Below are 121896 nucleotides of genomic sequence, written 5' to 3'. Positions count from 1 at the left end.
CCCTGAACACAACCAGAGTTTCTATAGATATTTAATTAGACTGAATGGTCTGTTCCTAGACCACAGTGCAAAGCCTGTGCACATCCTGCTGATGGTATTGCCTGAGCATGTGTTAGCCCCAAGGAAGGAGGGCCAGGTCAAGGTGAAGAAAGGAGAGATCTGTCTGCTCCCCGTGACTTGTCCAAGCTCTCCCCTGTGGCTCTGACTTGGGGCTGTTCTCTGATACTCAAAGGAAAGTGGCCAGGGAATGAGATTCCATCCCTCTCCCTATGGCTCTTTCAGCTTCTGTGAAATGCCCTGTACACAGATGCGCACACAATATGAACTTCCCTGCCTGCCCTACACCATCTATACCCTCAAAGGGAAATGAAAATGCTCTCGATTTCTGGCTAAGAAGGATACTCTGGGATGGAGGAGACAGAACAGGGAAAAAGGACAAGAGAAAAGGAAGGAGGATGGAAAAACTCCAGTATGGAAGGAGACACTACTGGTAGGGAAAGAAATTTTATTTTCAAGCTTTTAAGAGAATATTACAAACAACAGAGAGTTTTTAAAAAACCCTAAAAACTAGTTTAAAAAAGTACTTGACAGTGTTCCTTTAATACCCAAGAATGACATGGCCACTGTGCAATGACAACAAGAAACTGCAAGTGACCACCCAGGGGCCTTCCCTGGCAGCGTTTCAGAAACAAGCAGGTGGGCTCCATAGACAGTGCTTCCTTCCAGGGCCCCTGGCCCTGCCTGTGTGCACTAGGCAGGGACCAAACTGCTTCTTTGAAGGGTCCCAAGCAGCAAGGAATACTTAGACTGGTCTCCACTCCACTCCTTGGGGATCATTAGCCAACTTCTGCCAACACTGCAGCAGTCCTCCTGGGAGACCCGGGAGTTGGCAGTGGAGGGGCCCTGTGTGGGGGTCTGAGTCTGTGCCTGTGCCAAGGCTGGAGGGGTATGGCACTGAGCTGTCCTGGCCATGGGTGGGTCTGAGTAGTTGGGAAAGTTACTCCTGGACTGACAACTTTGAAGGCTGAGGCCACAGAAGCAGCACTGTGCTTGAGATAAACGGCCACTGGAAAGCCGTACTTTTCTCTAGGTGTGTGTGTGTGTTTGTGTGTGTGTGTCCTGTAAACATCTTCTGAGCCAAATCACCGTAAAATAAAGTAACAAGGGCACAGAAAGACACCCATCTCCAAAACCACGGCTTCTTTGAGCCCACCTGAAATTGGGAATTCTAGCTGGGGAAGTTCTGATGGGAGGAAACACACCCTTCCTCTGGTTGCTTACACCAACACCTCCTTCCCAGCATCAACTGCCCCATGATCCCCAAAGCCATTTGAGTCACTGAATTCTGCCTCTCAGTTGGGCCCAGAGGCTCAGAGCCCCAGGAGCCTCAAAGCCTGTGTGTCTTCCCTACCAGCCCAAGTGGGTTCAACCCTCCCTTGACTGCCCATGAACATCACCCAGGGAGAAAGAAAAACAGACTCAAGTTTGAAAGGAGCAGGCTCCAAATGCATTCCTCTTGATTTCTTCTTTTCTCTCCACTGCCCATGCACCCACGGACACCACCACCCATTGTACCAGCTTTCCCTCCAGTAGCCTTTCCTCTTGGGAGTCTTGATTACACGGGTGCACCTGGGTGGTTGTTTTGCTAGGTTAGGTTCCGTCTGTCTGGCCCATTGTTGCTGAGTTTGTACTGGTTTTTGTCACTGCTGCCATTAGAGAATGGAACTGACTGATTGGAAATCATCAATGGCTCCAGATGCCAGCCTCCTCCAGCTCCACCCTGCCCTGGAACCCTTTGAGGCCCACCACTGTGTGCTTGCTGTCTGCTCTGGCTCAGGTGCTGCCTTGTCTCCCCACACCTGCTTCCTGGCCCCTCCTGGGCCAGCCTCTCTCCACCTTTCTCCAGGTCTTTCCTGTCAGACAGTGGTGACTCTCATGACGAGCTCCCGGCTGCTGCCCTGGGGGCTCCGCTGTTCTTGGGGTCTCAAGTGACTCAGGATGTGCAGGATGGTGTAAGCACAGTGGTGATGGGACAGAGGGTCTGAGGGGTGGCTGGCAGCCCGAGTGGGGCCTTCCTCGGGGACAGGGGTACCAGCTGCCTCCTCTTCTGAGGAGGGGATGTTGGCCTGGGTGGACGAGGAGATCCGGAGGTTTGTCCTGCCTCCTGACTTCTGCTCTTCCAGGTCTTTTTCCTTGTCATAGTTCAGCACTTTCCACTGCTGGTTGACAGCCTGCCACCGTTTAAAGATTCGGTACACAGAAGGTCCTTCGTGGATGATGAGACCTGAGGTAGTGGGGAGAGGAAAAAAACAAAGGCTAAGCAGGAGAAGACAAGTCATTGTCAGGAGAAAGTGATGGTCTCCCTTTGTTTACAAATAGATAATTATTGGTTTAATTTGTGCTCTTCAAATCTACCTGCCAGTTCTGAGTCACTTGATCTCCATCCCTCTATTCCTGGCCTCAACAAGTCTTCAGGGTAGAGAAAGTGGAGGGGCCTCCTATGCCACACCCATGAAATACTGGGCACCTACACACAATGCTTTTGTCTACCTCTTCTACTCCAGTCACCCTCGTCTTGACTTGACACAATCCAAATCATTCCACTGAGGCATAATATAAATATCTTTTCTTCTCTGTATTATGTATCCATGGCACCCACTATTTAGCAGATGTTGAATGAATTGTCTGACAAAAACAACACAAAGGAAATCCTGTGCTCATTCCACACCCGCCAAATGATGTCTGAAATTCTACTGGCTAGGTCTTTGCACAGATAGCCCAATGCTACTGAAATACAAACACCCTTGGGAAAGAGAACATTGGTGCAATTATACTGGCGGAGGCAGTGGTAGAGTAGAAGGAAACCAAACCAGGCAACAAGGCAACTGAATATCAGTTGTGTCCCCACTATGTGCCAGGCAGGGTGACACAGCAGTGATGGAGACAGGCAGTGTGTTACCCTCAGAGTGCCTAATTCAAGTGGACTGACACACAATAGACACATGGACAAGATAACCAGATCATTTCAGACACTGCCAAAGGCTGTAAGGAAGAAAAGTAGAGTTAAATAGTCACTGCCTACTGGCATTGAGGGTCTTGTTTTGAATGCCTGGTGGGAAAGGCCTCTGGAGGAGGCAGTGTTTAAGTTGAGACTTAAATGATGAGAAGGAAGGAGGCACCCATGCAAAGATCTAGAGCAAGAGCACATTAATGATAGGAAATACAAGTGCAAAAGCCAGGAGGTGGGAATGGAATGAGGCTGGGCCGAATGAAGGCCAGCATGCCCTTTCCAGGGAACGGTGGGGAAGTGGAGGAAGATAAAGTAGGCAGAGGCCAATCTATGACCAGGTCATGTAGGCCATGGCAAGGAATTTGTATTTTATACTCAGAGCAGTGGGAATACATTGAAGGGTTTTAACAGGGGGAAATGATGTAATCTGATTTACCATTCAGGAAGTTCTGAACTTCTCTGGCTCTGATGGGCACCATAGTGAGGGGAAGCTGGGCATAGTGGAATAGAGCCATATCTGGGAGGCAGAGGCAGGAGAATCACGAATTTGAGCCCAGCCTGGGCAAAAATCTTTTAAAAAGTTTAATAAGAGGCCGGGCATGTATCTCTGTGAAAAGGTCCTAGGTTCAATCCCTACAACTGAGAAAAAGAAAAAAGAAAAAAGGAAGAGAGGAAAACTAAGTAGAAAGTCATGCAATAATTGACATCAGAAATGACAATGTCTTAGACTGGGCTTGTACCACAGGAGAAAGTGAGACATTGTGGTAGCAGCATGCATAGTGGAGGTAGAGCTGACAGTTTGCTAATGGGTGAGGTTTGAGCAAAGAGAAACCTCTGGGAAACTCTACAGCTTTTGGGTTCAGCAACTCAATGAATAGGGGTGCTGAGGCAGGAAGGCATGGAGTGGTAAGGCTGTTGGGGGAGTAGGCATGATCAGATTTCAGGACATACATACTAAATAATTCTCAGGACCTCGTATGTAGACTTCTCGAGAGAACCTACGAGGTGTGGATGGGATGAAAGGACACAGATGCCATGAAGAGCTCACTACTGTGGCTTTCCTCACAGTAGCCCACCCTGTGTCTCCAAAGGTGTACTTTTATTTTGGTTTTTATTTTTTCTTCTCTTTTTTTGGCCCAATTTCACTCTGCAGAGCCAGTTTCTCCCTTACCCTTCACTCAAACTTTGTCACTATTTTTGCTTGTCTTGCTCAAGTCTTTGTTTGAGACAGAAAGAACCTATTTAGCAACCTATTTCTAGAAGGAGGCTACCCAATAATAGTGCCATTTGTTGAGATATGGATGGCACCAGGGTGGGTGATGTGGTGGCAGCAAGTGTTTTAGTTGGCTATGGCTGCTGTAACAAATGACTACACATTTAGTCACCTAAAATAACACAAATGTATTCTCTTACAGTTCTGGAGATCAGAGTCACTGGGATAAAGTGAAGGGGTCATCAGGGGTGGTTCTTCTTGGAAACTTTAAGGGAGAATTTGTTTTCTGCCTTTTTCAGCTTCAAAAGTTGCCTGCAATTCCCCCTTTCTTGCATCACTCCAATCTCCTTTTTTTATTGTCATAGCCCCTAATACTCTTCTGCCTTCAGATCTGCCTCTGCTTCTCTCTACTAAGAACACTTGGGAGAGCATGCAGGCCCCACTGAATAATTATAATAATTACACCATTTCTAGACCCCTAAAGTAATCATACCTGTAAAGTCATTTAAGGTAATATTAATGGGCGAAGGATTAGGACCTGAATGTCTTTGGGGGCCATCTTTCAGCCTACTAGAGTGATTCTGTTTTGGTCATGGTGAATTTAAGATATCCAATGAAAATCGAACTGGAAGTTCAGGAGGGCAGTTGAACACATGAGTTGGAAACTTAGGAAAAAAGCTGGCCTGAAAATAAAACTCTTGGGCATGGAGGTGGAGCTGTGCTTTGAATGTGTCTTCTTCAAGTTTGAGATGTTGTCAATGAGATAGTACTAAAAAGTAAGGTCTGTAAGAAGTGATTAGGCTGCAAGGGCTGTCTTATTACATTCTCATTAGTGAGACACAATACCCAACACCCACAACTTAAAGGAGAAGAGGTCTATTTTGGGTCACATTCAGTCCATGGTCAGCAGGCTCCCAAGAAGAAACAGCATAGCAGAGGGGCATGGTGGAAGAAAGCAGCTCACGTTATGGAATTCAGGAAGCAGACAGTGAAGGGAAGAGCTGAGAAGGGAGCTACACCCTTCCAGGTCCCAATCTGAATGACACACCTCTTCTGACCAACTTCTCCTAACTTCAAGTCAGCTGTAATGCCCCTGTAATGCAGTCACCTTCCAAACACATGAGGCTTTGGGGGATATTCTAGATCTAAACCATAACAGGGGTTCCTTCCTAATAAATAGGATTATGTGTTGTTATAAGGCAGCTTGACAGAGTTGGTCCTCTCTTGACATTCTCCACCTTTTGTCAAGTAAGGATGTAGCAAGACATCCCCCATCAGATGATCCTCAACTTCCTGAGCTCAGGAACTGATATAAATCTGTTTTTTTTTATAAATTGCCTAGTCTTGCTTATTGTGTTGTAATAGTACAAAACAAAGACTGGTAGAATTTGAAGTTTGGGAACGTCTGAATTGCCTTGAGGGTAGAAGCTGGCCAACGACAGAGCTCTGGGCTTCTGAGGTTTAACGGTTTGGTGGAGGGATAGCCAGCAAAGGAGGCAGTGAAGAAGCACTCCAGGAAGCAAAGAAAAGACCAGAAAATGGGGAGATGCAGAAGTCTGGAAGAGGATGTTTCAAGAAAGTGTAGAGAGTGTGATAACTCTTTTAAGTGGGAAAACCAATAGTTCTTATCAAAGCACATTGTTGTCTTCCATGAAGTCACTAGCCAATTGGAGGGGATGAGGGGGGATCTGTTGAACATTTGTGGAGAAGGGAGGAAATAATTATTTTTGAAAGTAAGACTGCATTTACAGAATGTAGTAGAATTATCTGATTTTGTTGAGTGGCCTTGTGAGTGGCCATAAAACTGAAGAGTCCAGGCAGGGGAATGGGGAAAAAAAAATAAGAACCAAGACAGATTATGTAAAGGTACAAATTTCCAAAGATGAATGTCATTATACTGTATACCTAAGATGTACCAATAAAATTAATTTAAAAAAGAAGAAAAAAAAACCCCTGAAGAGTCCAGTTGTTGGTTGTGTAATTTTTTCTACAATTTCCACTGCTTGCTCAACTGCATGTGTGGACTGAGAGGAAGGTTGTATGTAACAAGTTTAAACTTTTTTTCTGGGCAAGCAGACAACAATGATGTCAGTTTGCAAGGGAGCGGTTATCACATCGGAGCATGGAATCTGTGCGAGGGAGAAAGGAACTGAGGAAACAAAATTTATAAGGAAAAGTGGACAAAGAAGGTTCTCTCTGAGTCTTCTCTACCTTTTGGATGACACAGCAATGGATCAAAGCCAGGAGGTCCTCATGAGGCTGGAGTCAATGAACTGTAAAGATTGGGGGATTATGGACAGAGGGTAGGATGTTTAAATCTAGATTTGGGAAGTGGTATAGTTACTGGCTTATGGGGCATCCACTTGATTATGGGCTAAGGTGGGCCGGAAGAAAAGATCTTTGGAGAAATAGGGAGGGCAAGGAGTTGTGGATTATCTGCCTCGGTTGCCCCCGTGCTATCAGACAAAACACTCCCTTTTTATAACAAGCATATTTTAATATCCCCTTTCTATCCTGAAATGCAATTCAGACAATATTATACATTACTAAGTTTTCTTTTGAAAAAAATTAACAGAATACCTTAATAAATAATATAAAGTAAGCGAAGGGGAAGTCATTGGTAACAAAACAAGATGAATTTCAATATAAAGGCTGGAGCACAATTACATTAGAAAATAAGTCAACAAACCCCATACATTTTCCAAACTGCCTCCAAGGGAATGGAACCACCAATCTGCACAGATGCTGAGGACAAGATCGTGGGAAGGGAGTGTATGGGCCATCTGCACTGAGGAATGTGAAGACTGAGTGGGTGGTCAGAGGCCAAGGCATCAAAGGGAGAAGGGAGGTGAACCTCTTCGTGAACTTTGAAGGGCTGGGGCTCTGAAAGGATAGAGAGGAGAGGCGGAGTGGAAGTGGTGGTGGTGGTGGGGAAGACACCTATGGATCCACTTCCGGGCCCCAAAATACAGAGTGCGGCAGAAAACACAGCTACCACCAGAGACAGCCATGAGTGAAACAGTGTCCTCAAAGTTAGTCATGGTTCCACCAAAGGAAGATGAAAGAAATGGACAGAGAAGTTGCTCATGTTTCAGAGGGCAGGATGGAGAGGCTGGGCAGACAGGCTGAACAAACAGGAAAAGGGCAATAGTCCCCGTCGTGAGGGTGGTTGGGAGGCTGGGTCCTCAGGTGGGCGAGATGACTGGGGTCATGAGGCATGATGGGACTTCTCCTGCAGAGAGGGACAACCCAGGAGGGGAGCTGGCTCACAGGGGGACATGGCAATGGATCACCTCCCCAGGGCAAAGCAGAGGGACTGGATGGGAAGAGCTCAAAGCTCTCTGTGCTCCAGCACACAGGGACCTCTAGAGGCAGGAGCAGCCACCCACAGCTGCCTTTCCTCCAGTTTTCCACCGCTTTGCTCAACAATCCTTAAAGGAGCCACTGAGAGGGAGACAGAGTCTCTGTGGTTTCTAGCTCTTTCTTTTGGATCAGATGAAGGAGAAGGGTTACTTTTCTGGGGAACAAAACAAACAAAAAGCTAGACACCCAAATTGTCCTCATCGTTTTAGAGGGTCCATAACTCTTGTGAAGAGCACCCACGAGCCCTGATCCGATGTGAGATTCTGTGTGGGGAGACTTCCTCTCTGAGTCCACACTCTCACCCTCTCCCAGTCGGGCCAATCCCCATGTTCTCTGTTAACCTCTTTCTTGTACTTCCGCAGCCTTGGCACTGAAGTTGTTCATTGTCCTGTTAGCCCATAGGCCTTGTTCGAACACCACTCACTGTCTTACAGACTGTAGGCTACTGGAGAGCAGGGCCAGTTGAGGCTGTGTCTCTGGCAGGTATCACAGCACAGGGAGCCTAATGAAGCCTTGCTAGAGGTGGAGGGCCTGGGGGCCCAGGCAGAGAGAAGCAGGCTCGTTTGAAGCCCCAAACTAACTCTTTGGAGTGAGAGCCACTATACTCGATTTCTAATTAGCTTCTTGATCAGACAACTTTACCCTGATTGAAGAGGGTGGCTTAAAGTTTTGGTATGAATGTTGCCTTTTAATTACCTAACTGTCTAGCAAGAAGTAATTAAACCATTTTAATGGGTAGGTGGCTGAAGGGGAGGAATGTGTACCTGCTTTTCTAGATTAACTCTTGTTTGGCAAAAGCTGCAGAAACACAAACTACTTTGTTCATATTAACTCTTCTCAGCCCTTCCTCTGCTTCTTGTCCTACAAATTACTTATCAATTCCTTGGATGACAATTTGATTTTTTTAAATGAGGAAGAGGGGTGGGGCTCATCTGAGAAAGGTAGGTAAGGTTGAAAACCTGGGAAGGGGGCCGGGAATGTAGCTCAGTGTCAGAGTGCCTGCCTGGAAAGCACAGGGCCCAGAGTTAGATTACAGGTGCAAAACAAAATAAAAACAAAGACAAAAACAAAAACCTGGGAAAGAAGAATAAGGGGTGGGAAATGGCAGTGGGTAGAGAAAGAGGCTGGATTTAGATGAGGAGGAAAGGCAGCAGTTGGTGAAGGGAATAGGAAAGTAGTAGAAGAAAATGGGAAGTTAAAATGCATGGTGAAATCAGACACACAGTAATTTCTGATGCAGACATTTTCTGGAGTTTTCTATTTATTTTCATAGTAACTATCTACAATGCTCCCTACCCTGAGGAAAATCCAGTTCCAGAAGACTTGCCAACTTCACCTTCCTAACATCTCTCCACCTCTCAGGCCTCTTGTCCTCACATATCTGTAGGCTCTGTGGATTGTCAGAACTCTTTCCTTGGTCCTTGTAGCCCCCGTCCCATCCACGGTCTCCAGCTGAAATAGCCTTTTGCTTAGCCCAGGAGGATGGGAGGCCAAAGGGGCACGTGAGTGGGGGCTTCTGCCTGCACAGCTCCCTGGGCCCCTCACATCATGACATCAGAGAGTTCTCTACACTCAGCATCCCAATTCTTTCCTGCTTCATTTTGGCCATTGGTGCTTGCTGTGTCCAGGGCAGTGAGATACAGCTTAATTCAACTGAGTTAGTCTTTCCTGAGTATCTGCTAAGTGCTTCTAGGAGTGTCTGGAGTAGAACAGAACCCTGGCCCCACCATGTATGGAGCCAACAGGCCACAGCTAACTGAGAAGCCTGGAAAGAAGCCTCTCATTCCCTCAGTGATGTCAGTATCCCCCATCTCTTGCTAGAGTGCTGGTTTAAGTGGCATAAAAGTTGCCAGCAATGTTGTAACAGTGCCTCTCTTAGCATGCATTAGAATCTTCCCAGAGTTTGATAAAACAGATGCTGAGCCCCACTCTAGAGAGTCTGACTCTCAGCAGATCTGGGCGGAGCCTGAGAATCTGCATCTCCAAGAAGTCTCAGGAGGTGCTGATGCTGCCTGAGGCCACACTTGAACAGCACCTCCTAGAACACAGTCCTTAGCCCCTGCCCAGCCCCGCACAGAAGGCTCTACATATTTTCTTAATTAAAATAAAAAGCTGTAAGTAAATTTGAAAAATACTTTCCTTGTAGTGTGAAAATGTAGGGCAATGGAAGAAATGGATCCTTTTTCTCCTACACCTGGACCTCACAAAGTAAGAGTCAACTCACTTACCAATGAGCATGAATTGAGCATTGGAATGTCTACCACTTACTGGGCTTGTTGCTTTAGGTAAGTGACTTGTTTCTTTTCCAATCAGTGAATTAGGGATGATATCCCTTCCCTCACGGATGGGATTAGATGAAGTCCTGCATGCTGTACCTGGTGCACACTGAACACTCTGTGCCACATGGTATTGACTGTGGTTCGGGAGACACTTGTGCCTCTTCTTCCTTCTTCATTGCCAGCCTGTCCCCTCCACAAGCACTAGTTCTTCCATTCAGCTGTTCTCCTTCCCAATCTTCAGGCTGAGTCCTTGTGTATGGATGAGTAACACACGTACAGTGTATATACAATTTCTATTTGAATTTATAATGTCTGTTGCAATACATATGTTAATATGTGTACTTTTTTTATTAGTACATGTTTGCAGTACATAATGAATACATTCCTCATGGGGAATGTTACATAGTTTTTTGTTTTTTGGTTTTTTGGTACTGGGGATCAAACTCGGGACCTTGTGCTTTTTGAGGCAGCCACTGAGCTAAAACCCCAGTCCTACATGGTTTTAACAAAGTGGTTAAGGATGCAGGCTTTGGAATCAAGGCCCTTGTGTTCTAGTTGGAAGACCTTAGCTGATTCACTTCCCATCCTCAGTTCTGTCATCAGGAAAATGGGTTTTGTAATAGTAACTATATCATAGACTTATACAGAGTAAATAAGAGAAAACGTTTTAAGTATATAAAAGCACTTCCTACAGTACTTGGAATTTAATAAATATTAGTTGTTATTTTGTCATTATTATTAAATAAGTATCACAAGATTTCATCTTCATGAATAATAAGTAAATACGAGAGCTATTTTTGGTGCCACTGGGACATGCCAGAATGGCAATGCCACCACTTGCTGAATGTTTTCCAAGGGTTATCTTCATGCTTCTCATTGGTGTGGCCAGGCAGTACTTTATATACATTATTATTACTATTATTATTATTACTATTATTATTATTATTTTTGGTACTGGGAATCGAACTCAGGTCCTTGTGCTTGCGAGGCAGGCGGCAGAACCACTGAGCTAAATCTCCTGCCCTATATACATTATTATAAAGTCAGAGAAGTAGTTTGTATATGTAGACATGCCAAAACTTCTACATCCCAAGAGTCCTGTCTTTTAAAATCCTTGAAACTTTAAAAAATTACCCTTGGGAACTAGGACATTTTCTCCTATCAGACTGTGCTAGCTTAGAACATTTCTGGAAATTCCTTGATGGAATGGACTCTGTGATAGAGATGGCTAACCATCCCCCCAAATCCACACTGTCCTTCCTTAGTACAGAGTTGCCACTGAGAAGAAATAACATGTTCCAGCCATTTGTGCCCAGAGAGGTCAGGTCACTAATACTGAAGGCGAATATGAGTCAGGCCAAGTTTTACAAAGTAGGTATTGAGGGGAAACGTGTGTGTGCATGGGTAGGTAGGTAGGGGCTACCTTATTCATGTTCCCTTGCTTTCTACTAGCTGGAGGAGAAAGACTTAAAAGTCCTAGAAGACTGCAGATCTTTAAGGTGGAAGGAGCCTGGGTCCCTGAATCACTGCGTGGAGAATTTAGCACTGCTCAGGAACTTCTTTTTATTGGGTTAAACCACAGACAGTTGGGGACATATAATATACTTACATCTATAGCTGTGTCATCTATATGTCTATCTGTATCTGCTGATATTACCCTAACACATATACCTGCAGTGCTAGGTTAGGAGCCATAAGAGAAGAGCAGTTTGGAGCTCAATGGCATGCTTCATGTCATATTCCAAATATACTGATTGGCTTGAGATCTACTTTATTTATTAGATAGAGTCTATTTTTAACCACAGACTATCCATGGAGAGATATGCCACTCCTAATGTGTTCTGTGCCGAGAACAATTCCCAAGAGGTGTTCCTAAAATATTTTGAGCTTTGTCAGCACTACTGGAATAAGTGAGGAGCTTCCCATGGGGTCCTTTGAAATGGACAGTACTTGCTCGCTGCATCTGCTTCTAAATCAGTCACAGCCATCCTGCAGCTCAGATGTGGAGAGGGGTGGGATATGAGTTAACAGTTAATCCAGAAACCTGGTAAGCCACATGGAGAGAACAGAGCATCCTCTTGCTCATCTCTGTGTTTGATGCCTCTCATGTTGGTTATTGGCCTGGCCCTGTACAATCGGGTCAGGCATGTTGGCCCCACACAACTGGGATTTCCCTCAGCTGTGGCTGTCAGCCTCTCAGAGTCCTGACATCTCACAATGGAAATAGTAGCTTCCAAATGATGTCAGACCTGGAAGGACCCTGAAGGTTATTGGTTCAAGCCTCATTTTATAGATGAGGAAAGTAGTTCTAGAGGGAGGAAGTAACTTATCCAAGCTCACAGAGGTCATTAGTGGCTAATCTAGTCTTCCCACTCTCATCTACCGCACCAGGCTGCCTCTTCCAGAATTTCAAAGTTTCCTAATCAGGAAATTAACAGGATTGACAGGTGAGGTCATTTTTAGTCAAAAGGAGGGAAGAAAGGAAGGAATCTTTATAGCATAGCTCTGCTTAAGTTAATGTGAATTAAAATTAGGCTTGAAATACATGTTTTCATAATCTTGATGCCTCCTCTTCTATTTGCTATAAAATGAAATTTAAATAAGTTTTTTTGTGTGTGGTGCTGGAGATTGAATCCCTGGCCTCATGAATGTTAGGCATGTGCTCTACCACTGAGTTACCTCCACTTCCAGCTCTTTGAGCGAGATTTCAGTCTGTGTATTGCTGATGGTAGGGGTCAGGCATCTCTAAATCACTAGAAAGAACCTCAAGAGATCACACAGAAAGGAATCCTTAACAGAAAATATTCCTGTAATGTTGCTGACTACCATATTCCACTGCTTTAGAGTTTTGGAAACAACCTCAGAAATATTCCTTTCTTTCCTTCCTTCACCCACTCTACATACTTGCAAGTGAAAAGCCACCATTTTTGCAAAGTTGGCTTTTTGATGGTCAATCTCTTAAGTATGTGGAGTGAAAAAAATTGCCTTTTGGTGCCAAAGACTTCACTTAATTTGCTCTTGTTAAATCCTAATAACTTGACCCACTGGAGCAGAGAACACCCCATTTGTTTGCTGGGAGGCCCTGTCAGTGCCCTCGCCACTATGGACAGTGTCATTAGAGACGACAGAAGAGGAGGAGGTGAAACAAAGCCATTAGATGTAATCAGATCTACTTGGTGAGAGAACACAGCAAGGAAAAGAAAACCTTCTAGAAAAGGTGCTTCTCCCCCGCCAAAAACCAGACTCTTAATTGTGAGGACACAGGCCAGACAACCTCTACCTCCACCTCCAGGCTGTGACTGGATTAAGATTGTAACAGTTTTGGCAAACACTGATTGAGTGTCCACTGCAGGGGGAATCTAGCATGACTGAGTGACTCCTACCCTGATCACTAGTGCTTTTGGGTGCCTACCCCTTTACATCTGCCGCTTTACTTGGTTCTCTCAACAGTCCTTAAGGATGTTATCCCATCTCACAGGTGAGGAAAGGGAGGCCAAGAGAAGTTGGGCAACTCATTCAAGATCACAAGGGTAAAGAAACTGAGTGAAACATGGCCCTGGGCCCTGGGCCATTCTGACACCCACTCCTGCTTCTCTGGAAATCCATCACTCTGAGTGTAGACACTCATTCCCTCCTATTTTTCTAATTCTTTGTCTTATCCATCCCGTAAATGTTTAATGTCCCCCAAGTCCTCTGTCCTTAGCTACCTCTTTTCTGAGCATGCCTCCTATATTAGCTCATCAAATCCCACAGATCTGCTTCAAGTCTTATCCAACTACATCCCAGAAACCTGGGCGTACACTAGAGACTATCTCACTCCCATTTCCAATCAGCCATCAACTCTTGCCAGGACCAGCCTAGTGCCCTCAAAATCTCCCTCTATATCACAGTGGAGGAACCAATCAATGTACCATGAAAGCCCTTCTCTCTTTGTTTCTAGCACTGCCATCTCCTCTCTGTAGCCCATAATGTCCCTCATGTGTCTTGTTTGTCTCTACTGCAGACTCTTGGCTTAGGAGCTGACACTTGCCTCTCTGCCTGGATGTTAGGCTTAAGATCCTTCTGTTTTGGTGCCTTTGCTGACTCTCTTAGAGAGGTGACTCTCTTAGTATGTAAAAGAGGACATATTCCTTGTTCCACCCACTGCCACCTCCATTCTCATGCTCAGCTATGGTGCCCAATCTGCACTCGAGACAGAGCCCTGGGGCTGCCACATTTTTGGAAGAGGTCCAGACAATTCTGTCAAGTCTACATCTTACATGGTCATCCCTCCACTTGCCTGCTGCCTCTGCACTGCATCTTTTTTGCTTCCTGCTTGGAGTCTTACACGTATTTCCCAACTGGTCTTTCCTACCTACATTCTGCCCAACTCTAACCCATCCTCCCTAAAGTTGCTAGAATTATGGACTTAAAATCCACATCTGCTCAAACTTGTTTCCTGTATAAAATTCCATCAATGCTTCTTCATTCTCAGCAGGGTAAAGTCAAGAGTTCACAGCACGTGATTCATGACCCTGTGAGATTTACCCTTTCCCGACTTCCCCAATCTCATTGCTCTTTGCCAGTCTTCCACCTGGCTCTTTGCATTGAACCCTATAAACTCACCCAAAGTTTCCTAAGCATACTTTCTTCACTTTGTCTGTATTCCTACACAAGCAAGTCCCTCTGCCTAGAATATTGCCCCTCTTTTGGACTGACTTTGATTCCTTTTCTGAAACTAGCCCAAGGATAAGGTCCCTTCCTTCCACAGCCTCCTTGGACTCCTTGAGAGAGTTACTTGCTCTCTGCTCTTGTCCCCCTTACTCTCTGCCTTGTACGGACCCCTATTATGCTCAAGGGTAAGGCACTGTGTCATATCCATCTCTCTGTTAATGTTTCCTAGTTTAGGGAACAAGACACAGCAACCAATAAATGCTACTAAATGAATGGATATGACCAGCCCAAGTCCCTCTGATTCAGGTTCCTCATCCCAGTGGTCATTTATCCTATGTCCAGACCTCAGTCCTAGGTCTTATTACCTCAGGATCAATGACTCCTTTCTCTGCTTCTCTCACAAGGTATGTGATCCTCTAGAGCAGGTGACTCTCTTAGTATGTAAATCCAGTGCCTTCTCAAAAAATATTTTTGAATGAGTGAATGGCTTTTCCACATTCATGTTAATCAGTAGACTTAGCTTTCCCCAACCCCAAGTACATTTCACCATACTGTCTAACAGGGAAATAAGCCATCCACATTTAATCTCAATTTCTCAACCCTCTCAGTTGGTATCTGTGATGGTTAAGCTTGATTGTGTCCACTGGATTGGCTTGGGAGCCACCCAGGGAATTGATGGAACGTACTTCTAGGTGTGTTTGGGTGGGTCAAGGAAGTGTGACCTTGGGTACTATACATGGTTCATAGCTCCTTCCTCTCTGTTTCTGTTTCCTTGCTCTGCTCCATGTGCACCATGAACTAAGTAGCTTTGCTTTCTCATGCCCTTCTGCCATGAAGTCTCTGCCTTGGAGTCAGCTAACCATGGACTGAATCCTCTGAAGCCTTGAGCCAAATTAACCCTTTTCTTTTAAGTTGTGGGTGTCAGGTATTGTGTTGCAGTGATGAGAAAGCTGAATAATACAGTATCAAAATAAGACTAATCAGAAAGGATGCATAACAATTAACCCCCTGAACACTGAATACAAGATGGGAACAGATGGGGCTCACTGAACTTCTGATTGCTACCAGAGTTTATGACAGGGCTAACTTCCCCATAATCTGAGTTTACCCAAATTCTGCCATGTTACAACATTGCCTGGGTTATGGGGAGCTGCTGATTGGTGGGTGCAATTTTTTTTTTTGTACTGGGGATCAAACTTGGGATCTTGCACTTGCGAGGCAGGTGGTGGAACCACTGAGTTAAATCTCTGGTCCTTAGGTGGGTGCAATTTTATAGAGCAATCAGCGGTTGAAATAGGCAGCAGAAAGTACCTGGAATTGGAGCCAGAGGCTTTTGGCATGCCATTGTCAGCACTTCCATTTGTTTAGCTGTGTGACCTGGAAGGAAGTACTTGAAGCCTTTCATCACCTGTTAAATATGGCTCCCAGTATTTATCCAGCTCATTTTTTAGGATTGTTGTACCCTTCAACAATTCTTGGAAGGGATTTGGTGTGTATTCTGTCGTCAATAACACATTTGGCTTTCACAGTGGCATCCACTGGTTTAAGAATTTAGGACTCTAAGCCAAGAGATACTTTGTCTATAGGAACAGCTTGGACCACAAAACACACAACCTTCTGAGATGACCAAGTCCAGAGTCTGATAACCCTAGAGCTGTGCTGCATCAAACAGGGAACCCAGACCTTCCTGTCAACCATTTTAGGTAAAATTCTTTGGTAAGCACTCAAAACAATTCTCTGGGAGAGACATTGCTCTGGAGTCTTTTTTTTTTTTTTTTGGTACCGGGGATCGAACTCCGGTCCTTGCACTTGCAGGGCAGGCGGCAGAACCACTGAGCTAAATCCACGGCCCAACTCTGGAGTCTTGATGAGCACTGATGGTCCTGTACACCAGCTGGGTGAATATAGCCATGAATGGGAATGATGTGGCTTCATAAGCAGCAAGCAGACCATAGTTTCTACACTGTCTTGGCTTCAGGGCAGAGAATATCTGCTATTGGGTCCCTGTGGAGTTCTTCTCAGAGTCTGTATTAGTCAGATTTTCATTGCTGAAACCATATATCCAACACTCACAACTTAAAGGAGGAGATGTTTAATTTGGCTCATGGTTTCTGGGGATTCAGTCTATGGCTAGATAGTTCCAAGGCAGGGACATCATGGCAGAAGGGCATGGTGGAGCAAAGCTGCTCAGTTCATGTCAGCTGGAAAGCAGAGCAGAGCAATAGTGCCAGAGAGGAAGAAATGAGGGACCAGATGTAGACACCAAGGTCATGCCTCCATGATCCACTCAGATAAACTCAGAAGTGTGCTTTACTAATTCCCTGAGTAGCTCCCAAGCCAATTAAGTTGGCAGTCCACCTTCGCCATCACAGATTCCCTCCCACTGTCATGAGCTCTTTCTTGGCACAACAATAAAAAACAATAAATTTGTGTGTGTGTGTGTGTGTGTGTGTATGTGTGTAAAGATTCATTATTACTTTCCATTTTATGTTTACTCATATTATTTACTATCTGTGGTCACTTAGCAGTCTTAGGGAACAAATTATTCATGGTATCTGAAAAACAGAAAATCCAGCAACTCATACCAGCAGATTTTTTTTTTTTGCAGTAGATGGTTTTATTCCTCTTCTCGTACTCAACCTTTTGAGCTAGCCAGGGCTAGATTCATTCTTCTTTCTCCTGATGATAATGTTTTTATCCAGGTAATAAACTGCTTCATCCATCCAAGGATCTTGAACCTTTGGACATGGATTCTTTCACCCAACATTTTTTCAACCAACCTTTCCAGGGGACTCTGGAAGGTGGACCCTACATCCACTTTATGGATCTCATCTCATTTCTCCTGAGCCAAGAGAGGAGCCTTAGACGAGGGTGTGGAGTGTGGTGAAGATTGCCCTGCAGAGTCAAGCTCAACTTGCCACCCTACATTCCCCTAAGGAATTCTGATGCCAAGTGTGCTCACCAGTAGTGCCTGACAGTCTGGGTATCTAGTTGAGCCTGAAAACAAAGATATCCCTGGTTACACCCTCCATCTGGTTCTCTCTGCAGAAAGACCCCCCCCCCAATATTTTTACACTCACTTGTGCAGTGCTATGTGTTTATCACCTAGTGACTGGAACACTACAGAGGAGGATACTTAAATTTTCACCCTTAAAACCACTATTTTCATCACTAATCATAATCACCATCATCAAAGCTTACCACTGCAACCACCAGTAGAATCTGTTTGTGGATTCTAACCGCTGCCCATCACCTAGCACTCCCTTCTGGAGACCACATAGATCCTTTATATTTCATCTCCCAACATTTTCTCCGGTGGATAGTCAGCCTCTCCTAGAAAAACACAGAACTGAGACTCTTATTCTCCTGCCCCAAACAGCCTAAGATAAATCCTTCATTCTCAACATTCCATAATCTGAAATAATCCTTGCCCCCAGGGACATGTTCTAAAATGGAGTTAACTCCAATTATAACTGATAAAATGTTAGAGCAGTCTGAAATCTTTAAGGTTAGTCTACATGTCAATCTATCTGATCACTGTTGGAGATGGCATCAAAATCCACTAGGGTCCCTATGTGTTTCTCTCTCATCCAATGCCTGTCTTGAAGTTGTCACCTTATTGCCTAAGAGAACGAACAGATTATGGTGTGGCTTTGCATCCTGGGAAATTGTCTTCCTACAATTAAAGAAGAAAGGAAAGATAAAGTGAAAGCTCTCCAAATTTAGCCCACACTTCTCCCAGAAATTAAAGGACTGAGTGCCTCATGTGCATAAAAAGAGAAAGAATAGAGAGATAGAAATGGGTGGAGGAAGGCAGGCAGGGAGAGAGTAGCCAAGAAAGAGACAGAGGAAGAGGTGGTGACATGGAGCCCTGCTTAGAGAGACACTCCAGGAGCAGGAGATTCCAGAGCTCCACACAGTCCAAAGCAGGAGTGCAAGGTGGCTCAGAGCCACAGTGAACTAACCTGTTCATGAGGTGTCTTAGTCACTTTCCTTGGTGCAGGGACTCAATACTCACAACTTCAAAGAGGAGAGGTTTATTTTGGCTCACATTTTTAGTCCATAGTTGGCTGGCTTGAAGGCAGAAAGGCATGGTGGAAAGGCCTAGGCAAGAGGAAAGCAGCTCACCTCATGGCAGCCAGGAAGGAGAAAGTGAAGGGAGGACTGGGGAAGGAAGATACACCCTTCCAGACCATACCCCTAGTGATCCACCTCTTTTGGCCAGGTCCACCTTCCCCGAGTCCCAGCTGTGAACACATGATGCTCTCGAGGGTTATCTCAGATCTAAACCGTAATATAAAGCTTCACCCAGAAGTAGGCTCAGGTGCACTTGAAGTCACAGGTGGCACCTGCAAATATCCCATAAGTGACGCCGTGGGACTCCTGCTGTCTGAAGGAAGAGGGGGAATGAAAGCAGCACTGGACTGTGAGTTGGGAGATCTTGCTTCTAAACTGAGCCAATTAGCTTGAGCATCCATTTTTTTCAGCTTCAAACCAAGGAGGTTGTACTAGATGATTGCATGGTCTCTTTTGTGTTCAACTAAGTCCTTGAATCTGTGGGGGACATCAGTGGTAGAGTGTATTTATGCTCCTCTCTCTTGCCCACACTTCCCCCCAGAGAAGGAGACACATACTTTGTTACCCCCACAACCCTATGGATGGTGGGCTTATTGATCACTTGCACTGGCCAAAAGGCTGTGGGCAGAAGGGACATTGTACCAGTTGAGCAGAAGCTTTGAGAAGCATCCAACCATCCAAGCTTCATCCAACCATCTTGTGCATCTGCACTGTTAGGAGAAGAGCACACCCCAGTACCCCTGCTGTTTTAGTCTGAGTCACAGCAGAAGACACTGGGATCAAGCCCAAAATTAATGCATGCTCAAAAGCTAGGGCCAGTCCAGCCCAGCCCAGCAGAGCCTCAGCTATTTTGCAAACCTATGAATTGGAAATAAATGTTTGTTGTATGGGACTGTGATTTTTGGAACTCTTTGTTACTGCAGCCAAAGCTGACTAATATACTACGTGACAAGAAAGTCATAGAGGCACACCACAGGGAATGATCTAACCTCTCTGAAGGAGAATGAAGGGCAGCTGGAGGGGCCCCCATAGGAAACCTTCCATGCCAGAGCTGCTATAATCCTCCATATGGAGACACACCTGGCTTTTGGCATCAACAACCCAGGCCTCAGCAGGTGTAGGAAGGGAGTTTAGTGGGATGGAAAAGTAGGTTATAATGAATCAGAGTTGAAGTCCTCTCTTCTCACAGTCTTCCACACCTAAGTTGTCTGTTTTCTCTTTGCCTGGGTGCTGTAATTAAAAGCCTCTTGAACTAAAGATTGATATATTGATTTAGTTAGCATAGAGAGGTGAAAGTTGGCTTAATTAAATTTAGAAGTTCTAGCATCACTGGTCTATGACTGCTGCGATCAGTATGCAAATCTCCAGGTCTTTCTGATTCCTAATATTAAAGGACTCCAAAGAAATTCACATTAACATCATCCTAGACAAATTCTAGCTAATAGATGTTTTCCTGCCAAACAGAACACTGTATGAAGCACACGCACTACGACCCAGGAAAGACAGCTGGGGAATTCGAATTCTCCCATTACTGTGGCTTAGAGGGTACGCTGAGAGCTCCAGGTTAGCCAGTGCTTATGCTGATATACATTTACACTGCATCAACACTGAAGGTTGCTAACCTCCATTTCAGTCAGAAACTAGGACCATTCGCCACCTTCTCAGTTGCTTGGATCAAGCTTTTGGAGTCAACAGGACAAACATCTGTTGGAATAAAAAGGACCCAGCCCTCTGCCAACCAAGGTAGAAGAGAAAAGGAACATAAATTTGGGGGGATAGGGTAAGGAAAGAAGTAGGAACAAAAGCAGAATATCCCAAATTTTTCTAAAAACACTGCAAAAACAGCCTTTTAAACAAAATCTTACTTGGAACAGAAATATATGCAACTAGATAAAAGCATAGAAGTTGAGAGTGAAGCAGGGGTGAGGATTCAGAGTCTGTCTGTGTAGCATTCTATTTCCCACTCCCAAAGGTGCCTCCCGAGCTATGTGTAGAACACAATTTGAAAACCCCTGGGCTAGAGAAATTTGGATCATTGGACAGACTTATAGAAATAAAAGGTGAGAAGCAGACACCATCATGCCCGTTTCTGGGTACTCTTCTGGGAATAGAGTGGAATTAACTGTACAGACATCCCTTGTCATGGGTTGGCAGCTACAGGGCACACAAATAAGAAGATGCCTTCCACATCCTGCTTGAGACAGATGGACTGACCGACTAACCTTTCTCAAATCTTAGAAGCAGCCTTCTTATCCTCATCTTCTGTTGGGCAAGGCAGATTTTTCTAGGAACAGTTTAGAGCTTCCTCCTTTGCTCTGTGTCCTCTATCTACCCATCCAGCTCTCCTACCTCCTCTGTGCCCGGTCCTGAGCTTCCAGGTCTCAAGCTTGGTGCCATCTCTGCTTTGGCCTCCCAGGGGAAGGGATCCCGAGGGATGGATCTATCTTATCATCATGTGGCTTTCTACTTCCCATGGAGACAAGCCCCCAGACCCACCTATGCACACCACGTCCATGAAGCCATACATCCCGTAGCAGATCTGGAAGAGGAGGTCTTGGCGCTGCCATTTTGCTGAGGGACTGAAGGTCGACCAGATGAGCCAAGAGATACTGGCGATGAGGAAGAGAGAGCCCAAGATGGCAGCTGCAATCTGAACCTTCTCGATGACTGTCAGAGAGATGGCCTGCCACTGGGGAGGAGAGAGTGGCAGGTTAGCTGTTGCTTGGATGCTCCCCCCCTTCCCTTCCCTCTTCTGCTGCTCCAACAAGTCACCTCTGAAATCAGACTTAAACCAGGCCCTCCCAACTTGTAGTACAATGGACATGTTTGCACTTTCACGCTGTATTTTTCAATCTGAGGAAGCCCATATCACATGAAACGATCAGAAATCATTGTAAGAAAGGTTTCTGGGCAGGCATGGCTGAGAAGGAGAGCCTTAACCTTGATTATGAAACAGAGAAATGAGAGGGAGAAAGAGAAAACAAACAGCTTGTGTGAGTACTGTTCCAGGGCCCTAGAATCTTCTTTTCAGAACAACACAGTCTATTTTCTCCCTAATAGGTGCTGAGAGGGCACAGGTCTTTCTTTTGCCTGTTTTGTTTTGTTTCTACAATAACAAGACTTCACATGCCATTTAATATGCATGCCGGAGATTACCAATTCAACAGACAAGGAGAAGACACAGCATAGGGGACAGAGATAAGGAAAACAATTTATAATTTACTGAGTGTGTATTAACGTGGATATTTCTTTTCTTTCTTTCTTTCTTTTTTTTTTTTTTTTAACAGAAAAAGCATTGTACTTAACAGCAGTACTGAGGGAAAGATTGAAAACTAGAGTGTGGGTGTCAGCTCTAGAATTTGATGATTCTACAGCTGGTCCAGGCGGTATAGGCCTACATAGGCCAGGAGTTGAATTTTTAGTACAGGGTTTATTCATTGAACAAATATGTATTGAATATTCTATGTGCCTGGTCACTGTGCTAGGCAATGGAAGGAAAGCACTTGGCACAACCAGATAAAATCCTCATCTTTGTGAAGCTTGCAGCCTAAGGAGAGAGGCAATCTTGTGAATTTTCCACTGCAGTCCAACAGAGGTTACAAAGGGAGGTACATGGCAAGAGTCTGTGAGAGGGCAATTTGGCTTCCCATAGGAAGTGGTGCTTGTGCTGAGTAGGAGTTTACTAAGCACGGAAGAGGGAAGAGAACCCCAGGCAGAGAGAAGAGCATGTGCAAAGGCCCCATGTCAGAAGAAATCCTGGTGAGGATGAAGACCTAGAAAGGGACCAGAGTGGGTGGAGTGGAGAGAAAAAAGGATGGGGCGAGATAGCTGGAGAAGTAAGAAGGGGAGGCGATGCAGGGGTCTTGTCCTGGGAGTAAATGTGGAGCTGTGAATGGCTTTAAGCAGGGCATTGACAGGAACCAGATTTGGGAAGGTAGAGGGAAGGACATCTTCTGATTGGAAGGATTTGGATAACAGGAACAATCTCCAGGGAGCATTTCAACTTGACAACTTTCCACTTGGGAGCCCCATTCTGCCTTTAGTGGCCTGGAGGGCAGCTGGGACCAGCCATCGACCTCCAAGGAATCATAATCATTGGAAAATATTTTACGTGCTAATCCAGATGTAGGACACTGACCTTGCTATTTAATTACACAGATAGCATCACATTACAAGGAATTAGGCCTTTACATTTTCCAATGCTTGTCCCAGTCTAGGATTACATATAGCAAAGGAATTTTCCAGAAGACAGGTCATGCAGACTTAATGCTTTTTCCAGGGCTTGCCCCACTGCTTGGAAGGAGGGGCCCTGATACTATTGAGGTATCAAGAATCCTTACCTTCTCTTCCTCTTCCAGACTTCAAAAACCCCAAATGTAGGGCCGGGGATTTAGCTCAGTGGTTCTGATGCCTGCCTGGCAAGTGCAAGGACCCGAGTTCAATCCCCAGTACCAAAAACAAAACAAAACACAAAAACCCCAAATGTAGGGGGACAGAAAAGACCTCTTCATCTCTTCTATCAGCCCCAAACCATCTGTGGAACCTAATTGGTGTCCCTGACCACTGTGTGAAGTGTGAGGAAGGAAGAAGGTCGGGAGCTGCAGACAAGAGCTCTCCTGTTCATCCTTGTGAGGCTCCACAGAGGTGTGGGGAAGACACGATACAGGGAGAGCAGAGAATGAGCGAGCTCTGATCTCACAGGAAGGCTGGGAGTGGGGAAGGGCGGCAGTGGGGCCAGGTTCTGCTGCCATTGGACACCTGAGACTTTGGGATCTCATTCCAAGTCAGATTTCGATCCCACTATTGTGAAACCTCTGCGCACCCAGAACTCCTATCTGCAGCACTGGTGAATGAGGACAGAAAGCGGAAGAACATGAAGACTGGATGCTTCATCCCTTATACCAGGAAGGGGCCCTAAGTGAGGGGTCACATGATCTAATTTACTGAGTGTGAGAATTCAATAAATCACAAAGACTGTCACTTTCCCCTTCTGTAATAAAGGAAATATTTGGTCCTTCCTACTTCCTAGAATATTGTGAAGGTTAAATGAAATAACTGTCAAGTCAGCGCTTGAAGGGTATTCTTTATAGTGCTCTATAAAGATTAAATTAAATGATATATATCAATATTCAGGACGCTGACTGGTACCTAATAAGTATTGACTAAATGTGAATTAATATAATACAGTTCCCCCTTATCCAAGGGGAATTGATTCCAAGACCCCCAGTGGCTGCCTGAAGCTTTGGATAGTACTGAATTCTATATACAAGTTCTATGTGAGACATGGCAACAGTTGATCTGGTAAGAGACAGTTACCCAGTGACTAACAGGCAAGAAGCACATACGTCACAGATACACTGGATAGACGGATGATTCATGCCCTAGGCAGGATGGAGCAAAAAGGTGTGAGCTTTTATTATGCTACCCAGAACAGACACAATTAAAAACTTATGAGTTGTTTATTTCTGAAATCTTCCACTTAATATTTTTGGACAGCCGTTGGCCACTGTTAACTGACAACATGGAAAGGGAAACCGAATATAAAGGAGTATATCAAAATTGCAGTTCAGACGCAGTAGAGGGTAGGAGGCAACCATGGAGCCTTGAGACCCACAAGGCTGTGCTGCGCTCTTCTCAGATGTTCTTTGGACTGAAACTGATTCCAGAGGGTCCCTGTGATGATGTCCCTTAGTGAATAGTTGTGCTATTTCTCACAACTTTGTATTGTGCATGAACCAGGAAGAGAGAGACCCAAGAGACCAGAAGGAACCTCCTCCCTCTGATAGCAGATCCCCACCCCTTGCTCTGCTTGCTTGTGCTCAGGCCACTGTGGTGAGGCTGCCCATTGTGCTGAGCAGGAAGCTGTCTCATACTTGCTAGCTCTGAGGACACACAACTGGGACACTTTGGGCCACAAATACACAACACAGCTTCTAGCCCAACTTCTAGTGTTATTTGGAAAAGTGCGAAGGCATTTACTGAGCATATACCATTACTTTGGAGGACCAACAAAATCAGAGAGGTCCCCAGTGTCACAATTAAAGACATAGTAATAAGTTAAGGATGGATTAATAGATCAATATTGCCAACACTACCTACCATTTGCTTATCTGATTTATAAGATTAGAATAAACTTCTCTTTTTTTCTTTTTTTTTAACCCTTGGGAAAAAGTTATCCCTGAACAGTTTTCTATTATATGAGCCAAGGTGGAGCCAGGAGGGGAGACTCTGCAGCAGGCTTGTGGATTTGGGATCTGACCTTTCTTGAGGCTTGAGCCAGCTGAAAAGGAAGGGGAAGGTTAATGCACTCAGACCTCTGTGGGCACCCGGAGGACATGGAATTAGCTGTCTTGTGACACTGCTATTTTAAGACACTTAAAGACTTTTGAAACAAATGGCTGCAGCTGGAAGCAGTGGCAGGGAGAGGCCGCTTTGATGTGAACTCCTCGGCTCACCATCAGGATGACTGAGGTGCCTGGGACTTCAATACCACCTTCCACAAATGCCCCCACCCCGGCCCTCATGTGTACATGGACACACATTCCCATTCCTGGCAGTGCCCCATGGAAAACTCCACAGGGTCTAAAATAAAACACTCGAGATACTGTAACTCCGGGTGTTTCCAGGTGCCCCTCTATGCAAAGACCCCCCTATTCATCTTCATCAACCCCGAGTGCCCTGGGCTTTCAGGGTTGGTTCTCCCCCTCCCCCTAAGAGAGGACGGGAAACTGCCAGGCAGCTGGAGTCCCACCCACACTGCTGGACTGGCTAATTGATTATGCGGCAGCTTACTTGGCCAATCATGCATATATGGAGGTATTTTCAGAAGCAAAATGCTCTGTGTGCCTCACATGAAGAGCTACATGATTTGCAGGCTACACAAGGTGGCACGGGGCTTGGGAGAAGGCTGATGTGTCAAGGCAGGGCGGGAGAGGAGAGCCTGGGCACAGGGAGCTCCAAACCCTCACCTAAACCTTTCCATCCTCTGTCCCCTTCTCTTTCCTGCTGTCCCTTTCACCCTTTTCCTCTGCCTCTCTCTCCTGTCTCTTCTCCATTTAGCTCTCTGACTCCCGCAGAAGTGTGGTCTGTGCATGGGCAAGAAGGATATTACCCATCGTTTTTTAGAAATGCAGTCTCCTGAGGTGGGCGTGGTGGCCCGCAATCCCTGTAATCCCACAGAGGCTGAGGCAGGAGGATTGCTGCAAGTGCAAGGCCAACCTGGGTTATATAGTGAGTTCAAGGCCAGCCTGAACTACATAGCAAGACCCTGACTCAAGAAAGAAAGAGGGAAGGAAGGAAGGAAAGAAAGAAAGAGAAAGAAAGAAAGAAAGAAAGAGAGAGGAAGAAAAATGCAGACTCTCAGCCTGGTCCCAGCCCCACTGGCCCTTAGTTTGCATGTGGACAAGACTCCGGGTGAATTTCACGCACATAAAGTTGGGAAATTGCTGTTGAGCCTTCTTGCCTGTCTTTTTTCTGTTGCAGCTCTTGGCTTTCACTTGGCCCTTCTCACCCTTCCCGCAGCATCGTTTTACTATGTCCTGCTCGCTCTTGCCCATTGGTCTTTCCTTTACTTTTTTTCTTTTCTTTCTCTCCTTCTTTTTCCCTCTTCCCCTCTCCATTTCTTTCTTCCTTTCTTCATCCATTTCTCTTTCTCTTTTCCATCTAGTTCTCCACACTTTCCCCCCTATTACATCTACTTCTCTCACTCCGTCCCACCCCTCCTCTTCTTGCTGGGGCTTAAAAAACAAAGCCTTCACCCCTCCTGCCCACCGCCGCTCCTGGGCTCCAAGCGGTCCTGAATTCTCCAGCCGCCGAGTAGGCGGCGTAGGAGCCCCAGGGCCAGCACCCGCGGCGGGCATCCCCCGGGTTCACCTGCAGAGGATTCTTTGTGCTTATGGCGATGACGTGGTACTTGTAGTAGCACAGCTCGCAGCTCCAGCAACCCCGCTCGCTGATCCACTTGATGAGGCATGGCTGGTGTGTGCACTTGACCGAGCCGTCGCAGCGGCACGGGCTCAGTAGCTCCCCCTGCAGGGAGAGAGACAGAGAACGGTGAGCCCCCAGGGTCAGACTCTTAGCAGGTGGGTGGAGGCTGGAGTCTTGGTTTGAGCCACGCCCTTAGGCCAGATCAAGCCACCACAAGCAGGCAGGGATTTTGTCTGGAGACACCAGACCCCCGGAGGAGGTGTGGGCCCCTGCATCCCTAGCGTGGGAGCCAAGTCAGTTTGGAGACGCCGTGAGAAGACACAGGCTAACATTTCTTACTGCTCAGATCCTCCGGTTTCTGTGAACACAAGTGGGTTGTTTCCCGTGGGAGTCAACTGCAGTTCAAAGGAGGTGAAGGAAGCTCCCTGGTGGAGACTGGGGTGAATCGGAGGGCTCAGAGCCAGGCTGAAAGGACAGCTGCTGTCCGCTCCAGCCAGTTGAGGATGTGGGGAACTTTTCTCGCCCTGGTGATCAAACCTAGGGTCTTGTTCATGTTAGGGAAGCGCTCTACCACCGAGCCACATCCCGGGCCCTAGGGGGAATCTTTATGTAAAACCTCCCGATAGTCTAATGTTATTGATCCTAAAATCTGTAGTGAGAGCCACTTTGCCTGAATATAGAGCCCAGGTCTTAGCCTTTGCAATTTCCTGCAGGCCAAGGCATAGAGACTTAGGTTCTCTCCATGAGGCCTCCATCCCAGGTCCTTGAAGGAGGAAAACATGGGATGGATCTGAATCCTGGGAACCTTGGAGGTTGGGCCAATGCTCTTGCTGAAGGCTTGCATCTTTCCAGCCAGCTTTGGGGCACAAAGCAAAAGCCCAGCCGGTGGGCAGTGGAAGCAGGAAGGGAAAGTGTACCAAGCCAGATGGTATCAGGACGTGAACCTCCTTGTGAGTGGCCCTCACAGCTGGGCTTGTTTTCCAGAGCACCCCGGGCTAAGTCAGGTAGCCATGACTGAAGCCTGTGTCTTGTGTTCCCTGGCAAGCTGGCCCCAAATTGTCTCTGTAAGCCTCATCTACTGCTTGTCTCTCTCCCTCTCTTTGTTCTCTTCCCCTGATCTGTTCTGTTTTTTCCTCCAGGCTCAAAGTCCACCATGTTTGCTTATGAAATCCCTATCTGTCCACTCCTTTGCTTACCTTCCTAGGGCCATTAGCAGTTGGGTCCACCCACCTCCCCTGACCTGTGCTCCCTCTGACCTTGGCATCATCTCTTCCTTCCTTCCTCTCTGTGCCTCCCTCAGCTCATTTATTTTGGACCCAGCTCTTCTGTCTCACTTCAATCAAAGGACTCATGTGATGCCATGCACAGCCCAATGCCTGGCCTCTGAGCCATGTCCCTGCTATTTTAGGGAATTTCACCATTCATGAAGCAATTCCTTGTTCTCAACCACGAACAAGTAAATCCAGGAGCTCCTGGCCTCTAAGTTTCAGGTCTCCATCTGTATATTTAAGCATCTGTATATATTAAGCATGTGCTTCCTTCCGCATTTCTTTCCAAGATTTCTAGAATCATCTTTCCCTTCTACTTCAATTCCTGTCACTCAAAGCCCTCACTTTGGCTTGGATGAGATCTAGACTGCCATTTTGCACCTGGTCTATCTGTGAAACAGCTACTCTCTGTCTTCGAAATGGTTCTAAAGTTATCTCCTTCAGGATGTCTTTCCTGAATTTTCCAGGTTGAGCTCAGTGCTTTGATTTGTAAGCATCTTATGCTGAGTGCCTTTGGCATGTTCCTATTAGAGCACTTAGCACATAACTGGCAGTGTCCACGCATATACCTGTCTACCCTCCAGGGGACCCGTTGGAGATAGGGTTAGGTTTACATCTTTGCATCCCTTTATCCTGGTGCTGAAGCCTTAGACCAAAAGACCCTCAACAACTTTTGATGTTTGAATGAGTAAATAAAAAATAAAGTGTCTGTTCACGTTTCCTGCACTGCCTACTCTATGAACATGGTGGCAGAAATGCTCAGGTGCTCAGCCCTAGGAAACCCTCCCTGGCTTCCCCTGTGCTCCCCCAGTAGAGACAGGCCCTTTCCACGTCCCGTCATAGCACTCCCACATTTGTCTCTGGGTCACTACATGGTGACCACCTCACTGTGTCCCTTTACAGGGACAATATTTTACTCATTTTGCATCTCTCACTCTGAGTGTGGTGCCCGGGACAGTGAGATACTCATTCCAGCTTCATCAGCTGAACACATGCATATATCTGTTTGATGAACAAGAGGTTTTGCTCCTCTAGGACATGGCCAGCTTCTGGCTCCTGGTGGGCAGCTGCAGTGCTTGGAGGAGGAGAAGAAAAGGCCCGAAATGCTGGCCACACACCTCACCCAGCAAGGCCTAACAGCCCTTGGTTTTGAGTCACTGTGCTATGGCTTTGAGAAGGAAATAGGAAGGAGAGAGTGGAGCAAGGTGCTGAGGGAGGGGCAAAAGCCCTCATTATTCATGGCAGCATTTCCTAGGCTCATTAATTCTAAAAGAATGAGCTGGGTTTGATTAATTGGGTTGTTAAGCAGCCATGTCAAATTGCCGATCAGGTAAAAGACATTACTTCCGGTCCCTGGCAACAGTACCAAGTGACAGCGACGGCTACACTCCTTGCTTCCCTAACAGCAGCCAGGAGAAAAGGCAGGAAGAGTTGCTGTGTGGGGCACAAATGATAATGACCTGGGCTCTCTACCTTGGCTCTGGAGATGGGATCACCAGCGTTCACCGGGGCCCAAAGCCTCCGGACACAGACTTGAAGAAGGTGGGAGTGTGACACGGCCTGGTCCCGGTGCCCGGCTAAAGGCACAAGGCCAGGGCGATGCAGCCTCCCCTGCAGTGACTTTCCCTTGGGGCTGGGTAACCCAAAAGACAGAATGGGGACTTGCTTCTGGCACTACAAGTATTAGAGGGCATGGACACCAAAACTGTTAGGTAAGTATATAGTGGATGAAAAAAATTGATCCAGGAATTTAGGGGAAAAATCCAGGGAAAAAAAAGCTATTATAACCTTGGCATTTATACATGTTTTGTGCTTATTCTTTAGTATATCTTTATGTGCATTTGAGAGGAGGGCCATAAACTTTTTAGTTTTTAGGGCTTCAAAAAGGCTGTAACTGGGGGGGGGGGCGGGGATTTAGCTCAGTGGTTTCAACACCTGCTACACAAGCACAAGGACCTGAGTTCGATCCCCGGTACACCCCCCCCCCCACCAAAGGCTGTAACTATACCCTTCACTACCTTTTACTGGTCAGATCTGTGTGTCTTCAAGAACAATAGAAGTGGAAATAGGCAGCAATGGATTCAAGTTCAACTTAATGAAAACGGTACTTGCAGTAAACCCAGTTAACAGCTAACTAAGATGCTGTAACACGGAAACTGAGATGGATACTATATCCTTTCCCACTTCCCACTATCAACATAAAAGAGATCCCTACTAAAGAGAAAGGTTAAATGATTAAGTCAAGTTCATAGAGTCAGCTAGGCCTGGGCAGAATGGAAATTTAGCCCTTTAGACATCAGCCTCTGAGCTTCACCACACCACTGCCCCGTTCTTGCTGTTCAACCCCATCTATGCCATGAGTCCCTTCTCTGTCTTCTCTCCAGGTCCCGCCTGATTCTGGGCCCAGCACAGTCCCGTCAGGTGTCTCCAAGACCGCCAGCTGCAGACCACCAGCTCCCTTCACCAGTATCCCCTCCCTGCACCATCTCCCATGGTTTGACACCTCATCATCTTTTAACCTTCTTCCATGTGGACTGCTTCCACGGACCCCATTGCACAGAGCATGTACAGACACATGAGAAAGGACAAGGCCCTGGCTGTGGGAAAGGATAAACTCCTCTGACCCAGCTCCACAGGCTTCAACCTTTGGGTTGGGAGGATTACTGTGATCTTGTCTTTGGAGCTCAGCAAACTCCAAGGATCAAAGGGGCTCATGAAATGCAAAGGGCACCAGGTACTTCCTCAGTGATCTGCTCAGAGCCTTGGGGCCTGAGGCCACCTGGGAGTGACCAAGACTAGAAAATTGGTCTCTATAATCCCCTGGCCCTCAAGGGGCACGGTGTGGGGGAGTGGTTAGGAGTTGGTTTTGGAAACAGGCACTTTGGATAAGATCCTCGTCACTGCTTACTGGCTAGGGAAACTGAGGCAAGCTTCTTAATCTCTCTGTGGCTCCATTTCTTCATCTGTCCAGAGAAGACAACACTTACCTCCTCAAAGGGTGGATTAAATGAGATCCTGCAGGCAAAGTGCTTGACACAATGCCTGGCAGGAGTGCATCAATGAGTTGTTAAAAGATTATAATTGGCACATTTTTTTAAGGACTTTAATTTCATCTTTTTTTCTACTACAACCCCGTCTTCCATTTGTACTGTCACTCTAAGATAGGTCAGATAGGTAAGAGAGGAGCAAGTGCCTTAAGAGTCAGTGGAACCCAGAGGGAGGTTAAGAGTAAAGAACTTTTTACAACAGTCTGCCCTTCTGGGATAAAGGATCAGAATTTGGTTCTTCCAACTTCTAGCCCAGGACTGTCCTCTGTGTTATCACAGGACACTGAGAACATTTGGAGGGACTTCTTTGTGGAAGCCGAACTGCAGAGGAGCAGGGGCCTCTTAGATTGAGGTTGTGCTAGAGGCAGCAGAGGACAAAGTAATCCTCTAGCCCTCCCTTGTGACTGATCTGTGAGGGAGGAGAGAACAGGCTGGATTCTCCTTCCAGCCAATGATGCAGCAAGCTGCAGGTGCAAGTCTCCAGTTGTTTCTCCATTCACAGATTCCTTTGTTTATTTTCAACTTGCTTCATTTTTTTTTCCTCTTTCAATCTGAAGCTCTTGCTTCTGCAGTCCTTAGGTTACCTAGTTGCCATGGCAGTGGCAGGTAAGCCAAAGAGTTCCCCTTCCACTCACACAGGTGCCAGCCATCCCTGTCTCTAAGCAGAAGGAAATAAATACAGTTCAGTGTAGCAAAGACAGCTCCACACCTGCTGAAGTTTGTAGCTCTGGGAAATCAGAGCAAAGAGGACAATGCAATGCCAGCCTTGTGGAGCTATTAGAGACATGTTCCTTCATTGAGACTAATATGGTGGCCAAGAGCTTGAAAAAGAAGGATATCAAAAAAGGTAGGGACTTCTCCATGTCTACTCTAGGTAGTTGTTAGAATGATAGGTGGTTGACTTGCTAGAGAAAGCAAGGAGCTGTTTTCTCTCACTCTTTGGACTCTATATTTGAGGACAAGCTAACAATAAGGCTAATCAATAGCACACCCTCCCACTTTTATGGGCACAAAAACCATGACAATGACATTGATCAGTTATTTGTGTATCTGGGATCTGGGTTGGTAAAAGAAGATTGGAGAGGAAGGAAACAAAGGAGTCCAAATGGGGCCAGTGAATAGAAGGAAGGAGCTAGGAGAACCTTGAAAAATCCAGTGCCTTCTCCCTTTAGGACAGCAGGCAATGCTTTCTTTGTTCTCCACATCTGTAGGAGGCCAATGTATCCTGGTATCAGGGTCAAGAAAAAAAAAAGACCTATTATGAAGACTTTCCTGCCAATAACGATTGTAGAGGAGAGATGGAGGAGAGAGGGCATGACTCTGCTTCTACATAGTACGATAAAGCAGCCTCCTCCTTATCTGTGGGTGGCAGGCTGGTTGGTAAGATGATCTCCAAAGATCCCCTATGACCTGAGAATTCATCATTGGTCACAGATAAAACAGTCTAAGTTCTGTGCATATTGTATTAGACAGTGTATGTGCAGCTCTTTGTTTCTTGGTTGGAGTCCTTTTCTGACAGTCTTTTAGGTTCACTACCCACCTTCAGCATTGATGTGTTTCCTCCACAGCCAGGCCACACCCAGCCTTCTCCCTGCCCCACTCAATGGCGTCAAGGCCAAATCTTGGATTGGAGGGCCTAACAGTGTGCCAACACTGGCAGAAGGAAATAAGAAATTGTTGTGAGAAAATTTGATTGTAAAAAGAAACTCTATTGCTAAGAAGGGGAAAATGATTTAAGACCTTAATGAGCTATAGTTATCTACACTAAATCCAATTAACCACATAATTATTTCTAGTTTTACTCTCGTACCAGCAGCTTACTTGCACAAACACAAAACACACACACACACACACACACACACACACACACACACACTCCCCAATGTACATATAATAACCTATCTCCATGGAAAATTCCCCTATCTACTCATCATTTCAGAGAAAGAAAAGGAAAGGAAAAAGAAAGAAAGAAAGAGAAGAGAAAGAGGGAGGGAGGGAGGGATGGGGAAAGAAAGAAAATGCAAAAGGAGACAAGAAAAACAGACCCATACCATCCCTCCAAGCTGGGATTTTCATTTTCAATGATAATTATTTTATTCCTGAAGTGCTTTTCTCCCTATAATTTAACTGGCATAAGACAAATGTACCTATTCCCTCTAACTGCCTCTAAATTTACTCAACTGGTACTAGAGAGAACTTAACCTCACAATAATTGAATTTAAATAACATCCAATTCTATGAAGTCAAACATGATTTGCATAGTAAACAAAACATGCTATATGAGGGCCAGTGGGAAGAAAGAAGGTCATATTTAATGTGTACATTCATAATCATATCTGTATTTCTAACTACCTAAATATGCAATATACTGTCTGTTCGTCTTTCTGTATAACTCATCATTACCATCACCATCGTTACCAAAGAGCTAAAATTAAAGAGTGATCTGCTGGCTCAGTAGAAAAGCATAATTTCAATAAACCTTTAGTGACCAGAACTAGGCTATTTGCATACAGTGGGCTGGGACTCTTTCCAAGGTTCCAGGCCACTAGGCTGAAGTTTCCAGGATGCCAAGTCAGTGTGTTCTCTTTGTATCCCAGAAATCAGGCCAAGACCAGGGCACAAATTGTCTGGCAAGTTAAGGGACAAATTCTCAATTGCTCTTTTGGGTCAGCCTTCCACATTCCCCGCACCTGGCAGAGGAATGCCTAGCCCCAGCAATGTAAAACTCTCATGGTGCTCTTTGAAAGGGTTGTGGTGAAATTCTCAAAAAAATTAATTTTCACTCACTGTAATTAATATATCACTCAGAGTGTTTGGAGAATACCACAGATGTTGCAGGTGCAAATGAGCTGGATGATGTGTTATCCTTCACAGTATTCCAGATCATTGCCATAAGCACCTAGGACCACGGTGGTGGATGGCTCTTACAAAGCACAAATCAAGATGTTTCCTGGGTGTCACCTCTGCTCTGCTACCCTCTGGCTGGTGATCCTGTGTTTAAGAGGTCTGAACCTTGATTCACCGGTTCTGAGTTTAGCATGCATAAGTATCATTTGGGAAGCATGTTAAGAATTTCCTTGCCAGCTAGGTATGGTGGCTAATGCTTATAATCTCACCACTCTGGGAGACTAAAGAAGGAGGATTGCAGGTTCGAGCCTAGCCTGCACAATTTAGTGAGAACTTGTCTCAAAAATAAAAAATAAAAAGGGCTGAGGATGTAGCTCAGTGTAAGGGCCCTGAGTTCTGTCCTTAGTAACACACACACACACACACGCACACACACGCACGCACAATTCCCGTACTGAATTCATTCCAGGGATTCTGATTCCATGAAGATCAACTCTTCATCTCTGGAAGCAAGGTTGGCTAAGACTCATTTTGTGAAACACTCCACCAGACACTCTTCGGCGAACCTTCTGTCTCCTACATTACTTTAAGCCTTTTACATATACAAAGAGCTCCGATAGCTAAAACTTACTGTGCCAAGCCCTGTCTGCAGGCTTTGACTGCTGGGTTCACCTCCCAGTTCTCATTTCCTGAAGAGGTACTCTGTGCAAGTCCCTCTCTCCCAGCCCTCACCCAGTCATCAGCACCTACACTGTTGCACTAGCACTCCTGCTAGCGAGCATGTGCTTGGCCAGATATTTTCCCCAAGCACCTGATGTACATGAGGCCATATGGTGTGGTTAGTGGGGACCAAGGACCCAGACTGGCTGGGTTGAATTCTCACTCTGACCGTTTTACCTGTGTGACCTCAGGCAAGTTACCCAAGGGGTACAGGGGATCAAAGGTACTTCCTGCCTTCCCAGGTTCTCAAAAGGATGAAGTGGGGTAATCCATAATGAGGAGTGCTCAGGTTCCGAACTGACACATATGGGATGCTCATGGTGGCAAAGTTAACTGTCCCCACTGACCCTCACTGAATGTCTTCATGCCCTAACATAGAGGTAGGAAGCAGACACTGCTCCCTCGTACTGTAGACGAGGGGTCTCTGCAGTTTGTTGCCTTAGCACACACTCGACCTCACTGTCCCAGAGTGTCTCGGAAGTGAAGTTCATGAGTCTGAAACTTGTGAGTCTTAAGTCGCCTGGAGGCCAGGGTGGTAGGAATGGCTGACTGGGGGAAAGCCAGGCATCTCCAGTTGCTGCCACCTGCCCTGGTGTTTCAGGAAAAGGGAACAATGAGATAGGTGTCCCAGCCCATCTATTACCTGCCTGCCTCCGTGTCTCTTCCTGCAGACCCATGTCTTCTGCCCTTTTAATTGTGTATTTCTACCTTTCTGTGTGACAGAAAGAAAGGAAGGGTGAGTGTTTGTAGGTCTCTCTTTTGTTTCCTCTCCCCCTTTCAGGTAGAGTTGTGACCTTGTGAGGCTTTGTGATGCCTACAGAACAAGAGGGGAAGAGAACAGGGCCAAGACTAACATGATTTGCGTAATGAGGAGTTTGGCAACAAGAGGAGAGCAGGAGAAGGGGAAAAGATTTTTGCCTTATGATTTCCTCTGCCTGCCTTTTAGAGACTGCGATAAACAGGTGCCTTGTTTTCCAATTCTTCCCCTATGTGGGACTTTTCATTAACAGCCTCATGATCATTTCATTTACACTGAAAATCCTGAAGCCCAGAGAGAGCACTGCCTTTCCTGGGATGATACAAAGCACTGAAATAGGAAAAGACCTAGACCTAACCTCATCTCCCAGCTTCAGAGCTTTGCGAGAGTGGGCCCCTCCCTGCCAGAGACTGCTGCAAACCTAGTCCAGTTCTTTTCACACCTCTCAAGGAAGCATACTATTCCTGAAATCTTGGCTCCAGCTTCCTGTAAGGAAAAAGCATGCTAAGTTGAATTTGAATTACTCTGGCATGTGAATAGACTCTGGTCTGTTGGCTCCAAGATTCTGCTAAGCTGCTCCAAGTGGCTGTGGCTTCTGTCTTGTTGGCAGTTTTATTTTCTGTTTCAAAGAATTCTGTATTCCTTACTTCTGGAGCTGAAAGGGATAGGGGGTGGGAGTCTTAAAAGTCCCCTTTCACATGCCCCAGCCTCAGATTGCCTGCTGCCAACTCTGACAGATGGAAGGAGCCCAAGAATCTCCCTTGCTTACTAGAGCCTCCCAGTTCTCTTTCAGATCACAGATGAAAACCAGCGTGGGACAAAGTCAATACTGATGGAAGAGCCTGAGCGTATATACTCGGGGATGGGAAGATCTTTACAAACCAGCAGATTTCCCTTCTAAGAACCAAGGGCATTGACCACCATCTTCTTTTGGAGCCATTCAGCAGCAATGGAAATAGTACTGGTGCCCAACCTTGATGTTGAGAACTCTGGATGGCCCTGATGCATGAGACATTCACACAAGAGGAGATGTATTCCTAAACCCACCCAGAGTCTCAGGATTAACCATAGTTTTTAGCTTATATTTCACTTCACTACAGCCTGGTATGTAAAATATTACTTCCAGTGCTGGGTGTGGTGGCAAAACATGTAATCCCAACCTTGGGGAAGCTGAGGCATAATGACCTTAAGTTAAAGGATAGCCTGGACTATATAGTGAGGCTCTGTCTCAAAAAAGAAAAAAAAATGTGACTATTTAAAATATTACTTCCTTTTTATCTGCTTTTAAATTCTGGCAGATGATGAGGTAGTTAAGCAAGCAATTAAGTCTTTTTTCTGCGATTTGCTCACCCCAGTCCACATTCTTCCTTTTCTTAGGTTTCATGATTGTTTAAAGCTTCATTCATTTTCCTCTCAGCCATCATTCATCCACATTGAGAAGTTCTATTTTTAAATTCTATTATCATGTTGTGGATCATTTCAGCCTCTTTTTGTAAATCTTTACCAGTATTTTAGGTTTTTAAGGTAAGTTTTCCATCTATATCCAAGATAGCCCAGAGGCTGGGGGAGGAGGGGTGGAGGATATATTTTAAAAATATACAGACATTAATTATAAATTAATTTTTTTCTCATAATTACAGCCCCTCCCACATACATAATCCCCCCCCAAGGAGAAACATAACATACAGTCTATTTTTAAATTGCACTTTTCCATTCACACTATGTTATGAAAAAATTCTCATGGTGACCCATGAGTGTCCTGTCCATGAGTGTCCTTAGAAGACACTCCAGTCCTGGAATGGAATTGTTAATTCAAAGGGCACAGATTTTTTTATGGCTGTTGATACCTGGGGACAAATTGGCCTTCAGAAGGATGACACCAATTCCATCCACAAAATTAGGGTCAATATTTGCTGCTATTATTCCATATTCAAGGTCTTGTCTTTTCTGCATGTTTTCATGAGCAATGGTCAATAGCATCACAGCTATGACCCTCAGAAGGAAGGCTCAGAAAATGTAGGGCCTGGGATTTAGCTCATTGGTTCTGCAGCCTGCCTCACAAGCGCAAGGTCCCAAGTTTGATCCCCAGTACCAAAAAAACCCGAAGAAAATGTAGACAGTCTGTTCCTTTCTAGTTTCCTTTAAAGTATAGGGGAGAAGTAGGGCATGGCTGCAGGACTGTGGAAGAGATAAGGCAGGAATGAGTAGCCATGCAACCAATGCAACCAACCTAGTCCTGAGGGAACACCTCAGCTATGAAGAACCAAGGAGTACTTAGACAGGGGGAGCAGGCAGGATCTTAAGTATGTGTTTCCATCTATGAGGAACTGTCAGATGCTAGAGATGACTTGGGGTATTCCTGTCAAGAGAATCAGCATAGTTTGAATTCTGAGATGGCAAACTATTGGGCCGACTTGGGACTGAGAGGCACCACATTTAGGACCTGTTAACTAGAGCATTGCTCACAACTGCTCTTTAAGAACCTAGATATGGAGCAGAAAAGAGCTGCACAGGTGCACAAGCTTCAGCCAGAGGCCTGCCATTTCATCAGTAAGTGCACACAGATCCCAGGGAGCAGCTGTGTGGCCCAGACTGGTCCAGCTGCAGGTGGATCCCAGCCAGGGCTCTGTGTCAATCCCAGAGGCTCCTGCACACCTGTCCAGGCCAAGAAAAGAGAAGAAAAGAGCTGCATAGGAGCACAGGCTTCAGCCAGTGGCCAGTTATTCCATTGGCCACAGCAAAGGACCCACCCAAAAAAGAGCTACACGGGCACACAAGCACTACCCAGAGGCTCACCCTGATACCATTGATCAGTGTGGGGAGACCCTAGCCAAAGCCTGTGCAGACAACGGAACTGGGGTGCACAGCCCCCAGCCAAAGGCCCTCCCAGACAAGAGCTACATAGGGGTCCCCCAAAAGAGGCACACCTAGATATCATACCAAGTGTGCACAGGCCCCAGCCAGAAGCCTGCCCAGTCAACAGCTCAGCTCAGGGATCCAGAAGGTCACCACTCTGAACCCAGGAATTGGTGTACTGGTGTACTGGTGAGCAACAGAGTAAAGGCTGCTCAGTAGCTTGCTGAGAATCGAAGACCACTGGGTGAGCAAAAAGTTGCCTCAACAAAGGCACAGCAGGCTGCATCTGTTGAAATGAGAAGACAAGTAAACAAGTCTTAAAACCAGGCTTCCAGATCACCTAAGGCAACCCCAAAGGGCAATGAGATGGAACAATCTGATACTCAACCACCTGGACTCCCTGAACTGGCAACAGAAGAGGACCTGGAAAAAATGAAATCAGAAATAATTTCTCAAATAATAGCAGAGATTGTGCACATAGTGCAAGACATGATTAATAAATCTAGAGCAGACACAGATCAAAAAAAATAGAAGAACTGAGGAACATGATGGCATCCCAACATAGGAAACAAATGGAATCCATAAAACAAATGCAAACAGATTTCTAGGAGATTAAAAACTCCATTGAAAGTTTGCACAGCAGAATGAGCCAATGTGAGGATAGAATTTCACATATAGAAGATAGGATTGCAATTAGTAACCAGGAAAAGAAAAATTTCTTAAATATAGTAAGGGACCACAAGAAATCAATCCAGCAGCTGCAAGATGATGTAAAGAAGAATAACATAAGTCTGATCGGAGTCAATGAAGAAACAGAAGAGAGTGCAGATGACATAAAAAAAAACTGTTCACACAAGTAATGGCAGAAAACTTCCCAAGCAGGGGAAAAGAGTTTGACATAGAGATAAGTGAGGCATATAGGACTCCAGCTAGCCTGGATCAAAAACAAAAATCTACACATAGGCATATAATAGTTAAGATTCCAGAAACCCAACAGAAGAACAGAGTTCTACAAGCAGTTAGAGAAAAGAAATAAATCACATACAAAGGAAACCCATCAGAATCACAGCAGACTCCTCAACACAAACCATCAAGGCAAGAAGAGCGTGGAGTGACATATTCCAAGCCCTAAAGGAAAACAGCCTCCAACTCAGATTGATGTACCCTGCAAAACTATCTTTCAAAATTGACAGAGAAATAAGATACTTTCATGACAAAGAACAACTGAGGAGCTTCACGAATACCAAACCAGCACTCCAAAACATTTTAGACAGTATCTTAGGAAAAGACAATGAGGATCACAACCCCAGGAAGCACAGCAGAATGAATCCATTGGACATGACAAGAAATTAAATGCAAAGGGGGAGAGTCCAACAAAAAGAAAAAGTCTTGATGAGGATAAGTCAATACATATCAGTTATAACCATCAATGTTAATGGTCTCAATTCACCAATTAAAAGAAATAGACTGGCAGAATGGGCCAAGAAGCAAGATCCAGCAATATGCTGCATACAAGAAACACACTTAATTCAAAAAGAAACTTATAGACTGAAAGTTAAAGAGTGGAAAACAATACTCCATGTGACAGGAACCCTAAAAAAAGCAGGAGTAACTATCCTCTTTGCAGATCAAGTGGATTTCAAACCAATACTGATTGAGAGAGACAAAGAAGGACACTACATCCTTGTAAATGGAACAATTCAAGAGGAAGAGATGACAATCATTAATATATATATGCACCAAACACTAGTGCACCCAACTATATAAAACAAATACTAATGGATGTGAAAAAATCATATAGGCACTAATACAATTGTAGTGGGGGACCTCAACACCCCACTGTCACAAATAGATAGATCAACTAGACACAAAATAAACAACAAAATACTAGAACTCAATCAAACTCTTGAACAAATGAACTTAATAGATGTTTACAGAGTGTTCCACCCCACAAAATCAGAATACACATTCTTCTCAGCTGCACATGGATCGTTCTCCAAAACAGACCAGATACTCACTCATAGAACATGTTTAAGTAAGTGCAAAGGAATTGAAGTTATCCCCTATATATTATTGGACCATAGTGAGATGAAATTGGAAATCAATAGTAAAAGAAACTACAAGAATTTCAAAAACACATGTAAACTGAACAACACATTTCTGAACAACCAATAGGTCACAGAGGAAATTAAAGAAGAAATCAGACAGTTGCTACAATTAAATGACAATGCCAATACAACATATCAGAATCTATGGGACACAATGAAAGCAGTCTTATGAGGGAAATTCATGGCAGCAAATACTCACATTAGGAAAACAGAGCAAGCTCAATTATACAACCTGATGCTAAACCTCAAGTTTCCAGAAAAAGAAGAGTAGGACAAGGGCTGGGGATTTAGCTTAGTGGTTCAGGCGCCTGCCTCGAAAGCACAAGGTCCTGAGTTTGATCCCCGGTACAAAAAAAAAAAAAAAAAAAAAGAAGAGTAGGACAAACCCAAAACTCAAACAAGGGAGGAAATTATAAAGATCAGGGCAGAAATCAATGCAAGGGAACAATACAAAGAGAACAATACAAAAAATAAATGAAGTCAAGAGTTGGTTCTTTGAAAGAATAAACAAAATTGACAAACCCTTAGCCAACCTTATCAAAAAAAGGAAAGAAAAGGTCCAAACCCATGCAATTAGGAGCAAAAGGGGTGAAATTACAACAGACCCAGCAGAAATCCTGAGGATCATCAATACCTACCTGGAGAACCTATACACCAATAAGATGGAAAATACAGAAGAAATGGACAGATTTCTAGATACGTGTGAATTACCAAAGTTAACCAAAAACACCTAAAAATTCTAAATGACCCAATGTCAATCAATGAAATTGAAAACATAATTAAAAACTTACCAACTAAGAAAAGCCTGGGTCCTGATGGCTTCATCACTGAATTCTACAAGACATTTAGAGAGGAACTGCTGCCACTACTGTCTAAACTCTTCAATGAAATTGAAAGGGAAGCAATACTCCCAAATTCATTCCTGGAAGCAAGGAACAGCTTGATCCTCAAAACAGAGAAAGACCCGACCAAAAAAAGAGAACTATAGGCCAATCTCACTAATCAACATAGATGCAAAAATCCTTAATAAGATACTGGCAAATAGAATGCAGAAGATCCTCAAGAAGATCACACACCCTGATCAAGTGGGATTCATCCCAGGGATGCAGGGATGGTTTAACATATGCAAATCAATAAATGTAATACACTATATTAATAGAGCCAAGGACAAAAACCATATGATCATCTCAATAGATGCAGAAAAAGCATTTGACAAAATCCAACATACATTTATGATAAAAACTCTCCAAAAAACTGGAATAGATAGTCTCTACCTCAATCTGATAAAAGCCATCTATGAAAAACCAACAGCCAATATCATGCTAAATGGTCAAAAACTGAAATCCTTCACACTAAAATCAGGAACAAGACAAGTATGTCCACTATCACCTCTTCTGTTCAATATAGTTTTGGAAACATTAGCCACAGCAATTAGACAAGAGAAAGAAATAAAAGGAATAAAGATAGGAAACAAAGAAGTCAAATTGTCATTATTTGCAGATGATATGATACTCTATATAGAATACCCTAAGAACTCCACTAAAAGTCTTCTAGACTTAATAACCAAATTCAGTAAAGTAGCTGGATACAAGGTCAACACACAAAAATCAATAGCTTTTCTGTACACGAAAAACAGATTCACTGAGAGAGAAATCAGGCATTGAATTCCTTTCATAATAGCATCCAAAAAATTGAAATACTTAGGAATCAACCTAACAAAAGAAATCAAAAACCTCTACTCTGAAAACCATAGCACTCTGAAAACCACAGCACTCTGAAAAAATGAGATTGAAGAGGATATCAGAAAATGGAAAGACATTCCTCGCTCCTGGGTAGGAAGGATTAATATAGTGAAAATGGCCATAATTCCAAAACTGCTATATAGATTCAATGCAATCCCAATTGAAATCCCAGTGGCATGCTTCACAGACCTAAAGAAAACAATCCAAAAATTCATTTGGAACAAGAAGAGACCTAGAATAGCAAAAGCAATACTAGGCAATAAAGACAAAGGTAGGGAGTATCACAATCCCCAACTTGAAACTATGCTATAAAGCTACAGTGATAAAAACAGCATGGTACTGGCAAAGAAACAGACCTGAGGACCAGTGGAACAGATTGGAAGATACAGAAACAACTCCAGACACACTCAGCCACCTCATCTTCAACAAAGGAGCCAAACACCTTCACTGGAGGAAAGATAGCCCCTTTAATAAATGGTGCTGGAATAATTGGGTTTCAACTTTCCAAAGATTAAAACTAAACCCATATCTCTCACCATGCACTAAACTAAAATTGAAATGGATTAAAGATCTAAATATTAAAACAGAAACACTAAATCGGCTGAAAGAGAGGTTAGGTAGAACTCTTGAAGACATTGGTGTAGGAAAAGACTTTGTATTTTTTTTTTTTTTTTTTTTGGTACTGGGGATTGAACTCAGGACCTTGAGCTTTTGAGACAGGCACCAGAACCACTGAGCTAAATCCCCAGCCCGTGTAGGAAAAGATTTTATGAACAAAACCTCAGTTGCCCATGAACTAGCACAATCAACAAGTGGGATCTCTTCTTACTAAAAAGCTTCTGCACAGCAAGAGAAACCACCAGCAGTGTGAAGAGACAACCCACAATGTGGGAAAAAATTTTCATCAGCAGTCCCTCAGACAAAGGTCTACTATCTAGAATCTATAAAGAACTTAAAAAAATCAGACCTCCCAAATTTAAAGACCCATTCCAAAAATGGGCATCTGAAATGAATAGACATTTCTCAGACAAAGAAGTAGAGATAGCAAATAAACATATGAAAGAATGTTCAACATCACTGGTCATTTGAGAGATGCAAATGAAAACAACACTGAGATTCCACCTCACGCCCGAAAGCATGGCTGCTATCATGAAATCAACCAATAACAAATGCTGGTGGGGCTGTGGGGAAAGAGGAACCCTGCTCCACTGCTGGTGGGAGTGTAGACTGGTGGAACCACTGTGGAAATCAGTATGGAGATACCTCAGAGAACTAGGACTGGAAGTCCCATTTGACACCACTGTTCCATTGCTGGGGATCTTCCCCAAAGAATTAAAAGAATCCTACCACAGTGATATATGTGCGCCCATGTTCATAGCAGCACAATTCGTGATAGCTAAAACTTGGAAACAGCCCAATTGCCCATCAACTGGAGACTGGATAAAGAAAATGTAATTTTTTTTTTTAAATGGAGTATTACTCAGCCATAAAGAACAAGAAACTAGGGATCAGGGATTTAGCTCAGTGGTTCTGTCGCCTGCCTCGAAAGTACAAGGTTCTGGGTTCCATTCCCGGTACATAAAAAAAGAAGAGGAAACTAGAGACATTTATAGCTAAATGGATGCACAGTGAGGGGATATTCTTAAGTGAAATAAATGGGACACACATGTGTAAATACCGAATAGTTTCTCTAGTGTGAGAAACTGAAAGTGTAAATAAGGACTGAAAGGTATAATAGATAATGTGAAGTAGGAAGAAAAGGGGCAAAGGGGAAGGGGAAGTGGGAGGGGTAGGGGAAAGGAAAGAAGGGAATGGAATTAATATGAGAAAAAGAAAAAATGGAAACAAAGTCATTGTAGATAGGGAGGGGTGGAGGAGTTGAAGGGAGGGCAGGGGAATGGGGAAAAAATAAGAACCAAGATGTATAATGTAAAGATGCAAATTTCCAATGATGAATGTCATTATATTGTATACCTAAAATGTACCAATAAAATTAATGTTAAAAAAAGAACCTAGATATGGAAGCCCCTTATTCATTAGTAAGACCTTGTGTGACCAGGAGACTTTATGGAAAAACAAAACAAAACAAAAAATACCCCCAAGGGCCGGGGATTTAGCTCAGTGGTTCTGCCGCCTGCCTCACAAGTGCAAGGACCCGAGTTTGATCCCCGGTACCAAAAAAAAAACCAAAAAAAAAACCCAACCTCCCAAAAAACAACCCTTTATCTTAATCTGACCTGTATTTTCCCTACTGGAATTTCAGCCTTTTTCTATCTTTTCCTGATGAGTGGAGGACAATGTACCAAATTTAACAGCAGACAACTTCTGGCTCTTCCATTTACTAGCTGCATCAGTTAACTCCAGCTGCTAACTGTGTTCCTGCATTTGTGCCTCAAATTACAGCTTTACAATAACAGCCACTTATTATTTTTCTCAAGTCTACAAGTTTAGCTGAGTTTCTGCTGACCTGGTTTTGGTTGATCATGGCTGAACTCATTTAGGTAACTGTGAATTGACTAAAAACTGGCTGATCTGGGGTGGGATGACCTAGCTTTGCTTCACATGTCTCTTATCTAGTAGGATTGTCCAGACTTGTTCACATGATGACAGAAGAGTTATCACCAGCAAGAGAAGGCAAGTCCCAATGCAGGTGAATTTTAAGATGCTTCTTGCATCAAGCTTGCTGAGGTCCCATTGGCTAAGCAAACATTGCAGTTACTCCAGATCAGCATGAATGGGCCTCAACACAGGTCTGCACAAAGATCTGGGTCAATTAAGACAATCGGTCTGCTACATTCATTTTGTGGCTTTGGACAATTTTCCTAACCCTAGCTTTAGTTCCATCATTTGTAAAAGTGTGGATTTCTTCAAAGGATTCCTTGCTATAATATATATAAAATGTCTGCCATATAATAAACATTCCATTTCAATTAATTTCCTTCTCTTTTCCCTTTCTCTCACTTGAACTTTCTCTTTTATTAAATGAATCATCCTTACGAATATTCAAAGCTCCAACATAACACTAAATATTATGTATCTGGCTTCAGTTTAATCCTCAACATTTAGCCTGTGCCTGCTAAAGTAAGCCCTCAGTTTATCCCAGTGATCTGGAATTAGGAGAATGCATGAGTCAAGGAGTCCCCTCTCTTTGTGTCCTGGGGACTGTCTAGTTGAAAGATGACCTCTTGGCTTTCTGATCCAGTTCCACTACCAAGAGCTAAATTAAAAGGGTAAATATGTCTGAATTAACTGAGAACTCTGAACAGAGGCAATAGGATGGGAATCTCCCATTTCCTAATCTAAATGTGGACTTGGGGGTAGAATAAGTATTCTGGCCTATCCTTAGCTAATCAGGCTCTAGAAGAGACATTAATTGCAGCCAGCCAGTCCTGCTGGGGAGACCCAAAGCTGCCAGGTCCCTTGCTGGGAATGAAATTGAATTGTAATTGGCTGTGAAAGCATCATGGCAGGAGGTGTGGAGAAGGGTTGATCTTCCTTCTTCAAAGCAGGTGAGAGAAGCTTCAAGGGAAAGGACCCAAGGAGGCACAGGGCAGCAAAGACTGCTCACATTTAAAGGCTGTGCTGGCTGCAACACTACAGCTCTAGTTCCAGGGGTGGAGTCCATCCAGGTTGAAGGTCCCTCTCACATAGTGAACTTGGGGTGTTCAGCACAAGAGTACCAAGCCTGTAAACCTTTTCATCTTTGTGCTTCCTCTGACTTTCATGAGAAAGGACTGCATAGTTATTGTCACTTGTGTAACCAATCTTCTGCTTCAGCAAGCTCTCCAAATAGAAGCTCAACCTCCCAGTGTGTGAGTGTGTGTGTGTGTGTGTCCTTTTGTCTGTTGTGGGGTCTGAAATGATGGCACAGCATTCCTATGCTATTTCAGAGTGATGCTATTTTTTTTGCATCTAAGTAAATTAACATGATAATGTTTAGGGAAAACTTGTGGTAATGTATGTGTTCTTTCTGCCATGGAAATCCTTGGAACACATATAATAAAGAATGACACATGAAGGTCAACCGATGTGTGACTATGATAAACAAGATAGTGTAAGCTTTTCAGCACCAGTGTACAATGATGATATGGAGATGGCTAGTGAAGTTATTTAACTCCTCTGTGCCTTAGTTTCCCATCAATAAAATGACGGCAACAGTAGTCCTCATCTAATAGGACAGTTGGAAAGAATAAAGCAATGTAAAGAGATTAGAATAGTGCAGAGATTCAATAAATGTGTTTTCATGATCACTTCTAGTGAAGTGTTGGGAAGTGGACCAATCATTGACCCACTCGAGTTTTGTCAACCTGGTGGTACAATGAACCTAGTGGCAAAATGCCAGGGAGGATAATTATGAATATCTAGGCAAAGTTACTGGTTTAGAAAACAATTTTGTGTGACGAAAATTCAGAATTTTCAAGTAAAGCCTACTTCATTAATACTTTAAAACTCAAAACGATAAAACATCATTCATAACAACTAAGCAGTTTTGTTTTATTGTGTAATTTTTATTATCAAATTTTTATTGAAAGTTCATTAAAAATTTAGTGATGAAGGGGATGAATGCATTGAAGGGAACTATTGAAAATGACATTTTACACATTAGAACCCAGTGTTTTATAAAATTAATAAAAACTGATAAATATATTCAAAAAAGGAAATATCATTCTCTAATTTATAAAGCTATAATGACAAACTTTTAAGTTGTAACCAAAACATAAATAAACAAATATATGAAAGTACAACTCAATTCTATTTTCCCTCTCAATGCTTCCTTCCCCATTCATACTTCATGAGGAATAAATCATATTTCTAGTTTAAGCTCAGAACATGGAATGAAAATAGGAGAACAGTCAGAATAAAAGAAGTGACCCAGAATCCTCTCTGGTATAGTGAGAACTTCATCTCCTACCAAAGAGGAAAGTCCTTTATCTTTAGGGAGAAGATCCCTGGTAAAGCTAGCATTGTTTCATGCCCTTAGGAGCCAGAACAGGCCCGGATACTATAGGAAATATGCCTTTCCCCTCCAAACCTGGTTTTCAGATCATGCTCAAGTGTTCAGGGTCCTGTGCCTAGTCTTTCCCAACTGGACCATCAGTGCTTGGAAAATGAACAAGATAGCCTTGCTCAGTAATCAGCTGCACAAATCAGCTCACCTCTTAAAGCAATGATTTTTCTCACACTTTCTGGTTCTAGGATAGGCAGTGGGAGGATGTGTCAGTGGGGAGCTTGTGCGTTCCCTGCTGTCCAAGGTACTGAAATGAAGCGTGGTTGGGGCACTTGACTGGGAGTGAGGCAGTGGGTGGCAAAACTGGGGCCTAGAGAATACTGATGCTCAAAGTGGTGCACTGCTGATAGTACGGGACATAAAGGAGAAGCTCTGAGAGCAGATTGGGTGAATGCCTGGGTTTCATTCCTGGCCCCAACCCTTGGGTGAGTCTGCTTCTCTCTTTGGGGCTGCTGCACATACATTAGTTAAAGGCACCATTGAACTAATCATTTTTACTAGTTTCTGACTTCTTAAGATTTGATGATTGATGCAAAGACTCCATTGATGAAAAGCAACCCAATACCAGATTCTAGGAGTTGCTTAAAGTTGAACTTGGCCAAATGCATAGAAGCAAGAACTCTTTATAACTGAAGTGAGCTAACTTCATGGGTCACTCAAGAGGTCACCTGGAAATGGCATCACCAACCACTGGTGCCAGTCCCAGAACCCCCAAACAGAGGATCTTTAAAGCAATTTATGGTTGTGCATTTGCAACATGGTGGGGGGACGGGGAGGAAGGGGGTGGAGGAAAGAAGAGAGAGAACATGAGAGAACTATGAGTGTGCTTGGGGCACTGGAAATAATTGTTTCCTAGAGTGGAAAAAGGTAGCTTTCTATTGGTCAGTCCAAATCATTTTTAGAAAGCATCTGATTCACTTCCTCATGCTCTGGTCACTAAGCAAGCTTCTTGTCTTTTGTTTAGCTTCTCAGCTGTATAAGATCCTAGACTGAACTCCCCCGATGTAGGGACATAACCATTCTAGGTATTGAAAAGGATCACCCTCCACTGTTAATATAAATCAGCTTTCTGGTCTCTGCCTTGGCTTTATATCTGGATTTTCTTGGCCTGAGTTTTGTCTTTACAGCACATAATCACCCAGAGTAAAAGGTTATTAAACCAAGGTACAAAATGGATATCTAGATCCTTCAATAGAGAAAAGAAAAGCGGCCAGTAATGAGCAAGGGCAAATATAATGGCATCTCTCAGCCCATGTTGGCAGGGAGTTAGGGGGGAAATCTGCCTCAAGGCTGGTTGTTTCTCCCCTCCTAGTTCTCTTTATATCCTTATCCAACAAAAGAGACTTATTACTCTTGAGTATATGATGTAAGGCTTATATCATATATTTTTATTCCATCTTTGTTTTTGCTCTGTAAATCCCCATAAGTCATGTCTGTCTTATACCCAATGCAGTGTAGAAAACATTTGTAGACTCCATGGAAGTAATTCAATTCAGCATCCAAGCACTTAATGCCTACCATTTGTAAGCATCTCAGTATAGCCTTTCAGTAGTGGAGAAGCTACTACTTTACAAGGGTATCCATTGCATTTTTAAAAACAGCTTCAACCAACAAATGCTTGCTGAAAGAATGAACAAATATTACATAGAAAGCTGCTGGATGAGAGTTCTGTGTAAGATGTGGCAAAGAGAACTTACTGAAGATTTGAGAGTGATCATAATACTCGTGATGTGTGTCAGCATGGTGAAACTGGATGGCATGTGAAGTCAGGAAAGGAGACAGGCAGATCTAAGTTCAGTGTTGTGCATTGAGTCTGCCTGAATGTGAACATGGCCATGGTATATGGCTAGAGTGCTCTTTCCTGTCACTTCTGCACAATTTCCCCCATCACCTGTGACATCTCTGTCTTCTGAAATAAATTCCTATCCTTGTTTGCCATGAACATCATCTTTCTTGCATTGATTCTAACCCTCAGACAAAAATACCAGAACTGGGAAGGTATAGAAGACTCATCAAGAAAACTAGTGTAGGTGGAACAGGCCCCTCATGGTCCTGGCCATACTGACACACATGCATACATACAGACAGACTATAGGGAGAAGCACTCTGAACCTATGCACTTTTGACCTACAGTCTCTCAGCCTAGAGTTACAGGGTTATGGAGAAACTGGGCAATTTGTGCTAGCAGCTGTCCTGAGCAGTCCTGGCCATATGAAAAGAATCAAGGGCTAAGTGTCTTTGACAACCATCTCCCTGTACTCATCCCTTTCCCTTTTGCCTGAGAGCCACAGAGGAACAACACAATATCAATCCCAAAAAATAAAGAAGTGGAAGGACCACAGGCATTTGATCTTGCCTCCCATGTATCTAAACATTGTCCTGCCTCAGCAGGACATCCCAACACGTCAATGTAACCATCCTAATCTTCTTTTTACCAAAATATTTTTTCATAGTAGTCCTTGTTATCACCATCACCATCATCTCAGCTTCATCTTCATTGTCAAATAAACTATTGATGCTACCATTTCGGTTCCCAAAGCATTTACATTCTTTTTTTTTTTGATACCAGGGATCGAACTCCAGTCCTTCTGCTTGCGCAGCAGGCAGAGAAACCACTGAGCTAAATCTCCGGCCTCTACATTCTGTATTTACACATGCAAAGCTTTATCAGAACTGTAACTGCATCGACAAACTGTCATTGAGAAGATATTTTCCAAAGACATTTAAGTCAACTTAATTTTTGATTTTTAATATAGAGTTAAACTGTTTCCATTTTTCTCTTATGCTATTAAAACTTCTCTTTGAGGTAAGTCATTTTATAAGTAAAGTAGGCATCAACTACTGCATTTGGTTAGTTGATCACTTTGTAATGCATATCAAAATTTACAAATTATAGCTCAGTCATTTGAAGACTTTCTTTTGTGACCTTACTATCCTTCCAAATCTATTTTTTTCTATGTCAAAGTTTGAAAGCTGAAGGTCTAATCTGCTATGCTTTAATAAGTCATAAATTTTACTGGGGGAATTTTTTGCCATTATCCTTTTTATCTCATAGTGAAGGTTTCTAAACATCACCAGAATGATCTTCCAGATAACGGCGAGGGTCCTTGATTAACTGCTTAGTATATGTGGGCATCAAGTGAACTTATCTAATCCAACAAAAATACTCACAGGTGAGGATCATTATCCTCATTTAGTAATAAGTAAATTGAGGCTAAGGGAAGTGCATTTACCTGCCCAATGTCAGGTAGCAACAATGGGGTAGACTTGGGAATTAGAAATGAGGTGTTTAAGCATCAAAAAGTAGGGCTGGGGATTCAGCTCGGTGGTTCTGCTGCCTGCCCCGCAAACGCAAGGAGCTGAGTTCTATCCCCAGTACCAAAAAAAAAGAAAGATAACTTGTGGTTTTTTTCCTACTATACCACAGTGTGTCTAGCTTCATTCATTAATATGCTATGTTTACTGGCTGTGCACACATCTCATAATCTAACACATTTTGCCTTGCCTGTCTCCTGTTCTCTCTCTCTCTCTCTCTCTCTCACACACACACACACTCACACACACACACACTTTGTGCTTCTGATAAAGCACACCAGGCTGCAGGTCTGACCCCCAGGAGGAGCAGCAGTGTGACTTACATTCCCCTCTCTTCCTGGTAGCCCAGTCTCATAGTAGCCGCAGGGACCTACGTGGAAGGAGCTCCTATCGGCAGCACCCTAGGAAGGCCCCACAGGCTCACACCCCTGTATGTCTGAGTTCTAAATGAAAACCTGAATGAAGAGGGTACCCAGGGTGTGTGTGTGTGTGTGTGTGTGTGTGTGTGTGTATGCACATGTGTGTACAGTTGGGCTCCACTGGGCAAGCTGCTGCCCTAAAGTCTGGTATGGTGTTTTGTGTACCAGGAAGAGCATGTTTTCCCCATGGAGCACACCCAGATGGCTTCCTTTTTTTTTTTTTAACAACAAATTGCAGGGTGGTGGGAAGGAAAGGAAATAGAGGGACAGAGGGAGGGTGAGAGGTTTCTACTTTTAAACCCTCACAGGCCTTATTTCTGTGGACATTTCTGTAAGGAAGGAAGAAGGGAGATTGGGGGAGCAAAGGATAGCTTGGGGAGGGTATGGTCTTAGATAGTGATTTTCAAACACACTGTCTTCAGTAGCTGGAATATTTTTCCCATAGGTATCCTATGATGAACACCAATACAGGAGACAAAAGGAGTGCTGCTTACTGCCATGAAGGTGTAGCCTCTGAACACCCACCCGCATGGCTTTGTCCCTAAGCACACAGCAGCACTTGAGATAGCTCTACTGAAAACACTTGGATCACAAATCCATGCACATATGCATTAATTCATGAAGTACTTGCTCATGTACATTATGCGCCAGATGCTGTGTTAGGTACCAGGGATATTGTGGTCCCTGCTTATGGTCTAGTATGAGAAACAGACATTCAAGAGGTGATCACAAACTCCTGTATACAAACACGTGCAGCTTTGACAGGCACAGTAAAAAAGAGACTGCAGTGCCTTAAGGGTCCCCCACAGGAAGCTGGACTGAGGAAGCCATGTGTTGGCTCAGCACTGATAGACAGGCACTGGGTAGATGAAGAGGAGAAGAATGGGCATCTCTGAAAAGGGAAGCAGCAAAGCTCAGTGTCCTGTGGCAAGAGAGAGCAATGGCAGGGCTCCTATAACTTATTCCTACCCAGTAACCCCTCTTAAAACTTTGTGGCCCCCCAAACAACCAATTTATCAATATTAAAAATTTTGTGGGTCAGACGTGTGGGAAGTGGTTGCCTGGGCATCTGTTCCATGTGGCACTGGCGGAGGCTCACAGTATTCAGTTGGCAAGTGAGCTGGTCTTCAGGGGTCAAGCTGGTTTATTTAGCTTACAGTTCATAGAGGTTTTAGTCCATAGTCAGCTGGCTCCAAGGCAGGGTGGCATAGCAGAGGGCCATTGCAGAGGAGAGATAGTTCATGAAAGACAGAAGACAGCCAAAACACCAAACAAGCAAGTCTAAGTGACCTTAGCAGCTTTCTTTCTGCCCCTTTTATATTCTACCTAGGCTACCAGGCTCAAGGCAGGAGTCAACCCATCAGTGGACTGATTTAGTAATCACACACCTTAATTCCAGCATCACACATTCTAGATCCAGCCACCTCTGAAAAAACCCCACCTATGCATGAGGTATTGGGGGGGACATCTATATACAAGACGTAACAAAGCCCAACTAGATTCAAAAGGAGGGAACACGGGCCCCATCTCTTTAAGGAAAAGTGTCCAAAACTTGTAGTCATTTTCAATCCTCCTCCACAAAAACAAGGGATTGAAAGAAAACCAGTGTGGCCAGAGGGCAGAGTGGGAGAATAGTGTGGGAAGAGGCTAGAGAGAGGGTGACCATTGCAAGGAAGGCTTCATTGTCCAAGCAGGACCTCCGTGTGTACATACAACTCCAGGAGGCACCATCCCACGGCCAGCTCTGTGAGTGGGGCCTTGAGGTTACACAGTGCACAGCCTAGGTTGGCCACATGGACCTCAGGAACCACATGAGGCTATGGAAAGACTGCACTCATCAACTCTCAGAGCCTTTCTGTCTCAAAGTCGTGACATGCAGGCAGATGCAGCTTACGCAGTAATCGGATTAATGTTTACAGTGTGGGCCTTTGCAACTTGGAAGCTTTTCCTAGAGATAGATTTTTCCCTTCTAAAAACAGACATGCCCCTACTTCTTCCTTCCACCCCCAACAGGCATCCTGGGCAAAGGGCTTCAAGCTCTGCCAACTCTCCTGTGGTCCTCAGGTGCCTAAGCCTTTACTGTCTGTCCCCATTTGTGTTCTGGACAGGCCATTTCATACTTCTGGCTGTAATTTGACTCACTGGTGTTAGCTAGATTCTTTGGGCACAATCCATTAGTTCTTCTCTCCTGACTATAGACTGGCTCAGTTTTGACCTGGTGCACTCCTAATCCCAGTCGTTGATGGGAGCTTAGCAGAGCATGTATGCCAAAGGATTCAGTGTTGCATAAAGCAGTAATGTGGACACTCTCATTGCTGTAGAATGTGGCATTGTCTGAATATATCATATTGTAGTGTCCATGGTGCTGTTGGTGGAAATTGGATGATTTCTGGTTTGGGATAACTGGGAATATTCTTGTACACATTTAGATAAGAAAGATGGCCCCTGGAGGAAGAGGGTCCAAAGGGAGCATGTTCAAGACCTTGACAATCCAGAGACCTTTAGATTGATCTAAAAACAGGATCACAGGCCCTCAGAAGAGGCCTTGAAAGGATTTATTCCTCCTCCTTCAACCCAAGAGTTTACTTGAAATAACTAGTCCAGCTCTAGTGATCATGCTTTGTCTTCTTGTCAACTATTCTTAGTGTTGGCTTCAATCCACCTCTAGAATTCAGTCTTAGACATACTCTGCTGTATCGTGGCAGCTTCAACCAGTAGAAGAGAATACCATGTTCATTTCATGGAAAAAGTTTGGCTTTTAGCCCAACACTGTCCCTCCCCCACCTTGAATATATTTTCCTATAACAAATACCATGTGATTCTGAGCAGATCACCCAACCCCTCTCAACCTCTCAGTTCCCTTGTCTGTAAACTGGAACTAGTAATTAGCCCTTGTTCAGCTTTAGTACAGTCATGAGAGCTTAGAACTTGAGTTAGATGCCTTGGGTTCAAATCCCACCCCTACCACCAACTGGCTATGCAACACTCCTCTGCACATGTCACTGAACCTCTGTTTCTCAATGTCCTCATCAATAGAATTAACAGTACCTACTTCGTGTGGTCATTCATACTCAGGATTATATGAGTTTAGATACAGTCTTAGAATGGCATTTGCATTTGCCAAGTAACATATCAGTATTAGCCAATAACCATGAATACTTTGGCTAATGTGATTGTTGGAAAGATCAAAGGAGGTGACTGTGGCAGTAATCCATGTGGCATAGATGGTGTTACCAGAAATTGAAAGAAAAGGGACCAGTCCATATTCTTCAGTTTGAGAATGGACAGTCTTTGTAATCTAAAGGATCTTGGTTTGAATTCCTCTCTGCCATGGCTAGATGACTGTGAACAAGTTACCCGGGTGACAGTTTTCTTATCTCCCTGGTGCGGTTTAATGTAAAGGTTAAATGAGAAATAGGTTTCTATCTGGAACACAGTAGGAACTGGGTTCATGTCAGTTTTCTGTCCTGTTATTTGACTTTGCTCTGGTGCAAACAACACCTGCCTGAGTTGTTAGATGAAGGCCCACCTCTTTTGTTTGTTTGTTTGTTTTTTATTAAATTCTTTTATTGGTACATTGTAGGTATACAACACAATTACATTTCTCATTGGGAATTGTACCTTTACATAATGCATCTTGGTTCTTATTTTTTCCCCATTCCTAGCCCTCCCTTCACCCCCTCCACCCTTCCCTATTTACAAAGACTTTATTTCCATGTTTTCCATTTCTCAGCATTTTTCCTTTCCCTTCTTTCCTTTCCCCTGCCCCTCCCACTACCCCTACCCCTTTGGACTTTTTCTCCCTATTTCGCAGTATCAATTATTCATTCTAATCATTGGTACATTTTAGGTATACAAGATAATGACATTCATCATTGGAAATTTGCACCTTTACGTAGTCTCTCTTGGTTCTTACTTTTCACCCTTGCCCAGCCCTCCCTTCAACCCCTCCAGTCCTCCCTATTTACAAAGATTTTGTTCCTATTTTTCCATTTTCTCATATTAATCCCATTCCCTTCTATCCTTTCCCCTAGCCCTCCCACTGCCCCTTTTCTTCCTATTTCACATTACCTATTATACATTTAGTCCTTATTTACACTTTCAGGTTCTCACACCAGAGAAACTATTCGGTATTTATACATGTGTGTTCTATTTATTTCACTTAAGAGTATCGCCTCAATGTGCATCCACTTAGCTATAAATGTCTCTAATTTCTCATTTTTTATGGCTGAGTAGTACTCCATTTTATAAAAAAACCACATTTTCTTTATCCAGTCTCCAGTTGATGGGCATTTGGGCTGTTTCCAAGTTTTAGCTATCACAAACTGCTGCTATGAACATGGGCACACATATGTCACTGTGGTATGATTCTTTTAATTCTTTGGGGAAGATCTCCAGCAGTGGAATAGCAGGGTCAAATGGGACTTCTAGTCCTAGTTCTTTGAGGTATCTCCATGCTGATTTCCACAGTGGTTGCACCAGTCTACACTCCCACCAACAGTGGAGCAGGGTTCCTCTTTCCCCACAGCCCCGCCAGCATTTGCTATTCGTTGATTTCATGAGAGCAGCCATTCTTTCTGGAGTGAAAGTGGAATCTCAGTGCTGTTTTCATTTGCATCTCTTGAATGACCAGTGATGTTGAATATTTTCTCATGTATTTAATTGCTATTTCTACTTCTTTGTCTGAGAAATGTCTGTTCATTTCAGATGCCCATTTTTGGATTGGGTCTTTAAATTTGGGAGGTCTGATCTTTTTAAGTTCTTTCTAGATTCAAAATAGTAGACCTTTGTCTGAGGAAGAGCAGGTGAAGATTCTTTCCCACATTGTGGGTTGTCTCTTCACACTGCTGGTGGTTGCTCTTGCTGTGCAGAAGCCTTTTAATAAGAAGAGATCCCACTTGTTGATTGTTTGTGCTAGTTCACGGGCAACTGAGGTTTTGTTCATAAAATCTTTTCCTACACTGATGTCTTCAAGGGTTCTACCTAACCTCTGTTCCAACTGGTTCAGTGTTTCTATTTTAATATTTAGATCTTTAATCCATTTTGATTTTAGTTTAGTGCATGGTGAGAGATATAGGTCTAGTTTTAATCTTTGGCAAGTTGAAGCCCAATTTTTCCAGCACCATTTATTAAAGAGGCTATTTTTCCTCCAGTGAGGGTGTTTGGCTCCTTTATTGAAGATGAGATAGCTGAGTGTGTCTGGCGTTGTTTCTGCATCTTCTAATCTGTTCCACTGGTCCTCAGGTCTGTTTCTTTGCCAGTACCATGCTGTTTTTATCACAGTAGCTTTGTAGTAGAGTTGCAGGTTGGGGATTGTGATACCCCCTGTCATGACTCTGTTACCTAGAATTGCTTTTGCTATTCTGGGGCTCTTATTGTTCCAAATGAATTTTTGGATTGTTTTCTCAAGGTCTATGAAGTATGCTGCTGGGATTTCAATTGGAATTGCATTAAATCTATATAGCAGTTTTGGAAGTATGGCCATTTTCACTATATTCATCCTTCCTACCCAGGAGCAGGGGATGTCTGTCCATTTTCTGATATCATCTTTAATCTCTCTTTTCAGAGTGCCATAGTTTTCAGAGAAGAGGTCTTTGATTTCTTTCGTTAGGATGATTCCTAGGTATTTCAGTTTTTTGGATGCTATTGTGAAAGGAATTATTTGCCCTATTTCTCTCAGTGAGTCTGTCATTCGTGTAGAGGAAAGCTATTGATTTTTGTGTGTTGACCTTGTAACCAGCTACTTTACTGAATTTGGTTATTAAGTCTAGAAGCCTTTTGGTGGAGTTCTTGGGGTCTTCTATACAGAGTATCATGTCATCTGCAAATAATGACAATTTGACTTCTTTGTTTCCTATCTTTATTCCTTTTATTTTTTTCTCTTGTCTAATTGCCATGGCTAATGTTTCCAGAACTATATTGAACAAGAGTGGTGATAGTGGACATCCTTGTCTTGTTCCTGATTTGAGTGTGAAGGATTTCAGGTTTTGACCATTTAGTATGATATTGGCTGTTGGTTTTTCATAGATGGCTTCTATCAGTTTGAGGTAGAGACCATCTATTCCAACTTTTTGTAGGGTTTTTATCATAAATGCATGTTGGATTTTGTCAAATGCTTTTTCTGCATCTATGGAGATAATCGTATGGTTTTTGTCCTTGGCTCTATTGATATAGTGTATTACATTGATTGATTTGCATAGATTGAACCATCCCTGCATCCCTGGGATGAATCCCACTTGATCAGGGTGTATGATCTTCTTGACGATCTTCTGCATTCTGTTTGCCATTATCTTATTAAGGATTTTTGCATCTATGTTCATTAGTGAGATTGGCCTATAGTTCTCCTTTTTGGTTGGGTCTTTCTCTGCTTTGGGGATCAAGGTGATGCTTGCTTCCAGGTATGAATTTGGGAGTATTGCTTCCCTTTCAATTTCATTGAAGAGTTTAAACAGTAGTGGCAGCAGTTCCTCTCTAAATGTCTTGTAGATTTCAGCAGTGAAGCCATCAGAGCCCGAGCTTTTCTTAGTTGATAATTTTTTATTACATTTTCAATTTCATTGGTTGATATTGGGTTGTTCAGAATTTTTAGGTCTTCTTCGTTCAACTTTGGTAATTCATATGTATCTAGGAATCTGTCCATTTCTTCTGTGTTGTCCATCTTATTGGAGTATAGGTTCTGGAAGTAGGTATTGATGATCCTCTGGATTTCTGCTGGGTCTGTTGTCATTTCACCCTTTTCATTCCTCATTGCATGGATTTGGGCCTTTTCTTTCCTTTTTCTGACAAGGTTGGCTAAAGATTTGTCAATTTTGTTGATTCTTTCAAAGAACCAACTCTTGGCTTCATTGATTTTTTTGTATCATTCTCTTAGTCTCCATTGCATTGATTTCTCCTCTGATCTTTATAATTTCCTCCCTTGTATGAGCTCTGGGGTTGTCCTGTTCTTCTTTTACTAGAAGCTGGAAGTGCAGCATCAGGTTGTTTAATTGGGCTCATTCTGTTTTCCTAATATGCATATTCACTGCTATGAATTTCCCTCATAAGACTGCTTCCATTGTGTCCCATAGATTCCGATATGTTGTACTGTCATTGTCATTTAATTGAAGGAACTGTCTGATTTCTTCTTTAATTTTCTCTGTGACCCATTGGTTATTCAGAAGTGTGTTGTTCAATTTCCATGTGTTTATGAAATTTTTTGAGTTTCTTTTGCTATGGATCTCCAATTTCATCACACTATGGTCTGATAAAATACAGGGGATAACTTCAATTCCTTTGCACTTACTTAAACATGTTCTATGTGTGGGTATGTGGTCTATTTTGGAGAACAACCCATGTGAAGCTGAGAAGAATGTGTATTCTGATTTTGTGGGGTGGAAGACTCTGTAAACATCTGTTAAGTTCATTTGTTCAAGAGTTCAATTGAGTTCTAGTATTTCATTACTTATTTTTTGTCTAGTTGATCTATCTATTTGTGACAGTGGGGTGTTGAGGGCCCCCACTACAATTGTATTAGTGCATATATGACTTTTCCTGTCTGTTAGTATTTGTTTTATATAGTTGGGTGCACTAGTGTTTGGTGCATATATATTTATGATTGTCATCTCTTCCTCTTGGATTGTTCCCTTTACAAGGATGTAGTGTCCTTCTTCATCTCTCTTAATCAGTGTTGGTTTGAAATCTACTTGATCTGCAAAGAGCATAGCTACTCCTGCTTTTTTTCAGGTTCCTGTTGCATCAAGTATTGTTTTCTACACTTTAACTTTCAGTCTATGAGTTTCCTTTTGAATTAAGTGTGTTTCTTGTATGCAGCATATTGTTGGATTTTGCTTCTTGACCCATTCTGCCAGTCTATTTCTTTTGATTGGTGAATTGAGACCATTAACATTGATGGTTATAACTGATATGTATTGACTTGTCATTGCCATGACTTTTTCTTTTTGTTGGGTTCTCCCCCTTTACATTTAATTTCTTATCATGCCAGATGGGTTCATTCTGCTTTGCTTCCTGGGGTTGTGATCCTCAATGTCTGTTCCTAGGCTATTGTGTAAAATTCTTTGGAGTGCTGGTTTGGTATTCACGAAGTTCCTAAGGTGCTCTTTGTCATGAAAGTATCTTATTTCTCCATCAATTTTGAGAGATAGTTTTGCAGGGTACATCAATCTGGGTTGGAGGCTGTTTTCTTTTAGGGCTTGGAATATGTCACTCCAAGCTCTTCTTGCCTTGATGGTTTGTGTTGAGGAGTCTGCTGTGATTCTGATGGGCTTTCCTTTGTATGTGATTTGTTTCTTTTCTCTAACTGCTTGTAGAACTTTGTTCTTCTGTTGAGTTTCTGGAATCTTAACAATTATATGCTTATGTGTAGATTTTTTTTGATCAAGGCTATTTGGAGTCCTATATGCCTCACTTATCTGTATGTCAAGCTCTTTTCCCCTGCTTGGGAAATTTTCTGCCATTACTTCTGCAAAGAGATTTTTTATGTCGTCTGCACTCTCTCCTGTTTCTTCATTGACTCCAATGAGTCTTATGTTATTCTTCTTTGCATCATCTAGCAGCTGCTGGATTGATTTCTCATGTTCCCTTATAATTTTGAAGCAATTTTTGTTTTCCTGGTCACTAATTGCAATCTTATCTTCTATATCTGAAATTCTGTCCTCACATTGGCTCATTCTGCTGTGTAGACTTTCAGTGGAATTTTTCATCTCCTGGAAATCTATTTGCAACTGTTTTATGGATTCCATTTGTTTCCTATGTTGGGATTCTATCATGTTCCTCAGCTCCTCTCTAGATTTATTAATCATGTCTTGCACTAGGGGCACAATTTCTCCTGTTATCTGAGAAATTATTTCTGACTTCATTTTTTCCAGATCCCTTTTTGTTGCCAGTTCAGTGGGTCCAGGTGGTTGAGTATCAGAGTGTTCCTTCTCATTTCCCTTTGGGGTTGCTTTAGGTGATCTAGAAGTCTGGTTTTGAGACTTATTTATGTGTTTTCTCATTTCAACTGGGTGGGGGGACGCTATTGGCACCTGCATGGATTACCTCCTCTGAGCTGGGAGAGGTGGGACGGGGCCAGGAGCAGTAGGATGGCAGCTCAGAAGCCCCTACCTCTGGGCCAGGAGCAGCGGGACTCAGTACCGTGGTCTGTTGGTCTGGTGTCCTCTGCGTCTTTTAGTGTGGAACCAGGTGGCTGTAAAGAGGAGTGGGGGGAGGGGGTCCAGTGGATTGTTGCCGGGGCGCGGGCTGATTCAGCGTGTTCCCTGGGACTCAGGACCTCGGTAGGGTGTGCGCAGACCTGCCTGTCTGCAGCGGGCTGTTCCACGCGACCCCCACCTCTTAAGAATAAGGTTGAGTAGTTTGCAGACTAAGGGGGCAAACAGGGACATCCAGCCTGCAGCTCAGGACATGTGCCCTGCAGGACATGCTAGGAGGCTCGGGCATGAGCTGCTCTTTTAGAGACATCACCAGTGTCTCCTATGTGCTTTGTCAGTCTGCCTTGCTGAGTGCGAGACATTTAATGCTGTTTCGAGGGCAGGATGTTTATAAGCAATTAATAATGATTAATAATACACTGAGTAAATCATCATTGGGGTTTATAGCTATTACCATTCCTCAGCTAAAATGGGCCAGGAATGAGAAGGAGAAAACAAATGATGGTGTGGCACTGTGAGCAGATACCAGGGGAGACTGAAGCCACCCAAAGAAGGCCCTTATCACCACAGCACCTGGGGCCTGTGCTAGGTGCTCCATGGGTGTCCTTAGGTACTCCATCTCTACCCTAAATTTCAACCAGAGTAGCTGTATTTTAATCTGCTTGTGGTTTGGGGCTCCAAGAATTTCATTTGAAAATTGGATTCTACTAATTTTTTTAAAGATTGAAAGTTACCACGTTAAACACAGAAAGAAAATTTTTGTTAGATGATAATTTCATTTTGACCCCCACTTGGATGTTTTTCTTTTACACAAGAGAGTACATGTTTTTCGGGACCCTGTGAGAGTACATTTTTCAGGACCTTGTGCTTTCGAGGCAAGTGGCGGAACCACTGAGCTAAATCCCTGACCCACAAGAGAGTAATTTTTTTTCAGTACCAGGGGTTGAACTCAGGACCATGCACTTGTGAGGCAGGCGGCAGAACCACTGAGCTAAATCCCCAGCCCAACAGAGTAATTTTAAAGTATGCAAACACAGGAAATAATGTCTTCTTACATTGTTTATATCATGTTCTAGTTTGGACTGTGCTGTGGATCACATTTCAAAAAATGTGATTCTTTTAATAACTCAGTAAGTTGTTCAGAATGGGACAACTCTTTGTCCCCATTTGCAGATTAGGAGACTGGAGTTGGGCCTCTGGAAATTTTTCAGGAAGATGAAAAGCTGTTTGGAGACAAGATTTATCAGGGTCTCGATGATAGTAACAATGATAATGCTAATCATAAGCAGACAATTTTCAGGTGCTTATTTTTGCCTGTTGCCATGCTGAGAACTTTAGTTATTATCTCTGTTGCTTCTCATAACAACCCCATGAGGTATGTAACATGAAGGGTAAATTAAGGCTCTGCATCATCAAGTGACTTGCTCAAGGTCAAACAGTTAAGAATTCAGACATTTAACTTGAATCTGGCTATGAGGAAATGATAAAAAATAATCCAAATTAAGGGACAGTCTATAAATCAACTGGCCTGAAATCCTCCCTCTTCAGAAATGTCAATGTCTTGAACAATAGACAAAGGAGGAGGAGTTCGATGTGGAAAAGATCAGTTTAAAGACATTATGGGATGTTCAAATAGATTGAATATGGGTTTTATATGAGCTTTTAGCATTGTATCAATACTGTATTTCTTAAGTGTGATAAATATTGTGTTCCCAAGCTTGCTCTTAGAAGATCCATAAAGAAGTATTTGGGAGTAAAGTACTATGAGGAGTGCAATTTACTACCAAATGCTTTAAGGAAAATATAGGTAGCCATAGATGTAAATGCATACATGTATGTATATTATGCACATATAAGTATGGAGTCACACACACATGTACAGAGAAGAGAGAGAGACAGAGACAGAGACCGACAGACAAAGAGGCAGAGAGACAGACAGAGACAGAAAGACAGAGTCAGAGACAAAGTAAGAGATGAGCACAGTGTGCCAAAATGATGAATCTGGGTGAAGAGCTTATGGGTGTTCCTTGCACTTTTCTTTGTTTTTAATAAAAGTTGGGGGAAATATTTTTTAAAAAGAAAAGAGTCAGGCATGCAAAGCTCTATCTTGAAATTCTAGACTTCCTAGAAGAACCATGGCAACCTGCACTGGCTCTTCCACCCACCCTGCATGCAGATGATGGGTCTGGGCAACCTGCACAAGTGACCATACTCAAGGGCCTCCTTGCCTGCCAGCTCCTGCCTAAGGTGTGGCTTGAGGGCCAGCCTGTACCTTACTTCTTGAAACTGGTTTGGGATCCTGCTCAGCATTTGTCCCTGACAATCCTAACAAAGGCATCTTGCAGGCGGACAGAGGAGCCCAGACTGTGACGTCCACACACTGCCCAGACAGTTATATATCATTCATAGCTCATTAACCCGAGCTAAAAAAGGAAGCAACTCGACAGAGTTGGCTGCTAATCCTCCCGGCTCTGATCCTGGTTTGCTTCAGATTATGCAATCTATTTAGCCACTGCTAGCTCCCTGTCACCATCGTTTCCTATTCCACTTGGAGAAGGGTGTGGACTCTCAAACCCATTCATGGTTAGCATGCTTGGTCCTTGTAAATGGCAAAGGCAAAAATACTCAGAAAGTATTTTGTGATGGGATCTCCCATCCCCCATAAGCATAAAAAATGAAGAGTTGATTCTAATGGTAATATTTCTTTACAAAGCATCTGTTCTTGAAGATCCTATGGCACTTTACAGATGGTTTCTGGAAAACCTAATTAATCCTCACTGTGTGTCTGTGAGGAAGAAGTTTTGATCTAATTCTACCCTAAAGACAGAGCAGAACAAAATTGGTGGAAACTACAGCAGGAAGAATTTAAGCTAGAAGAGAGGTAGAACCGCCAGATGGTATGGACATGAAGTAGATTTCTCTGGCAGCAGTTATAAGTTTTTCTACAAATACTTTTAACATGCATAAGATGACCCTATAGTGAGCATAGAACATTTCCTTTTTTCCATAGCTGGATCAACCCACATGAGCCAAGTGAGGCTAACTTGCTCCACCATGTCTGAGTTCCAAGTGTGCAATTATAACTTGGCTTAACTAATCAGAGGATTCCTAGCTTCAGACACTGTGATTGGCTTAGGAATGGATCATATGACCCCAGCCATATCAGAAAGTCTCCCCAAGGATGTTACCCCATCTGTATGGTCAGACACTCTTGGTGTGAGCTGAATGCATGAGCTGTGAATACAACATAAATGCAAGGCTGTCAGAGACCATCTTGCTTCCACCTGAAGAGGCCTAACCCCTGATCTAGTCAGACTCAGCTTCCAAACCAAGGGAAGGAAATAGAAAGAGAGGCCTTGGCTTTAGCCATGCTGCACCCAATTGTGTTTATTTTGGCTTCCTTGTTGTTTTGGCCAACTCACTTCTAATTTGCACCATGTAGTTTTAGTTGGCTTTGTGTCATTTACAATCAAAAAAGCTCTAACTGATACAGCTCCATTTCCTTGATCCCAAAGCCTTGTCCCATTCCATCTTACCCACAAATACCACCTGTCTCAAGTGGTTTTGGTGCCTTCCCCTTGAAACAGAAGAGCTGACAAGGAGAGAGAAATATGATGAAGTGGTATCTCCAGGACTCTCCTCCCCATTTTATGTTGGACAAAGTGTAAATTATTGGCCTAGCCAGGCATAGTGGCACATGCCTATAATCCTAGCACCCAGGAGCCTAAGACAAGAGGATTCCCAGAGTTTGTGGCCAGCCTGGGCTACACAGTGAGGCCATGTCTCAAAAACCAAACCCAAACAAAACAAAACAAAACACTGGTCCGGATGAGACCTTGGAGGGCACCTACCAGTGGTACCTGTGGTACCAAGATGCTTTCAGTGTCACCACCAAGTGATCATTCAGCCTTGGCCCTAAAGATGGACATCCCTCCTCTCTGTGGCTGGTCTTTTACTTCAGGGCAGTTCCTTCGATTAGTACTAGACAGATCCTTCTGGTACTAAACCAAATTCTGGCTATTTGTTATTTCCAGCTTTGGTCCTATATTCTGTTTTGTGATAACCTCCAGGTACTTAAGGACAATCAATCTGATTTCCAGATCTTGCCTACATATTCCAGCTATTCTTCATGTCATACAATTTTAAGTCTCTTCAGGATGACCCCCATTTTATTAACCCTCTTCTGGAGATGTATTTCTCTTAAACTTGACTGCACATAAAAGGTGTTAGGCTGCTGAGAGGCATAGAGGACCTCTCTTGCTTCCCTTTTCTGGATTTTAATGAATGTGGCCCAAGACTACATTGATATCATTAAAGGATGGGAAGGGAGAAGAGGGAGAAGGATTTTTTTTTAAAGAAAAAAGTAATATACTGGATTGTAAAGAATTTGGAAAATATTAAGAAAGAAAAAGAACTTTACATATAATCTTACCACCCAGAGATAAACATGGTTAACATTTTATTATCTGTTTTATAGTCTATTTCTTATAACATGTAAGTAAATTTAAAAGTAAAATTTAGAGTTAAACTCTGGATACTTATTAGATTCAGGACATATCCCATGTCACTAAGTAATCCATGGAAACATCATTGGTAATGATTTCATAATAATCCATATTGCAGCTAGATCTAAATTTTTTAATATGTCTTATTATCAAATACTTAGATTTGCCTCCTGTTTTTATACTGTAATAAACAACAAGATGATGAGCATTTCTGGTAAAGATTTATAGAAGTAAGATTAGGAGTCAATAGGGTCTCAACATTTGTAAAGTTGTTGTTGCTTCCTGGAAAATTCCACCTTAGAAACATACCTATTTACATATTTTAGAAACATACCCATCCCTACTGTGTAAAGCTCTTATCACATTCTACTCAGTATTAAAAATTATAATTTCTTGTGGTTCCGCCACCTGCCTCACAAGCACAAAGTACCAAAAAAAATTGTATAACTTCTTATAAGGTATTTATTGGGAAAAAAAGTTATTTGGCTATTTTTTTACTAGCATCTTTTGATTATTTGTACAGTTGAAAATTTTTGAGATTTAATATAATAATTTTTAAATAGAGTAAAATGGTTTCTCTTTGTGACTTCCATTGTCTGAAGGCAAATGATATATAATTTCTCTTTTTAGTTGCATTCTTTTGATGGTTAGTATTATTAGTGGTAGTATTTCAGTTGCATTCCTTTGATTATTAGATTCATTAGTAGATGGGGCCGGGGATTTAGCTCAGTGGTTCTGGTGCCTGCCTTGCAATTGCAAGGTCCCGAGTTTGATCCCTGGTACCAAAAAAAAAAAAATTCATTAGTAGATTTTAAATGGAATAAAATTGATTCTCTTGTTATTTCTTCCAATATTTTATACCTAATGTGTTGCTTTCATAAATTGGAAAAACAGTGATATTAAATTTTAGATACTAAAAGTTGAGTCTATCCAAAGCCCGATTATAAAGCTGCCACCCCTGCTTCATAGGTTAGATTTGAAGGAACAAATGAGATGTGCCACAAGGCAGTGCTGGAAACTTTAAATCACACATAAGAAAGTGTCACCAGCTTCCTCCTTCTATCTCTGACAACCCTCCATCTCTGTCATCCTTGTTCACAACTACTATAGATGTGGAGAAACAAGTAACGGATGTGGAGAAACCCAGTTTTTCAGAGTTGTGGAAAGAGAAGAGAATTTTCAGGGCTTCCCCCAGCTAATGTGAATATTATGTGAGACACATCAAAGATATCTGATTCCCCTACCATTTAAATGATTTTGAATCAGCCTACAAGTATCATTAATTAAGGATTCACTCTAGGCTAAGCCCTGAAGTAAGCATTATGGGAAGCACTTAGGGCAAGGCAAATAACGGAGAAAGGGAAGCCATTGTAGAGAGAAGAGGCAATGGGGGTGGAGAGCAGCAATAACGTGAACCATTGATTCTCTTTCCTGCCCACATTCTGGCTTTCATTTCTTGGTGCCGGGTGAAATGAAGATTATAACAGAACTAGCCTGCATTGTGGTTGTCCGTAAGAGAGCTAATCTACGTTGTGATTGTGTGCTATAATCACAAGGTACTATCTGGAAAAGCTTAAAGCAGATTTCTAGTCAAACCTTATATATACCTAAATAAAAAAATTTTTTGAGACAGGGTCTTGCTATGCAGCTCAGGCTGGCCTTGAACTCACAATGTAGCCCAGGGTGGCCTTGAACTCATGGTGATCCCCCTGCCTCAGGCTCCTGGGTACTGAGATTAAGGTGTAGGCCACCACAACAAGCTATACCTAAATAACTTTTAGATGGATTTACATTCAATGACTTTTAACAAATATGTTTTATTATTTATTTATTTACCGGGGATCAAACTCGGGACCTTGCGCTTGTGAGGCAGGTGGCAGAACCACTGAGCTAAATCCCTGGCCCAACAAATATATTTTATATATTCACTATGAGCCAGGTTAGGTGTTTAAAATGCAAAACAGGTGTGATTTCTATCCTCCATAGAGTTTACAATCTAGTTGGGTACGTAGATAATAAATATGTGGTCAAGCTTTGGACTACACTTCTTAGTAAAAGTTATAAAGGAAATCAGCAGAGTGCAAAGAAAAAGAATAATGGGGGTCAAAGGAACCTTCTTTCAGTCAAGTAACGAGGAAAGAGTTTTCTGAAGAGATGGCGTTATTTTTTCCATGCTGGGAATTGAAACCAGGGCCTTGTACATACTAGCTAAGTGCTCTACCACTGAATGACACCCACAGCCCAAGAGAGAGTATCTGAGACTTGAAGAATAGGAAGGAGCCACTCAGCACAAGAATAAAGATAATTTTAGTCAGAGGAAGTAGTCAAAGGACCATGAGAGCTGACAGAGTGAGAATACACAAAAAGAAAATATTTCTGCAAACACAAGATAAAGAAGGCCTTATTATGTGTGATTCCAAAAGCCGCTGGAACCACATGTTGTTCAAACAATGTCTGAACTTTTAACTTTTTCACAGCAGAACCCACATAAAATTGAAGACAGTGGTAAACTAGGTAAAATAATTATAAATTGCATGATAATAAATTGTTAAAAATGCAACTTACAAAGCAGTATTTATGATAGGGCTATATTTACTTTTAAAATATTGAATATATGCATAGAAATATTCTTACCACATACAAAGTACTTAAAACTAAATATCACAAAGGTTAACACCTCAAAGAGAGGAAAAAAGGGCAAGTGAAATCACAAAACAAGAGACACAAATGGTTAATAAACATAGGAAAACTTTAAAACTCTAATAGAGAAATGCACATTAAAGCAATTGGGATAGAAACTTTTTAACTTCTGAAATTGGCAGATTAAAAAAATAGTTACCCTCAGAAATGAGGAGAGTAGGAAGCAACAGATAACCTATACTCTGCTGGTGGAAATGTATGTTGATATAAACTTTTAAGAAGATTAATAGCAAAACCTTCAAAAGTATTCTTCAATTCTGCAAGTCTATTCCCAGGAATGGGCCATAAAGAAGTATTCTTGGTTCTCCAAAAATGAGTATGTAAGTTCTAGTATATTTTGTTAGACTGAAGCAGAAGGATTGTAAGTTTCAAGCCCAGTCAGGATATCTTAGCAACTTAGTGAGATCCTGTCTCAGAAAAAAAAAAAAAAAAGTTGAAAAAGGCTTGGGATATACCTCAGTGCAGAACTCTAGATTCAATCCCCCATACTGCAAAAGAAAAAGAAAAAAAGAGACTTCAGGAGGCTATATCCGTATAGTGGATTGCAATGAAATCATTAAGAATGACTTTGTTAATGTATATTTTACTGACATAGAAATGAGTTTAAGATGTCAAGTAAAGAATGCAGCTTAACATCTGTCATAAATAGTGTTTACAAAACAGTGTTGATGAAAGGGCTGTATTTTATTTTTAAATATTGCATATTGCATAGAAATGTCCTTAAAATGTTAATAGTGGTACTCTCCATAGAAGAGGAAGAGGTCAGAAGCAAGGCTGGAGGACAAAGTTTAAGAAACTGATGAAGACAAGTGGGAAAGAGAAAGGGAAAAAATAACAACAGAACAGAACAACAAAAAACTAGAAACTGTTCAAACAAAAAACTAAACAAAAACTAGAAAGGAGGAAAAACAAATAAGAGAAAAAAGATTAAAAAACTCAAAAAAGTCCAATTCAAGACATTCTTTTCATTATGGATGGAGGGGATGATGTTAACCTTGTTATCAAAAAGACGTTTGTGTCTGAGGCAGAATTAGATGAGCGGCGCAAAAGGAGACAAGAATGGGAGAAAGTTCAAAAACCTGAAGATTCCAAAGAATGTCCAGAGGAGGTTTATGACCCTCGGTCTCTCTATGAAAGACTGCAGGAACAGAAAGACAGGAAGCAGCAGGAGTCTGAAGAGCAGTTCAAATTCAAAAACATGGTAAGAGGCTTAGATGAAGATGAGATCGACTTCCTTGATGAGGTTTCTCAGCAGCAGGAACTAATAGAAAAGCAACGAAGAGAAGAACTGAAAGAACTAAAGGAATACAGAAGTAATCTCAACAAGGTTGGAATCTGCAGAAAACAAGAAGGAAGCGGAGAAGAAACTGCCTGTGAAACCAATAGAAACCAAGAACAAGTTCTCCCAGGCACAGCTGTTGGCAGGAGCTGTGAAGCATAAGAGCTCAGAGAGTGGCAATAGTGTGAAAAGACTGAAACCAGACTCTGACCCAGATGACAAGAATCAAGAGGCCCATCCAGTGTATCTGTTGGAAGTACCTCCCTGAGCGGCCCGTCTGTTCACTGCCCACCGTCGCTGTCTGCATCGGCATCCTCCCAGGCCTGGGAGCCTACTTGGGGAGCAGAGACTCTGAGTCCAGCTCAGACAGTGAAGGCACCATCATCGCCATGGGGAAGATCGTCTCCTCCATCTTCCGAACCAACGCCTTCCTGGCGGTGCCCTAGCTCTTATCCTTCCCACAGGGAGCTCCCCTAGAATGGTCAGACCGTCTGTTTTGCCTCCAGGCACTACCTCCCTCCAGAAACTCCTTTGCTGGTCCCCTATGCACACCGTGACACTTTTAACCTCACCTAAAAATGTACCAGATCACTTGTGGCCAGAACTGTGTTTGGTCTCCTTTCTGCTATAGTGCAGATGACCAAACCAGTCCCACTGCCTCTTCCTCTCTGACTGGTAGGGTGGGTGTGGCGTGCAGAGACTCTGCCTGGAGGGATTGGCTGGCCTAGCTAGCAGAGGGTGCTGATGGGTTTTGTTGCTTCCTTGTTTTCTCTTTTTCCTTTCCCAACAGCACCAGAAGCAAGGGCACTTGTTGCACAGGTGTTATTTAAAGTTTATTGTAGACAAATGTGTTGTTCAGTTGAACTGCATTGTGGAGCATGTAGAGACCAACCTGACCAGTGGGGAAATGGAGCTCTTCCCTGGAACTAAGCCCTCCCTGATGTCTGTCATGTGCTAAGTAAAGATAATGAAGTCCATCTGCAGGGATGTCAGTTGACTGACACCAGCCTTCATTGTGAAGTTTGTCTTACTGTTGGCCACTCCTTTCCTCTCCATTCAACCCCATTTGTATAGGAATGGGCTGGTAATGAGCAAGCTTTTATCTTCTACTCAGATCTTTTCTCTGCCTGGCAAGTTATTTTTTGATTTTGAAATAAAAGAAAAAAAATAGTGATAATCTCCAGGTGGTAGAATTAAATGTAATTTTCACTTTCTTCTCTATATGTTTATATATTGTGTGACCTCTTTAGACCAAACAGACATTATTTTTTATACTAGGAAAAAATAATGCTGTTTTCATACTGAGAAGGATAAAAACTGACTCATTATGGTCCCCTTGGGCCAGAAGGGGCTGGAAGATGATCCTGTCTGTTTCCTTTCCTCTTGGACAGCCTGTCTGATCTGCATCACCTGAGCTCCGGGGGAAGAGGTTAATCCCAGAGGAGCCAGTAACCTCCTCCAATGGTTTCTGCCCCTGGCTTAAACATAGTCACCATCTACATAAGACCCCTGCTCAGTGTTTTCTCTTTGCCTGGGAAACAAAGCCATTTGTGTGCTCTGATTCATTGCCTGGTTGGAGGCCAAGTCACCACAGCCTCAGATGCAGGTGTCTGGGGTGACACAGCACAACACTGTGCCTCCGGAATAAGGGCAGCCCTTCCGCCTTGAAGGCTATGAAATGTCAGGCATGATTAGAAAGGTCACTTGTCCTGACAGCTCTCTGCGCTTCCCAGAGAGGTGCCTTCCTGCTGGGAGCATTCTTAATTGTGCTTCCTGTGGTGGAGTGCCTATGTGCTCAATTCCTTATAATAACAGAGGCCCTATCTCCTCCCAGTCCTTCTTGACAACGAGGGAAAAAATTGCCAAAGCTTTCAAAATCTTTAAAAATAAATGGGGCAGCTTTAGATTCATCCAAAGAGATGCAAAGTGTCTTTCTAGGAACCGAATTGGATGGTGGAAGAATAAACTTGCATTGTTGGAGAAAAGAAACAGACAATTCTGGGAAGCATGGAGGTATGTCAGAGAAGCAGAGTAGAAAACAATATCGGGCTGGGGATTTAGCTCAGTGATGCGCCCGCCGGCCTCTCAAACACAAGGTCCTGAGTTCGATTGCTGCACCAAAAAAGAAAACAGTAGGCACACTCCCAAATCATACCAGGACAGCAAAGAACTAAGAGTAGTATTTAATGCTACTAAGACAAACTCTGAAGACTGAGGCAAGAGTTTGCCCATCACTACTGTGCAATCCCAGGGCACATTATGCTGATGGGAGACAGTGGAAAAAATCTCAGCCATGACACCAGCTCTCTGACATTAAGTAGGTAGGGCTGGTGGTGAAGGTCAGTTGTAGAGCACTTGCCTAACAAACACAAGGCCCTGTGTTCCACTCCCAGCGCTGATCCGGCCAAAACGTGACACCAGGGAGGCAAAAGGAGCACATGTTCAGGTTACCAGGAAAAAGAAGGGCTCTGCCAAGCAAATGCAACCAGCTTGTCCCAGTGGATCTTATATGCAGGCTAAAAGAAATAAGTGGTGGTTTGTTTTTTTTTTTGGTACCTGGGATCGAACCCGGGTCCTTGCACTTGCACAGCAGGTGGTGAAACCACTGAGGTAAACCCCCAGCCCTGAAATACGTGTTTTTGCTCATCACAACATCTTCCCTTCTTGGAGCAAAAAGCAGGATTCAAATCACCGGAAGAAAGCAGAGTGGTCTCCATATCTTCAGTCTCAAGGCTCTGCATTCATGAAGCACTTCGCCTTGCATAGCTCCTCTCTGAAAGGATTTTTATACCAAGGGAGGCAGGCAGTTCCTCACCACCTCTGTTAAAACTGAAGCATAAACATCATTCAACAGGCAGATGAGCACCTCTCTTGGGTCAACAACTGCTCTAGGGGCTGAGGACACAAAAGTAAAGCAATCAGACACACCCTTGCTCTCAGGAGACTCATTTCAATGGGAGAAGCTAGACTATAAACAAGTACTTTAAAAATACATGTCAGGGGTTATAGGTATTATGAAGATAATTAAATTTGGAAAAAGGGATAGCGAGCAATAGAAGAAGCTAGCAGGTAGTCAGGGAAAGGCTCTCCAAGAAGACAAGTTTGAGCAGAGCCAGGAATGAAGTGGGGATGACCAGGGGAGGGTGTTCCAGACCTAGGAGTGCCAGTTCACAGGCCCTGAGGTAGGAATAGGAGGAGAATGGCAGGAAATGAGGTCAGAGAGGCACCAGGGGCCCCATGGCTCAGGGTCTTCTTTGTCACAGAGGAAACTTTGGATTAGCTAATGGGAAGCATTTACAGTTTAAGAGATTTTTCCCCTCAAAAAAACTTTGTGTAAGGATGTAACTGAGATAAAGCATCAAAATTACTTCTTTAGGACTCCTTAAAAACAAAGATGGCCAAAAAGGGACACACAAATATGAAAGTAATCTATGTTAAAGAGGCAAGAGTATGGGATTTATTTCCTTTTCTTCAAAAAATGAATGTGTCATTGCTGCAACGCTTTTAGAATATAAAACATGTTTTCTTTGAAATAAATCCACCATTCAGGGGTAGTGTGATATCTCTGTATCCCAGAGTTGGAGTGATACCCAGGCAAGGCAGACACTCATAACACTGGTAGAATCAATTTGATGAACCTCTGAGATGGACCATACATTCTCCCTGGAGCCAAAGAATAAGAAACTTGAAGCCCTTCCTGATGCAGACCAACACAATCTTGGCTCCTTTACCTCATCCTCAGAGTCGGGCTGTTTTCAAGCTATCCACAGCTTGTAGAAACTTTGATGATTAGAGAAAGGCTATGATTTTGAGCAAAGGGGCTATGTACTTTCTATGAGCCTCTCTGGAATTGTTATAAACCTCCTCCATAACTTCAGGCTACTATACTTTATGCTGAAACCATGGCAGGAGAAGTGGGTTACTGGCTTTTCTGCAGATACTGGGTAGTGGGAGAAACATATTTGGATTAGGAAACCTCCTCTCAATGCTGGGATTCAATTCCCCAGCCCACCACACTCCTTTCCCCAGGGACTAAGAGGCCAACACTTTCAGGTTCACCTCTCTTGGGATAACGGAACCAACACAACCACTGTCTTGGCCTGATCTCACAAATACTCAGCATTGTCACGTGGAAATCCACGCTCTTCACTGGAGTCTTTGCCTGCTGCTTGGCTGTTCCTTGATATGCTCTTCTAAGCTGAAAGCTCTATGGGTTTATAATCTGCGCTAGCAATCAATTCCTTGGTTAAGTCTGTCTTCATCTCCTTGCTGTGCTGGGGGAAGGAGTGAAGGACAGGGGAGGTGAAAAATCCACTAGAGACCCAGGACCCTTGTAAGACACAAAGATATATTCAGGGAACACAAGAAACTCAGTATTAAGCAACCCCATAAAATATGTCAGCTCTTAAGGTATTCTTTCATGTTTTCTGGGAAACCAGAAAGTAGGATGTCATATATTAACTCTTTGGGGCCCAGTTTCTGTGCCGCTTAATTCTCCATGTCTTCTATGAAGAACCAATTTAGATAATAAAAACTTCATCTAATGGAACACCTATCACAGGTTAGGTTCTCTGCTAAACATTTCACATAGTTTAACTCATTTACTCCTATGAGGAAGATATTATTGCCCCCATTTTGCAGAATGAAGTAACTGAGAATCGGTCATTATATTCTGTGCTTAAAGTCACACAGCCAGCAAATAAGCAGCCCAGGTTTAAAACCTAGGTCTATTCAGAGCCTACATTTTAACCCTCACATGATGCAGCTTCTCAAAGCAAATAAGGATGTATAGCAGTAACCTCTCTTCTTTAAGTGAGGTTTTAGAAAATTTTTCCTAAGTTAGGAAAATGTTAGAATGCTACAGCAACTAAAAAGTTGGGGTGAGATTAGAAGGTCAGTTAGCCCAGGAAATCAGCTTCCTACTACCTAATAATTCCTCAGTCAAAAGGCTAAGGCCTCCTATAATCTAGACTCATTACCTTCCATCCATTCATTCAATCAAACAAGTATTTACCGTGTACAGACAAGAGGAATGCAATGGTTTAATAAAAATAGAATAGTACCTATGCTCATAATGCTTATGGTTTTATAGGAGACTAGGTAGACATTTATAGACATAGATATTCCATAATAAGTATTAAATTGCAATGGTGGCAAGTTCCACCAAGAGAGAAATGCAGTGCTATAAGAACATGTAAGAGGGGATTGGTCTGTCCTTGAAGAGGTGATGCTGGATCCCAGATATAAATGGTGGCTAGTAATTATGTAGGCAAAGAGCCATTCCCATCTTCTCTGCCTCTCAGTTTGCCACAGCAGAAAGCTAAACCCTGTGAAATACTGATGTAGCAATGCAGGAAATGGATCCTGGTCTCATTCTTCCAAGGCAATGCAGCCCTAGAAACTCTGAAAGTTTTATTCATTGAGGAGAAAGAAGAGACAATGTAATTGGAGATATAAAACCAGAATAAGGACATTGGTGTTTCATTCCTTGATACATCTGTCTTCTGGACTCCTTAGTGACACTGCTAATCAGGCAGTACTGCCACTGTCCCATACATTGTACTTGTATGAGTTAGAAAAAGTTGTCCACCCTTCTAGGAAGAATCGGCCTTGGGTACCTAGGTTGAGGAAGAAAGCATATATTTCTACACCAGCAACTAGCTTGCCCAACCCAAACCATCAACTCTTGTCCAGACCCAAACCATCAACTCTTGTCTAGTAAACAATTTGCATATCCATATGGACTCTGAACAGAATTCTGTTATATGAGTCTATGTGAAATGAGGACTAGACTAATCAAAAAGCATTTTTCATGATGAGGTATACCCAGGGGTGTGTGTGTGTGTGTGTGTGTGTGTGTGTGTGTGTGTATTCTAGTTAAGAAATGCAAATTGCAAAGATGGCCAGAGAAGTCCAAGTGGAGTTACAGGAATGAGAACCAGCAGAGTAAGCATCTCCTGAAATGTATTTACTGGAACTAACTTACTAGGACGCAAGAAGAAAGCAAAGGTGGGCATCTAGCCATTAGGAGAAAAGAAAACTAAAACTAAATGACTGGTCTGCTGGTGATGAGGTGCTTGGGATAACCAGAAAAGATGAAGGCTGCTTTGGGGTCCCTGGAATCTGGATTAGAGAAAAAGTTTCTAAATTGGGGTGCATCTATGACCTTCAGAGGACCTCTGAGCTTCGTGAAACTATAGTATTATTTTGCACCTGTGTACTTTTTTGGTAAGAAGATTCTTAAATTTTAATAGATTCTTAAATTAAGAGTTTGTCTCAAGACACACAGATCTGCCTGGGTGGGTCAGAGCATGTTTGATGAAGATGGAAACATCTTGTCATGAGATGTCCTGCCAGAACATAAAACTACTATGAAGGCCAGGGAGAGTGTAACTTCCCTCAGGAATGAGCAAATTCTCCTTCTCATTAGACTCCATTCCCTCTAGGGTGGAGTTTGACCACTGTGTCATCAGATCCCAGCGGTGACTCTCAGAAACCCTTGGGTTCTCTGACTATTAAATTAGCAAAGTGAGCTCATCCACAGACGTCCAAACTGATACTATGGGAAGTTACCTTTCCATCATCTCTCCTTCCTCAAGCTTATAGTAATGGATTTTCTCCTTTTCAATCATCTAAGTGATTAGGACACAGAGTAGAGTGAGAAACTGGTTTCAGGAATCCTTCCATCTGGAGTTGGAGGCATGGCTCCCCTAATTCCCAGCTGGAGAACTTAGTATATTATTTCTTAACCCTGAACTTCCATTTTGACACCTGGTAAGATGGGGATAATAGACTATCTTCTCTACAAGATATTGTGAGGATGAAATAATCCAGTCCGTCTAGGCATGGCATTTAGTTCAGTGTGTGGTACATAATAGGTGCCTGATACAGGTTAGAATTATGATTTATTCCCTGCTTCCATGTGTAAGTTTTGTTTTTCTTTGTGCTTTAAAAAAACTGAGATATGGTTTCCTACCTACTGTGCCACTGTGAACTCTTTCTCCCCTGTCAGGCCCCTCTGCTATGCCACCCTGCCTTGGAGCCAGCCCACTATGGACTGAAACCTCTACAAACTGCTCCTAGGGCAGAGAAGCTTAGCTGGTTCCAGCACCCGGAAGGAAGCTCCTCGCCACCATCCCAGGCTCCTAGGGCAGAGAAGGTGAGCCAGTCCTAGCACCCGGAAGGAAGCTCCCCACCTCCATCCCAGGCTCCTAGGGCAGAGAAGCTCAGCCGGTCCCAGAACCTGGAAGGAAGCTCCCCTGCTGCCATCCCAAGCTCCTAGGGCAGAGAAGCTGAGCTGTGTGGGTGTCAGAAGCACCCCCCCAGCCCCGTGGAAATGAGAAGACACATAAACAAGCATCAAAAACAGACTTCCAGATCACCTACAGCAACCCCAAAGGGAAATCAGATGGAACAATCTGACACTCAACCACCTGGACTCTCTGAACTGGCAACAAAAGAGGATCTAGGAAAAATGAAATCAGAAATAATTACTCAGATAACAGCAAAGATTTTGCTCATGGTGCAAGACATGATTAATAAATCTAGAGAGGACACAGATAAAAAAATAGAGGATCTGAGGAACATGATGGAATCCCAACATAGGAAACAAATGGAATCCATAAAACAGATACAAACAGATTTCCAAGAGATTAAAAACTCCATCGAAAGTCTGCTCAGCAGAGTGAACCAATGTGAGGATAGAATTTCAGATATAGAAGATAAGATTGCAATTAGTGATCAGGAAAAGAAAAATTGCTTTAAAATTGTAAGGGAACATGAGAAATCAATCCAGCAGCTGCTAGACAATGCAAAGAAGAATAACATAAGACTGATTGGCGTCAATGAAGAAAGAGGAGAGAGTGCAGATGACATAAAAAAACTGTTCACAGAAGTGATGGCAGAAAACTTCCCAAGGAGGGGAAAAGAACTTGACATACAGATAAGTGAGGCATATAGGACTCCAGCTAGCCTTAATTAAAAAAAATCTACACATAGGCATATAATAGTTAGGATTCCAGAAATCCAAGAGAAGAACAAAATTCTACCAGCAGTGAGAGAAAAGAAACAAACCACATACAAAGGAAAGCCCATCAGAATCACAGCAGACTTCTCAATGCAAACCCTCAAGGCAAGAAGAGCTTGGAGTGATGTATTTCAACCCCTAAAGGAAAACAGCCTTCAACCCAGATTGATGTACCCTGCAAAACTATCTTTCAAAATTGATGGAGAAATAAGATACTTTCATGATAAAGAGCACCTCAGGAACTTCATGAATACCAAACCGGCACTCCAAAACATTTTAGACAATACCCTAGGAAAAGACAATGAGGATCACAACCCCAGGAAACCCAGCAGAATGAATCCATTGGGCGTGACAAATTAAACGCAAAAGGGGAGAATCCAACAAAAAGAAAAAGTCATGACAAGGCTTTTAAAACTTTTAACTTCATCTCCCTAATGAGTGTATAATTCAATCTTATTATTGTACTGATTTAGTATTTTTCTGATTCTAGAATTGCACACCATTCCTTGTGTTATACTGGCTATTTATCATCTTCTTATGTCTACTTTTTAATTGGGTTGTCTATTAATGAGCTCTAAGAATTCTTTATATATTCTGGTCATAGGTTATATGCATTGTAAATATGGTCTGTTTAAGGACTACTTTCATTTCAATGATGTCATTTAAAGTTCTAAATTTTGATGGAATCTCATTTCTCAATTTTTTTCTTTTATACATCATGTTTTTTGTATCCTAGGTAGTTCTTACCTACCCTGAATTCATAAATATTTTCCCTTATAATTTCTTCTTAAAGTTTTATACTTTTAGGCTTTCTTATTTATGTTCATAGATCCTTTCAAGTTATTTTCATGTATGGAAATAAAGGATTGAGGTTAATTTTTTATATACAGATACCAGGTGTTCTAGTGCCATTTGCTGAAAACGCTAACTCTTCCTCAGCTCTTGAATTGAGTTTATATTCTATAAAATGCTAATGTTAAATAATCTTTCAAAACTCAGTGGACCATATATGTGTGGTTCTATTTCTAGATTCTCTGTTTTATTCAAATGATCTATATGTCTTTCCTTACACCACACTGCCTTGATTACTGTAGCTTTAGAAGAAGTCTTAAAATTGGGTGCTAAACGTCTTCCAACACTGTTTTTGTTTTTAACTTTTCTAGGTCCTTTGTTCTCCTACATAACTTTTAAATTTCAATAACCAATTCTTCATTTATAGCATGTATACATAGACCTGAATTTTTATATATACCTTGTGTTTTCTAATCCTGCTAAATTCAAGTACAAGTTCTAGGGGCTCCTAGAGATTTCTTAGTATTTTCTCTGTAGATGATCATTTCATCCACATATAAAGATTTTGCTTCTGCCTCGCCAATCCTATCCTACTTGTGTCATTTTATTGCCAGACTATTTTGGTGGGGACTAGGCTTCAAAGTTTAATGGACAGATAAAGAGTAAGCATATCTGCACTTGTTCCCCACCTTAAGGAGAAAGCATTGTATCTTCTCCATTCATATAAGGCATTCTCACTGGAAGTATGGAGTACATGTCTTTGATCTGTTGAGAAGTTTCTGTTCTACTTCCAGTCTCCTGATAGCTTTTACTATGAACAGCTGTAGAATTTAGACCAATACTTTTTCTCCAACTAGTGACAGGATCATATGGCTTTTTCCTTTCCTCTGTTAAAATGATGACTTTTGGGGGTGGATCTTTCAATGCTGAACCAACACTGCTATCCCTATAACAAAACCACTTTCTACATCCTGCGAGATCTGACTTCTAATAGTTTGTTTTGTTAAACAAATTTCAATCTATGTTCATACTTTTTTCTTCTATTATCTTTATCCAGTTTTAGGATTAGCACAATGTTGAGTTCCTAAAATGAGGGGAGAAGGGTTCCTTCTTTTTTCTGCTTTAACTATTTGACATAATTTATCAGTTAAAATGTTTATGAGCCTGCTGTTGTCATATAGGTAGGTTTTCAAGCTAGGAATATACTTTCTTTAATAGGTGCTATTCAAATTTTATATTTCCTCCAGAGTTAGTTTCATTAATTTGTCTTCTAAGTTACTTCTTAGAAGTTGTCAAATTTATTTCAAAAAAGATTTTTGTAATATGCTTTCTATATCCTTTTAAATTCTGTAAAATCTGTGGTAATGTCTCCTAGATCTTAATATTGTAATTTAAAAAACGTATAACTGATATTGTGTAACAGGAAGAAAAGGTCTAAAAGAGCAGGGGAGTTGGAAGGGGTAGGGGAAGGGAAAAAAGGGAAAGGAAAAAAATATGAGAAGAGGAAAATAATGGAAACAAGGTCTTTGCAAATAGAGAAAGGTGGAGTGGGTGAAGGGAGGGCAAGGGAAGGGGAAAAAAAATAAGAACCAAGAGACTCATGTAATGGTACAAGATCCCAATGATGAATGTAACTGTATTTTATACCTAAAATGTACCAATAAAGTTAATGGGGAAGAAAAAAAGAAAAAAGAAAAAGAAACAACTCAAAAAAAACAACAACCTGAGATATAATTTACATGCAGTAAAATTCACAGATTATAAGTGGACAGCTTAATAAGTTTCGACAAAGCCATGCCTATTTTTGACAAAAACCTCATGGTCTTTCTACTGTCTATATTATGAAATATTTTTTTGTTTTCCAAATGCTGTATTACAATATATAATCTATATAATATATCTATGATTATACATCTATCTCCCTTTAACAGATTCTAAAACAGCTCCTCCTCACCCCCAGCCAGTTTAAACCCTGGAAGAAACCTAGTACCATCACTTTGCCCTTGCTCCGCATGCTGGAGAGGTGTGCATGGATCTGTTTTATTTTTAGGCCTCCAGGGAAAGTGTTTCTACAACCTCCATCAGTCACTTGTTTCAGCTCTTAGCAGCACTTAACACTAGAAAGCTCTGTCCCTGTGTGTCCCTGACTTTTAAATGAGTAATAGCAATGAGTGTTGATATAATGCTGTAGCAAGGCCACAAACTGAGCTAAGGTGACAGAGTGGAGCCAACGTGGTGACACTGGTGCAGATGTGTGTGTGTGTGTGTGTGTGGAGAACGGTGTGCATCGAGACAACACAGGTGGTGTTCAGGCCCTCGGCTCTAGCCACTTGCCACAGGTGTGAAGTTAGGTACATAGGTCCCACAAATTCAGATTTTTACCCAGGGAGAAAGGTGAAAATCTATCTTTTAATGTGAAATGTGTTTTTTTTAAACAGTGGCTTGGTTTCATAAAGTGCTCTGAAAATGGCAAAAACTTGTCTGCTGCCTGAATACAGCTTGTGAGTCAGTTTACAATCCCTGCATTAGTCTGGACAGTGTTTTCACATCTATTATCTCATTTGATTTTGCATAATATCTGTAAGAAAGGCAACAAGCAGGTGTACAATCCCGATTTTATGAGACCAAAAAACTGAGGCTCAGAAATAGTAAATGAGTTGTTCAAGTGACACTCAGGCAGACCCAGGCCTTTTGGGTCTGATTCACTGTGGCTCTTGCTACACCTTAGCTTTGGCCTCCAGGGGCCACAAGAGCCCTGGTTCACAACTCACCACATGGGATCACCACCCAGTTTGTCAGTTGTTTATGGAAAGGTGACAAAGAAATGAGGAGCGACTCAAAAGAGTAAACATGTGAATAAATAGAATATGGGCTGCACGAAACAGTGACAGTGACACCTTAGGGAGTTTTAAATATTTGAAGAATTAAAATTTATTATCAAAATAACAAAGACTGCCAGAAGTGGTTGACAGAGCTAAATGTTCTAAGGTCTTTGCAATACTGCAGAAATGGGAAAAGTACCCACTTAAAGTAGTAAGCGAGGATGACCACTAGAAGAATAAAAGAATGTATAACTAAAAAGCTAACAGAGAAGAAGAAACACTAAGTTAATATAAAAGGAAGGAGAAGAAAAGACATAAAAAAGGTAGGACAAATTAAAAATAGAAAACATGTAGAAAGAGATTAAATATAAATCAAATGAGCCCAGTAAGTACATTAAATATCAGTGGACTATGTCAATTAAAATATTAATACAGTCATAGCAGAAAAAACATCAAAATCCAATTAAATGTTCTTTAAATATAAAAATTCAAATAATGGAAAGTAAAGAATGTAAAAACATATGCCTTATAAGTACTTAACAAAAGAAAACTGTGTGGGTTCCCTGATAACAGACCAAGTAGATTTTACAGCATGAACACTACTAGAGATCCATGCTGTAATGAATATGATGGTGTATTTCATAATGAGAATTTGCTCTGTTTTTTCATTGGTAATGACTGTATAATGATAATGTGGAAAATAGAACAATTATTAATTTACATATACCTTTTATGTAACTTAAAATTTGTAAAGCAAAGACTGACAGAACTAAAAAGAGAAAGAGACAAAATTGCAGTCCCAGAGAGAAACTTTAACACATCTCCCTTGATAACCAACAGAACAATTGGAAAAAAAAAAAATCTATATGTATCTGAAAGATCTGAAAAACAAATTGAAAAACCTACTATACCTACAGACATAGTTAAAGCAGTTCATAATGATGATGAGGTGTTCATTCTAACCATTCATGAAACATTTCCAAAATTTGAAAATATATTGTGCCAAAAAGCAAATTCTAAGAAAATTCCAAGAAACAAAGTCTCTCAGAATTTCCTCTGACAATGTCAAATTAAACTGAGAGTCCATAACAACAACAACTGGAATATCACCACATATTTGGAAATTGAGTAATAAATCCTGCTATGGCCTAGGTGCGTCTCTCAAAGGCCCGTACGTTAAGCTCTCGGGTACCAATCTGGGGCCCTGCTGGGAAGCTGTGAGGTGAGTGAGAGGAAGCTGTATCACTGGAGGTGTGCCTTGAGGAGGCAGTGGGGCCCGAGCCCCTTTCCCTCTCTCTTGGCTTCCTGGTCACCAGAAGACAAGTGGCTTCCTCTGCCGTGCAAAGTGCTATGGTGCCCTTCCTCACTTACAGGCCCAAAAGCAATGCAGCCAATAAACCACGGACTTATACCTCTGAAATCATAAGCTAAAACAAACTTTTCCTCCTTTTAAATTTTTTATCCTAGATATTCTGTCACAGTACCAGTAATCTAACTAACATAAACCTCTAAATAATCCATGGGCCAAAGAAGAAATCCAGTGGAAAGTTCTATTCTTTTTTTTTGGTACCGGGGATCGAACTCAGGTCCTTGTACTTGTGAGGCAGGCAGCAGAACCACCGAGCTAAATCCCCAGCCCCTAAATTTCTATTCTTAATAATAAAAATATGATATATCAAAAATATGTGGTACAATCATAAGTTTTACTTGTATCTTTATACATTTATATGAGAAAAGAAGGGGGAAAAAAGAGAAAAGAAGGAAAGCTGAAATCTAAGTAGTCATCTGAATAACTTAGAAGAACAGAAAATTAAACCCGAAGTAAGTAGAGGGAAGAGAATCAGAAAATAAGTTTGGAAATTAACGAAACAGAAAACAAATGCACATTAGAGAAAATCAACAAAGCCAAAACTTGGGTCTTTGAAAAGACTAATAAAAATCAAAAGAATAATTCTCTAACAAGACTCATCAAGATAAAAAGAGAAAAGCACATATTACCTATGTAAAAAATTAAGTCCACCACAAATCTTTCAGACAATAAAAAGTTAACTATGGAATATGTTATGGCTTATGTTTAGATGTCCTCTCAAAGCCTCATGCAGTCATAGGTGGGGCTTTTTCTGGAATTGATTCATGGTGCAATGCTAGGCTCAAGGGCGCTAGGATTAAAGGTATGAATGCTGCCCGCCCTAAGCAGTCTGCGTGAGATAAAAGGGGCAGAAAGACGCTGCTGAGTTCCCTTACTTGCTTACTTTTGCTGTTTTCTGTCCACCATGAACTGTTGCCCCTCCGTCATCCCACCCTGCCTTGGAGCCAGCTGATTATGGACTGAAACCTCTACAAACTGTGAGCTAAATAAACCTTTCCCCTTTCATCCTTGGGTGTTGGGTATTTTGTCTCAGCAATGAGAGAAAAGTAACCAAGACAGAATTTTATAAATTGTTATACCAAAAATTTTAGAACATTTAGGTGAAGTGGACAAATTTCCAGAAAAGCATAACTTATAAAACCAACAAAAAAGAAATTAAAAATCTGAGCATTTCTACATCTACTAAATATGAAATTTGTAATTAAAAATCTCATACAAAGAAAATTCTAGTCCCATTTGCCTTTATTGAATTATTTCAAATATTTAATAAGTAAATAATATTAATATTATGCAAACTGGAAAAGAATACTGTATTCTGTGAAGCTAGTATAACCTTGATATCAAAACCTGACAGACACATTAAAAGAAAAGAACATTTCTGGCTAATCTCTTCTAATAACCTGATACAAAAAATCCTAAACACAACATCATTTCACTGAACCCAGTGATACATAAAACAAGGCCAAGTCTGTTTGTATACAAATGCAAAAATTGTTTAACAAATGGAAACCAATCAATGTAGCTCTTGCTGTAAGCTAAATAAAGGAGAAAAGTCGTATGACCATCTCAATCAATGAAAAAAAAAGATTTAATAATTTAATACTCATTCATGATAAAAATTTCTTAGCAAACTAGGACTAAAAGATAATTTCTAAGCCTTTTAAAGAGTATCTACAAAAATCCTACAGCAAAAATTATACTTGGGAAATAGTAAAAGAGTTCATCCTGAAATCACAAATGAGCAAAGATGCCTGCAATCATCATTTTTACTCATACTCTCGGAGAAGCCTTAGCCACATCAATAAACAAATGAAAATAAATTGGTATAAGAATTGGAAAAAACCCTGATATTCTTTGTATCAGTATATTGTATACATATAAAGGTAAAGCAACATAATATACAAATCATGATTAAAAGTGAATTTGGTGGGCTGGGGATTTAGCTTAGTGGTTCTGCTGCCTGCCTCACAACTGCTAGGTCCCGAGTTCAATCCCTGGTACCAAAAAAAAAAAAAGTGAATTTGGTAAAAATTTTTATTTTAAGGTCAATATAAAAATCAATTTAGCTGGCTGGGGATTTAGCTCAGTGGTTCCGCTGCTTGCCTCTAAAGCACAAGGTCCTGAGTTCGATCCCCGGTACCAAAAAAAAAAAAAAAATCAATTTAGCTGGACATGTGTGGAAGGGTGCAGCTGAAATTCCAATATTCTAGGAGACTAGGGCAGGAGAATCACAAGTTGGAGCCTAGTCTGGGCAAGTTGGCAGCTCAGTGACTTAGAGAGACCCTGTCTCAAAAAGAAAAGAATTTAAAAGGGCTGGGAATATGGTTCAGTGCCAAGACCCTGTGTCCAATCCCCAGTACCACAAAATGAACAAACAAAAAAATCAGCTTATAGAAATAGAAAGTAAAAATTTAATATTATTTTATTTACAATAGCACCAATAATTTCAAATACTTAAATTTTATAAAAGATTCACAAGACCTTAATATTGAAAACTACAAAATTTGCTGAGTTTTTTTTTTTAAAGAAAAACTTAATAAAAGATGAAGGTCTTCAGCTCCTCAAATGCATCTACAATTTCAGTGCAGTTGCAATCAAAATCCCAACCTTTCTGTGGAAGTTGGCATATTTTGTGGACATGCAAAGGGCCAAGAATAATCAACACTATATTGAAGAAGAGAAGCAAAGCTATTTTATGCTACCAGGTATCAAGATAATAAGTCACAATGATTAATTCACTGTAGTATTATATTGAATGGAAAGAGACTACTAAACAGAGTAATGTCTAGATATGATATAGATACACGGACACAAAATGACTTGATTTATGACAAATTTGAAATTGTAGGGCAACAGAGAAGCTGATCTCTATAAATGGTGGCATGTCAATTGCATATCTAAGAAAGAAAAAACATGTATCTTAAACCCACTTCACCCCACAAAAATCAATTCTAGATGGATTAAATGTGAAAGGAAAAATATTTTTTCTTTTTTTTATTCTTAAATTCTTTTACTGGTACATTTTACGTATACAATACAGTTACATTCATCATTGGGAACCTGTACCTTTACGTGATGTATCTTGGTTCTTATTTTTTCCCCATTCCCCTGCCCTCCCTTTACCCCTCCACCCTTCCCTATTTACAAAGACTTTGTTCCCATTTTTTCTTTTTCTCATATTTTTTTCCCTTCCCTTCCCCTCCCCCTCCCCCTTTGGAGTGAAAGGAAAATCTTAAAAACTTCTAGAAGAAAAATAAAAATGTTTTCATGATCTTTGGGATAGGTAAAGTTATTTTTTTTTTTAACTTGACATACAAATTACATTTACCACATACGGAAAAAAACCTGGTAAAACTAAGAACTTTAATTCATCCAAGTATTTAGAGCATAAAAGGGAAAGTTTTAGAATAGAAGATATTTTAAAGACATATACATATAACAAAGAACTGAAATTCAGAATATGTAAACAACTCTTTATTATTATTATTATTATTATTATTTTGGTACCGGGGATTGAACTCAGAACCTTGTGCTTGCAAGGAAGGCACCAGAACCACTGAGCTAAATCCCCAGTCCCCATAACAACTCTTATAAACCAAAATGAAAGAGACAGATAACCCTGTAGAAAAATGGACAAAAGGCTTAAGTAGATACCTTACAAAAAAAGATGGCCAAAAGGCCAATAAATTTATGAAAAAGTGCTTGGCTTCAGTGGCAATTTAAAAAAATGAGTTTAAAACTACAATAGCACCTGCCTTGCAAGCGGAAGGATCCGAGTTGGATCCCCGGTACAAAAAAGAAAAACAAAACTACAATAGATACCATGTATCCCCATCAGATTGGCTACAATTAAAATGATATAAACATCAAGTGTTGGAGAAGCTGTGGAAGTTGTAAATTAGTACACTCAATACAGACCTTTGCTGGCAGGCTCTCTTGAAGTTGAACCCATATACCTCCTGTCCCAGCAACTGCTGGACACATGAAAAGAAGATGGGCACCTGGGTAGTTCTGCTTTTTTCATTCTCTGTGCGCTAAAAGAATTTCTTTGACCTAATTTCTCTAAAATCTTTTAAGTTTCTTCTAACCTCTTCTCCCTAAGGATAATAATGGGAGTATCCATTCTTCCACATTTGCTTATGCAGTCCTCTAAGAGACACCTGTCCCTGGGACACATCTCCTCAGCACCCTTCAGACTGCAGTCTGCAATTGCTCCTACCTAGGATCTGGGGGAAATTTTACAATAATGGTATGAAACCAATGATTGGGTCACTTATATCAGTCCTCTAAACCTAGGCCTGAAGTAGCCTAGCTGAAGTCATACTCTCCCTTTTAAAAGAATGGTAATATTTAATGTTGGCTTGGTAGGCAGAGTAGAATATGACCCAAGAAGATGTCCATATCCTAAACGCTGGAACTTGTGGCTATGTTACACTGCATAACAAAAGGAAATTCAGGTGGCTAATTGTCTGACCTTAAAATAGGAAGATTTTCTAGATTATTCAAATGAGTCTGATCTAATTTTAATGGGTCATTAAAATGGAAGAAGACAGAAGAATGGCTCAGGGAGACTCTGTGTGAGAACCACTGACTGCCCCTGGCTGTGAGGAAGGAAGACGAAGTCCACGAGGCAAAGAACATCGTGGCCTCCAAAATCCTGGAATGGTCCTCAGCCAGCCAGAAAACAGTTCATACCCCATTCACAAGGAATTGAACTCTGCCCACAGCAGGGATAAGCAGAAAATAAATGTCCCCTAGTCCTCCAGAAAGAGATGCCATGTGCCAGCATCTCAATTCTAGTCCCATGAGACTCATACTGGACTTCAGGTCTACAGAACTGACTGAAAATAAAGGTCTGCTGTTTAAAGCCACTTGGATTGTAGCATTTGGGTACAGCAGCAATAGAACACTACAGTTGTAAAGGGGACAAAGGCATGAGACTTTCCTAAGAAAGAAAACTGTTTTATTGGAAAATAATTCACTACAATATGGGCTGTCCAAATAGCTGGTTAATCCAAGAAGTCAGCAGATGTGACAAATGTATTGGTTTACAACAATCACAGTTTATGGATCCTAGAGTACCGAGGACCAGGGTTTGATAGAAGCTTCCAAAGTACTCCCTCTGGTCACACGGCCATGGGTTAATTCCAGTCATCACATATAACTTCTATGATGTTAAGAAAATATGATCAATTTGGTAGCAACTTGTAGGAAATCTATATAGTTCACAATTGCAGACAAAACTGACCAACACAGAAAAAGAAGGAACCCGTGCAGAACAAAATCACCAAATCTGGGTATCAATTCACTATAAATATGAAGTAACTGAGGAACGAGCCGAACATTAACAGGTTTCAAATCTTATAACCCCCAGAAGATAGGCTAAGCAAGAAAAGGACAGAAACAATCACATCAATTTAATTCCAGAAATTCAAAATAAAAACTGTTATTTGAGAAGTTGAAAGAACACCTCAAATGACTGAAGATTGGAAAAATAGGAAATGGCATGTAAGAATGTCCAAAACAACCCTTTACAGGAGAAATCCTGAAATAAGAAATGCATTAAGGCTCATATGCAATTTGAGGAATTAGCAAGTGAGTGCTACAAATACATATAGTTGAAGAAATTAAAAGACATTCCGCGATACTAAAGAAATCGGAGGAAACAGTTCCATCTCATTTGAAATCCTGACATTTTTGGTTTCTAGCAAGGAGTAATTGGATATGAGGACTCAGGAGCAATTTAAAGAGCTGCCATGAAAGACTAAACTCTTCAAAGTAGCAGACAAGGAGCCTAAAAATCCAGAAGTGGTCACTACAGGGAACAGCATCAGAATGCCTGAATTATGACGGACATGAATCACCAAACATGAAATTACCAAGGACAGATAAAAAGCAAATGGGTTACGAACCCTGAAAATGCTGGCCAATTGGTAAGAGGGGAACTAAGAAGTAACAGTGGTACCTATGTCACATATTAAATTTTGTTTACTAATTGCTAGAAACAAGCTGAGGAAATACTGCAAAATTAGTCGAAGATGAATAAAAATTATAATGTGATAGCAGAAAATGATATAAAAGCAATTTAAAAAATCAGTTAACACTGAAAGTTTCCCATTTAAAACAACATTCTGGTTTCTATCAGGAAATACATTTTCTAAATATCAAAGATGTTCGCTCACAAATCCCCATTATTTCAACAAACTAAGCAATCCTTAAATTGTTGCCATAAGGACAAAATGAAAACCAGTCCATTACAACTTGATGGTAATCTCCAAAAACCACAGGAGAAATAGCTTTATAACTATGTTTTTCACTACCTTCATTGAATTATTTATTTTGTTAACTGGTTATTTAATGAATTGACTTTGGCTTGCTCTGTATACTATTATCTATCCTCTATCTTCTTGCTTGGGTACTTCGTGAATAGGACATTTGATGAATCAATTTTTGGCAAAAAGACTTTAGATCAATTCAGTGTTGGTAAATTTACCCAGAACCATTTCCTCTATAGCAAGCGGAGGATGCAAACAGTTTTAAAAAGAAAAAGCAAAAAGCTTTCTGGAAAGCAATTTGGCAATCTTTGCCAGAAGCTGTAAAAATGTGTATGTTCATTGACCAACAATTCCATTTCTAGGAAATTACCCTAAAGAAATAATGACAATGTGCAAAAAGATTGGGCCACGTGGATTTCTTAATTGAATTGTCTAATGCAATAAAATAAGAAAGATAAGGGAAAATTTCAATAAAAGGGGACTGGTTAAATAAATCAAGCAAAAGTATACAGTGGATTGTTATGAAGCTTTAAAATTTGTTCTCTGAAAGAATATTTAATGTCTTGGGAAGTTACTCAAACAGTATTTTCAAGTTAAAAAAAAAAAAAAGGGCTGTGAAACAGATTGACACTTCTGTAGTAAGAAAAAAATGCCATATGTGTATGACTGAGTGGATAAACCCCAAAATATTCACTGTTATTTTAGGGTTGGCATGATGGACAATTTTTACTTTTTCTTTTTATTTACCTGAGTTTTCTAAAATTTCCACACCAAATATGTATTGTTTTTATAAATGAAAAAAAAGTTTTCAAACACCCACTAGCATAGAAGCCTGGAGACCTGATACTCCTCACTATGAATGTGACCTTCACTAAGCCCCTCTGCCTCTTCAAGCCTTCGAATTTCAGGTCTTTCCTGATCTTTTCTTGCCCTCCTTTAAAATCCTATTAGCAACTCACTTCTAGGATTCTGTATCCCACAACTCCGGCGTTGCTTGGAGACTGCTTTTTAATGGCTATACGCTGCCTGTTGACACGTAGGGTTTATGTTTAAGAACTATTTTGTGGCGAGAACTTGAAGGAGCAAGGGTTACCAAGAGGAGAAGGAGGCTCTCAGGAGCCTGTACTCTAGTAAGAAGGAACACTGTGATCCAAAATAACACTGCAATGTCAGAAACACTCTAATAAAACTATGAGCAAATAATAAAACTATGATCGTAGAGGTCAGAGAAGACTTTCTGAAAAGATCGTTTTGGGGTTGGATTTTTTTTTCCCTTAAATTCTTTTATTGGTACATTTTAGGTATACAATATATTTACATTTCTCATTGGGAACTTGTACCTTTACATGATGTATCTTGGTTCTTATTTTTTTCCCCATTCCCAGCCCTCCCTTCAACCCCTCCATCCTTCCTTATTTAAAAAGACTTTGCTTCCATTTTTTCATTTTCTCATATTAATTCCATTCCCTTCTTTCCTTTCCTCTACCCCTCCCACTTCCCCTTCCCCTTTGCCCCTTTTCTTCCTATTTCACATTATCTATTATATCTTTTAGTCCTTATTTACACTTTCAGTTTCTCACACTAGTGAAACAATTCGGTATTTGCACATGTGTGTCCTGTTTATTTAACTTAAGAGTATCACCCCATGTGAAATACCTAAAATGCACCAATAAAAGAATTTTAAAAAAAGAGTATCGCCTCAATGTGCATCCATTTAGCTACAAATGTCTCTAATTTTTCATTTTTTATGGCTGAGTAGTATTCCATTTTATTAAAAAACACATTTTCTTTATCTAGTCTCCAGTTGATGGGCATTTGGGCTGCTTCCAAGTTTTAGCTATTACAAATTGTGCTGCTATGAAAATGGGTGCACATATATCACTGTGGTATGATTCTTTTAATTCTTCGGGGTTGGATATTGAGAGCAGAAACAACATGATCCCATGGTTCAAGTAGGACTAGACACTGCTTTAGACTTTGAATGCCTGTCTCTATTATAGATAGGTGAGTTAATTAGATATCTTGTTGGCAGGTAGAACCTCCCTTAAGGTGCCAGCCCTCCAGGAGCCAACACAGCAAGGAACCAACATGAAGAACAATTGAGGCACATTCAGTAGTTAGCATTATGAAAAGGAAAAGTCCCCTAGAGATAGATATCAGTGATTGATATTCTAAATGGGAAATTTCTTGTATATGACTGGTCTTCCCATTTGTTCCCCATTTAATCACTATTACCTCGGTGACTGTACTTGTAATCTTATTGGTTGGTCATGGTTTTGTCCCACCTTGTGCCCACCTTGTAAATTTCCATTGGGTCTTATAATTTTGTCCCACTTCGTACCCGCCTGACTACATGACTTTGCTTTATAAAATATCTTTGAAAAGTGGGGTGGGCGGGCAACCCACTTTCTGGTCCCCCTTCTGTCTCTCTTAGGCAGAAGCTTTCTTTCTCCCAATAAATTTTTCCTACTCTTAACCTCCATTGTTCCTAGAATTCATTCTTCGATTTTAGAGAACACGAACTCATGTTTCCAATATCTAGTAGGTTTGGGAGTTACATCTCTTCCCCCTGTATCATCTCTAGTTCTCCTAACAGTCATACTGGGCATCAGCTTCCTTTCTTACTTTTCCTAAGTTTAGTACTCTCAAGTGCAGAGGGTAGGAAATCTGCCTCAGTCACTCTTGCCTTGACTCTTGCATTATGCAGAAGGGGGCTGACTCCTGAAAGGTGCACTTCTTCAGTGCCATTGCCAAGTAGATGGATGGGAGATCCTTCTGCCCACCTAGAGGACAGCCAAGTAGTTAGGAGTGCAGGTCCTGCATTTAAACTGCTGGGTCCCCTCCTTCTTTCCCCATTTGTATGCTGTCTTTCAGAACTGTTTCTGGGCTTGGGAAATGATAACAGTACCAGTACTCCTGCTCTGGAGACTGAGGCAGAGGACCACAGGTTTGAGCCCAGCCTGGGTAACTTGATGAGACTCTGTCTCAAAAAATTAAAAAAGGACCAAGGATGCAGCTCAGTGCAAAGACCCTGGGTTTAATCCCCAGTACAGCTACCACAAAAACAAAACAAAACAGTACTTCATAGGATTGTGGTGAGGATTAAATGAGATGCCCCATCTAAAGACTGACACTTGGTAAAGGCTCAGTGAATGGAGGCTGACGTTTTTAAAGATTTTGCAGTCCAAGAGTCATGAGCACTGCAGCTCAGTTGATATTTAGCTGTGAAACTCTGAGTGAGGGTAAGTTCGAGACAGCATGCTATTCTGGGTGAGGAGTCTTAGAGAGATGAGAGTTAGGTATAGCACAGAGAAAGAACTCAAGGAGAAGCCTGGGGCGGTCCTGTGACCTCAGTACTGGGGTTCCTGAGCTCTAGTTGACAGCATGGACCAAACTCCTTTTCCTGGTGCCCCTGTCGTTCTGGCAAGTGCTTGACTTCAAACAGAGGGAATGCTGAGAAATCTAAGGTACAATGTTAATGACCCTGCTTGTCTCAGCCCTGCTCTCTGGTCCTTATCTCTACCCTACCAATTCTCCATGGAAAAAAGCCCACCAGTCCTTCTGGAAAATCCACCATCCTTCAAGCTCTAGCTCCCTTGGCATTTGCACATCACAGGGAATTCAGGTTGCTCTGACTCTAATTAGCAGGTACTAAGCAGTTTCCACATTTCTTAGTAAATATGTCAAAACACAAAATCCATTCATTCTCTCCTCTACACCCCTTTTCCCCCTCCTGCTGTAGAACATGCTTTTCTCTCCTAACTGTTCAGCTAAGAAGTGTTTTTCTTCAACAAGAAAGAGTCATTAACATGGGGAGTATGGTGGTTTTACAATTCTTTTCAAATTCTCATCTGCCCTCCTGGTCATTCATCCATCTGTTCATTCACTCATTCATTTGCCCACTATGGGGCCAGCACTGACTTAGGGGTTTGGGTCTTATTGGGTCTCTCAAGTATAAGAGGGTTGTGTCACCAAGGTTCCCATAGAAACCCTCCAGGAGATCCCATTACCAGCCGGGAATCAGCCAGGGCAATAGGGTACCATGGAGCCTTAGGGGAGTTAGGCGCTTAATATCCTCATCTTTCTGGGTCTCCTGCTGGGGTGGTTTGAAAACAACTCCTTAAATCAAGCAGCAGCTGGCTCACTCCCTGCTGGGCAGCTCCCTAGCACCCCCACCCTTCCCCTCAGAGTTTCGGGTGTGAAGAAGCCTGCTCCTTCTTCCAGCCCACCCCTCGCCTCAAACAAAGGAAACAGGAACTGGAGAGGGTGGAGCTGCAGAGGCTGCCGCCATGTTTGTTAGGCGCTTTGAGCTCTTGGAATGGTTTAGATTTCTTGGCCCAAGGCGGGCACTTCCTGGAGGACTGGGGGAAAAGTTTCCATCTGGGAGTTGTGTGTTTAGTCTAAGGTGACAAGTGAATATAAACCCCTAAATGATTTCAAAGGGTGGCAGTTCAATTAGAACCAGAATCCACAACTCTCCACAGCTTGGTCTGGCAGCATTACCCTAGGGCCCTCAGTGGAGGACTGAGAAGAGGCAGGGGCTTCCAGGGTGGAGTCTCAACACAAACACCAGGGACCCCTTCCCCTAAATCCAGTGAAGACTACAATTTCATCTAATTCTGCCCACCCATCCTTCTTTTGCAAGTAGCCCCACATTGCTGCTCTCTGTAACAGTCCTAGCACTTTCGGCCCCCGACTCCCTTTGTCTTCCCTCTGTCCAGTGTCTTTTCTGTGTCCCTAGGGCCTCAGGGAAAACAAAGGAAAAGAAGTGAACCTCGTCTTTGAAGAGCAGCTTCTGGCTATAAGATAGAGACACAGAGACCAGACGGTGGGAGAGAGAGACAAAAATAATTTCAACAGAGAAAATACTTTTGGAAGAGGAGGTATATAAAAAAATATGTAGGAACCCCAGAATATAGGGGCTGGTAAGGCAGGGACTTAGATGCTCCATTGGCCCAGTCTGCTCAGTGTTATGAACACTGAGGCCCAGAGAGATGAAGCATCTTGTCCAGCATCACACAGCCACCAAGAACAGCACAGGATTCTCATGGATACCTTCCGGCCCTGCAAATTCAACATCTCCGTGTTTTTGTCCAACTTTTCTCTGATCCTCAGTTGTTTGCCCTCTCTGAGTGCCAGGGCCCCTAAGTGTAGGGGTAGAGAGTGAAAAAGGAGGGCAGTTACTAGAACCACGGAAGAGAGGAGGCAGGCAGAGAAGTGACAGCAGAATTGTGGCCGTTCGTTGGTACCATTTCGCAGCTTCTCTAGTCTGCCTGCTTCCTGACTGAGCCGGCTCTTCTACTTGTCTCCATTGTCTGAGAAATAGCATGGTGTGGAGGACACCCACAGTCTCCTCTGGCTGCCCACATGACAGAAGGCTCCATCTGTGTCCCTGTCTCCTCCAGCTTTGGGAAGAGGCAGCTTGCTGCTGAGGGCCTTGGGTGAGGGACCACCCCCTATCCCACCCCACAGCTGGTGTGGCTGGAGCCTACTGGGAGGGGGCTCTCAAGGATGGGCCATTTCCTGTTAGTATCAAAGGAGAAGGAGGGCCAAGGACAGGAAGCTAGCACTGTGGGCATTGTGGGGAGACAGGCAGGGCTGGGTCACTAGTCAACAGTCAACTGACTGTGTGCCAAACCCTGTTCTCCATGCTGAGGCCCCAGCCATGAACACTGTACATCTGCTTGGGGTGTTAGGCAAAGTGTTTATCAACTAGACTCGTATAGACATCAATCATCTGGCCATCTGCTGTGCTGGGCATTAACCCTTTGGTTAATGGAAGAAGGGAGGGTTCCCAGGGAGAAGATGCAGTGGCCAGCATGGTGGAGCGCCAGACAGCATCTGCTCACCAAACCAGCACAGAGAGTAGCAATATCTGCCATATTAAGTATTGGCCACATACACAGTCAGACAAGGGGACTGGGGACAACTGAGACAAACTACCCATACTGAGGGCTAGTCACTGCTCGGCGACACCACGAAACTGTCTCACAGGAGGAGGAGGCCCACTGATTCTGTCTTCTGAGTTGGCAAGATGAGTCAGATCTGGAGAGAGAGAGAGAGTGTGTGTGTGTGTGTGTGTGTGTGTGTGTGTGTGTATAAGAACTCTTGACTTAAAAAAAATTATTTTTCACATATCAAGACTAGGCCAAACAAAAATACATCTTTGCCCAGAATCCCCAGAATGAGCCTTCTGGCCTTAGGACACCAAGAACTCCTGAACTTCCCAGGTAGTCATTGTAGTTGATCCTCACAACTACCCACAGGTTCATGCTCTTCCTTCCACTTACAGAAAGAGAAAAGCAAGGATCAGTTTTCTATGGGTTGACAGTGCCCACCAGGGCATTCATCTGGTGTGAGAGAAGGCAGCCAGTTAAAATCTGTTCCCAAAGTGGAGAAAGGACCCTCCCTGGTGCCAAAGTGTTCCCATGCTCCATGGCACCCATCCCAGTGGCGGGTGGGCTGGAGTTAGGGCAGAAATGTAAAAGGACCAGCCAGGTTGCTGGGCTTGGCTGGGACTGGCCAGAAGAGCTATGGCAGTGGCCAAGAAGGGGGTGCAAGTCTATATGTAGAAGTGGGAGTAGAGTAGGTATTAAAGAGCTTGTAGAGTTTATTCCAGCCGGGAGAATGAGTGAACTCAGGTCACAGTAGAGGAGCACAGCCCTCCAAGAAAGTTTGGATGGGCTGGGGCTCCATTTCCCCCAGGCTTTCCTCTCTGCCCTGAGCCCCAGGAAGCTGACTACTGCATGTAGCCGTCTACCTCCCATCCGCGACACCCGCTGTGTCGAGTTCCACCCCAGGCTGCTCCCAGGCCCCTGGTGGAACCTCAGCTGGTAGGTGAGCTCTTGTGATCACCTCCTGCAACACTGCATTTTAGTGACAACTGTCTGCAACAGAAGGACATGGCGAGCAGAATCACCTAGGGGAAAAACATGGAGACAGGACACACATGTCTGTTGGGGGAATGGTAAATTGTTCCACTGCCCCAAATGACCCAAACCAGTGGAAAGTGAAGGCTTAGATGGAAGGCTGTGGCCAATGTGAGGGACCCTGAAGAGACTAGGCCAGAGTTGAGACATTTTATTCAGTAGGCAACAGTGTGCTACAGGTTTGGTAAGCGGAGTATCTGTCTTAGTCAGTTCAGACTGCTATAACAAAATATCACGGACCGAGTGGGTTAAACAACAGACATTGACTTTGTGCAGTTCTGGAAGCTGGAAACTCTGAGATCAGAGTACCAGTGTGGTTCGGTTCTGGTGATGCCTCTCTGCCTGACTGGCAGGAGGCTACCTTCTCTCAGGAGGCTGAGAGAAGAGATTTAGTACATTGCTCTTGTTATAAATACACTATCTCATCATAAGGGCTCCATCCTCCTGACCTCGTCTAAACCCAGTTATTTCTCAAAAGCCCCACTTCCTAACATCATCACACCAGAGGTTAGATTTCCACATATGGATTTGGAAGTGGGGAAACAGGCATTCAGCCTGTATCAGTGACTGATGAAAGGTGAGGCTGGGCTGACATCTGAGTTTCTAACTTGTGTCAGGCTCTTTATGGATCCTTATCAGCTTTACATCGTATGTAATATTAATTCTTTCTATATCTCTGTATATCTCTTAAGTCTGATAATGGCCCTATGGGAAAAGTACGTAATATTTTCACTTTGTAGCTAAGGCTACTGAGGCTTACAAATGTCCCACAATGCTTCTGAGGTTGTACAGCAACTAGGAAAGGACAGTTCAGGATTCTAACTGAAGCCTGGAGGACTTTGAGAAACTAATGGGCAGAAGAGCAGCTAGGCACACTATCTGGGTTTATTAGTCATGTCTGTAACTACAATAGCAGCAAGGAGAAATGCTGGAGGAACACTGGGGCTTTGCAGTAGGGCCTCAAGACTGATTCAATAGGGACAGGGGGATGAGTCACATTCGAGGGTGAGAGCACTTGTGAAACCATTAATGATACAGTATTCTGCAGAGGGCTCAGTTTTCACCAGATAATCTTCCTTTGACCTTACAAGTTGTGTGTTCATTAAGGGGTCTGTGTTTTTTCTACTTCCACGGTGGTGGTACAGAGAGGCAAACTACAGCAGAAACCTTTATCCCAACTTTATAACTAATCTACAGCTAAAGCACAGATTTAACAAAATAGTCATGCATCACGTAACCACAAGGATATATCCTGAGAAATGTGTCATTAGGCATTTTCATCAGTGTGCAAACAACACAGTGTGGTTTTACACAAACTAAGATGGCTATTATGTCACTAGGTGATACAATCTTATGAGACCATCATGGTATGAGGTCCATTGTTGAAATGCTGTGTGGTGTATGACAGTACTGACACTTCCTATATGAAATATAGTCTTGATTTTTTAAAGTGTAGTATGCTATTCTAGTCTGTTTCGTGGTAGGTTGGGGGATGGAGGAGAAAGATACTGGTTGCTATTCAATCATGCAGTTGATTTCATTATCCCAAGTGGAGATAGGCTCAAAGTTTGCACAGAAGCAGAGTAGGGTAGTGTACCCAATCCTGTAAGTCACAGCACACGGACATTAAGAATGAGAGAACCGGGGCTGGGGATTTGGCTCTGGTTCCACCACCTGCCTTGCATGCACAAGGACCCAAGTTCGATCCCCAGTACCAAAAAAAAAAAGAATGAGAGAACCAAGAGAATAAAGCATATCATCAAGAAGGAGGACATCAGAAGTACCTAATATGTAGAGGTAGCAAGGAGGGAGGGGCTTCTTTTAAAAGGCCACTTATTTTTACAGTTAGATCACCAGGGACCTCTCAAAGAACATTCCAGCTAGCATTGAGGGTGGAAACCAAACTGGACAAGAGGAGTGGGCTCCAGGAGATGAAAGAGAGAGAAGTGTTCCAGACTGAACACACCCATGTGTAGAAGAGGAGGAGTCGTGGAGAGAAAGGGATTGAAGATGCCCACAAGGGATGAATGTGGCTGCAGGGGGTAATGAATGAGGCCAAATCCACGTGGAGAGGGAAGGTGCAGGGAGGGGCGAGCTGGGACACAGAGCGCCCGTGTGGGCTCACCGTGGGAAGGAGGCACAGTGCTTCTTCTTCTCAAATAGAGAAGGAGATAACCTAGATACAGGTAGACACTTGCAGAGGTGAAAAGGGAGTGATGACAAGCCGAGGGGGTAGATGATGAAATGTGAATGGCTGACACCCATTTTCTCAGGAAAGCAGGCGGCAAGGTCATCTGGTTGGCAACTTGAAGTGGATGGAAAATGTCTGGAACAGCTGCTAGTTAGCATGAGCAAGCAAGGAAATGATAGAAATGCTAAATAGTCAGAGGGCCAGGGTAGAGGCATGGGTCGGGAAACCTGCAGGTTGCTAGTGTCAGAGGGTCTCTGCTCTCACCCATTGGTACTGTCAAAGCATGGGCCCCCTCTTTTCCCCAAGACTGCATATTGAGCTCCAATGCCCCAAGAGCTCACGAAATGTTGTTGAGCCCTTGCTAAATGTCCAAAGAACACAAAGCATTATGCCCTGATTTTTAAAAGAATTTTGCCTCTAGGCTTTCCAAAATAAGCTCCTTCTTTTTGATTTCTTATGCTACTTCCAATAAATCTCTTGACAGCACAGCTTAGCCCATCTGGACAAATCAATCAGCCTTTATCATCAAGTGATATTTTTCTCCCTTTCCCTTCCCTGGGATTTGTAACCCTGTCTGCACACTGGAAACCCATGGGGGAAAGTTAAAAGTGCTGATGCTGGTCCTACACCCAGAGGTTGGCTTAACTGATATGGTTTCATGACTGGCATTAGTAAAATCCGCCCCCCCCAGATAATTCTAATACCTAAAGATGACAACTATTGGCCCCTTTGCTACGTACAGTATGCTTTGTGGACCAGAAGTATCCACACTGGTCTGGGTACCTGGAGAAACGCAGAATCTCAGAATCTCTACTCAATACCTGCAGGCTCAGACTCTGCAGTTCAGTAAGGACCAGTGACTCATATGCATGTTGAAGTCTGAGCAGCTCCAATGGTAATCTAACTGCTGAAGATCTATTGCCTGTCCTGTGTAAGATGAAATAGGAGGCTGTTGTGTCCTGGAGTGTGAAAAAAGGTCCCCATCAGCCAATCATCCAGAGCTTCCTGACTGGGAAGCAAACAGTCAGCACTGAAGTTTTGGCTCTTGCTTTTAACAGTCTGCATGCTGTTAGTTGGAGCATTCTTCTAAGGTGATCAATGGTTCAGGTTTGTCCAGGACTATCCCAGTTTTAGTACTGTAAGTCCTGCATCTTGGGATATTTTTCAGTCCTGGGCATGTGAAGTGGTTGTCATCACTGTATGATGTAACATTTTGAATTGGTCTTCCTTGTCCTTGGCATCCCAGACTCCATGCAAAGTGCTGGGAAGTAACAGTTCCAGTATGAAGGACATCTGCCCTCATGGGGATTCAGGTCTGGAGGGCAATACAGAAGCAATGGCATGCAGTGGGTGAGGGCTGTGATCAGCTGAATGAGTGTATGTATCTTCAGAGCCTCAATCCATACACGGGGCCAGGGATTTCTGAAGGATGGGAGAAGTTAACCAGATGAGGGGCAAAAGGCTCATGTGAGGGGCAGAGAGCTTGGAAGCACAGGAAATAGGGCCCACAGCCTGAGGTAAAAAGAAATTGGCTCCTTTAAACTTGAAAGAAGCGATACAGTATCTCTAGGGAGGATAGATACAATGAAAGATGGGAAGTGAGGTAGGCAATAAATGCATCTGGAGGAGTAAGTAGGCAGAGGCTGGTTTATGAGCTACTTTGTAAAACAAGTCAGGGAGCTAAGAAGGGAATCCATAGAATTTCAAGGTAAAACTGATCAACCATGCTACAGTTCTCTAGAGAAGGGAATGGAAAAAACAAAAGTTAAAGGAAAGCAAGAATCAAAATAGAAGCTTAGTAATCAGGAAGGAGGGGCGGGTAGCTCAGACTGAGATGTGGAAGTTTAGATACAGAGATACAGATGGGCAGAAGAGACATCTGGGAAGAAAATGCCACAGAAGAACATGTTGATTGAAAGATGCCCTTGATGGGAAAGTGTGAAGATACAGAGATTGAGGACTATGCCCAAGTTTCTTTTAAAAAACTGTTTCTAGATTTACAGAAAAGTTGTGAAAACAGTGCAGTTTCCATATATCCCTCATTAAGTGTCTCCACATGTTAACATGATATTATACACTGTTCCAAGAAATCACAGTGCATACTAATGATATCATTCAAACTCCACTGGTTTTCCATGACGTCCTAGTTTTTGGTTGAAGGATCCCTCGTTGCGTTTCATGGTTATTTATCCTTGGCCTCCAGCAGTCTGTAACAGTCCCTCAGCCATTTCCTGTCTTTAGTATTTGATAACCTGAGAGACAATTAGTTGTTTTTTTGAAGATCTCTGTTCTGGTCTGTCAGCGTGAAGGTAAGCTCCTTGAAGGCAGGAACTTGTACGATTTCCCCCAGACAGATTCCTATTGTGGGCAGCAGTAGTAATCTCACTGTAGATGCTCAGTGTGCTGAAGGAATGATGAGAAGGGTGATGTGCTAGTCATAGAGAGGGTGAAAAACATGATTCCTAGCTCTCCCCTCCCCCACCTTAGCAGTAAAGAGAAAATGCTGGTTAGAGGGTGGAAATGCTTTCCTGAGAGGATCTATGAAAGTGCTCAAATACCTAATTGGCCTGGGTTGCACTAATTATGTTACCTTTTGAGCCCCAACAATTGCTCGGCACTGTGGGGACTATGAAGGTGAACTGGTAGTGTGAGACAAGCTTCCTTGAGCTCTCCTCTATGGAGAGAGGGAAATGGAAAGTCCAAATGATATGAGGTAGGCCAATAAATACTATAACCAGAAAAGCTAAAGTGCGGGAGGGAGGCCTCATCAAGGTGATGGTGAGGTAGAGCTGGGATGAGTTCAGGGTTTGGGCTGGTGCAGTAAGAGGGGAAGGGAGTCCCTGGAGAAGGAAGCCTTTGAACAGCAATCAAAAGCCAGAGAAGCCTGGGGTGTGCTTGGGGCATAGCAGACAGTAGGGATTGGCCAGAATATCTGCTGGGAAACTGGTGCGATAAGGCTGGAGGCTGAACTAGGACGCCAGGTCCAAACCCCAGCAGTCCTCGCTTGCCCCTTTGCTGAGAGCATTTAACTTTTTTTCATGAAATGAAAAGCAAAAGCATGGACTGCCCCTTATTATGTGAGGCCACTGTGGCAAAAGGTGAGCCAGATGTTTTCATCCTCCTCTTCATTGCAAGGGATAACTTGAGGGAAGCAACAAAATGGGCATACACGGGGCCTCTGGTCCTTACCTAACTGTCTCCCGATACTCTTCACGTGTACTTCATTCATATCCTGCACCACCTCGCCATGCCATCCCACCTCATCTTTGTAAGTGCTACAAGCCCCCTTCACTCATGTCTGGTGAGTTCTTGCCCGTTTCCTACCGCTAGCTAGAGGTTCTGGTTCTTCTGCCTGTGAAGCTGCCTGCCACTGAGTCTCTCAAGCAGAACCAACCCCTCTCTCCTTTCTGCCCATCCAGCAACAAGGATATCTTTCCATCATAATCATTATGACAGTTATGGCTCACACACTTACCTCTCTTGTTACACCAAAAGGTCACTGAGAGAAGGAATCATATTTGTTTACCTCCTTCCCTAGCAGGAGCAACATGCTTAACACATACTATGTAGCTTCTTGAAAAGAAGCTGCTAAATATAATTATGTTTAACTAAATAGTAGAAAAAGCACTGGACTTGGAGCCAGAGCCTTGAATCCAAACCCAAGCTCTACAATCAATAAACAAGTTATTTGGCTCTTCTAAGTAGACCTCTCTTCAACCTGAGGTTGATGGATGACAACCTCTATTTTATACCACTCTCATGGAAGACCCTGTTATATTCCTGGAGGATAATGGCTGTATTCTGCCCTTCACACTTAACTCACCCATAATTACTTACTTCGAGGTCATAGAGTTTGTAGAGAGGCAACAGATAAAGAACAGATATTATTACCATTGGGGGTACACTGCATGCCAGACATAATCAAGTGAAAGGGGAAGGGCACCTTTGAATGTTTGAAGCAGAAATTCAATGGACTTGCAATTTAGTCAAGAAACCATGGATGTTATCTGAGAGGTGAAGGCCTGTCAGTCAGCAGAGGGATGGCAAGGGCTACAGCAGAAGCCCAAGAAGTTGGAGCAGTTGAGTTGGTGGCCAAGGCCACCACAATGCCATCTGCACTGCTGTCAGGACCTGAGGATGCATGATTCTGCTGGGCTTCACCTCTGGACTGTAAGCTCCGTGAGAGTGGAGGTCTCATCTGTTTGTTCATGACTATCCTCCCTCTGTTAGCCCAGCATGTGTGTAACAGTGACACCCACACATTACTTACTCTCTTTGGACCTTGATTCTCTTATCTCAAAAATGAAGGAAGGTCCCATTCTCAGTGTGTTATTCTATAAGGAACACAACTTGGTAACATCTTTTAGAATGGTGGTTGTATTCAAAAAACAAAAACTCACAATACTTTTTTGGTTCTGTGTCTACCAGATCCCCATGGATGTGATAAGCAGAACAGGGCAGAGGCCACTTGCCTGACATTTTCTTTTGGCTCTCTGTCCAGAAAATGGTCTGTAGGTAAGAGTTTTTTGAGGAAAAAGTGTGCCTGGGTCTTGAATGAGATGCTGTTTTTTTGCAAAAGTATTAGAAAGAGGAACCTTGGCATGTTTATAGTTCTTGGACTTCTGCACTCCTCTTTGTCAACTTGTTGCATTTCCCAGCAACAGAAGGTAGCTGTTACTGCGATGATTATCCCAAGTGGAGGGACCTGTCTGCCTTCTTCCACAGAAGAAGCCCCCAAGTTGAATGAGACTCACAGCTTCTACAGCTAATGCCCCAGGGAGGCAGAGGCAACTCCATAGGCCAGAGTGTGCAGAGAAAGGCAGATGAGCATGTGCTTACTTGGTAAAGTGCTCTGGGCCTTTCTATTCTTCCAAGAGCCACACTCCTTTCCACTCCGTGGTTTTGGAGAGGCTCCTTCTGCCAGAAATGCATTCTACTCTCTTATCTCAGCCAACTTCAGGCCCCCTGTAGCTATATCTCCTACACTAAGAAGTCTTCCCTGGTCCTTCAGCCTGTTCTCCCATAGCACTGCACAACCCTTGGTCTCTTAGTTGCCTCACCTGCAGTCACAAGATGGGAATAAAATCTCCATGAGCACAGGAGGTGTGTTCTGGGTCACCATACCGTCCAGAATTCCCCACATAGTTCTGGCACACAGCAGCTACTCAATAAATATTTTCTGAATGAATGAACTAGAAATTTGACTCATATGGAAGAAAAATAAAACAAGATGACATCACAGTTGAAATAAAACCCAGCTACCAGCTTCTACAAGATATCCTGTGGTCTGTGAAGCCAGGACTCCATTTCCTATGACTTCTCTAACCGCAGAACCTAACTTGAAAAAACGAACTTTCAACATAGAAGAGATTTTGGGCAATGTCCAAGTGTGCGGCAGAGTGGACTCAAATTTTGTAAAGATTTTCAATAAAAATTGGAATAAAAGTTGTTGCGTTACCCCTAAATTCACTAGAAATTACAATGAACCATAAACTTACCCTAGCTCTGTCAATTCTTCTTCCCTGGTGTCTTGCATTCTCTAAACATTCTACACTTTACAAAAATATATAAATGTGTTAGGAAGTGAATGTATGCATAGTTCTGAGGCTGGAAAAGAAGAGGAAGAAGGAAGATTTTCTTACTCCTGTAAGGTGTAATAGATGGGGTCAATGGTATTTCCCAGGCTGATAACAGGAGACCCCAGCTTAGTGGTATGCCTGCCATCTTTTTTTTTTTTTTTTGGTACCGAGGATCGAACTTGGGTCCTTGCGCTTGCGCAGCAGGCAGCGAAACCACTGAGCCAAATCCCGGGCCCTATGCCTGCTATCTTGAGCAGGTCACCTCACCTGTCTGCATTTTTGCCCTTCCCTCCCAACCACAGAAATATGCACTAATGATTCATGTGTTAGAGAATAAGGAAAACTTCCAGACTCACAGGTTATATCGTTTTATTATGAAGAATTCCAAACATATATGAAAGTAGCAAGAATACTAGTAGTAGAATACATATCATGTACTGATCAGCTTCAGCAATTACACACATGGTCAGTCTTGTTTCAGCGACAGTTATTGGATTATTTTGAAGCAAATTCCAAGCATCATGTCATACAAATACTTTTGGGCTTGAACTGCATTCATAAGAAGGTTGAAAAATTAGTTTAAATCATGAGGAACCTCTCTAAGGCCATTTCCTGATAAGTGTTTACTTGAGGGCGGTGAAAAACCTTTGAAATCATAACATCTACTCCTGTAGAGCAAGAAATGTGGCAACAGGTAGTGTAGAATGTTAGCATTGACTTTGCAAAGACCAGAGCTCTGGGCTTTCTTTAGAACAAAGATGCAGGAACGGCAGAGGCACCAAGTGGACCAACCCCCTTAGCACCTCTTCTTTCTGTATTAAACTCTATATTTCATGCCCAGACACACATCCACCTCATGTCTCTCACTCATGCACTCCCGCAAGCACACACACAATGGGAATGGCACCTCTGCACTCCCACTTACCCTCTCACACTCACCTGCAGCTGCCTGGTTTGGCAGTTGTTTTCTAAATACATTGGAGAACTGAGAGCCCTGCTGCTGGCAAGCTTTTCCTTCTTAAAGTAGCACATTGCTCCAGGAAGCTTAAATCTGTGGCTCCTACAGGAATCGCCACAGGATGAATCAAAATATACAATCCACACCCACTCTGTGTGCCAAAGCATTCCTTTGGGGGTGCCAGGTTAAAAAGAGCACCACACAGGGCCAGTGCTAATTATGCTGATGATTTCTAACTCTGTTTACATGCTTATGATCCCATAGTGGGAACACTTCCTGTCCATGGGACACTGTGCATCACTCAAATGTTACTCGTCAATCTCAAAGCACGTAGTACCCAGTGCTTAAAAGCCTGGTTGTTTATCACCACTGTGGACAGAGTAGGAGAGACCAGAAAGAAACCAGCATTAAATCAGAGCCCTTTTCATGCACTGTGCTAGGCACTGTCTACTTAAATTCTCCAAACAGTTCTATAAAGTATTTTTATTAGCTTTATGCTTAAGATGGAAAATACTGAAGTTCAGAGGAATTAATTGCTTTTTCCCAAAGCCACAGACCTAGTAAATGCTAAAGCCTGGACTCTAATCAGGTTTCTCTAACCACCAAATGCATACCCCTTTTTCTTTACTAAGAATTCCCAAGTTTTCAAGTCTAAGAAACTGCCCCTTGTTTAAATTAGTTTTCAACTTTTTATTTTGAAATAATTTTAACCTTATATTTTAAAATACACAAAAATAGCACAGAGTCCCCCTGTACCCTTCACCTGAATGTTAACATCTTTGATAACCATAAGGCAATAACCAAAACCAGGACTCTAACATTAATATAACACTATTAACTAATCTACTATTGAATTAACTACCTACCAACTAATCTTATTCAAGCTTTTATTAATGGTCCCTCTAATGTTCTTTATCTGGCCCAAAAGCCAATCCAGGGAGCAATTGTATTTAGTTGCCAGATCTCCTTAGGCTCCTTCAATCTGAAACAGTTCCCCATTGTTCTCCATCTTTCATGACCTGAACAGCTATTTTTTTGAATATCCTTCAACTTAGACCTTAGTCAATGTTCAAAAAGTTTCACAAATCCTCAAATGACTGTAATTATACTTTGATTATTTGTTGATTGAACACATGCTTACTAACAAGAGGCATCAGAAGGAGATTCTTGATTTTGTTCATCATAATGGCTCTCCTATACTTTTGAAAAAAAGGTTTGCATAGCTGTGAGATAATTTTTCCATAGTTGAAGAGCACTTCAACATTCATTAACTGGGTAGCAGCGAAACCCCCAAATCTGGGCATCTTAACACAACCAAAGACAGCATTTCCTTCATATCACAGGCCCATGGACTTGACTTTCCATCCTATGGCCATTCCAGCTGGAACTTGCCAATCTCAGATCACTGAGGCAGGGGAAGAGGGAGATGCAAGAGGCCCTGGGTGACACTTGTCACTTCCTTCTTGGTCACATCATCCTGTGCCCTCCCAACTAACTCCTCCTTCCTCCTCCTATGCTGATACCCTCCCTCTTCCTCCAGGGTACACAGGCACTGCTTGGGTATATTTAATTTCATCTACCCCTTGTATATCCAGGCAGGTCCTCCTGTGGTCAGCAGCCCAAAGCCATTCACAGCTGAAGGGAGAGATTCTCAAAGAAAGTTTGAAGAAGACAATGGAGAGACGTGAGGTCAGGTAACATGAAGAGTGAATGTTAGCTGTTCATGGTGGCACACCATGGGGTGGCATGCCTCTAACCCCTGCACTCTGGGAGGCTGAGGCAGGAGGGATGCAAGTCTGAGCCCAGTCTGGGCAATTTAGCAAACCTTGTCTCACAATTTTATAAAGATTAAAAAATAAAAACCAGCTAGGATGTAGCTCAGTGCAAAGTCCTTGGGTCTAATCCCTAGTACCACAAAATTAAAAAAAGAAATAGGAAAAAAAAAAAAAAGCATGTTTTTGATTTTACTGTATGCTTGCATTCCATGCTGTGCTAATAATTTTGCATGTATTCAAGCATGCATTATGTCATCCAACACCTTCTGGGATGAGATACTATTCACATTCTTACTCTATAGTGGAAGAAACTAAGATTCTGGGTCTGTGACTCGTCCAAGGTCACACATCTATACAGCAGCACTAAGATTTGAGAGCTTAGTTCCGAAGGCCCATGGTGTAGCTTCTCAGCCTCTTGGCTTTAGATCCCCTGTGAAAGCCTCATGATCTTCTCCACCATGGTCATTTTCTCCAAAAGTACTTTTGATTTTTTATTCATTGTTCCTGTGTGTGGACTGGTCTTCATAACCTATTTTCCAAATTCTTTCCCCCATTTGGTCTCTAGCACTCAGTTCTAAAGGTATTCTTTTAGGGAAACTTCTTTCAGTGAAAGGAGGAGTTGGATTTCTAGCGGCCCCTGGTACTGTTTTCCCCCCCAGATATAGCACAGATGAGACCAGCAGAGCTGGAAGGGCCTAGGGTGTTCCTGAGCTCAAGCTCCTCCTTTTACAAAGGAGCACATAACAAATAACAGGAACTATGTATACCTAGTGCTTTCTGAGGGTCAGGCGGGCGCTGTTCTCAGTGCTTGCCCTGTGTTACCTAGTTCAACTTACACAACGACCCTAGGAGGGCGCCGCTAAAACTCACCCATCCCTGAACTCCTGCCCCTCTAGGCACCCAGGAGGACTGCATTCCCCAACCTTGCTACAATTCATCATAGCCAGGGAGTAGTAGGCAAGAGATGTGTCATTCTGAGCTGAAGTGCTTCAATGTTGGTACTTGGCGAGTTGTGAGGAATTGAGTTTTTACCATTTGTTGCTCTGCACTGCGAGTCTTGGACTTCCCCAGGGAAGTCCCTGATTTGAGTTTACTCAAATACCCTCTGAACATAACTCAGAAGCGGGAATGAGTGGTTGTTAGGAGAATTAACATTAACTGGGTAGCAGAGAAATCCCCAAACCTCGGTGTCTTAATATAATCAAAGTCAGCATTGCCTTCACGTCATCACAGTCCGGTATCATCTTGGCTCCTCCATCTGACAGCCATCCTGTCTGGACCTTGCTGCTCTCGGATCACTGAGGCAAAGAAAGAGAAAGATACAAGAAGCATCCTTTCCTGCCTCTACCCTGGGTGACACCTGTCACTTCCTTCTTGGTTACATGATCCTGTGTCCTCCCAACTAGCTCTCCTCTCCTCCTCCAGTGCACACAGCCCTGTTCCTTGTCTGTATGAAAATCTAAGGTCTGGCAGACAGATTTCCTCTCCACACTTGGCTGCCTCCTAGTAGATAGTATTCCTGGAGTAATCCCCTACCTTGCAATCGCCAAAACCAGTGGTTCCAAATGCAGACTCTACAACACAACCCTGAAGCCATGGCCTGGAACTCTGCATTTTATCCCCTTATTGATGTACTTTTTGGTGTCCACACATGTTTCAGAATTATTTTAAGGTGTGCTGTTCAGGTCAACATTACTTAAACTTCAGTCATACACACACACATATATATATATTTTTTTTTGACACATCTCACCCATAACTATTATTTTCTTCAAACTTAACACCTATTTCTAAATGTCTCACACTTTTATTTCAATAAATTTATTCTAAAGGAGACTTCTCTCACTGCCATAAATGAAAAAAATGGTAAACAGTAGACAAACTATGGGACTCCCTTGCAAGAGAATATTACTCAGGGCTAAAAAGAAATGTTCTAACAAGGCACAAGAAAACAAAACAAACAAAAAGCCCACAATGTCACAGAGGAAACCTAAGTGTATATTACTTAGTGACAAAACCAATGTGAAAAGGCTGCTCACTGTATGACTCCAAGTACCTGATATTACATGACATTCTGGAAAAAACCAAACTCTATGGCCCAGAATTCAGGGCGAAGGAGTGAGGCAAACAGATGTTGGAGCACAGAGGATTTTTAGGTAGTGAAACCATACAGACTATTATACTGTAATGGTGGGTGCAAGTCATTATACATTTGTTAAAACCTTTGGAGGGTACAAAGCCAAGAGTAAACCCTAATGAAAACTACGGACTTGGGTGATAATGATGGGAGAGCGTTGGCTAATCAGTTGTAACAAGCATTCCACTCTGGTGGGAGATGCTGATGGTGGAGAGGTAGGGAGGACATAGGAACTCGCTGTACTTTCTGTTCAATTTTCCCGTGAACACAAATTGCTCTAAAGGATAAAATCTTTTACAAAATAATAGATACACACAGATAGAAACAGAGCAAGATTACCAAGTTCTAGTTAGATGTTGGTGTATGTCCAAAGGCTCTGCGTCTGACGCCTTCTCCCTTTGTTTACAAAGGAGACTGACAGCATTAGACAGGTGTTAAAGACATCATTACTACAATGAGATTTTTTTTCCTCCTGTTCATGATCAGAAAGCATCAGAGCAAACTGAAAAGGAGCAACATTCTCACTTGCAGATCAGTGTTATTTAATATCATGTCTGTCTGGGAGTCTCTGTCCCATTCCAGATTGTCCAAAATACAGGTCTAGGGATGACCCTGAATGCAAGCAACTTGCTGTCACATGGTAGGCATACGTTTCCTCTGCCACTTCCTCTACATGCTGCTTTGCATGCTTGGTCTGCTTAAGGCCTCTGGGGACTCAGAGTCCAGGAAAGTGTCTTTCTGCCCACTTGCTGCCAAGCAGAGAGCACTGTTTAATAAAGAGCTGTCCGGGACCTGGTGATGCTGGAGATGGGTGAAGAAACTATGTTGGGAGTAGGGACCCAGGGACAAGAGGACAGAGTTCAGCCGAGTCAGGAAGTCTGCTGAACAGAAGCACTGGCTCTAAACATACTTTCTTGATTGTCAGACACCAAATCAGCTAGACTTTTGAGTGTCTCATTTTTAAGGCTCCTTTTAGAGAGGGTAGTAGGAAAATCAGGCAGGGGACCTGGAGGATCCACTCACTGTCCCTGGAACACTCTCAGAGAGTGAGGTAAATATCACTCCCATTTCATGGGTTCTGTGCTTAGATCTTTAATGCATCATGGCAACTCCTTACAAGTGTTCAAACTCAGTATTGTGTCCTTGCTTTATAAACTGAGATCTAGATTCAGGGAAGTCAAATAAGTGAGCCAAGATCACCTAACTGGGAAGGGCTCAGAATGCAGATGGAATCCATGTCCTTCAGACCTCAAGGCCCGTGTTCCTATCATTCTGCAATAGAATGAGAAAAAGTCTGCTCCTAGTCAAGTGATATCAAGCCATGACAATGATCACTATGATGACTAGGACAGGAATCATCACTATTTGTTATTAAAGAATCAGAAAATGAGGTTAGATAGTTCATATGTGGGACCATCCATATCTCTTTGGTTTGGCATTTTAATTTATACACAGAGAGAGAGAGTGAGGGATAGATGCGTGTGTGCACACGCACATGCACACACACATATACCTTCTACCCTGCATACACCAGGGACCAAAGATAGAACTATTGATCTAGAATGAACACATACTCAGAGGGAGGGGAAGGGATCAACACATACTAAGCCCCAACTGTAGGCAGAGCCCTGTGCTAGCCTCTAGGGTGGCTTTAAGAGGGGTCTTTGGATGTTGATTCTCCTCAACCACATCCAACCTTCCCACAGAGGAGGAAAATAATTTGATCTACCTTCCTTAAAAACTCTGAGGACAGGGCCTATGTGTCCTCTTATGGCGTAAGAGGTTATTCCTTGGATCACAAAGCTGAAGAGAGCCCGTATTGGCAGTCTTCCTTTTTTTGCTGACAGTTTGCATCTACCTGGCTCAAACTGTAATTCATTAAATTTTGCTATTTTTTCATAAGGCAGACTCCCCTGTGTGCACCCCACTTTTGCTTTTAAAATATACACAGGGTGGTATCGAATGTGTACTGTATGTAATATACATACACGAAGTCTAGCTTACATATGATGCAGCTCAGGAGGGGATGGTGAGCAGCTCGGGCCACACAGTGCTTGCTTGCCAGCTCCTTTTCATCCAGGCCCACTTCCAACTTGGCTCCATTCCCAGAAAACAAGAAGCATCTTGCTTATTCCCACACTCCTCTGGGTATCTCCTCTCCCTAGGACCTACTCCCCCTCCCCCACTCACAGGCCACAGCTGGGCTTCTCAACATACCAGCTGGGAGAAGGAGCAGCTACAGACTCCTGATATCTCACCTTTCTTTTCCCATAGTCTTTAGAAAGCTGTATTTCACAATCTCCTGCCCTACCAGACTTGTCAAGTAACTCTTTATATGAGGGGCTCGGATAGAAGCTGCACCCAAGAAATGAGCCAACCCACCCCAAGCTGATGCAGGCTGGCCAGTGAAGGATTACTCCAAAGGGAGCACTGGGTAGAGAATCAACAGACAAGTGACTTGAGAACTGCTCCACAAATGTCAAGACCCCAGATGTCTCCCCTCCATCCACCCCTGGTACGATTTATGAACACAAGACAGATATATGCAATGCTTTATTCATGTCTGTGCATGAGCATGTGTGTGTATGTAAATAATAGACAGGTAAACTGTGCAATAGCCAGAGATCTGATGGTGGGACTTGAACATCCTTATGCCATCTCTCAACCAATTTGAGGGCCGGGGATTTAGCTCAGTGGTTCTGCCACCTGCCTCACAAGCACAAGGACCCAAGTTTGATCCCTGGTACCAAAAAAACAAAAAAGAAAGAAAAAAGAATAACCAATTTGAGCATTAGTAAGAACCTTGAATGAAGAAAGGTCCATGGGCTTCCAGTTTAAGAAGGACGAGGTCTGGAAGAAGTAGGGACTAAAAGGCAGCAATGGAAACCTGCAGATGGTAGCAAGGCTCCCTTTTTTCTAGGATGGTTCTATATTTGTAGGTCTGGGGTGTCTATTGCCTGTTGGCCATGAAGGACTTGTGGTCCTATCATGCTGTGTGCATGGTGAAAGTTCACAAGTGCAGAAATCACGTGGTCACCAAAAACTTGGATTTCTACAAACACCAGAGAGAGACTGTTCTTTGAAATCTTTACTGAAGACACATTTCTATATGCCATATAATGTGTACACCAGGACTGTTGAATTGGAGAGCATATTTTTTCTGCTTAGACAAAAAAATCTCTTTGGAGCCCCAGACAATCTCATTTATGAACTCCAACTCTCAAGCTCAGAAGGGATTTTTGAGGGTCATCAGTCCCAGTTACCCATACGATTCCCTTTGTAGACAGTCTACTATCATGGGGCAGCTCTTATAGAAAATGATTTCTAACATCAAAACCCAAGTTGACTTCCCTTGAGATTCCCTTACTGGCCAAGCCTCTTTCTGCACAATACACTTTCAGTATTCAACATCTGTGAATATTTCTCCCCTGAATGTTCTCCCTTTCCTCTTCCCATGCTTGCAGAACTGCCCCTTCGATAAGCATGTATTTCAGCAATTATTTATAGAGCACAAAGCAGGTGCCAGGCTTTGGGTTGAGAAGTGATGATACACAACAGTTAATACACACACAGGTCACTTCCACAGGGATCTTATGGCCCTTTGTATTGCCTCCATTGGGCCCAGGCAAGACAGCCTCTGGTTTTATAGGGCTCCACCCTGACCCCTCTTCACTTCTCCATCAGGGATGGAGACTGCAGGGTCGAGAAGCTACACTTCTCTTCTGAACCATGCTCTAATTACTTGGGACCCCAGGATTACTGCCAGGACAGACACAAACCTGTTTCTAAGACCTGAAAGTCTGTCTTCTTCGGGTCCATAAACTGTGCCTTCCTGAGGCAGGGGTGTGGGGTAAGGCCCCACTACTATTCAGAGGATGGTATGGACAGAATTTGGGTAAGTCAGCCTAGTGTATCCATATGTGTTCAACCAAATTCCTTGGTGCAGGATGGAGTCAGAGGCGGAAAGAAAATCAGAGTGGCCTGTGGACCAAGAGCTAGATGTCCCCAGTTTAACTAGAAATCAGAAAAATCTAAAAGTTGTAAATTCAAGCCAGTCTTCCAGGTTTCTTTGTAAGGATGGGGTGGGGAGGGGGGCTAGAATGTATTGTATTTAATAGTTTGTTAGCTGGATCTTTTACTTTTAATTTTTTGGCCTACAGTATGTGAGTTTGCAGTTATAATCTTGCTGTAGGACTCATAAATGTTAGGGATGGCCTGTTCTTTGTGCAAACAGACATTAGTGAAAGAAACACACAAAGAAATATAAAACTGAACCACAGTGCTTACAAGAATAAGTACACCATGTGAGTCTCCTAAAATGCTTTTCTTGATCTTCCTTTCTAGGATTCTCATTACATCTTGGGGTCTCCAGGTTTCCTTGAGCTCTGCAAAGCCCTTAGCCTACTCCCCAGTAATCCAACACACAGACTAAAACATTCCATACGTTTTTTTCCTAGAGATACTGAAGACTGCACCCAAGGCCTTCACAATGAACTATAGCGCTAATAGGCCCCCACTGCCATTTTTGGAGGCAGGGTCTTGCTAAGTCACTAGCTTGCCCAGGCTGGATTCAGATTTTCAGTCCTTCTGCCTCAGCCTCCCAGAGTGCTGGGATTATAGGCATGCACCACTGTGCCCAGCATCCATACTGTTCTTGCCCCCTATGAACACAAACTGGCCCCAGAAAGACAAGAAAGGAAGACAACCAAGCCTGTTAAATTCCTGAAGACTCATTTCCTGCTTTCCTTAGGTCCTTCCCACCCACTCCTGACTGTCCCGGTGGGTGGCATCCTTGACCCATCTCCAAGCAGTCCACAGTTGCCCAGCCCAGTCATACCTCCTTATGAAGGTACCCATTGTCTCACACCTCTTCTGCTTCTTTCTGTCTAACTCAGCTTTGCAGCCTAAATTTATTTTTTCTCACTTGGTCTCCAGCAGCATCAGAGAAGCCTCCCCTGACTAACTGGGGGACAGGTAGCAAATTCTACCCTTGTCTGTCTGAGTAGGCACCCCACTCACTAGCCACTTTTAAACATGCCTCTTTCCCATAGCAGTGTACTGTCATTCACTCTGGCTCACTGTCTGCATGTTCTTGATCTCTGTCAGCCCCTGTGATGTCTGGGTTACACTGAGACGTCCTAGAGGGCAGGGCCACGTTACTGTGTATCTCCAGCCCCTGCTCAGCAGAGCAGCAGGGATTGGTAGGCACTTAATAAAGACTTTGGTAGTTGAAACAGATGAACAGCACTCCATGCCCAGAGCATTGTAAGTGCAAAAGAAGCTATCCACATCCACAGCCAGCCCTACTGCCAACCCTTGAGCGGGGGCACTTTTGCAATAAAGCAAGGAAGGCACTCTTTCGCATCTGAGAGAATAATAACAATAACAAGCCCTGTGACAGCACTGCTCTTGTTGTATTGACTGATTTGATGGTCAAAATCATCTTATGAAATAGGAAAGATCATTATTTTACAAATGAAGAATCTGAGGCACAGAGAGCCCAGGTGAGGTGGTGCATGCCTATAACCTCAGCATCTAGGAGGCTGAGGCAGAAGGACTGCCATGAATTTGAGGTTAGTTTGGGCTACATAGCGAGTTCAAGGCTAGCCTGAGCTAAACAGTGAGATCCCGTCTCAAAAAAACAACAAAAAAAAGTGAGGCATAGATCGGCTATGTGACTTGTCCAGCTCTCCAACTGGGGCCATCTAGTTTTGGAAACCTCAGCTTGCATACCATGGTACACTGTCCCTTGACATTGACTAGTGCAGCTTCAGCCACAAGTGCAGAGTGAAGGAGTGCCAGGGGGCTCTTGCCCTGCACTCTCAGGGGTCTCCACCCCTGTCCCACATAAACCAATGAGTGAGAGAAGGAAGGTTGCTCCCCAATTACTTTCCAGCCAAGGGCCAAGTGGGTTCTCTAAGCATTTGTTCATAGCCCATCCCTCTCTCTTGTCTTGTCTTCTCTTGTTTTTCAGACATGCAAAGCATGTTCACATTCAGGCTTTTGAGCTTGCCATTTCATCCACCTGGAATGCTCTTTATCAGATCTGCACATTGCTGGGTCCTTCTGATTATTTAGGTATGAGCCCAGAGGGAAAATTCGGGAAGGGGTTTCCCCGATCACTCTATCACCTATGACTGTATCTTTGCCACCCCCTCCCTTTCACTCAGGACTAACTCATTCTCCTGTTTTGTTTTGGTTTCAACTCACTTGACCTCACCATAGCATTCCATACTATGAAAAAATCACCTTAATCCCGAATTTACTTGTTAGTTTTTGTGTGTCACCACTGGACTGTCAGCTTCTGGACAGCAGCAATATCATCTCTTCTGCTCACTCCTGGGTATTTGGTGCCTGATACAGGATCTGGTACATGGTGGTTTCCCAGTATGTGTTTGTTAAATAAACCATTGATGAATAAATGAATGAATGCAATGTCCTTTGTAGATCTGTGCAAAAGTGGAACTAGCTGGGTCTTCCTGCTGCCTTTTATCACCATATAGTTTTCAGGAAGAGACCAACTCTTTGTTTTTGGCAGTCTTTTAGATCCTAGAGGAGTTTCAAATAATTAGAGCGATGGGTGAGAGGTTTCTAATCCTTTGTTTAAGCAAGAGGAAGACCAAGACATTAAGCTACTCTGACTGAAGACTGCTCTCCCTGTAGGTCTATGTGTAGGCCATGGTTAGACAGCTCTCTCCCTGAATGGAAACTGAAATACAAAAATTTCAGCCTGCCCCTTTTCCTTCTCCTTCCTTCCTCTCTCTTTTTCCTCTCCATCTCCATCTCACTTCCTTCTCTCAAGTTCCCCCATCTCTTTTTTGTTTCTCCTTCTGTACTTACTGTATATAAAAGCAAGAAGGAAGTGGGAAACCATGTTCTTTGCATCTAACTGTAGCACTCACATGACTCTGATTGCCACTGTAACACAATCCCATTAAAACCTCTTGGTTCCCGACAAAGTAAACCCCCCAAACATAATAATTATATGTAGGAAGTACTTGATTTGATCTAGTCTTTTTTTTTATTTGATCTAGTCTTAATGCAGTCATGACCCCTTATTCCTTCCACATAATAGAGCCTATTCTTTCATTGGTGTTCGCTCTGTTATTCAAAGCTTTATTTATGACACATAGTAAAAATAATGAACCAGAATAGAAAGCTCCTAACCTTTGACCAGACTATGTATAGTTGTCACATGAGGGCATTTCACAATACTGCTAGTGACCCCTCTTTTTCTTTCTTTTCTCAATAAAATACAGTTTTTCTATGACTAAAATATATGCTTTTTATATATTAATCTCTTCCAAGGAATTTTTACACTTGCTGTCTTCTGGCTTCAACCATAAGAAAAGGAGTAGAACAACAAATGGTGTCTCACAGAAGTTGGAAAAGAGGCCTAGAAGCATAAAGGTATTTGAAGAAGTTCACACAGCAGGTGAAATATTATTCCAGGACACAGTCCAAGTCCTGCCATTTTCTAGGCACCAGTGTACACTTGCCAGAAGGTACATTCCCAGCAGCCCCTGTGACGTGCATACCTGAACCAGTCCATGTAGAAGAAGAGAGACATAGCCTAGGAAGTTAGGAAACTATGTTATTCTTTCTTTTGGAAAAGATGAGACTCCTGACTCAGGCAAGATCCTGACACAGAGCACCCCAAAGTAAGGCTCACTATTGCTGGGAGCCAAGCCACCCTACCTTATAGCTCTGCCAGAGGCTCAGCTGGAGGTGGAGAAAAGAAAAGCACTTGGCAGCAACCTGGACCTTTTCGCCTACCAGGAGTTTTCAACTCTGGGCAATATTTCATTTGGTGCTTCAGGTAATCCTAGTTGCAAGAAGGGGAAACCTGTGCCTTAAGCTCTCAGAGAGATTTATTCATACTAAGATCAATCTCATTGCCCCTCATAACGTCCAGGATGCTGCTGCAGGCATCATCAATCCCCAAAGTGCTTTGTGTTCACAGCAAAGAGAAAAAAATGAGTGAAATGTCAGTTAAGTCTGCATCTCACAAGCAAGCAGTCCTCAAGAACCAGGGCCAGTCAGAAGCACCAGCATGGCATCCTAACACATAGCCATTTGTTCAAGGAGCACTCAGAAGTATTCCCTGCACTTCAGGCAACTACTGAAGTGGCTAATTTGAGTGCATATCCCTGCCCATGTTGGATATTCCTTTTCCTGCACCACTTGTCAAACATTCCTTTTCCTGTACCACTAACAAGGTCAGATTTTCAAGTGAGCCTTTTCTGTCTGGGAAGGAAAGTCTTAAGAAATGTATACTGCTATCAAGCATTGCAAATACTAAGTTGTAAGTGGAGTAAGTAAGATATCTGAATGGAGAAGGTAGGGAGAACCCACAGGACTTGAGAAAACTCTGTTCCAAGAGATACTTGGCATCCCCCATCCTAGATGGGCAAAGTTAAGGGGCGCCCTAATTTGATGTACTTTAAGCCTGAGATGGAGACTTGTGTGGTAAATTTCACTACTTCCCTCTTTTTCCTTCTCTATGTCCCTTAAACACACTGTCATCCAGACTTACTGATTTGCTTTCAACATAAGAAAACAGGTTGCAAAATAGCCATTAGGAAGTGTCTTAGCAAACTGAAGTAGTTTCAGAGTTAAAAACAGGCTTATTGGATTTCAACCTGTAAAAGCAGGGAAAGAGGACAAGATCTGGGCACTTTCAAACAGGGAAAAAGTTTGAATGTGGGGCTGAAGATGGCGTGGGGGAATGTTACCAACAAGAAATCAGCTAAAAGAATATCTTGAAAACAAGCATCAATACATCACCAAATCTCTTCATTTCACTCCTTTGGGTCATCTATTCTGAGGACACGTATGGAATTTTTTGGATGGAATTGAAGATATTAACACTGGGAAGAAAATGTAAAAAGTGGAATATAACTGAGCCACCAAGGAGGCTTCATCAGGGGCCAGACACCTACTGGGCAAACTTTACAAGAAATAGCACTGAGGAGCTCTCAAAACTTAGTCTTAACTTTGAGTGGCAGTGCATGTCTGTCATCCCAGCACTGCGGCAGGCTGAGGCAGGAGGATCACAAGTTTGAGCCCACCTCAGGCAACTTAGTGACTTATTGAGATTCCAAAAAAAAAAAGAAAGAAAAAAGAAAAGAGTCTAGGGATATGGAATATGGTCGGTGTGAAAGCCCTGGGTTCAACCCTCAGTACTAGGGGAAAAAATAGTACAGTCCTGACATTAGCAACAGCATAATCGTTCCCCAGAACAAGCAGACGAATAGCAATCCATAAGACAGAGAAAAAGGAGGACAAAAAAGAGACTCACCTGTTCTGGTCCCTGGAAGCAAATTCGACAGAGTGGGGTCCTCATACCACTGTCCAGGCTGCTGCCCAGTGAGTAGCAATCCTCAGCCTTCTCCTTGCAGAAGTCATCCGAAGAGGCACTGCTGAGCAGTGAGGCAGGTGGTTCTGTGGCTGGGCCGCCCCAGTCATCTTCCACAGAAGGTGGCAAAGGTGGTGGAAGTGGCAGAGGAGGGGTCTCCCTGCTCACCACTTCTCGAGGCCCCCTCCAGCCTGCCCACCCCCCGGCACCCAGAGCCGGAAGGGTGTTATTGTTGGCTGCCAAAATGGGGGGCTGGGGGTCACCGTGCATGGGCTGGGGCGCTGGAGGGGGGCGCCGCAGAAGGAAAACCTTCAGGTCATTGAAGAGCATGCGGCAGCGGCACTTGAGGAGACCCTGGTGGCGTAACATTTGGGGGGCTGGGGTGCACAGTCCACAGCGGTACCAGCCACAGCAGCAGGAGCACCACCACCAGCAGCACAGCAGCCCACCCAGGGGCATCAGCATGTGCCCAGAGGGAGAGAACCCAAGAGGGACAGTTGGAGTCTTCGAAGAGGTGGGTACGAGGGGGCTTGGGGTCCCAACTGTTTCTTTGTTATGGGAAGAATCTCCTTTCTCACGGGCTTCTTGCAACCTCTTCAAGCAGTAAATAAATTGCTCCAAGAACTGAGAATTGGGAATCACTGATACTGAACTCTAGCTGGAAAAGGCAAAACAGGTTTTTCTTGCTCTTGCAGCCCCATCCCAACCTCAGACTTTGCTCAAGGTGCTTCCTTTCTGCCTTTGGCCCCAGGACACTAGTAGGAGAGGCGATAGAGGAGGCCTTGAGGCTGAACTGTTAAGAGATCAACTGCTCAGATCAACGTCTGATTCTTAAAAGTTCCCCAGGAAAGGGTTGCTGGGTTCTTCTCAAATCCCTAGGTGGTGGTAAATCTCTTCCTTTTATATGAAAGGGTGAGAGGAAGATTATAAATCGAATTCGGAGTGGGTTGAGATGGGCTTAGAGAAAACTAGCTCGATAAAGAATTGAGGGGTGCATATATGAGACAGAGAGAGAGAGAGAGAGAGAGAGAGGGAAAAGATAGTTCTTCTCAGGCTGTAGGAGGCTGGTAGGGTGGGGGGAAGATGGGGAGGAGATGGGGTTCGGAGAAGTTTTAATTCTCCAGGGCAGGAAACTGGGGCAATTAACCCCTAGAAGCACCACAGTTGCTTTTAAGAGAACCGTTGGGTGGGGGACAGGAGGCTGCGGGTGAACTTGGGGAAGGGGATTGTGCTTTGCCTATGCAGCCAAAGGGCTACGCAGAGGTGGGTAAAGCCAGCCTGGCAAATAGAGCTGGGAGAACAGCGGGGTGGGCAGAGAGAAAGGAGGAGAGAAAGAGGTCGTGTATCCCTCGCAGAGCCACGTCCTTCCTGAGCGTTAAGATCTTGGCTAGAGGAAGGGTGTGTGTATGGGCAGGACAGGTGGTGGGGCAGAGAAAAGCGGTAGAGAAGAGGGGCGTGTGGGAGGGGACGGGAAAGGAATAGTTACATTATCGCAGCCCCTAGCCCGCTCCTGCTGCAGTCTGTAAATCCGTGGCCCCCTCCCCGTGGTTCCATCAAAGCTCCCTTCGGACGAGGTGGAAGAGCGAGGAAAAGGGCCGGTCCGTGCAGGCGAGCGGCCTCGCCGTCTCCTCGGCTTCCTTCTCTGGGTCGCTGTCGCCCTCCCGGTCCTGCTCCGGGGCGGCCCGAGCCCGCAGACGCTCGCGTGGCGGCAGAGGCGACTGCTGGTCGGCGTCCGGGTGTCTCCGGGGCGGGGGCTGCTCCGGCTCGTCCTCTGGCTGCTGCTGCCCGCCGTCCGGCGCGGTCGCGACTCCTGGCTTCATGGTCTTTCCTCTCCTCCTCCTCCTTCCCGGGGGGCCAGCTTTGAGCCCCCGCGCCCGGGCAGTGCTGCCATGCAACCAGAGGCGAGGCGGGCGTGGGGGCGGGGGCGGTGCGACTGGGGGGGAATGAAAACCGAAATACCACTAATGCAATAATTCGCTTCTCAAATGATCCGGAGAGTGCGTCTGGTGGGTGGGGGCGGAGGAGGGCGGCTGCCGGGTCTTCTCGGCAGCTCTGCCCCCTGCCCCCACCGAGGGCGGCCCCGCGGGCTCTCCGCCTCCACCCCCGCGCGCCCCTCCCTCTGTCCCTGCCGCCGCTGGCTGGGCTCGGTTGCTACCTCTCCTCGCAGATGCAGCGAGGTGAGGCTGGTGTGCGGTGCCAGCTGAGGGGAGGGGAAAGCGAAGCCGTGTGGCCCAGGTGGGAGGCAGCCGGCACTTGGTTCCAGCTTGGTCTTCGAGATTCCCTAAACCGTGAATAAATATATCTCTTCTGAAAGCCGAAAGCAAGCCAAGCGGATTCTCGGCTGCTGCCAGGTGTTGTCTTCCGCCGTTGCTCAGCACCCGCCGCCGCGAATGCTGCCCCCTTGGCTCAGTTCCCAAAGGGGTGGGGCTGCAAGGAAGGTGTCGGGGTGCTGAGCCGACGGTCCGAGGACTGGAAACAAGGTTCTCGGAGCGGAGAAGGCCACCGGTTATCTCCACCTCCGCGGCCGTGGCCGCCGCTGCATTCAGCACCCGGGTGAGTGGACAGCTCCCACCCAGACTCCGCGTCACGCTAGTGGGGGCCTGACGCAGACGCCGCGGAGGGATGGAGGAGGGAAAGACTAGAGGGAGAGGGAGCAAGAGGAGGAGAAAAGAACTGTACGAGGGAAGGGGTTGGGGAGGTAACGGAGGGCGGGAGAGACGTAGGGAGTGAGGGAGGAAAGAGTGACAAGGAAGAGCCAGAATGCCAACTGGGATGGAGGGGAGTGAATCAGGTACTAACTCTTGCATTTCCCCCAGCTGGAAAGTATCAGTGTGGATGGTACTGTTTGCAGATTTCTGCCCACTGTACACTATCACCGCTGCGTTCAACGCACACGCAGACACCCACCTCTCCCCCAGAGTCCATTTCGATGTTCATATAAACATTTGGAGTAGCTGGTCAGTCTGCAAGCTCGGAAGGAAAAGTTTTGTGACTTGCACGGAAGCTGAGATTTGATGGAGACTAAGTCCCTCCAGACTAAGACCTCATAGGAGAAAGGAATGCTTCACACCTTCACGCAAAGAGGAGCATGCTAGCACTGCTTCTGACAATCTCTCCCTCTAGAATTTAAACTCCCGAGGGCAGGGTGTTTTCTTGTTTGTTTGGATGGTTGGTTTTGCTCCATTTTGATCCTGTGTGAGTAAGTCAATGGCGGGTAGTAGGATAAATCTTTGTTAAATGGCTTGTGGCCACCATCTCCGTAGTCATCGTCACTCCAAGTCTAGTCTTCTTTCAGTTGTGTGTCATAAGAATCCAGAGGAAATATTATAGCCTCTTCTTAAGCAGTACCCCCTCCCCGTCCAAGCCATTCACTGAGGAACTGTCAAGGAGTAATTTGAAATGGATTTTAATTTCCTCTCCTTTTTCTGTTTCTGAATCATGTCACCTTACTTTATCCTTCTCAAGGAGTTTATAGTAAGCAGAAAAATATCCTTAAATGTGAAGGCCTAGAAAAAGAAACTTAAAGTGATCTGCATAAATATTTAGTATTTGCAGCTGTGGACTTTGATAATTTAAAAATTCGGATTACTTTCTTGCTTTTTCTCAGAAATACCTCACTCAGGGCTGGGGATTTAGCTCAGTGGTTCTATCACCTGCCTCGCAAGCACAAGGACCTGAGTTCCATCCCTAGTACCCTAGTACCCCCTCAAAAAACCAAAACAAAACATAAATATCTCACTCACACACACACACACACACACACACACACACATACACACAGAGACAGAAGACCCTTCTAGGGTCATAGACTTCAAGAAGACATTCCAATGAGTCATCTACACAGCTGTGCCAATGCCTTTAGAAATACTGGAGCCATAGACAGAATAGCACACAAGATCTCTGGACTGAAATATCACTGGGATGAAGTTCAGCCAATGAATCATAAGAAAATGACCCCTTTGCTGACATCTCCATGAATGATTCATTTCTATAAGCTCTAAGGAGCAAGGACCTGCATCTTGATCTTGATTAACCCAGCATGGCATGTGTCTGAGTCAGGCCCCAGCATCTTTTATGGATGCTGAGACCCTGCCCAAGGTGAATTGCTTGAAAATGATGCTGATGCTCTTAATAACTCCAAAATAATACTCAAATTATTGGTATCTGCATGAACACTGTGCTGCAAAGACAACTTTATTTAAAAGCGTCTGTATTCTATATCACCCTGTGTCTGCTTCTGGCTTTGTGCAAATAGCTTTCTATAGAAATTATCTCATCATCCATTCATCCCTCTTCATATGACTCAGAGCTCCTTGAAAGAAACCATATTTATGTTTCTATGAGCAGCACGGAACACTGTATCTGAAGTCCAGTATATGATCAAGAAAATGCCTCTAAATGAATGGATGGTCTTTTTGTCTTAGTGAAGCTAAATATTTCTCTCCTTCAGTCTAGACACATTCATGTGAATGCTTTCATACGTGACTGAAGATCTGCTTCATCCAAAATTGAGTTTTGGCATTTTATGCTGATAAAATGCTTGATTCAACTATGTTGTCAAGTAAATGAGCAGGAAATAGAAAGGTCATATGAAGCCTACATTCAGACTCTTAGAAATAGGTGAAGTCCCCTTCCACTGAAAGTGAAAAGATTTTCATGAAATGAAAGCTGCTAAGGATGTGAAAAAACAGTAGGATTAACTTCAGAAAGATTGAGGGGCCTGAGAGTTCTGTTTTGAATATAATAGAAATATGGAGAAATATCTCACTGAGTTAAATTCTCCCTTTGTTAATATTAAATCATGAATTCCAAGAGTAAAAAACAACCACAAAGAAGGGATCAAATCAAAGGGTCTCCATTTAAACATTCAAAAAATATTTACTGAACACCAGTCATAGACAAGGTATTGTGGAGAATATGAAGAGCACAAAAATGAATTGGATGGACTGCATCCTCAAGGACCTTGTACTATAAATATATAATCATAATATAAGGTATAAAATAATAAGTGCTACCAAGGTATAAAAAGTTTTAGAAGTGTTTCGAATAGGAAGGTAATAATTGCAGCTTGGCAGCAATTTGGAGAGGTGGGAAGGGAAGTAGGTGGAGGTAGATGACAGAGCTCTGGGAAAGCCTTTTCCAAGAAATGCCATTTGAACTAAGTTAAAATATGTAGAATTCAGAGTAAGGAAGCATATTCTTAGCTATGGGAACACTTTCACTCTTCCATTTGGCTGGGCTGGAGTGACTGAGGGTAAGTAGCTAGAAATAAAGGTAGACTGGAGCCAGATTACAGAAGGGCCTAAATGCTACTCTGGGAGAAGATTTATTCATTGACCAGGAACTTGTTTTAATGGTTTTAAAGATTTGGAGCTGAAGGTGAAGGGCAAAAATAAACTTTATCACTGAGCAGGTTAATTAACTGGATGGGATTTCATTGCTAACAG

The 121896-nt window shown here is 43.0% G+C and overlaps 1 protein-coding gene and 1 pseudogene across 1 annotated transcript; one reads left to right on the top strand and one right to left on the bottom strand.

Annotated features, from left to right (window-relative positions):
* Positions 1 to 488: 488 nt before the first annotated feature.
* Positions 489 to 116914, bottom strand: Marchf4 (membrane associated ring-CH-type finger 4). The gene is made up of 4 exons (XM_004864618.4): positions 116393 to 116914; positions 26468 to 26623; positions 21092 to 21284; positions 489 to 2284 (listed from the first exon to the last, which is right to left on the bottom strand). Exons 1-4 carry the CDS (start codon positions 116912 to 116914, stop codon positions 1917 to 1919), a joined length of 1239 nt encoding a protein of 412 aa, XP_004864675.1. The 3' UTR covers positions 489 to 1916.
* Positions 67930 to 68684, top strand: LOC101718297 (PSME3-interacting protein pseudogene; annotated as a pseudogene).
* Positions 116915 to 121896: the final 4982 nt, after the last annotated feature.

The sequence above is a fragment of the Heterocephalus glaber genome, unplaced genomic scaffold (assembly GCF_053883595.1).
Source record: "Heterocephalus glaber isolate CG9 unplaced genomic scaffold, H.glaber_assembly_v1.0 deba00000621, whole genome shotgun sequence".
In the NCBI taxonomy this organism is placed as follows: Eukaryota; Metazoa; Chordata; class Mammalia; order Rodentia; family Bathyergidae; genus Heterocephalus; species Heterocephalus glaber.
Note: the sequence above shows the minus strand (reverse complement) of the source record. Positions and strands in the feature narration are given on the sequence as shown.

Bases quoted from the DNA above. Each gene is read 5' to 3' on its own strand.
- Marchf4 (XM_004864618.4), bottom strand. From the start codon at position 116,914: ATGCTGATGCCCCTGGGTGGGCTGCTGTGCTGCTGGTGGTGGTGCTCC. The intron at 26,624-116,392 runs GTGAGTCTCTTT...CTCTCCCTGCAG, and splicing joins GCTTCCAGGGACCAGAACAG to GGGGAGCTACTGAGCCCGTG. The intron at 21,285-26,467 runs GTGAACCCGGGG...TCTCCTCCCCAG, and splicing joins GCACAAAGAATCCTCTGCAG to TGGCAGGCCATCTCTCTGAC.